This window comes from Cupressus sempervirens, chromosome 6 (assembly GCF_028749045.1).
Source record: "Cupressus sempervirens isolate cs-2001-9-10 chromosome 6, ASM2874904v1, whole genome shotgun sequence".
In the NCBI taxonomy this organism is placed as follows: Eukaryota; Viridiplantae; Streptophyta; class Pinopsida; order Cupressales; family Cupressaceae; genus Cupressus; species Cupressus sempervirens.
In genome coordinates, this window is record NC_143123.1 from 85,390,835 (window position 1) to 85,535,013 (window position 144,179).

Consider the following 144,179-nt stretch of genomic DNA (forward strand, 5'->3'; position numbering starts at 1 on the left):
TGAGAAGATGGATTCCTTCTTGCTTGCTTCATAGTTCACTCGGTATCATTCTGATCCTATAGTTGGCATTCATCATCATGGGTCTAACTTATTGATACTTGTTCTTTATGTAGATCTCATCATTATAGGTAGCTCATCTTCCATGATACAGAGTGTTCAATGAGACTTGAGAGAGAAATTTGAGATGACAAACATTGAACTTCTACATTAATTTTTGGGCCTCCAGGTTGTTCAATCTTCAGATGGGATAACCATACTCTAGCAGAAGTATGCTCTTGATATGCTTCAGAGATTCAACATGCTTGATGGAAAGCCTTCTCCCACACCTTTTCAGTTAGGTGAAGTTTTATCTACTACTTACACTACTCCTACAATGGATTCCACTTTATATAGAAAAATTGTGGGTAGTTTGTTGTACCTGACACACACACACACATCTTGATATTTCCTTTGCAGTTGGACTTGTCTCTCTATTCTCCCATGATCCACATGAGAGTCATTAGAAATATTCCAAATGTATCTTGAGGTACATTAGGGGTACTACATGTTATGGAATTGATTATACATCAGGAGATCCTCACATTGTTGGTTACACAAACTCAAATTGGGCTAGTGATTTTGATGATCGCAAGTCTACTTCTGGATTTTTTTTTCTATTTTGCTTCTAGTCCTAACACATGGTCTCGCAAGAAGCAACATGCTCATGCATTATCATCTATAGAGGCATAGTACAGGGCAGCTATGCTAGCTAGTCGGGAGGTTTTATAAATAGTACCAATCCACTGGAAATCCCTTCACGTGGACTAATAACCAAAAAGGATCTCATTTGATCCAAGTTAGATTGGATAGATTCCTTACCTCTTCTTCTTGGGTGGCTTCTAATGACTCCCTCCTAAAGTCATTGCCACGTACTATGTCTGATCACAACTTGTTGTTGTTTAGATGGAAGGATTCCCCACTACGGTGTCACCATGCATTCAAATACAAAATCAAGTGGAATTCCCACACGTCATTCAAGAAGATGGTTACAATATGGTGGAGCACTCCCATAATGAGCACTATTATGTTTAGATTCTCTTCTAAGTTGGACCTAATTAAAACTAAGGTTAAAGGTTGGGGTAAGTTTAATTTTGAAGATATCTTTGTTACCAAGAAAAATCTAGTTAGATCACTTTCCCACCTCAAGGCCTAGCTGGCTAAAGGGAACACCCCACTAGATATTCAACACAAGGAAGAAAAGTGCAAAGGGGAGTGGAGGCAACTATTGGGCTAGGAAGAAACTTTATGGAAGCAACGTTTGAGGGTTCAATGGCTAAGGGAAGAGGATAAGAATACTACCTTTTTCCACAGGTCTGCCACAAATCATAAAAGAAGAAATAATATTGATACCCTTTAGAATGAAAGGGGAGAAAATTGTAATGAAAAGCTATTGTTGGGGGGCTTAACCACCAACTCTTTCAAATTATCCTTTACCTCTATAGGCACTAACACGAGTAGGTACCATGACCAACTATTGCAAATCATCCTAGGAGTGGTTACCGCTGAAGATAATCAAGACCTTCTGGAAAGGTTTTAGATGATGAAGTCAGGGTTGTTGTGTTCTCTATGAATACTTATAAAGCCCCTAGCCTAGATGGCTTCCCCCAACCTTCCACCAAGAATTTTGGGACATTGTGGGGGTGGATTTGTCTAGAGTGACTGGGCACTTCTTTAGGATTGGTAAAATGTTACAACAACACAATAAAAAATTTATTGTGTTGATCCCTAAGCATTGTACACCTATTAACATTAATGATTTCATGCCTATAAGCCTATGTACCACATTCTAGAAAATTCTCTCCATGGTGTTGGTGAATAGGATCAAGAAAATCTTGGATAAACTTATCAGTAACAATCAGAAGGGATTTCTCCCAGGAAGGCAAATTTTGGATGCTGCCATTTTAAGTCATGAAATCATGCACTCTATGGAAAAAGGTAGGAATGTGGGTATGGCCCTCAAACTTGATATCTCAAAAGCTTATGATAATGTTAACTGGTTGTTTCTGTACAAAACTCTTTCTTGCTTTGGTTTCAATAAAAAAGTTGTCAATTTAGTTAAACAATGTGTTGAAGTGGTTAAATATTTTGTTACTGTCAATGGCACTTTGGGGGAGTTCTTTGGGCCTAGTAAAGGCCTTGGACAAGGGGACACCCTCTCTCTATACCTATTTATAATGATTGTTGAGGTCTTCAGGAAGGAACATGCAATATCTGGTGGATAATCAAAAAGTCAAAGACATTAGGCCATCCTCAACCCTCCCCACCTTTGTTATCCAATAGTTTGTGGATGACACCTTCTGCTTTGGTGAATCCTCAATGGTCGAAGCTAGAGAATGGAAATGTCTGTTGGATAATTATGTAGATGCTTTGGGTAAAAAATTCAACCTTCAATAAAGAAGAGTCTTTTTCTTTAATATAGACCATGATATTCAAAGCAAGATTATCAAGATCCTAGGATGCCAACCTGCCAACCTCCTAGCTACCTACCTTGGCCTCCCTCTCATGGTCAAGGATGTTATGACTAGTTTCTAGGACGCTATCCTTGAGAGAACTGAAAAGAAACTCGTAGGGTGGAAGGGGAAATTTTTCTGTTAGTGGGTAAGCTCTAGCTCCTGAAATCTACCCTCTAAGGGATATGGTATACTTCCTTTCCATCTTCAAAATCTCGAGGGTGATGCCTGAGAAATTGGAATTGATAAAACACAACTTGCTATGGTCTAGAATTGAAGAAAAAGAAGAATCTCTCCCTTATTAATTGGGACGTAGTCTATTCCATCAAAACATTTGGTGGCTTGGGTTTAAGAAAAATAAAAAACATCAATAGAGCCCATAATTGTGAAATGGCTTGGAAGTTAATGTTGGAAATAGAGAACTGGTGAAACATCATGTGTGCTAAGTACTTGTAGGGTGGAAGTTTTAAGACTAAGTTTAAGGATAGTAATCTTCCCCAAGGTTCCAAAATTTGGAGCAATATTACCATTTGTAAAGCTCTCTTACATAAGGGTCTAATGTGGCAACTTGGAAATGGTGGACTATGCTTTGGAAGCTAATCCCCATGCATGTCTATTGGTGTATATGGAAGGAATGAAATAACATGATATTTTAGGAGGAGGAAAATAGCCCTCAAGTTACTTTCAATTTGGGTCTCAAAATGCTTCTTGAAAATGTAAATGCTAGTTATTGGAAATTCTCAGATTCACCCCCCTCCCCAGCTGAAATTAAAACTGCAAGGGAATGGAACCTCCTACAAGGATTCAATAGAATTGATACCTCAAAGAAATTGGCTAGAGAAAACATTAAATGGGCTCCACCGTTGGCTAGGTGGTACAAACTTAACTTTGATGGGGCTATTAGAGGAGACAAATAGGTGGGAGGTGGAATTTTAAGGGAATATAAAGGTAAATGTTTGGTGGCCAATGCGAGACCTCTCAAAGAGCACATAGTTAACTAGGCCGAGGGAATGACGCTCCACTGGGGCCTTAACATTGCTCTAGCCTTAGGAATTACTAATAATGAAGTGGAGGGTGATTCCAAAGTTATTATTTAGGCCATTCGTAGAAAGAGTAGTGCTAGGTGGAGGGTCAGTACTATCCTGGATGATGCCAATGCCCAAATGCAAAGATTTTAGAACCACAAATATGATCACATATACAAAGAAGGAAATGGGGTTGCGAAATTAATGGCTACCACTAGGCTACAAATGGAGGGGTTAAGGTGCTGGAGGGAGGAAAATCTGCTTTCGCATGAGACACAAAACCTTATAATGAGGGAGGAATATATGGTTATAGACAACCATGCATAACACCATCAATTGATACACATGGCACTGTTGTAAGGGAAACAATGGCTACCCTTTGTGTAGTAGGGTTTTTTTACAACTCTGAAAAAGACTCTTGACACACTGTAATTACAAGTCAAAAAGGAAACTTTGGGTTTTTTTCAAGATTTATTGGCACAAAATTTTAATGATATCATATCATTATGGTGAGATCTTGGTGATTTTAAGTATTTATTCCCCCAACATTGCCTTAAATTATAAAGGAAAGTGTTGTACTATTTATTTACGCGATACTAAGGGTTTGCACATGTACAATTAGGTGGGTGGCTTGTTTAACAATTACTCCTGTCACTATCATCATGACATTTAAAGGAAAGGTTACAACCACATTCATAAAGGATTTTTGAAACTCATTTATGTTATTCTGCAAAAAAACTAGTTTTGGCATTGCTTTGAGCTCTTGAAGCTGGAGAATATGGGCAATAATAAGCTCTGCACTGAGCCTAATAGGATTGTCAGTGCATTTAAGAACAATGTGAAGGCCATGTTTGTGTGTGAGGAAGGGGGACTATTACAGTTCATGGAATGCATGTATGGTGGGCATGATGAGAATATTTTGAAGTAGTTTATTTCATCCTAGAATTATAGGAACGTTATGATGGGAGACCTAACATTCGAGATAAATGAAGAGGTCATCTCAAAAGCCTTGGGCTTGGCCATGGAGGGGAGGAAATGGAAAAAAAATGAGTAAGACTTCTGACTACGATGCCTTTCACCAATTCTTCATTCCCCTAAAGGAATTAATTAAAAAGAAAGGTGGGTTCAACAGGGAAAATTTTTCAGGCATTTGGAAGGATTTTTTTCTTTCTTTTCTAAACCATTTAATGCCACAAAGCCTTAATTCCCATTCTATTCTACTTGCTTTATTCCATTGAAGGCAACATAGAGGCTAACAAAAAAGACAAGGATAATGTCATTTTGCATCAAGGGTTTCTGTTTAGGCTTTATAACTTTCATTGTGGGCTTTGTCCACTAGTTAGGGAACCCACTGTCTATCACATGACCACCCTCCTAGCCCCTTGATGTCGACCCTTCCCATACTGGCAAGAAAAGACCCAAAATGGAATCCCCACCTAACAAAAAATCTATCGAGCTCACTAAAAAAGGAAAGCATGAAGTTTATACCATTGAGTCAGGTGATGTTATTCAAACCCCTGGTGCCTATAGGTCTAACTACCTTGCCAAAGAGAAGTAAAAATGAGGATTGAAAATTGCTAGTGGCTCAGATTCTAGTAGTTCTGTGGCTAACTCTGTTGAGGTTCCTCCAGTAAATCCTTGGATTCCCACTCCCTCTAGTGTCAAAAACACCCCTATTCTATCCCCCTCAGAGACCAAGAGGAAAAACCCTATCCCAAATCCCGCTCCCAACCACTTTGTTGTGTAGGTTCTAGAGGAGGCTAAGGAGGCTAGTGGCTCGGCTAATAGAAAAAATGAAAGACAAAATTAACAAGTAAGACTCAAAGATTCAGGAGCTAAGAAGGGAGGTCGACAATTTCAACAATCGCCTTGAAGACTCTAATAGATTTGTTGTTGAAGTTATGCATGCTTGTTCAGTTACTCTTTGTGCTCTACATGAGAAGTTTACTGGGACTACGCCGAAGTCTAATGAGGATTACAAGGATGTCTTCCAGTTCCTCAAGTAAAAGTGGACCTCCACATTGTTGTCTAAGCGGTCGAGAAAAATCTTTTTTTTTTTTTGGCTTTATGGGTTTTTCTAGTTTTTTGTTCAGTTTGGAGGGCTTCGAAACTTTTACCCGCCCTGTGTGGTGTAGATACTCTGTTATTATTATTATTTTACTGCATGACATTAGTAGTACCGTTGATACTTTAAACTTTACTTTTTGGTTTTTGATAGAACCAAGATAGACATTGTCATTTATGTGCTTTATTAATGTGCTATTAATATGCTAATTTTTTATATGAGCCAACACCCTTTTGCTACTTTTAATGATTAAAAACATAATAATTTTCAGATCAAACTATTCGTTGGTGTTATAAATAAAAATCAATTAACTTAATCCTAAACTATCAAATATGAAGCAATTTACAAAACTCCTCTAAAGTTGTCTCTAATGAGCCGATAGGCTATTATACTTTACAATTTAACACAAATGAAATATGTCTCATATGATAAATTTATCTGGTTGTCAAATCTCACTAGAAAGGTCATTAGTATTTGTTGATGTAGATAGCATGCTTTATTTCATTTATTATTGGACACATTTAATTCTTTGAAAACCTCTCTGCCTTACAACCCTACCAATTCATTGACGTGACTATCCTCACTACAAATTGCACCATTGACTAAATTTCAAAAAAATAAAAACACAATGATTTTTTTTGAAATTTTTAGCATTTGATCTTCATGATCTATATATTTTGTGATTGAAAACAACAATTTTTTTGAGAAAATTTCACTGTGTTTTCATGAATCTAAAAAAGAATCATGTTTGACTCTTTTTGTTGTTGTTGTTGTTGTTGTTATCTTTGGTGCATTTTATCCGGAGATTAGCTAGCGCCCCAATTCACTACCTTTGACGTCTTCTTATACCAAGCATCTTAGAAATTGAAGATAATGCAATTCACATAATTAATGAAACTAGATGGCTTGTAGGCACTCAAGCTATTTTGGTTTCTACAAGAAGATATTGATTGAATTTTTGGAGCATGTTTACAAGTGTATTGCACTTGTGTTGGATTATAGATTATCAATTTATAACAAATTGAGGGAAAATTTTAGTCCAACTTGTTACATCTTTTCCCAATACTTAGGAAACTTTGAGTTAATGTAATTTTTTTGAATAATTTCTTGTTGCGCTTTGTTTACGATGATATTGTTCTATGCATAGAACTAGTGGTAGTTTTAAAATATTTTCATGATATTATTAGAGAATTGTTTTTATAGTCATTTTATGGAAATAAAGATAGTCATTTTATGGAAATAAAGCTAAATAAAATATGTAATTATTTTTTAAATGATTTAATTAATTAAATTATTAAAGAGTGGTAATTTATAATAGAATACAAGGTTATTAATGGAATTTTCTATATCTAGATAAGACTATAATTATATACAAGATTATATATGTTATTTTTTAAAAGGAAGATTAAGATTTTTAATTAAAAGAAAAATTTAAAACTAAATGCAATCTTTTTAAAATTATATTTATAATTTTATTTCATGAAGATTCACAAAAATATAATTTTAAAAAAAAAATTGTTAATTAAGAAACTAAATGTGTAAATATTACATTAATTATAATAACAATTTACTTTAATATTTGATAATCTTTAATATTTTAAATATCATTTTTTACAACCATTTCTTTTGTTAATTATATGAATGATAGTATTTTTAATATTTAAATAAAGATTTATAATTAATAAAATTATTATAATTGTAAGGTAATAGTTTTATAGATTATTTTAAACTACTATTCTTTATGTATATAGCAAACTCCTCACAAATCTTATCTCGTGTCTTCCTTAATTGCAAATATTACTAGCACTTGCACAAAAGAAAGTGCAAGGGGTACGCCAATAGGTCGTAGTTGTAAAAGCAATATTCAAATGATAAGAGATATTGTGGAATAGTGATTTATACCATTTCAATTAATTTCAACACATTAGAAAATGATGTCCTAATTGATATATACGAGACACTAAAAAAGAAACGAAAGAACAACTATGGATGGAAATTAAGATGAATCTTGCACAAAGAAAGTATAAGTATTTGTGTGTCATTGGGTTTAAATAATAACATATTACATACATTATGTTTTTGATTATGTTAACGTACTTAGGAAATTAATATTAAGTAAATATGACTCTAGATCTTACTAGAATAAAACTTGCATTGGCATAACAAAAAATGGATACATGCAAATACAAATTTCTTGTTAATTAATTATATAAAAAAAATCAGAGATGTCTACTATAATACTTTTAATAAGAATTTTGCATATACTATTGTTGAATGGAAAGAACTAAATTGGTAAGTCATTAGGTATTCATAATTTTATTTCTTAAAATGTTATGGAATTCAAAAATAATGATTCTTCCTCTCACTAAAAACAAACATCCCAATTATCAATGCAAATCCCCTTTGTCACTTACCCACTTAGTAAACCATGAATGGGTATTCTTACCTGACAAAAATCATTATTCAAAACATGCGTGAGAATTGCAGCGTTCCACAAATACTCTTATATGCAATTCAAGAGAAACATTGCTTATAAATTTGAATGGAAATCTTATAAGCTTGTTTTAAAATTAGAAATTTAAAGTTATGAATACAAATTAGTTAAGATTATTTGGAGTAGCTAGAATATACTTTTGATAAGTATATTATAATGATGAAGCTAACAACACAATAAACATATAAAGTAATTTACATCATAATTGAGCAATACTCATCATCAAAATCATAACTTTTATCATTGTATAAATCAAACAAGATGTATCAGTTACTTATATATCAAGAATCTTAGTTTCTAGCATTACTTTCAGCTCATTTTCTTAAACATAATGGTTGGCTTTCTTTTTAACCTATGAAAAAAGATCAATCAATAAATTGCTTTCAAGTTCTGACTCAATTCTCAAACCTTATAAATAGGTACATGCATAACTTGATATATCTTTGACAATTAGAACTCCTTGTTTTTGGATGTTTTAAGACACAAGGGGACCTTTTCGAAATCAATACACAAAATAAATATATGTAAAGAAAAAAAAATGTCTTCAACTCAAGACCATATTCACATGGATCATTAAAAATGCTGAGATCTCACTAAATAAATTGTATGAGATGAATGAATCAAGGAGAAATCAAAAGAAACTGAGATACATAATCTAGATAAACTGGAAATAATAAATGAATAATGGTTAAGTTAGGCATTTCTTCTAATCCATGGGTTAAGACCCCAAGAGCTAAACAAAAAATCTAATTCAAAGATAGAAATATAATGAGTGAGACAATGTGTTTTTTTATATAGGTCTAATGATATTCAAATAAGTAGAAGGAATCTTATTGTATCGAGATTAGGTGTGCTGTTGCTTTTCCATAGAAATGTTAGTGGCTCACTTCCATCGCAAAACCTCCAAAAGACAACTTTTTTCGTGATCTCTAGATTCATAGAAACTTTCTTTTTTCACTTGGTTTAAGAAGTAGATATTTTAGAGTAAGTTAAGAGAGTGGGGAATCCTCGGTTGGAACACTAAGGGCTTGTTTGGCAAGCATAATACAACTGGAATAGGCATCTGTCTATTCTTGAAATCTCTGAATTCTCCATTTGGGTACAACAAGTAGGAATTGGGAATAGGCATACAATAGGAATACGTATTCCATTTATGCCCAAAAAAAGAAGTATCTCAATTCCATCTAAATAGGTGGAATTGAAATAAAAAACAAAAAATTTCGGGTCCGTGAAAAATTTGCCCACTCATTTTTGGCGCTCAAGCTTTTACCAAGCAAGTCTTCAGTTTTTTTAACATCTCAAGTGTCACTATTTTCTGTAGGTTTGACTTCTGAGCATGTGGGTTTCCTTTTCCATTTCCTCTAATATTCCACTGCGACGTAGGATTTAATTGGTTATCATCACCAGTTCATGTTTGAGTTTCTATAGATCTTTGTTCGAATTTTCGGTGTTCATTGTCTGAAATGTGAAGATTGTCTATGGATTGTTGTAAGATATTTGGACTTCTTTTTAATTCACCAAACCCTAGCTTTAAATGTTCAAATGTAAAGAATAAAATGCATCTAGCGATAAACTAAAATCAACTATACCTTATTTTTTTTAATGAAAAGTCATCACTTTTTCTTACACGAGAATTCCACTGTGAAGACAAATTTAAATTGTTTTCACAGGGATTTACCATCACCAATTCATATTCAGCTTTCTAGAGATTATCAATTTAAACTGTTTTCACAAGGATTTACTCATTCGAATGTATAATGAAAAAATATTAAATAACAATTAAAAAAAAAATTATTCCAATTTTTCTTTTGCACAATCTAACAAAGATTATACATATTCCCTATCCAATTATGGGTGAATCAAATAGAGAAGAGGAATACGTATTTCAATTTTGTAGTCCTAGAATAACAAACCCGAAATAAGTATTCCTATTCCTATATTCCTATTCCGCTTGCAAAACGAGCCCTAAGATAAGTTTTTGGTATTAGTTGTGCTTTGTAGTGTGTATTTATGAAACACTAGTTGTATACATATTAATGAATTTAAGTTCTATGAAATTAATAACTGGTCTTCTTTTGTTGATTTTGGGGTTTATGGTTTTAGTGCTCTTGTCACTTCTACTTGTCATGACTACTTCTCTTAGAATTTGAATTGAATACGATAACAAGTTCATGACTACTTCTGTTGTCACTACTTGTTATGAGAACTTCTCTTAGAATTTGAATTGAATATGCCAACGAGACATAAGCAAAACAATGTGCTGGCATAAACATAGACATTACTTGTAATGACTACTTCTCTTAGAATTCAAATTGAATATGCCAACGAGACATAAGTAGAACAATGTGTTGGCATAAACATAGACATCACAATTTTTTCTCAAGACAACTGACTTTGCGTGAGACAATATTTTGGAACATTCGCTTCATAGGAGAAGCCTATAGGCTTAAATATTGGAACTCGTCTCTTACATATAGGAATAATAATAAGTATTTGAATTTAGTCTCCATCTGTGCTCCAAGAGTCTTGTGTGAAAAATGGATTTAATAGCAAGACATGCACAAATACTCTCTCCCCTTGCAATGTAGTTGAAGTTTTATGGTGATGAAGATTACAATTTCATAAAAATGACACATTATAGCTTTAATTTTTTAATTTTTTTTGATCGGTAAATAGCCAAGGCCATGATAAATTTTATTAATATAATAAAAAGATTACAACAACTTTTACTCCGTTCAAATGGGCATTGGTAGGAAAGAACACAAAAGAAAACCTCCAATCTAGCCCGAGACAGAACATCCTGTATTATTACATCTTAAAAGGGGCATACCCCAGTCAGATCACAATTAATGATTACATTGATTAATACAAATGATTAAGGGGCATACCCCTAGTGGTTAACATTCACTTACAAAACAAAATTCAATACATTTTTTGAGATCCCTTTTGGCCATGAACGAATCGCCAGTGAGATGACAAAGTACCTACACCAAATCTTCCTACTTCCAACTATGCTTATCAAAAACAGGGTTAGTAATTCTAAAACCAAATCAACATAAGATGTTCATCCAAAGTCTACAAGAGGACCAGGAATTCTAGCTAAATTAATTTTAAAACAACATAATGAACTTCGAATTAGCAATAGATCTATAATAATCCAAGAAATAAGGTCACTTCATAAAATTATGAAAGAAAGCCTTCAACAATAAACCTCATGGGTTTGCAAGCTAAAAGTTGATGTCTAAATTCTTGTAATGTTACCATCCTTTTAGCCTAATACTAAGTGAAAAAAAAACCTAAATTTAAAATTACAATAGCGTGATATAATAAGAATAGTAAGAAATGTCAAACTCTGACGTGCCATACAATCTTAAATATCTATAGACATAGTATCCATTGGATATTAAATATAAATCTACAACAGTGCAAATCAACAAGAATCTCAATACAAACCGAAATATGAATCAAACAGAGTATCTTCAACCCAAAGAGACATTACCCAAGATGTTCAAACTAAAGCTAATACATCCAAGGAAAAATCTATTAAGGATCTAAAAACCTGATAGAGAAGAAACTCAAATCCAAAACCACTCTCAAGGACCAATGGCTTATAGCTTAAAAATTAATATAAAAATATCTTGCTATTTTAAAATAATAATAATAATAAATAAGATTAAAATGCCTTGTTTTATTTTTTAATTGAAAATATATATTATTATCAAATTAATGACAACAAATACTATTATTCAAAAAATAAAATTATTTAAAAAATATATATATATATATATATATATATATATATTTTTTTTTTTGCTAATAAAAAATATTCAAGTTTCGGATTATCATTCTAAGATAGATTTAGAGTTAGGATTATGGTTGAATGTGGGCTAGCTAAACATTAGGTTTTGATTAGGATTGAAGTTAATATTTATCTATGTTTAATATAACACACTATAAATTATTATGACCATTTCAACAATATGTCCTTCTTAAGAAACCTTTTTGAAAAATATTAAAGCTTCTTGAAAAGTACTTATATAAGTCAAACATTTGAACAATAGGTAAGGTCACACCATGTAAATTTAAATGCAAGCAATCAACGTGTCACAAGCAAAATCAATCCTTTCAAGTGTTAAGGTTTTTGGTTAAGATGAATTTGAAAAGAGAGAGAAGTTTTTGAATCAATACCTTTAAAGGACTTACTAGTCATGTCTTTAGAAAACATAATAGTACCTTGAAAGGATTTATCAATTATGTCTTTAGTACTTCAATCTCACACAAATCTAATGTTTCATCATACTTTTCCTTCTTCAATATGTTTGCCTATTTATGAAATGGATGATGTCATCCCTGTGTTTTTTCATTCATTCATACCCATTTTTTTAATGTTCTACAGTCAAGTTATTTACATTACAAATAATTATCACTAATAATATATTTTTCACATACTATAATTTTCTACTATCTGATATATTATTTAAAGTATATTTTATTATAAAGTATATTTTATTATGGATGTCACTATTGCACCTCTTCTTGACGAAGTGCTTGTGATATATTGTGCAAACAAAAAAAATTTAGAATCAACAAAACATCAAGTGGATGAGTAAGTGGAACATATCCATTTCAATATGTGCCCTATAGATAACCAAGAGATAAATGTCTTTGCTATGGAGAAATTTTACTAGAGAAATTGGAGCAATGGGTTTGAAAGGAAAAAAATATTGTATGGACAAGTCCAATTCTACATGAAATTCTTATTATCTAGTTGAATATTAATTCTTATCAACTCCATTGTGAACCCATGCATTAGAAGTGGTAGAAAGAGACTTAGAAAGAGAGAGTACACACATTTTGCAATTCTAGAAATGTAGAAACTAAACAATACTTTATGTTAGAATGTCATGCAATACGATAGCAACAAGGTCAAATTTATAGATATGATATCTTGATAGTTCTTGGCATGACTTATTTAACTAAAAGTAAATCAAGATTAAGTGTGTTTATCATCAACTTGGAAAAAAATAACCGAATTAACTGCAGTAAACTTAAATTTCACAAGTTATCCCCTAATTACAAATATATATCTAGCAGCTAGCTAATCACTTTCATCATGTAGAACATGCATTGTTTCTTCGAAAAGATAAACAAAGAAAATGCGTGATGTTACGGTTATTGTAACATAAGAAATTGTACCATAGAATCATATTCTGAATAGGCAGTTTGAACAAAAGCAACTGTCAAGTCACCAAGTAGATAAATTGGATCGACGTGCTGCATAGGATCGCCGTGCTGCATAGGTGTACACGCATTCTCATCTGACAGAAAATCTTACACGGACACGCAACAATAATATAAAAAATAAGTTTTGAATATTTATGAATTGCCTTGTGGGCAGCCTGTCCAATGGGAGGGATGGAAATATTCAAATTCCATCGTTACTTTTCTGGAGTGGTTTCCATCAAGAGAAAAAGAACACAGTTGGATTCTCCATATATGAATGTGTTACAAAATATCTCTGTGCAGTACAGGCATTTTAAATTTTGTGCATGCAAATTGCTAACCAAAAAGGTAAAACGAACTTTTGCCTTTATTTAGCCCATTCCCTGCAAGCAAATTCGGAAACATAATATTTCTGTTTCTCTGGAGCGGACTTAATTTCCATTATTTCTTGTTGCCATCCTTCTGTATTTCGAACATGCTAAGGCGCCTGAGGTCGGAGGTTCGATCTCTGGTGAGGCAAAGTTGCCAACGTTTGTCTCACACCGGAGAAGTACCGGCAAAAGATGTTCAGCCGCCACAACTGCCTGCGTTTCAATACAGACCTCGGCCGTACGCAGGCCCATCCGCCGAAGAAGTACTGCACAAAAGAAAACAGTTCCTTGGTCCGTCAATATTTCATTATTATCAGAAGCCTGTAAGTTAATTTCTTTTTTATAGCTTTTAATCCTTCTCTTGTTCTTTTTCGTAAATACCTTATTGTAGATGCAAATGTGGTCTTGAAATGTTTTTCTGAAATGCACTTGAGACCGGATTTTCACAGATAAGTTGATTTTTCCTCCCCTGCCAGTTTATTTTGTGTGAAAAGATGAAAACTACCGAAATGAAGAACCAGTGGAGTATGCAACGAATTTGATTGTTGTATTTCCTTTGATGTGTAACTGCTCCAGTCAGCAATAAATTAAATCTAAAAATATACTTATAGTAGATGATTATATTCTAGATGGGTAAACGCAAAATTTACAATGTAATAAAGGACTGGGGTGTGACCGTTTGTGTAGACTTACATCTTGTAATCAAAGGATTTTGTAAAGATTGTTGGTTCAGCAATTAAAGGCAACTTTTTGCCATCATTGAATTTGACTGAATTCATTAGTGAAATGATAAACTTTCCTGCTTAAAAAAGAGCAGGTAGCAAATTTGATTATTTTTCCTCTATCATTTCAAAAATATGAACCAGTTGATCTTTAAACAGAGTGTTAATGAATTATTTGATGCAAAATCACTAATATGTGAACTTAGTTATTTGTACATTGTGCCTTTATGTAATTCTAGGATGAGGTTATGTCTGCTAGGCATTAAGGGCCTGTTCGGCTGCGGGAATTAGACTGGAATAGGCATTTGTAAATGCCCAAAATTTCAAATCCTCAGTTTGGGTGCATGAAATCGGAATTTGGAATAGGAATACAATTTCCCATTTTAGCCCCAAAATGAGCATTTGCTATTTCCCACCTAAATAGGTAGAATAGCAGATGCCCTTTCCTATTCCAATTTTCCTTTTGACAATTTGATAAAATTTCAAGTTTGCTTCATTGAGGCTCACACAGCTTAAATTATCAGTTGTGCTAGAAATGACTGCAGCATGCAGGCTTTGACTGCAGGTTTACGTGAACAAAACAAGCACAACCTCTGTTCAGATCGGATTGATGCCACTGTGAATGAGGGGAGAATCTGCCCAGACGTAACTCAGAGGGGCTTGGAATGCTGCAAGTTGGAGATTCAAGTCAGACTATGAATTTGGGTTGCAGTTCTTGTGTCCTCTTGCTGCGTGGATTGCGCTCTGTCTCCTCGTCCTCCTTTGCCGACATCCTCAGCTCTCCCTTCGCCTTCCCAGCCACTCAAACAAGACAATTTCATTCTCTGGAATGCCTTGTTTCGCCATTTTCCTACAACAAATGATTTCCAACAACATAACACCCAAGCTAAACATCCACTTTAACACTAATCGCCATACCTGTCCTCCACTTAGGTGCCATATACCCCACTATTCTACGGGCTTCTATAAATGTCCGTGTTTGATCCGATCCAACCATTAATTTGGCTATCCCAAAATCAGATAACTTTGCACTATAATTTTCATCCAACAAGATATCATGTGGCTTTATATCACAGTACACAATATGGGTCTCCACTCCTAGCGCAGATACAAAATTCCTCGTGTCGTCTCGAGAACAATTTTAACACGCAGATCCCAATCAAGATGTGTTTTTTTCGGATTGAAATAAGAGTCTATCAAGAGACAAATTTGGCATGACTCATACGCCAGAATTCTGTGGGACCCCTCGTTGCAGAAACCATAGAGTTGAACAATATTCCCGTGGTGGCTCGATCCAATGAGAATCATCTCTGTTCTAAACTCCTCTTCCCCGATATGAGATTCTGTCCACAACATCCCCTCTTCTCCTTTGCTCTTGGGGGATCAAATCTATAGAGTGCAATCCGTCTGAACATGCAACCCGTTCCAACATATATAGGCCCTTGCAATACATCGAGAGCCTTGATGTTAACATCAAAAAACATCCGTGTTGTGGTTGGCATAATGATAACCTCTAGGGAACTGAACAACGGCCTATTGTTTGCACACAACCGTGCAAGTCAAATTTCAATTGTTCATTTTGCTAGATTAAAAAAAATCCATGAATAACAAATTCTAGAAGGCAGCATTGCCAGGCATTGGTTTCAAATGTGCCTAGATAAAAAAATAAAATAAAAATTCAACTGCAATTCCAATTTTAGCTTTGTAGAACTAAACAAGGCATGGAATAACAAATTTCAGATAACAAATTCCTATTCCTGTAGGCAAACGGGTCCTAAGGTTGTTTGTAGCTTGTATAGTGAGTTGCTGTCTTTTTGGTTCATCCACTTTTCACCACACGACTCAATGCTTTTTATGGGTTGTCATTCTGATGCGATAACTGTTGGTTATTGAAACACTAGATATAAAATTTACTCTTTTTTTTAGATATAGTACTAAGGATCTATTACAGCCAACATGAAAAGCAATCAACCGTTAACAAAACAACATTAAATCCAAGAAAATGCCTACAAGAACAACCGACACAAGAGTGTGGCATGCAAATAGAAACAATGAACACAATCTAAACCAACCTTCTTTTCCTATGAGATTGGAGGATCATTTGAAGAAAAGAGTTTTCCCTTTAAGCTGGTTTCTTGCTTGGAGAGGAGCACATCTATCTGCACAATCCTTATCCATGCAGTCCAGTAAAATTGACACTGCAGAGTAATATTCCTTAGATGAAAGGGGTAGAGTAGCACCTTGAGAAGCCAAAAAGCTCTTAACAGGAAAAGATGAGTAGGGAACGACACAACTAGAAGAGACATCACTCAAAAATTATTTTAATGGGAGAAAATAAATACTTTATGTTCCAATGAACTGAGGAAGGTGCTCAGACGAAGGAACAACTTTAACGGGAGGTTACAACAGAGGGAAACAACAAACGCACAACATTGGAGAAATGATGTATAATGTCCCTTTTTGGGATCATAATTTGCCCTAAAGTCATAAATCCAAATGAAACAAAGAGGAAAGTATTGTTAGAGATATAATTGTTACTTAAGAATAAGGCGAGATATTTGTTTGGAGAAAACCTGTAACCAAATCAGATACAATGTACTATAGTTGGAAAACTCACTCTACAAAAACACGGGAAGCCCCCCTCCCCTAAAAAAACAAATTAAAAAAGAAAACTAGGGGACCTCGAAAACAACATAAATTTCAGAAAAAATAATTAAAAAAAAAAAAAATTTATTGAGAAGATGCATCCAACAAGTTAATTAATGAGAACACAAAAGAAACAAGCAGAGTTTAGATATATATAAATGCAAAGTGGGTACATAATCACTTCCTCATGCAGAATGCTGATGGGGGGAAGCAAAATAGTACATAGTTTCTATAAAACCAGAAGTAAAAACATCATTGCAGTTAGTTTCTATAAAACTAGAATTAAATACATGATATTAATTAGTTTCTTTAAAACTAGAACTAATTACATCATATTAAATAGTTTCTATAAAACCAGAAGTAAATACATCATAGCAAAATAGTCCCAGAGTGAGTTTGAGCAATTTTGGCCCGTTGGAAAGTAATGCTTGTCTTGGATGTGAGCAAGTGGTTGAGCTAAGTTTGTTAGGACTTAGAAATATAGAGTTAAAACCAAGTGAATTTTGAGAAAATGAGTTAGAGTTAGCTTTAGGTTGAAGGTGTTGAATTTTGAAATTTGGCTAAGCTTGGAATTTTTTGAAAACCTACAAAATTTAGTATCTGCATTTTAACTCCTATGAAGTTGAAACCTATCTCAAATACCATGATAGTATTTATACAAATATAAGTTGAACTATAAGAAATGATTTATACTTAAATGTTATATTTGTATAAATCCTCTTGCCCTTGAGCCGAAAAAATGACTAAATCCTCCTGCAAATAAGAAATGAGCTTCAAAAATGATGATTTTTTTGCTTAGATGCTGATAGAGACGCCAGTGAGAGTTCGATTTTCCGGAAAGCTTTTGGTGAGTTTTTCTAAACACTCAATTGCTTGTTTTTGTGAGTTTTTAAAAATCGACAATTTTTTCATCTATGCAATGTACATATAGCTCATGAAATTCATCTAATATTAGGGTTAGGAAACACACAAAAACACCCACAACAAATCTCAATGATTTCATGGGAGCTCAATCACAACAAGGGTCATGTTGGGAGACATGACAAGATGCTCCAAGAATCCTTTGCCCTAGGCCAAACATCAAGACCTTATCTGCTATGGTCTCATGTGGTCCTTAACCACCATCATGAGGTGGTATACCTAGTGAGGGCTTTACGTTGTTCCCCTCCATCATGCCAACTTCTCACCTCTTATAATTGATTGACTTCAATAATTATCAAAGTGGAGATAGTAGGGAAGGTGCAATAGGCACACTCTCAACCCTAGGCCCAAGGTCAAGACCTTATCCTTCATGGCCTCATGTGGTCCATAAGGAATGGTTGATACATGTATATTGTGAGGTTGTAATTTTTGACTAAACTAAAAAATCCAAAAAATAAAGGAAAACCCCTTTTTGAAGGCCCAGATGAAGGAATTTTTCCTAAAAATGTGATTGACCTGAGGTCCAACCAAAGTAGATCTGGTCAGCAATCCAAATGACTCTTCACATGAATTTCAACACAATTAGACAACCTAGTGGCAATCTTGTTCCATTCCCCCTCCTTGCACTCCCTTCCTTCCCTCAACATGACCAATTATTGCAAAATTCCATGTTGATAATATATAGACATTATATTTGAGTATTCATCAATTGTATATAATTAAATATACACGTAATGTATTCTCATCTAGATATAGTTATAATTGCTCACGTGAATCTATCTATTCATTCCACAACAATTAGAGTTTATACATAAATCCTTTCGTTGTATCCACTATTGTATTTGCTAATTGTTTGTGTTTGTGAATGCTATAAAACTTCTGACCAGACTGTCAGACTGATATGGATTTGACAATATGTGAAGGACAAAATCCGAACTTGTTTGTATTGTCTTGCAGATAAAATGCAAGTGCTTGAATTATCAAAGATATAAATCTGAGTGTCTATTATGCAATGGATGGTTCTGCATTTACCTATCAGGAGAGAGAATACATTTATTTATTTCAATGTCTTTTCTCTTGTGATCAGTTATTATATATATGGTAACCGGCTTGATAAGGGCAGATGTGTCTGTTCAGTTATAAGTCTCACTGAAGAGGCACGATGACTTTACGTAATCAACCAAAAGGCCCGAGTGTTATTGGGTGTGATTAGACACCAAATGAATCTATAATGAGCCCTATGATTATTGGGCATGCTAAGCGATAATCATCGACAACCTCTGATCTGTTATGTGAAGTGGATCATTTACTTGATCCATACTGAAGCACACAAGATCAATAATGATCAGGGACAAGCAGCCTGACCTAAGAGAAAGATATAATCATATTTTCATCCTTGGTTTGATCAGATTAAGACAAGGATGTTCTCAAAAGAAGTTTATGGCAGGAGAATTTAATGTCTATGTATATGTGTGTGTATGTATGTATATCAGTTCACATGGTGAACTGGTATACATACATGGACATGCATATGCATACAGTTTGCCAGTTGCTTTGTCCTTGAATTCTAACCGATGTTATCATGTCATAAAAGTGTTTCTGCTGCCTTGATTGATGCTATTTGCTGATTATATATATATTTTCTCCTGCTGCTCATGATGCCTTCCTTGAATGCTAGGCATTGTCTTTAATACTCCTCCATCCGGGTTTGAGGTTCATGATCTTTCTCAAGTTTGTGACTGTTAGAATGATAAGTGTCCCTGTGCTGCTAACTGTATGTCCTTTCATGACTAAAGTACTCCTCCATTTCATTATTTATTTGTAACTAATCCGTAGTTCTGTCTTAAAGGATATTGCTGTGATTAGGGGAGGAGGAAAAATCCCATCAAACAATTACTGTTAATATATTATATCTGGCCAGCAATATCCCCGACTTACTGAAGATGTGCGACTGTGGCAAGTTTTACAATTAATGAAATTCTAAAGTCTTGCATGGGTAAGGGCAATTTCATGTTTTTATTGTTCATCTGATGTCGAATTGGGGGCATGACACAATTGTTGTTGAATGATTACTATGGTAGGACGTGCACAGATAATCATTTGGAGTGACCTCATCTCTACTCTTATCAACCATTGGGACAACCATATGCAAAGTGTGAGATCTTGATGCATCTCTAGTAATCTCATGGAACTTGTTTTGCCTGTTTTGGTTCCTTTGCCTTGCCAACCTTATTAAGGAATGTGTGTACCTCTTCTACTCTTCTTTTTTTCTTCATGTTTTCCCTTAACCAATCGGGGATTGTGAACAAATCCATGTCATTCTCAAGTTTATCATCCTCATTAAGTCCTCTCAAAGCCGAAATGATCTCATCAACCTCTTGTGTATTGGGACTAGGCTGTCTCATACCATCCCCCAAATCAACCAGCAATGGAATTGTAGGAGATGCTAACAATTCCTCATTCTTTTGATGCACTGATTGTAATGACGATGGCTGTCCTTGATCATCTGAAGGTAATATCTCTGTATGACCACCCTGTTTTGATTCCTGTTCCTTGTCCTACATATCTACTTCTTACCGATGAAGAACTGCTAATGAGAGGAGTTGTGGTAGACTAGTGCCTTTTAGTCTTAGACTCCCCGGCGGTAGTTCCTTTACTATTTGTGATGCCTCAGCCACATTATTCCTCTTCTTTGAGGTTTGTCCTTCCTCATTATCATTTCATCCTGGAATGTTGGTTGTCATTTCACCACCCACAGAAGAAGAATTTCAATTTTACATCTTTCCATATGTAAAGGTAATACCAGACCTTCTTGATTTGTTTATCTGTTTATCCAACCATGCTTCTGATCTATTAACAATATCCTTGATCAAGATATCCAACTTTGTAAGTTCCTTGACTCGTGATCAATCAAGTACTTGGATTTACTTTTCTTTCACATGCTCATACTGTGAGTGTATATGGTCTTTGACCCAATTTGGGATAGGGAAAGTGCTACATTTCCTTATGAAATTCATGGACATCTTGGGCCACATCTTCCTCCTTATCACAGATTCATCTACTACATTGGCCCAATAATCATGTATTCCGTTCCCTTGTAAGTGAGGATCTTTTGAAATTGATCAAACTGACTTCTTGCAGTGTAATGCCCAAGCTGATAGATCTGCGATTATTTGTTAATTGTCTCTGCTGCCTGTACCGCAGGACATGTCTCCAACACGTTTCCTAAAGTGATATGGAAATATATACCTTGCCTATGCTTGTTCTTCTTAATTGATCAAACTCTGATAACTGCCTTACCAATTTTAGCAACAACATTTTATCTGTGGGATATCTTGGAAGTTTGTAAAGCTTTGAGGCGAATCCCCAAATACTTATGTAGGTGAAAGTAGGGAACCAAATGTACTTGAGATCCATATTTCTCTACCACTATCATTGCCTCCTTAGGTAATCTTCTATGTAATCCTTCTTGCAGTGAGTGTGTGATACGCCTAGCAAAAGCATCATTAACTCTTCTATAACTCACCCTTTAATGAAGTTGCGGTTCAGCCTACGCCCTTCAATATAAGTCCCAGATACTGGGTGTTCCTTCCTAACAAGTAAATAACATAGGAACTCATACAGAATGCCCTTTTCTTTTTCTAGGTTCCTCAATTTGGTGTCCAAGTTATCACTGATCATCCTTGCCTAGTTAATCATCACTGTCCCTTCTGAAACCTCCTCAATGAAATAAATATCCAACTCTCAAATATGGTACCCCTGAGGTGTTCCCATGACCATATTTAGTATGAAGACCATATCCTTGTATTCATCTAAAAAAATGCACATATAATCTCTTTGGAAAACTTAAATTGTTGTCTCCTTGGTTCACTGATCCAACCCTGTTGATGATCTTCATACAAGCACCAGGACTCTTTCTTCTCAAACATTGATTGTGCCTCTTCTGTAGTCCTTATTTGCATCCTCGGATAATAGGGAATTCCAAAGGTCTCCCTCACTGCCTCTTCTCCTGGGAATGCAAACACTGTCCCTTTAGATTTAATTGTCCTGGATTCTGAATTGTATTACATTGCACATTCCACCAAGAGCTTGTTACATTGGATAGCTGATGGGAACCCAGCTGCGTGATAGATACCCTCCTCTTTATATTCACTGCTATTTGAGAATGTTCTAGGTCCTTTCTTCTGAATCTTCTATGTTTCATCCTCATAAGTGTTCCATACTGGTGTCTGCAACTTTCTTCCACCTGGATGATTGTGTATTGTAATGCATTGCACATTCCACGAAGAGCTTGTTACATTGGATAGCTGATGGGAAACCAACTTCATGATAGGTATCACTCCTCAATATATTCTTGCTATTGGAGAATGTAATTTGTCCTTTTTTCTGAATGTTCTATGTTTCATCCTCATGTCCAAGTGTTCCATATCAGTATCCGTGACTTTCTTCCGCTTGGATGAATTCTGGGACTCAGGATAGTAGCCCATCATTAACTTATTATCTGTACCTTCCTTGCTGCTGCCCCTTTGTTCCCTGTGATGACCTTTTTTGAAACTAGAAGCATAATATAAAGAAACTTAAACTTTGGAAATAGAACAGAACTTTTTGCAATTTTATGGATCTGGACTTAGTAACTTTAATCCTTGAAAAATAGATATAGATATACACATTTATGAACTGTAAAGTTTCTGCTAATTCCTTATCTCTGAATCAGACTTTTAATCCAGTCTTTAAATGCTGAGAATGGTCTTCTAAGAATTCTGAATATTGATGAAGTTAATGCCTATTTTGATGCAGATCCAATAATGAATATTCAACCTTTGATTGTGAGGGAGTATCTCTGATATAAATTGTAGGATATAGATGCTCAGAGGAGCAGACTTTGTTGTAACTGTGTGTGTCCTCAATCTGCATCGATAACCTCCCTATATATCCTTCCTAAAGGGTATGTCCCTCAAAGGGACATAATCCTTCCTAAACTAGCACTAACTAAACTCCTCCTAAGTTGGCGATTTGGGAAGACAAATTTAATAACACCTAACTTACTATGTGTTAGTTTAGTTAAGCATTATACTGTTGCTTCATGAGAAGTTGCCGGCTCCTATAGGAAGATTTATATATAATATAATGCCAGTTAGAGATATATTATAATAAGAAGAGGAAGTACAGTCTGTACTATCAGACTTGTAGGTTATCTGGTTAATATTCTTAACACTCTCTCTTAACTTGATAATCCTACAGAGAGATATTATATCTAGCAACACCAATACAGATGAATAAGCAAGAGTTAATACTCTATATCTATTTGTTTCTTCTTAGTATGTGGTATCATAGAACACATGATACAAAGTCATATTACTAAACCTGTGATATGACAAATCACTGCTACTAGTGATATTATACAGGATAAATCTGAAGAGTAATCTCTTCATTTATCCAAGTTGTGATTTCATAGAAATTGGTATTTCTATATCACAACAAGATCCTGAGTTTTAAGATCTACCAGAATACGAGATAAACCCGGAGAATACTAAGATTCTTCCTTTATCCAATTTGTGACTCATGAACACAGCAATGCCAACATCACAATATGATCTAAAACTCATCTAAATCTTACAGTAAAATCTACTGTTTAATACATTATCTAAGAGATCGTCATCTCTCATAATGCCTTTTATACAAGTGTTCATTATTTCAAAGATCGTCACCTCTTTAAATAATGAAAACACATGGTGGAGCCCATAACAGTCAATAGCTTGACAAAATAAAATTATTTTATTAATAATTAAAAGAGTACAAATGGATTACAACTCAACCATACCAAGTCTCCTCTTGAAATGTTCTATCTTCACTCTAGATAGAGGTTTGGTGAGTATGTATGCTGTTTGATCTATAGTGCAAATGTATTCCAATTTTACAGAATTCCTATCTACCATATGTATGCTGTTTGATCTATAGTGCAAATGTATTCCAATTTTACAGAATTCCTGTCTACCATATCCCTTACATAATGGTAAGGAATTTTAATATGCTTGGACCTGTCATGGAAAATAGGATTCACTGAGAGCTTGATGGAGCTCTAATTATCACAATGAATAATCGTGGGATTCCTAGCTTGCCCAAATAATCCCACAAGTAACTTCCTCAGCTAGACTGCTTCTCGAGAGGCCATCGCTGCTGCAATGTATTCGGCTTCTGTGGAACTTTGTGCTACTGAAGACTACTTTCTGCATATCCTAGATATCATTGCTGATCCTAAATTGAAACAACATCCTGAAGTACTTTTTCTGTCTTTAACACTTCCACCCCAATCTAAATCAGTGAATCCATGTAAGTCTAAAGCAACTTTCTCATATTTGAGTCCAAAATTAAGGGTGCCTTGTAAGTATCTCACAATGTGTTTAACCGCAACTAGGTGAATCTCCTTCGGTTCACACATAAACTGACTTAAGGCATTAACTACATAGCAAATATCCAGTCTTGTATTTACTAAGTACATAAGGGACCCAATCATCTGTCTATAGAGAGTAGAATCTATTGAAGGTGATTCTGCTGCTGCTTCTTTAAGTTTATGTAGATTAGTCTCCATTGGAGAAAACATTGGTTTACAATTCCATAGTCCAAATCTCTTCAAAATGTTTAATGTATATTTTTCTTGATTTAGTATAATACTGTCAGAATTCTGCCGTACTTGCAGTCCTAGGAAGTAATAAAGGAGTCCCAAATCTTTCATTTCGAATTCTCTAGTTAGATCTTTCTTGCACTGATCTATGAGATGATCATCACCTGTTACTAGTAAATCATCGACATACAGTATCAGAATTACCATATCATCTTTATCCCTTTTATAATATAAATTTGGATCAGCTTCATTCTTGGAAAATCCTAAGCTAGTGAGATACTTATCAATTCTTTCATACCAGGCCCTAGGAGTCTGTTTAAGCCCATAGAGAGCTTTCTTGAGCCTGCAAACAAAAGCATTAGGATCATGAGTTTCAAATTCTTCAGGTTGCTCTAGATATACTTCTTCTGAAGTCTTTCCATTTAGAAATGCTATTTTCACATCCATTTGATGTACCTTCCATCCCTTCGATACAACAATTGCTAAGACTGCTCTTATGGAGGTATATCTGGCAACAGGAGCAAAGGTTTCTTCATAATCAATCCCTTCTTTTTGAAAAAATCCTCTAGCTACAAATCTAACTTTATACTTCTCAATACTACCATCAACAACATGCTATCTAACTTTATACTTCTCAATACTACCATCAACAACATGCATTATTTTAAATATCCATTTGGAAGAAACAACAGATTTTCCTTTAGGTCTTGGAACAATTTCCCAAACATCATTTTTCATAATAGATTGGTATTCTTCTGTTATAGCTTTTTTCCAAGCTGTATGTTTAATAGCATTAGAAGGATTGGCTGGCTCTGTTTTGGATAAATCACTCATGTTTGCTATATAGTCAGAAAATCTTTTAAGTCTTTTGCTTTCTCTGACTGTTTTAGAAGGTGCAACAAAGTCTTGAGCTGCTTCAACTGTTTTAATGGCCCAAAGTGGTCTTTTCTTTGAATTTTCTTCAAGGTTCATATTTTGAATTTCATCTTTGATTTCTTCTAAGTTCTCCCTTTGGGACCCAGATTCACTATTTCTTTCAGAACTAGATAAGGGAGAAGGTTCATTACAACTTATGGCTCTTTTGAATGCAAGATCTTCTTCAAAGATTACATCTCTGCTAAGTTCAATATTTTTCTGTCTAGGTATGAAAATCCTATATGCCTTAGATGTTTTGCTATACTCTATAAAATACCTTTCCTCCCAGAGGGTTCTAACTTGGTTCTCTTTTCTTTTGGAACATGGATATATACAGGACACCCAAAAATTCTAAGATGACTTATATTAGGTTTTACTTTAGTAAATATTGCTTCAGGGGTTTTATCTTTAAGATAGGAGTGAGGACTTCTATTTTGAATATATACAACAATATAAGAGGCTTTTGCCCAAAGATAATATTCTAGATTTTGGTCAAAAATCATAGCTCTAGCAGCTTCTATAATTGTCTTATTCTTTCTTTCTGCTACCTCGTTTTGCTCTGGATTATAAGGAACAGTGTACTCCCTCTTAATTCCTGATTCTTTACAAAACATTTTAAACAAATCTGAGGTATATTCTCCTCCGTTATCAATTTTGAGGGTTTTAATTTTATGCCCTGAAAAGTTTTCAGTTAATGTTTTAATTCTTTAAATCTTTGTAGGATTTCTTCTGATTCCTTGCATTTAAAAAAATAAATCCATGTTTTCCTAGAGAAGTCATCTATGAACAAGATATAATACTAGAATCCTTCGAGAGAAGGAACAGACATAAATCTGAATGAATTAGTTCTAGTATATTATTTGTTTTCCTAGTACTATCATGAAAAGGACTTCTGGTGTTCTTACCCAAAGCACACTCTTTGCAAATACTTGGGTGGTCTTTATTTAGTTTAGGTAATCTAGTAACCATCTTCTCCATAGTTGATAATGTTTTAAAATTTAGATGCCCTAATCTTTTGTGCCATATTTCATTTATATCTACAGCTTTGTGAACTAGGGCTTGAATAGATCGACTAGATTTTGTATTCAATTCATACAAATATCCTTTTCTTTGACCAATTAACTTTGCTTTTTTGATGGAGGAGTTCTTAGCCCAAGTTAATACTTTGCCATCCACGAAAAAAACATTGTGCCCATCATCTTCAAGTGCAGTAATTGAGATTAGGTTTCTTTTAATTCCTGGTACATAGGGTACACCTTTAAGAAGAAGAGTATTTCTTGATTTTAGTTTCAAAGTACAATTTTCAATTCCTTCAATAGAGTGTGCTGAGTTATCACCAATGGTAACTTCACCGTTAACCTTCTCTGATAAAGAATCTAGAGTTTCTTTGTATCCCGTTATATGTCTAGAAGATCCACTATCAATTACCCATGCTTTATTTGAAATTTCATTTGATAGAGAGGAATACAAAACACGGTTCTCAAGATCATAAGTATCTTCTTATCTAATAACATTTGTACTATTTGCTTGTTGTTTGGAATTTTTAGGACAATTAGATCTATAGTGTCCAAATTTTTCACTTTTGAAATGCTTTATTTTAGATAGATCTTTCTTGGGTTTTCCATTTTTTTGATTGCCCTTTTTCTTCTTGAAATGCTTCTTCTTGCCCTTATAGGAGTTTGTATTAAGAACGTGAAGTTCTTCATCTTTTGCTTTTGGTTTCCCTCCTTTCTTTAGTTTTCTAGATTCCTCTTGAAGACAATCGTTCTTGAGTCTGTTAAAGTCCAGAAGATTATCTCTGACACTTATTCCTTTTGCAAATGTCTCCCATGAATCTGACAATCCATCTATAGCCATAAGCGTTAATTTTGTGTCACTAGTGGCGGTTCCTATGCTTGATAGTTCATCTCTAATGCCGGTAAATCTTAGGAAGTAAGAATTTATCGATTCTCCTTTCTTTATTTGAATGTGATTCAATTGCCTTTTTAGTGCGAGAACTCTAGTTGCATTGTTTACTTCATATGCATTTCGTTATGCATTCATCATATCAAAGGCAGTTTGATATTTTGTAAGCATAGGTACGATATTATTTTCCACTCCATCCAAGAAATCTATCTATAGCCATAAGCGTTAATTTTGTGTCACTAGTGGTGGTTCCTATGCTTGATAGTTCATCTCTAATGCCGGTAACTCTTAGGAAGTAAGAATTTATCGATTCTCCTTTCTTTATTTGAATGTGATTCAGTTGCCTTTTTAGTGCGAGAACCCTAGTTGCATTGTTTACTTCATATGCATTTTGTAATGCATTCATCATATCAAAGGCAGTTTGATGTTTTGTAAGCATAGGTACGATATCATTTTTCACTCCATCCAAGATGATTTGAATAGCTTTTCTATTTCCTCTGCTTCAACTAGATTTGTGAGGTTCAATTGGAGGTTGTTTGGATGCTCCACCAACAAATTGTTTTACATTGTTCTCTTCAAGAACCATCACGATTCTGAATTTCCAGGCATTAAAATGTTCCTTCCCATCAAACCTATCCTTGGGTCTGATTGTGTATGCCATAGAAGATAGGAGATTGTTGCTTGATGTATACAAAGTCTGATTACTGAAATTTTGCAAAGCCTAGGTTCGATTACTAGAGCTCTAATACCATGTAAAGTTTCTGCTAATTCCTTATCTCTGAATTAGACTTTTAATCCCGTCTTTAAATGCTGATATTGGTCTTCTAAGAATTCTGAATATTGATGAAGTTAATGCCTATTTTGATGCAGATCCAATAATGAATATTCAACCTTTGATTGTGAGGGAGTATCTCTGATATAAATCGCAGGATATAGATGCTTAGAGGAGCAGACTTTGTTGTAACTGTGTGTGTCCTCGATCTGCATCAATAGCCTCCCTATATATCCTTCCTAAAGGGTATGTCCCTCAAAGGGACATAACCCTTCCTAAACTAGCACTAACTAAATTCCTCCTAAGTTGGCGATTTAGGAAGACAAATTTAATAACACCTAACTAACTATGTGTTAGTTTAGTTAAGCATTATACTTTTGCTTCATGAGAAGTCTCTGGCTCCTATAGGAAGAGTTATATATAATATAATGCTAGTTTAGAGATACATTATAATAAGAAGAGGAAGTACGGTCTGTACTATCAGACCTGTAGGTTATCTGGTTAATATTCTTAACATGAACCATACACAATGGACTCTAGATGTTTATGTGGAAACCCCAAAATAGCAAAAACCACAGAGATGCTAATCCTCATGAATAAAAACATTCGTTAAGGTGACATTTTTTAAGGTGATTTTTACAAAGCATTGAGGGTGGGCTTACTGCCCAGAGAAAGAAAAGAGAGAAGAAAATCCCCCACTATAATACAACAGTTGGAAGAAACTCTTGTCTTATTGCTGAACAAAACAAAATATGAACTGAGAAGAATGCATCTACATGTGCATGAATGTAGTTCCAGTCAAGCTTTGATCTCAACATAATTACTTTTAGGAGATTTGTTCAAGAACCTCTTCAAAAGGCTTCCACTTCATGTACCAAATTACCCGTACCACTATCTGCACATTCCTTTTGTATTATCAGCATATCTTCACACACTTGTGTGTATGTGTATATATATCTGGTGTATGTTTACCGTATGGATTAATTAAGCAACGCACACAGGAAATAGACACGAACACCGAACAGCAACCAGCAGAACTCTTATTATTATTCGCATATACCAACAATACATCATGCTTTTCTCCTAAGATATCCTATGATGAATATAATGCTTCCCGAAAGGGGTTATAAATACTTTCCGAAGAACTTTCCCGAAGGAGTCTGTCGGCCGCATACATGTCGTTACATAAAAACCTTTCCGAAGGGATCCGTCGGCTGATACACAATTTCTACCGACGACATCATCCCCCCCAAAAAGAAAAGTCGTCTCCTGATGACTAGCAAAATTAGGAGACAACCCACAATCAAGAAAAAAGAAATACTAGAGAGAAGGAGGGGTCCCAGAAGAGTGCTGTTGATGACGCAACTCATACACCTGGTCAATCCGGATGCGCAGATCTGTCTGAATCTGTGAATTAACTTCTACGGCCTCCTTCAGTAGAAGCGCAGCATCCATAGCCTGTCTCTTGGCCAACTGTAACTCATGCTCTGCTGCATCTTTATCCCGGATAGCTGCGTCCTTCTCCTGTACCGCTGCTGCCATATCCTTCAAGAGTTTTGCCCGCTCTGCTGCCCATGCTGCCTGCTTGTTGGCCAAATCAGTGGCTAACTTTTCTCTTGCCTCTTTTTCAATTGCTAGAGATCTTCGAGCTACAACACTGTTTGCTGCCCTATCCGCCTCCGCGTGCTGCCGCGCATAGTAAACTTCTTTGTACAGTCCCACGATCTCATGTGCCAACTTCATCATTGGAGTGTCACTTGGTCCCAATTCTGGCTCAGTGGTCCAGTCTGCCAACATCTCTGGTGTCTCTACTGCCAGCCAACCTCTATCTACAAAACGAGTTTGAAATCGCTTAGGACAAATCCCACGAATATACGCTCGAATCAAATGCCACTCCCTTCGCCGAGTGAGAGCCTGAATGGCCACATCATGCCCCTTCTTCAATGCAGACTTCATAGTCCTGAGGTAGTCCTTGCACCTGTCCTCATCTGACCCGTAATCCTCCCTGGCGAAGTCCTCGAATAACCATTTGGGATCACTATTGTCTTCCTCATCAGCGGGAGCCATGGCCACATCCGGTGCCGCCTCCTCTGTTGTCGGTGCAATCCCGGCATGTGGCATTCCCTCCTACTGAGACTGAGGCTCTGGTACAGGTGCTACTCCGGAATAGCTGGGGGACTGAATGGACGGGCCACGCTTGTCAGGAACGAGTCGGAACTGCTGCCTCAGAAAAACACTGGCTCTATCCATGACCTCTGGCTGCGCTGGGTCCGTACACTCCTGTACTCCTCGGTCTGGTACGTTCTCTATTGGAAGTGCCTGAGCTTTTGCTGACTGTGTTACTGTAACGACTGTTGTTGGCTGACTTATGGCAGACGCCACGGGTGCTGTTACCGGAAGTGCTTCAGGAGCTGAAGAAGTCTCTCGGTCGACAGGTGCGGCCAAGTGGGCAAAGCCAATTGCAAATCCTGCCCCCGGCCGGACAGGAGAAGGCCGTACCCCATGTTGCCATGGTGCGGCTAGTGTAACTGCCTGGTGGGATCCTCCAGTCATCAATATCGGTCGCCAAGTTTGCCCAAATCCTGGAATGTGAGCCATGTGTAGGCCTCGGGGTAACAACTCGGAAGTCATAGGAAGCGTAGTACGTGGAGATAGCAAGGGGGTAGCCATGACAATCTGAACCGCTTCATTATCCTTGCCCTCGTCTTCTTCTTCCTCCACACTATCCTGCTCAGAAGATGTCTCTTGTCGACCGCTATCAATATCATCTGTCATGTCCATCCGGGGCCTCTTTTGACCTGTTGAACCTTTCTGCCCAGAGATTGTGTCCAAGTGCTTCCATTACATGATAGGAGGTTCTCCTGGAGCCAGTGGTCCAGGCTGTGCCTCAATCTCCTCCGTTGGAATCACCCGTGTTACAGCATCCAAGAATAGACCAATGGCGTAATGGGGCATATAGAAGGTCTTGTGCTGGAGAGTCATGAATTCATGCATCCGTTCAGCCAGCATAGATGCCCAATCATACACTTTCCCAGTCATTATGCCGTTCATCATGGACACCTACGGAAATGTGATATCCGATGCCCTAGAGGATCCCGTGAGCCTGCTTTTGACTAAGTCCATCAGACACCGCCATGGCCCTTCCGGAATGTCGGTTTTCTTTAAACCCCTCCCCTTTGATGTCTCGGCTAATGCCGCCTGTTCTGCTTCAGTCAAATCTCCACACACTAATTTGATTAAAAATAGTTTTCCATCCTTTGGAATTTTCTTCGGCTGAATCTTTCTGCTCTGTTGCCCTGGAATGCCAAAAACCCGTGTGAAATCTGCTGCTTTGAATGATACCACTAAGTTTCGTCCCAGATACTGAAATGTGCTTCTGCGAGAGGCTCTGCCATATGTTTCAATCATGGTACGCAGATACCCTTCATATTCTCTAATGCAAAAAATCGGCATCTGAATGGCCCATTCAACCTGTGCTCTTCTGATGCTTGCTTTGACTGGATGGTCATCAGGGGTTTCTTGCCACCATTTCCGGCAATCCATTCCATTTAATCCCTCAAATTGTATACTTTGTGGTGTGACTTCAGCTGCTGTAGGTGCTATGGTCTTGCGCTTTTCCTTGTCGCTGCTCGAGCCTTCATTCAAATTACCTGTACCTGCCATGCTCTTGCCTTCCACAAGTTTGGACTGTGCTAATTTTTTTTTCCACTACCGTTTACTTGTAGACTCCATTAATTATATTTTTTTTTTTCTAACGGTCTCCCAAATCCATACGGTGAAGAGTTCTTTCAAAAATATGTAGGGTAAATTGTCACCCTTGATATGATTTTCACAATCCGTACACACAGGAAGAGATTGAAAATTCGTCCAATGCAGAAGTTAGAAGAAGAATCAAATAACAAAGCCGTACCTCAAAAAGACCACACATCCGTACCACAATTTCCCTCCTCAAATCCGTACGGTGGTTGCATTTGTTGCAGAATATGTTCAAAATCCGTACATCGCCTATTAAAATCTGTATTGCTCAAGGCTCTAGGAAAATCCGTACATTGCCTTCAGTTCTACTCTTTTTGAAATTCGTACACCACAGGAATGCATTTCTGATGGAATCCGTACTACCTGAAACTGTACAATTAGTGGAGATTTCCGTACACGCAAAAGTATCAAGGAAAGCCGTACATCAAGGAAAACCGTACGGTCAAACATCAAAGAAGCCTGTACATCAAGAAAGCCGTACGGCCAGACTTTATAACATGGAAAACCGTACAACAAGAAAGCCGTACGGTCAGAGCTTATAACATGGATGCCCGTATGGTGCTATAGAATCCGTACTTATGGAAAATCGTACGGTGCATCAAAATCCGTACTTTAGTTATGGAAAACCGTACGGCTGGAAAACCGTATGGTGCTTTTTGTCTCTCTTTTTTTTAAATTTTTTATTTGCAACAACAAAAAAAAACAGTCAATTTTCACTTCGACCGTTGTCACCGTCGGTCTGCAGTGACGGAGGGGTCTCCCGAAGGCCATTTCCTGATGCAGAAGTGTTCCGCTTGTGATATATCTTCAACTTCGACCCATTGACCGCCTGAGGCACTTCGTGTCCATCCAAGGTCCATAATTTGATTGCTCCATTGTCCCCTACTTCTCGGATCTGATACGGCCCAACCCACTTAACCTTGAACTTACCCAGTTTGATCTCATTCCGACCGTCGTACTTTAATACCCACTGGCTGGGCTGGAACCTGTTCAGCTTCAGGTGCTTATCGTGCTATGCCTTCTGCCTATTCTGCGTTACTTCAGTTGCCCACTGTGCTAACAATCGTCTCTCTTCTAACTTGTTCAGTTTATACAGCCTTTCCCTTAAGCTTTCCATGTCGCCCAACTTGTTTTCTAGTGCTATCCGCAAGCTTGGTATCATAAATTTTGCTGGTACGACGACCTCCTGTCCAAACATCAGTTGAAACGGCGTGTGTACTGTTGTGACTTTGTATGCCGTACGGTAAGCCCACAGAGCAAAAGGTAATTTCTCCTCCCAATCCTCCCCTTCGACGGCGCAGGATTTGTATATAATTGATACAAGGATTTTGTTGGTAGCTTCGGCCTGTTCGTTTGCCCTTGGGTAGTACGGACTTGACAGCGAAAGGTAAATTTTGAATTCTATGGTGAGCAGTCGGATCACATGGTTTACAAAATAGCCTCCTCTATCGCTTGTTAATTGTAATGGAATGCCGTACCTAGTAATAATTTGCTCATAAATAAACTGTGCTGTACTTACCGCTGAGTTGTCCGGTAATGCACGCGCCTCCACCCATTTAGTCAAATACTTCGTGGCAACCACAATGTATCAGCATCTTCTGGTTCAGCTCGTCTTCAGGGGTCCTATGAAATCCAACCCCCATCGTTCAAAAAGCTCCTGAGCATGAGAAGGATTCAGAGGCATGAAATCTCTTTTCAAGGGTTTTCCAGCTTGCTGACATGTATCGCATGCAACAACCCATTCCCTGGCGTCATTGTATACTGTTGGCCACCATAATCCTGCTAGAAGTATTTTTCGTGCAGTTGTGTCCGGGCCCATGTGTCCTCCTGTCGGCCCTTCGTGCGCTTCCTTCAGTACTCGTGGAATTTCTTCCTTCAGGATACAACGCCGCAGGATTTGATCGGGTCCCATTTTATACAACAATCCATTAATCAGCTAGAATGTTCCACTCCGTATCACCAACTTCCGTTTTTGATTCGGTGGCATGGTATTTGGAAACTGTCCTGTTGACAAGTATTCGCCAATGCTTGTATACCATTTTGGTAGTGCAGCAATCTGAAACAGCTGTGCGTCAGGAAAGTCATCATTTACACCGTCTGCCGGTTCTCCTGTTCCGATATGTGATAAATGATCCGCGCTTACATGTTTCTTTCCTGGCCGTACGATAATCTTGAAAGTAAACTCCTGCAACAAGAGTAACCATCGGCTGATTTTTCCTTGAATGACTGGTTTGTTGATCATATACAACAGGGCCTGATGATCAACATAGAACACAAATGGAGTGGCCAACAAGTAATGTCGAAATTTCTACACAGCATAGACCATCCCTAATGCTTCCCGTTCAGTTGTACTATAATTTTGTTCAGCTTTTGATAACAAACGACTGGCGAAGTAGATTGGATGATCCAACCCGTGACTTCCCGTCTGTGCGAGAGTTGCTCCGATCGCATAGTTTGATGCATCCACATGGACGTGAAACTCCGTTTTCCAATCAGGGTATGCCAAAATAGTTGCTGTAGCCAGTCGCACCTTGAGTTCTTCGAATGCTTCATCCTGTTCCTTGTCCCATCGGAACGATTCTGTCTTGGAAGTTAACTTATCCAGCGGATAGGCTATCTTTGCAAAATTCTTGATAAAATGCCTGTAATATCCTATATGCCCAAGGAAAGATTTTACCTTTGTCACATTGGTGGACGGCTGCATCTCCAATATGACCCGCACTTTGTCCGGATCTGTCTTCAGTCCTTCCTTACAGACTACGTGTCCGAGCAACCTTCCGTGTGGAACCATAAATCTGCACTTCTTCAGGTTGAGGGCCAACTGCGCACGACGACACCTTTCCATACACTCACCTAGGGCTGCCAGATGTTTGTCCTCCGTACTGAATACTGATCAATCATCCAAAAATGCCTTGAAGTTTCCGACGGACATCTTGTCAAAGATGTGTAGTATGATCCGCTGAAATGTTGCAGGCGCGTTGCACAGACTGAACGACATCCGATTATAGGCATAGACCCCATCTTCTACGACAAATGTTGTCTTCAGTTTATCCTCTTCTGCGATTGAGATCTGATTGTAGCTGGAAAAACCATCCATAAATGAGCAGATCTCATGTCCCGCCACCTCCTCGAGGATGCTATCCGTGAATGGGATCGGGAACGGATCCTTGATGGTGACTGCATTCAACCATCGGAAATCAACACATATTCGGATTTGAATGGAGTCCTTTTTCATGGAGATCACGATCGGGGATACCCATTCGCTGGTCTGTACCTTGAAAATAATTCCGGCTTCTAGCATCCGATTGATTTCTTCCGTAACCCGGGCCGCGTAATTTTTGTTCATTCTGTAGGGCCTTTTCCGTACGGGTATTGCTCCGTCGATCAATGGAATGCGGTGCACACATAATTCAAGTGGTACGCCCTTCAGGTCCTTGTACGTCCATGCAAAGACATCCTTGTATTCTAAAAATATCTTGAAGGCTGCTGCCTTTAGTACTGGGTCCCAATTGTCCCCTACTAGTATGTTCCGTGGTTCTGCTTCATCTCCTAAATTCATGGTCCACAACACGACTTCATTATATTTGATGGGTTCTCCTTTAGTGAACTGATGTGCCGGGGTCACATCGAGTGACGCATCCCCTTCCTTTATTTCAGTGAATTCCTTTGGAAAGGCATCGGTATTGTTTTCTTCTATTGTCAATACGTTGCAGGTTGGAAACAATTCATAATCCTCTATCTGCCAATGGTACAGACCATTTACTGAATCCAAATTGTCGTCTCCTTCCAGTCGTAAAACTCCCTCCTTATCTGATTCCATAATTTGCCCCTTTTCATCCTCTTCTCCCTCAGAATTGGACGAGAGGGCTTTGTCCCCGACCATCTGAGTGTGCAGATCAATGACATACTTCCGGCCTTTGCTTTCGAGTGATAAAGTATTTTTCTTCCAATCGTGCCTTGCTTTTGCTTGTATCAGCCACCCCCGACCCAAAATAGCATCGTATCCCTTCCGCTTGAGAGGAATCACAACGAAGTCCAACAAGAATGATTGTGTTCCGATTGTCACTGGTTGTGCTGTGAGTATTCCCAATGGCTTGATTCCATGTTGATCGGCCGTTAGCAATTGGAAGGTAGGTGGCCATAATGTCGGCCGGCCCAACTTCTTCCAAGTATCCTCTGGTAGCACATTGACACCGGATCCTCCGTCGACGATCGTGTCCGTTAGTACAGTCTCGAGAATGCCCATTTCAACAACCGCCGGATAGCATCCAGAGGAAAGAGCTAACAACATCGGGTCTTCTGCACTTGTACCCCCCTGTTTGTTGTTGTCTTGCTCTATGGGTTGCTTAGCACTTGGGACTATATTTGTGAGGACCGTACGGAGTTGAGGCATCATGAGCAACATATCATTTATCTTGACGGGTATCTCAGCTTGCAATATTTGCCGTACATGTTTTGTTCTGCACAGTTCCTGACCGAGGTACTTGGCATGTCCTTCAGGTGTGCTGTTTCTGCCTGTGTTACTTTCTGGATCTCTGCCCTTGCTTCCTCTAGTCTCTTCTTTTCTTCCGCTGGGTCAGGGTATAGCTTCGCCTGCTTCCGAGTGATTGCCAGAACTTCTTCCTCGTCTGTCCCTACGGTAATCAAGTTTACTCCGGACTTCGGGCACTTAATATCATCATGATCTCCAGTTCCACACCAATGGCACAGCAACTTCGGTGTGTTCGTCGTTGTGCACTCTCGGGCGAAGTGACCCCACAGATTGCATGCGCGGCATTGAACAATTGGCCGACCATTCGCATCCTACTGAATTCTACTCCTTCCTCCATTGTTGTTGTTGCCACCATTGTTGTTATTGCTGTTGTTGTTTGGTCCGCGCCGGTTGTTTCTGTATCCACTTGATGTGGCACCTTCCGTACTGGTGTTCCCGTTCCCTCCTGACGGGGATGCCTCCTATGACAGGAACACTTGCTGTGGTGTCCTTGTTTTTAAATTGAAAGGGCATTCTTTTACTGAGTGTCCGAAGATCTGACAGATTTCACAAAATTGCTCTTTAGGGCAGGATCCCTTCGTATGGCCTTCTTTCTTACATTCTGTGCACCATAGGTCATTGCCCTTAGTTTCCTTGTTCATGTTTTTGAATTCCTTCATCATCCTTATCATGTCCTTCTGGAGGGCACGAACCTTCTTGTTGCTTCCTTTGTCATTGCTGCTATCATCTCCTGAGGATGCATCGTCATCTGAATCGGACGAGCTGGTCTTCTTCTTCTTCTTTGTCTTCTGGTCATTTTCGAGGTTCATTGCCCGGTTGTACGCTTCATTGTATGTGGATGGTGGCACGATCTTCATCTTCTTCCGCAGCTTCGGGTGAAGGCCTTCAATGAACCATCTTTTCTGGAGCCCATCTGCCGGTTTATTCTCCATTTTACTGATTAAGTCCTTCAACCTCTTGGCAAAGACCCGTACAGTTTCATTCTTCTTTTGCTTGGTATTGAATATTTCTGCGACAATTTCATTATCATCACGCAAAAGTTGAAATTCTGTGATGAACTCCTTCTTAATGTTATCCCAACTATTTAATTTCTGTGGATCGGCATCAGTAAACCAATCAATGGCAACACCCCGTAGGGTAGCGGGAAATTGTCAGATCCATTCATTTGTATCTGTTATGCCATTCACCCTCCAGATCGTTTCACATGTTTTACAATGTCGAATGGGATCAGCTGCTTCATCACCATCAAATTTAGGCAATTTTTCCTTCGGACCTGCCATTATCACTGAATGTTGAGGGTTTTGTTGTGTACCTGCGCTGTTTTGCACTCCCGCGCTTTTTTGAGCACCTGCGTTGTTCTGAGCTCCCGCGCTGTTTTGAACACCCGTGCTGTTCTGCACACCCGCACTGTTCTGCACACCCACGCTATTTTCAACACCCGTGCTATTTGGTGAAGAAGAAGGTTCGTCAACCGAAGCTGTCTGTTCCGGAAGTATATCTCGGACGAAGAGGTCACTCCACGCTCGTGCTCCTTCGGCACTCCGAGCCGTGCGAGTCGATCTCCTTCCGTCAGGATTCTCTTCCCGTGGCGTATGCAGGTTCAGAAACTCTTCCCTCGCTTCTTCCACCAAATCAAGCCGTTGTCGAGTCTCCTTCAACAATCCTTCTGCGCTCTTGTTTCCGTCGGAAATCTTCTGAAACCTCCTTCGACGCTCTATCTGCTAAGCCAAAATTAAATTTTCCTGCGCAACGCGTATGTCATCTTTTTCCTTCAGCTTACTCTTATCTTTGTTCAACTGATTCAGCATTTAATTCATATCCGCCTGCCTGCATACCAGATCCATCGGGCAACGACGCCAAATGTTTACCGTATGGATTAATTAAGCAACACACACAGGAAATAGACACGAACACCGAACAACAACCAACAAAACTCTTATTATTATTCGCATATACCAACAATACATCATGCTTTTCTCCTAAGATATCCTATGATGAATACAATGCTTCCCGAAGGGGTTATAAATACTTTCCGAAGAACTTTCCCGAAGGAGTCTGTTGGCCGCATACATGTCGTTACATAAAAACCTTTCTGAAGGGATCTGTCGGCTATACACAATTTCTACCGACGACAGTGTATATGCTAAGTTGACCTCAAAAGAAAGAGTATGTCAACACATTTCCAATCACACACCATGATCCTTTGAGCAAACCAAAGTCGACCATCAACAAGAAACATATTTAAAACATTCCAATGTAGAGAAGGCATGTAAAATGGACCACACATTATCAAAACACTGCAATCATAGGAGCCCAAAAATATGATTCAATTTGCAACCACACCTCCAAATTGAATCAACACATTCTTGATCTAAATTCAAGTGAATAGTATTAAATCAATCTGTCAACACCCTATCCAGAACAATAGATAAGTCTGGACCTCTATCAAATATAAATATTACTGTAATTTGAAATGGTAGTAGTTGTGGAACGTCCCATTCCCTTGTCCCAAGAATGCCGGGGTGTAGGGGCCAAGATGTGTCCCCATGTTTCATTGGTATACATTGACCATCCTCTAATGCCTCATCAATATGATAAGTTCTTAAGGCTTGTTCGAACGTAATAGTCTCCCTTCATCTTTGACATCATTGTTCTCATATAATTGCTAGCTATTATCACTACTTATAAGAACTCCTAATTTTGGGTATTTCTGTCTATTAAAAAAGATGATGCTCTTAACAATAACACATTGATTTTCTTGTAATCCTAGACCCCTGTGCCTCTACTAGTTTGTTCAAGCTTCAACATCATCAAAGACTCATCATTATGAATTAGCCTCTATAAATATCTAACTCAATTGTATGTTCTTGGTTACTTAAATGATTTGATCTTTAACTCTTTAGGTTGTGTCTCAAGTAGAATCGAGATGCAATGGTGATCGATTTGTTGTTTGTTGTTGATGAAGTCTTAATACTTTGCAATCTTGTCTCTTTACAAACTTCACAAAATTGAAGAAATGTTAGTGATGTATGGTCAAAGTTTGGGACATTACAAATCAATAACTTCTTGTAATGCTTGATAATTAAAAAATGATTTAGCTTTTTCTAGGGTTACACAATTCACAACTGTCAAATACTCTACACTCTCTCCTCTTGGTATAACAACCTTCAAGGCCTCTAATAATAATTGTTGTGATTTCAGGATTGATGAGTGCGTAAAAGTGAAACTCTTGATGGAATCTGTGAATCACAATCATTCATCTCTTGTTTATTTAAGTTGCCACACTTTCCAATTTTTCTCATTTGGTTGAAGTGTTGCTTTATCCTTAGATTTGTACCAGAGACATCATGTTAACTTCCATTTATCCAATCTTGTCAAAATTGATCATGTAAATCAACCGTCGGTTCATTGCCTTCTTGATGTCCTGCTCTAGATGGAAATGTTGGTATCATTGGCCTCAAACTTGTTGTAGACATATGTCTAGTTGAATTTTGATTGTTGATGAATTGATCTTTGTTGCTTTCATTGTTCGTAAAGAATTAATGTTAGTATTACCAACAATTGAGCTAGTTTCTCTTGATTGTTTTTTTATTCTTCCACAAATTTATTCATGCAGTTGTGGAACTCTTAATTTTCCTCCATACTTGTTTCTTCTTGTTTACTATTCTTTGATAAGGGTTCTATTATCACCTTATCTCATTTTATCTCCTAAGACTCATAGCTTGCAAGATTGCTCGCTATAGTTCCACTTGTAATGTCCCCTTATGCAATCTTTTAGGGTTTTGTGTAAGTTCTTATAATTCTAATTGGAAGAGGCTCTTTCTAACTATAATTTATACTCAATCCTCTAGTTTGCCACAAAGAAGTGTATGCTATATTAACAATATTTTTAAGGAAGAGATACATCAACACAATTGTGGGTTTTTCTTGATGTTATGTGGGAATAGTATCAATGAGAATTCTCGTATAGTTTTAATTCACTGCTAGAGGGATGGAAATTATCTTTGATTGACAATGTCAACTATATAGAATAATATATATGTGTGTATATATCTCTGTGCGCGCAATATCTTGATAAGGAAGGGTATTGATATACATCTCTTCAATATCAATGGAAATGGTTAAGTGACATTTTCTCAATCCAATTAATATCAAGCTAGGTAGTGCTTTGAACTAAGATTATATGTCAAAATTGGGAAATGTTACAAGTCATGTTTGTTATTGTGCTAAAAGATTGACCTATTAATGCCTTATACAACTACACAACTTGTAGAAGAAATATGAGGCAGTTAAGACATGTAGTGTTATCCCATGAGAGATGCTGGCACACTACCAACAATCCCCCTCCTAGCGTCACATGTTGCGGCCTACAAGTTTCAAACTTGTGATTGAGCTCTTATACCACTTGTGACAAGTGGTGTTTGTAGTTGCGTGAAATGATCAACCTATTAATGCTTGATATAACCACATCACTTATAGAAGACATAGGAGGTGGTTAAGCCTTGTTGCATTATCCCATGAGAGACGCTGGCCCACCGCTATCAGGGAGTATGAGTCTAGCTAAGTATTGAATCTTGATATCATAGATCATATTGATCCAATTTGGATTATTGATGTTTTGCAAGAAGTAAAATTAGAATCACTTTGTAAGACCTTTACATATTCCCACAATAAGTCAAGAGGAAAATCCCAATGCACCAACTTATTGTGAATGACCTAGAATGTTGGTGAAGATCATTGTACATCGTGATAGAGAAAATCTAATTAGTATTGGTAGGATTCCTCAAAATTAGCTCCCATAAGGATAGTAATGGTCCAATAGCCACTTGGCCCTTAATTTTTGTTAGTACAATGGAGAGAATAATTATTTCATTTAGGAGGTATGGATATTGTCTATCAACCACATTTGAGCTCCAACATATGTTTGTTGATCAATATAGTGAATTATACTATAGTTGTTTACCGCATAGGTTAATTAAGAAATGCACACAGACAATGAACAGCAGAATTCCTTACATTATTCGCATATGCCAGAACATTATATTATGCTTCATAAGATAAGAAGATGAAGGATGATTTACAATGATCCCAGAGGGAATATAACTACTATCCGCCGAACCTTCCCGAAGGAGATCGTCGGCCACAAACATTATGTCCGCTACAAACTATTTACTTGTCGGCTACAGAATATAGAAACACCGACGACAATCACCCAGTCGGCTACAGAAACATCGACGACAATCACGTCGTTGGTTGACACAGTTTCTGCCAACGACAATAGTAAATTGTAATCTCGTCAAGTGTTTTCCTCTTCAGATATCAGGATACCGAAACTTTTCATAGAGTTATTATTGCAAGGTTGTCTGATTGATTTGTGAATTTGTGATGATCTTTCATGAATGATATTGAGAATTGTGGTTACAAGTCTATAAAAATTATTGGTGTATCACCCCATTAGTTTTAGTTTTAGTTTTATGAGCACATCCTTCTATCTCTTTTCCCGTCAAAGTTTAGTTTTAGGTGATTCATTAGGGGGAACCAACCCTTCACCCTGAGATTCACTCTCACCCTAGGTTCACCCAAAATTTGAGAGTGTTTCTACATTCCAACAGGATAGCTTGATACTACATACGCTATAGGTGTAATCCTGATTGATAACAGTTTTTGTAAATTGTTTGGGTAGTGGGTAGTGGTAACACCTTGAGGAGTTATCTTAAGGCTCAGATCATGTTATTACAAAGTAATTGGAAAATATTTTCTTGTTATTAACAGAGACCAAGAGGTCTATATATACAAAAGAATAAAGCGATGTTTCCTTAGGAAACTATCATAAAGAATAGAAGTATACTATTCTAGCTAAAAGAAAGCTTAAAAAGCTAACAAATAACTACAACTAACTAAATATTAGAAACATTCTAATATTTACAAAAGATTACAATAGATAACCATTAGATACTAAACAAAGATTATAGAAACTATCTATTATTGTAATACCCTCCCTTAATAGTTAATCTATCCAGAGCACGAAGCTATCAAAAAGTGTAAAAGGCAAATTTTGTTTGCTCAAGGTGCTTCAGGTTGTGAACCAAATTGCTTAAATAGTGCAACTAAGTGTGTTCGACATTCAACCTTCATGTGCCCAAACTTGTGGCAATAGTTGCATTGAATGTTCTTTTTCTTGGAGCCTTTTGAATCTGGAGCAGAGGATGTCTGTTGAGAAGATTGCTGATGGTACTTTTGATAATGCTCCAAAACTTTGCAAATGAGCATAATGCTCCAAAACCATGATTTTTAGGAGAATTGAAAAAAAACCCAACATGATTTTTGAAGTGAAAAATCAATCAAAACCTAACATGATTTTTGAGGTGAAAAATCAATCAAAACTCAACATGATTTTTGAGGTGAAAAAAAATCAAAACCCAACAATACAAAGCTTCGCTTTTTTAATAGGAAAAATGCTAAAACTCAACAGATAATTTTGGAGGAAAAATTACAAACCCACAAAGGAATTCCACACAACTTTGTGAATTACAGAATCAATAATTTTTAAAGGAAAATTTATAGAAACCCACGAGTTTTTATTTAGGGAAATTTTTTTATGAAAACCCATCAAATTTTTTTTTCTTTTTTGAGGAAAAAATAATGAAAATCCACTAGAATTTTCAAGGGAGGCAAAACAGGAGACTTTGCATGGTAAATCAACACATGCAAGCAACATGCAAGTACATGCAACCCTCAAAAAGTAGAGATCTCGAAAATTTTAAGGGTGACCTAGAAGAGAGCTCGAAAAACCTAGAAAGAATATGTTGTTGATTTTTGGATCGGCTGGCTCAAAAATCAAGGTGCCTAGAAAAATTTGACGACAACCCAGTTGAGCTCTCAAAAAACACATCAAGAATCTGGAATTAAAAAAAATTCTGAACTCAAATTAGGGTTTTGAACAAAAACAACCCTTTTGCAAAATGGTAGAAATGTGCAGAAAAATAGACATGCTTGGACAAAAATGGGTTGTAGAACCGAACTAGTAGCCGGCATATTCAAATCTCTCAGAACGGAAACCCTAGTATTATAGAGTTGGAAGCAAATATGTATGTAAAAAATTTCAAAAATAAAAGACAAATAATTTCAACTAAGAAATTATAATTATTTTCGAAAATATTTGGAGTATTGGCTTTGATACCATATTACGAAGTAATTGGAAAATATTTGTTTGTTATTAATAGAGATCGAGAGGTCTATATATACAAAAGAATAAAGTGATGTTTCCTTAGGAAACTATCATAAAGAATAGAAATATACTATTCTAGCTAAAAGAAAGCTTTAAAAGCTAGCAGATAACTACAACTAACTAAATATTAGAAACAATTTCAATATTATAGAAGATTACAATAGACAACCATTAGATACTAAACAAAAACAATAGAAACTATCTATTATCAAAATATGTCTATTCTTTATTGAGAGTGATCCTAAGTTTTGTGATTAACTTTAATATCATCTCATGGTTATAGAGTAGCTTTGATATCTAGTTCAAAAAGAGGATTATCTTAGGTCTTATTAGATTCAACTTCAAAGAAGGGATTATTCACAAGCTTAAAGTTATCCTTGTTTCCAAAATCAAACCTATATTCTTTGAAACTATTATAGTGGATTTCTCCAAGTAGTGTTTTGAGTTGTAGGTCTCATCTATGTTTTCGAATTCATCATTTCTTTCTCTATCTTTTGGTTCCATGAAGTGTTTGTTTGTAAGATTTCATGTACATCTATCAAATTATCCTTTTCTTGCTTATATTGATCTAGGGCCTTGCGACTTATATCACCTCCATTATAGTCCTAGTTTTTATATTGATTAGATATGGCAACTTTGATGCTTCAAGCACTGGGGAGGTATATGAACATGGTTGACGAAATGAAGGTTGTTGTATACTTATGGGTAAACACTTGGTAGAGTTGTCACTAAAGAAGATATTGAGGTGAAGAGAGGCTTTGTGAACACAATTTTAGTGCAAAGAAGTTCACCATTATCGATCATGAGTGGATGGAATTGGTCACACTCAATGGATATGTGGATGAGGCATAGTTGGAGAGGGAGACTTTGGTGCACGAGGACCCAATACTTTCATCAAGAGAATTGGATCTACTTATAAGTTATGAACTTTATAAAAGGAACATGCTTACTTCTAGGAGATTAGAGAAGTTTGTGTTTGCATATAGTGCCTTGTGTCTAAATTATTTTAGGATGATTGTGTACATGAAAGAGTTCAGCAACATGGTGGAATATGGATCTAGAGGAACTGATGTGGATTGATGACAAAAATAAGTTTGGTTGGTGTCCAATTGATGAGGAATTTACCACAAAGTTTGGATAGGATGATTAGTTCACTTAGGCATTAGTTCATTGCATTTGAACTCGATTGTAATCATGATATTGAATGTAAAAATATATTGATATACACAATTTTGAATTTTCATGGTTTAATGCATTGTTGGTTCAGTTGAATGTGTTTGAAATTGTTGATGTTTGATAGCTTCAGTTGGATAAACCTATTATATATAAGATATAAATATGTGATCTTTACATTTGAGATATAAGGTTATTGTTATATGAGAATGATTAATATAATTAATACACACACATACACATATATTTAAATTTGTTATTATATTAATTATCTGATTAATGAATAAACATGTCCTATGAAGAGATATGTCTATTCATGGCCTACTCTTTATATATAAATCTAAGAGGATGTTGCATTTGGAACAAACATACCTAATAAGGTAGTGTTTGATTATATCCTGTGAAGTTCAATAAGTGACAAAGGTTCAATTCTGTGATATCTAAATATTATTGGAGAGATAAATAAGTTTGAAGACCATCTCTTGTTGCATTAGAAGTTACATTATATTTCATAAATGTTTGGAATGAATAATATTATATTAGAGCTGCAAATTAAAGAGTCAATGTAATAAAAGAAAATGATTATATCAGAGAAAGGGTGATTAGGTATGATAGAGTTGTAATCGGATTTCTCATGCTGTTCAAATAGCACATTGAAACCAACAATCTCAGTATAAAGTTAGATTAAAAGGTTTTCAAAGACTCTTTGTTTTGTATCAATTCCCATAGTTCTTGGGTTAGTGAACATTGAATTAATTTGAAATGTAATATCTTACATACCTTGAGTCGAGGAACTGATGGGGTGTAAATGTAAGGTGCACACCGATCATTTCAGGTGACAGTATATGTTTCGGTCTATGCCATGAATTCATGTGTCAATGGTGTTGATTAGACTTAGTGTCCCTTTGTATGTACAGTCCACCATGTTGGGATCGTGTGCTACAGGAAAAGGCACGGTGAGGAGAAGAATGTGTAGTAACAAGTGATTGTGACACTGTCATAAGTCGGACAGTTGGATTCCAAACATAGACACGAATGAGAAGTATTTCATATCAAGGCCATTGAGAGTTGGAGACTATAGTGAATGTCAATGATGTGAAGGATTTGTTCTTGTAGAGATTGGGAGTCACTATGGTGCCGTGAGAATTGTGCTGGAGTATTCATGCAAGAACGTCTTAGAAGGATGTCTTGGATTGGGACAGTGATGTGGCTGTTATAAGGAGAGTGGAGGGCATTGAGAAGGCTAATAGAGGGAGTTGTTTGTTCTATTGAAAATTTGCAAACACTTTGTGGAGTAAGTCTGTGCTCGGGTTGATGATAGGAATGAGAACTGAGGATACCCACGTGGACATTGGTGGAGTTATTGGTCAATCCTCTAAAGGTATGATATATTATTTCAATATTATCTAGATAATATTAATCAATAGAAGTGTGATTGTGCTTATGATTATTTATTAGTTCATTTATATGGATAGATGTAAATGTACATTTATAGAAAATAGTTAAGAGGCTAATATAAATGATTATCTAAATTTGATATTATTATAACAAATATAATATTTCACAAGCGAAATAGTGTGTTAGTATAAGAGGAGATTGATAATCTATGACTAACTTGACCATATAATCTCTTTTAATGAAATAATTAATGTGATAAATAATTGTTTTTGGCTACAATGAAGTCTAATGGAATGAAAGATTAAATATTGATGTGTAGACAAGTATTTATTTGTATTTCCATAAGAGCTATTTCCCTTGATCTTTTCCTCTGAGAATGTTATTGCAAGAAAAGGGAGATTAATATCACATTCAGAGAGAGTTTGATGCTCCATCAGAAGCATCATTGGATGAGGAGCTTAGATCAAAGGGAGTTTGAAAGTCTATATGTGTGACTATATGATTTGATAGGGCCTACCCCTGTGTACATCATGAGGAAGTGACGACTTCCAAATGATGTCACTTGTATTTGCAGAAGTTATAGGAAGGTGGCGATCTTACAATAACTTGTATTATGAGATCAAACAAATTGAGTATATGGTGAGTGTCTTGCATCTCAACATTCTGGGAGGCCAATACTCTTGATATCAAAACTTATATTGAGTACTAGGTGAATATCATTGATATTCTAGGAGGTCAATACTCTTGATATCAGATGTGATATCAAATTTTATTTTGAGTACTTGGTGAATATTATTGATATTCTGGGAGGCCAATACTCTTGATTTCAGATGTGATATCAAACCTTATTTTGAGTACTTGGTGAATATCATTGATATTTTGGGAGACCAATACTCTTGATATCAAATGTGATATCGAACCTTATTTGGGTACTTGGCAAATATCATATGTTGATATTTTGGAAGGCCAATACTCATGACATCGAACGTGATATCAAATGGTGGAAATCTTCTAAGATATCCTTTAAATTGTTATTTGTAATATCTGTAATCTTACGTTGAAGTAATTTCTTATGTGGTTATCCTTCTAAGCTAAGAGGGAGTGTTGATGTTTGATAGCTTTAGTCGGATAAACCTATTGTATATAAGATATAAATATGTGTTCTTTATATTTGAGGTATAAGGTTATTGTTACATGAGAAAGATTAATATAATTAATACACACACACACACACACATATTTAAATTTGTTATTATACTAATTATCTGATTAATGAATAGACATGTCCTATGAAGAGACATGTCTATTCGTCTCCTACTCTCTATATATAAATCTAAGAGGATGTTGCATTTGGAACATACATACCTAATAAAGCAGTTCTTGATACATGTGCAACAGATCCATGAAAAACAACAAAAAATGTATTTCACATAAAAGATAAATTGCAATATCTTTTACATTTTTTTAACAACTTTCCTAGTATTATATTCTATTTGTGCTGCCATCCCTGCACCATCCATGAATTTTGGAAAAAATAGTGTTATACTTGAAGCCTGCATGTGTCTTCCTGCCCCCCTGTTTTGAAACTTCATGGAATACTGATAATAACTCACTCAGTAGACAACTATAGCTAAATATATGGAGCTTAATTGACAGGGAAAACTTGTCCACCTGAAATATCAAATTTTGCTTGCAAGTTCAGAAGGTAGGTTTGATGATTTAGTTAGAGATAATTTGCGAAAAAAATTGGAGTCTAGTCAATGGTGTATGAAAATTAATGGCTTGAGCCCTAAACCTAGTTGAGATTAGGGGGCATGGTTTGTCCCTGGACCCCCAGACTTGCAGAAGTTCGAACTGGTTTGAAGTTCAGGTCCAGTTCGGGCAGGGTTCTATTAATTGCCTGCTGGTTCAAACCAGGTTTGAACCTGGACGAATCAAGTGCTTTCTGAGCCCTGCAGATGGCAATAAAGTGTTTTTTTTGCATAATTTAATAAGTTTTTGGTGTCCACAGCCCTAAAAGGTTGTAATGAAATGCTTTTGGTGCCTCTCATTGTCATTGTCATTGTCATTTTTTGAAGAATTTGATGCAAATACTGTTGGTGTTGCTGCTGATCCCATTGGGCTTAACTCTATTACTGAGTCAACTAATGCCATAGATGAAGACGAAGAAGAAGAATATGAAGAAGAAGATGAAGATTGAAGAACTTAGAATATTAATAGATTTTTATTCGATTAGTTGAACAATGATACTTGAACTTGATGCTATGATTTATTTTTAATGTTTTGAATCTTTGATATTAAACTATATGATGGTATGATCACTATGGATTACAAGTTTAAGGTGTTTTTGTTGTTTAAATTTGTTTATGCTACTATGCTACATTCTAATTTTTACATTTTTTTGCACTAATGAACCCAAACCCCTTTCCAAAATTTTGACGAACTTGCGAACTGGTTCTTGAACTTTGAACTTGGAACCGAACCCAAATTGATAACTTAGGTGAAATTACCAACAACTAGATGTGCATACTGCATCCTATGTAGGTACTGCATTGTCTTCTGTTAAATAGTGTGGTTCACTGTTTAACTTGAATATCCAAAATAATCACTACAGAGAGTTAAGGAAATGATAGATTAGTAGATGAAGACATATTTGTTTTTAAATTGAGAATGGAAAAGAGCTTAACCATGTTCATCCACTATTTTAAGTTTTTACTAATGATGGACATTGTCATCTATCTATTAGTCAGATCTACTAGGTTTCCATGGATCACTAGTGAGTCTATCACAACCTCTCTAAGGTTACTACAGTCTTTCAAACTCCTGCAGCCCTGTTCTTTTCTTGATGCCTTCCATTTGAACAAGAGATAGATAGATAGTTTAGGAAGAGGCTAAAAGTTGTCTTCTAGGCTATTGCTGATGTATTATTTTCGTTCTCAAAACATAACAACACAATATGTTATTTTTGTGTCTGATAGTTTACTCTTCCATATGGAGGTGCATTTACATGCTGCAGAAATCTCCAATAATTTCATGTTGGATGAACGTCTGGAGTTGAAGATTACATAATTTATTTGTGAGCTGCAAGCAAAAAAATGATTTTCGTGACAGTCCATGCATGTGGTCATAATTAGAATTCTTGTTCCTTCGGCATTTATTTTAATGAAGTTTGTTTTATTGCAATGGTTTTGAAGCGTTTGTTTTGTAAAAGAATGCTAACAATTTTCTTGTGTTGTTTTTACTTCGTTTTGCAGTTGAACATTGTTGAGGGTAAAATGCAATACTTATTTGATGAGGACGGGCGTAGATATCTTGATGCTTTTGGGGGCATTGTTACAGTTTCCTGTGGACACTGTCATCCAGATGTTGTTGAGGCCATTATGAATCAAACTCAACTACTGCAGCATGCTACAACAATATACTTGCATCATGCTATAGCAGATTATGCAGAGGCACTAGCATCAAAAATGCCTGGAAATCTGAAGGTTTGGGTCTTCAGTAGTAACTTTTGAGAAATTACCACCATTAGTAGCTTCTATTTTAAGGATTAAGATATAAAAATAGTGCATACCTCAGTTAGAAGATTGAGGAATCATCAGATCACAGATCATTATGCTATGCCGTGGGGGTTTAAGGGATATTTGAATTTCTGAATTTGCTCGACATGTTCTAAATTGCAGGATGTGTTGTGTGTAAAGAGCTGCCTGAATTTATGCATAGTCCCTAGTATTAAAGAAAACAAATAGAACACTCAATTTCTAGTCACAAAATAAGGAAATCAGTTTCAAATTTCAAAACAATTGAGAGCTTAACTTATGGATGTGCTGGTGGAACTTTGCTATGGGATGCTACCATGATTATATCCCCGAAGTCTGATTCTGCATATGTGATGACCAAAGAAAAAGTATAAAGAAGTATCTCTGTTTTGCTGTCTGGAATGCTATCCACATGTCAAATTGCATTTTACCAAAGGTCCATTTTTATTGTATTCCAGAGTGCATGCTTACACACACACGCACACACATATCCTGTATGTAAAATTTCTAGTATATTGATTGGATTGGGAATTATAAAATTTCTCTCTTTGACTAGGTCTGAGCCTTTGAGTTCACTGACCATTGCATGCCAAGTTGCTTTTGTGATCATTAACCATCAGCAACTGTCTGATGATCTCTTGCTGGGATATTTATCGAAGTCATCTGTATTGTTAACATCAGCAATGTGCGCAATAACCTGCTATGGGATGTGTGTGTTCTGTCTTAAGCACCATTTATGGGAGCACATTGGTATTACTGAACTGTTCCAGACCATTTTGCAGTCTTTCAAGTTAGAATCAATCTTCATATCACATGCCTACCATAAGAAAAGTTGGGATGCTCCAATGAAATTAATTCATTGTAATGTTTAGTCTTGAATTCTCTTGTAACAACTCCATGATGTGTGATTTATTATCAATACTCTTGTTGTAGGCACAACCCAGTGTTTTGTATATTTTTGACATTTTCTCTTTCTAGTAGTTCATTGATGAAAACAATAATTTCTTTTTAGTAAGAACCAGCGTGTTTCATATGCTGGTTTCTACATTACCTGCTTTGTATCTCATATCATGTTTAGGGAAAATGAGAACAGTCAAAGTCAAATAATCCACCATGATTATGTCCCCAAGTCTGATTCTGCTTATGGTGATGACCAAAGAAAAGTATAAATAAATATGTGTGTGTGTATTTGTCGGCCGAGATGGTTCCCATGTCAGTAAATTGAAGTTATATGCTAAGTCTGCAGAATAATCTGTAAACAAAAATTTTAACATATTGATTGGACTGAGAATTCTGAAAATTCTCTGTCTAGGTGCAAGTCTATAAGTTGACTGTGAATAACATGCCATGTTGCGCTTGTGATCATTTGCCACCACAAACCGTCTAATTATCTCATGCTGGGAATATTTATCAAAGTCATCCTTATTATTCATGTCAGCAATGTGCCGAATAAACCACTATGGAATGTGCATGTATTGCATTAAGCATCATTTATGGGAGCACATTGGTATTGCTGAACTGTTCTATAACATTGCACATTCTTACAATTTAGAATCAATCTTCGTACCACATTCATACCATAAGAAAAGTTGGGTGGCAACCATGAATAAAATTATAGAGTTTAGTCTTGAATTCTCTTGGAACAACCCTATGATGCATATTATGCGTGATTTATCATCAATACTCTTGTATCAAATATTGAACCTGTTTTTCAAGACTTGAGGTTATTTGTTTTGGAAACTGATCCAGTATTTTTCATTTTTATGCCATTTTCTCTTCATAATAGCTCATCAATAAAAATGACAATTTCTTTATAGTAAGAACTAGCTTGTTTGCTATGCTGACTCTACTTTACCTGCTTTGTAACTCATATCATGTGTTGGGTAAGTAAGAATGGTTTAAGACTCAAAACATGACTTTCATTTTTTTTTAAATAACCAGTTTTCCTGACATTGTTACTTATTCAAATAATGAATTGAAATCAGTACGAGAAGCTTTTCATTAATTGAGAGAGTTCCATCTGTGGCAACTGTGTTACTTATGGACTTTCTTACCCAGCTGCATTTGTATGAAAGCATTGCTTCTGGCATTGACTTGGTGTAAAATGGTTTTTTGACGCTACTTTGGTTACTTTCAGGGCTTTGTTCCATGTAGTCCTCCGAAAATTTAGGATTAATAGTGTTTTTTTATCTGCAATAGTCTTTAAATAATGCTGGCCTGTTCTCAATGTTCCTCACTATTGAAGGATGTTATCTTCCTTAAATTTTATTATTCTTTGTTGTATCCTTCCAAAAATAAAATTTTAAAAGTATATCTGGCTTTCACTGTTAAAAACATAATCAAATTTAAAATGCATCTGTTTGGCAGCTTCCTTACTATATGAGTATTACATTTACGTGTGAATTCTACGTTTGTGGTTAGATGATGTTCTAAATATGATTATGTTTTACTTCTGGTTTAGCATACTTGCATGTGGTTCTATTCTTTTGGCACACTGGTATTTGAGTTTTTAACACGGAAGATCAAAACAATGCAGGTTGTTTATTTTGTTAACTCAGGCACAGAAGCAAACGAATTAGCTATGTTGATGGCTCGATTATACAGTGGTAACCATGAGATGATTTCTCTAAGAAATGCATATCATGGTGGTAGTGCTGGCACATTGGGATTGACAGCTCTGAGCACTTGGAAATACAGCATAGTTCAGGTTGGTCTCAGTTATCAGCAGATTTTGTTGTTACCACATCTATAATAAGTGATTTAAATTTTAAAGCATTTTGTATGGTTGTGCTTAAGTGGAACTAATGCATGAAAAGATCATTAAAGAACGTTCTTGGGGTAGAGAAATCCAATCAGTGAATAAAAAGGAAGCATGCATTCCTGTTTCTGAACAGAATGATTAGAGATATATCAATTTGCAACATGATGGACAATATGTGTAAGCACTACGCAATGAGTAGAGCTGCTTGAATTATGTTGCTGTCCAATAGGTAATTCCTGGCCATTTTGCCTTTCCAGTAGCATCTCTATAGTGGAAGCTTGTGATAAAAGGGAAATGCTTGTCTTTCAGGAAAAAATTAGCTAATGTTCATCACGCAGGTTTGAATCTATTCCATAAACGAATTATAGCTCCTTATAATGGCTCTATGAAATGCTCTGAAATGGAAAAATGGATACTAGCTGACTATATATCATTTTAGATTTCTCGAGGTGCATTTTGATGTTTCTTATAACTGTTAAAAATATTTTGATTGAATGTCTTCTGTTGATTGTGTTATTTTGTTCTACTTCTTTCAGTTATTGGCAGTTTTGTTTATTATGTCTTCAGTTGTGGCTTTTTGATGTTTCTTTTAATTTCTAGAAATATTTTCATTGAATGTCTTCTTTTTTTGTGCTATCTTCTTCCTTCAGTTATTGGCAGTTTTATTTGTTATATCTTCAGTTGTGGATTTTTCTATATATTATTTTCATTTGCAAAGTTATGTGCCTTCTCAAAAATTTGATTGCAATTTTGAGGGAGAGTTTCATATGTTTTCTCCATGAAAGCCCTGTCTGGAAGATTTCTCATCAGATTTTTCTTTTTTAGGGCTAAGGACAGCAATCATTTTATTTGATTGTTTTGTAAGTTTTTAATGGTAGCTCTCCATAATGTTGTCTGCCCTTCAAATTACGCTCTTCTTATGCTAATTGCTTGTAAGATTTCAAGTTTTGTAGCAGCATCAAAGCAATAAGACAATAACTGGAGGAGCACTTGTGTTTTCCCTTTGTGAGCGTCTAGTTGTGTGTAATCTTAATCTGAATTATTATCAATTTATCAGGGTGGAGTCCATCATGTTGTGAATCCAAATCCATATCGAGGGGTGTTTGGCTCTGATGGAGAGAAATATGCAAAAGATGTTAAGGAGCATATTGATTATGGGACTTCTGGATGTGTTGCTGGCTTTATTGCTGAAACTATACAGGTTCTTAAATTAGATTTCTCTTGATATTTTTGTGCACTTTTTCGCTGATTTTGATCTTTTAATTGTAAATTAATAATCATTATCCAGTGTTTGGTATAACAATGATCTACAAAGTGATACTATTTTCTGCACTCTCTATTTTAAGGGCGTGGGGGGAGCTGTGGAATTAGCTCCTGGATACTTGCCATCTGTATACAAATATGTCCGAGATGCTGGAGGTGTTTGTATAGCTGATGAAGTACAAACAGGATTTGGTCGCACTGGAAGTCATTTCTGGGGCTTTCAAACACAAGGAGTTGTGCCTGATATAGTAACCATGGCCAAGGTAAATTTTTATTAACTTGAGGGTTCCAGCTTTTGTTTGAAGCTAACTGTAAGTTTTCTTTTAACATAATTATGTAATCTGCTTATCAATGGTGAATTTAGACAGAGGATCAAGGGTGACAAATAATTAATCATGGCAAGTGGCATAACCTACAATGGCAGTAGGGAGAAGTATTTTCTGTCATGAGCATGAAAGAATAGTTGAAAGTAAAGTTATTTAGAGATGACATTAATTGATTAAATATAGAGACTGAACACCAAATATTTTAATGAGGCAAACAAAATAGCACTATAGTAAAATAAAGTATCTCTTACCAAATGAAAAATAGTTATGTTTTCTTTATGAACCTTAAATATACATATGTAAAAGATACAGAGATATGTAGTCTCGAGATGCCTATTTATCCTAAATAATAAATTTAGTATAGGCACTTGAGAGAAAGATGTCTCTTCTCATATTTGAGATCGATGTATCTAAGATATCTATACCAGTTTTACTTCTATGGTAGACTAATGTCTTTCTCCATGTTGACATACTATATGGCAATTTTCAGGGAATTGGAAATGGGCTTCCATTAGGAGCAGTAGTAACAACTCCAGAAATTGCAAATGTTATGACCCAGCGGATTCAGTTCAACACATTTGGTGGAAATCCTGTTTGCTCTGCTGGTGGCCTTGCTGTTCTCAATGTACTGGACAAAGAAAAGAGACAAGAACATTGTGCTTCTGTAGGTTCTTATTTGCTAGAGCGCTTAAGAGCTCTTCAAGAGAAACATGAAAGTAATCCTCACACTAATCTTTGCCCTATCTTGTTTTTCTATATCAGTGGCTATTTTGGCTAATTAATTCTATATAGTGTGTGTATACAGTCATATATGTATGTATAAGAAGTTTTTTTCTCTCGTAAAACCTATTGAAACATCTTTCTGTTGTTGGGAATGGTGCACAAGCAAAATTAAGGGTGATAATAATTGAATACAAGTTTGAAAATAGCAGTTTTTATGAGGAAAAATAACTTGGTGATAAACATGAATGGTAATACTCCGGTTTCATTTTCAAATTTTAGTAACAGATGGTCGTCTTTCCCAATATTGTTTGTGATGAACAAACTCTCTTCTACACTCTTGTGTATTTTAGAACTAAGCTCTTGCAACAGTTCCTTACTGCAACTGATTTTTTATAGAAATGCTTACAGTATTACTGTTTTCTTGTGGCAGTTATAGGAGACGTAAGGGGAAGGGGTTTAATGATAGGGGTTGAGCTGGTGACTGACAGGAAGTTAAAGACTCCAGCCAAGTCAGAGACAGCAATCCTGTTCGAGAAATTAAAAGGTGTTTGTATGTTTGTATTTCTTTCTCACCCACCTGTGGATCTATTAGGTATTGGTTAATCTTGATGCAGTATTGACACTAAGTGTAAGTTGATGTAATGAAAATGCTAGTACAGATTTGGGAGTATTGGTTGGGAAAGGGGGATATGATGCAAATGTGTTCCGAATAAAGCCTCCAATGTGCTTCACGAAGGAAGATGCTGGTGAGTTTTCATCTACAATTCCATTATATTGTTGTGTAGATTCAACTGACGAGTCTACTTCTGCTTTCTCACTTAATATAAGTGCAATTTTTCCGTACAACCTTATTTGCATCATCCCAATGTTAATAACACATTTTAATTATTCAATGTCCAAGTTGTGTTGAATACTCATTCTTGCTGGTGTAGGCTTAGTGTTTATTTCTAAAACATAGAGAGAATTTTTAGCTGAAGAGTGAAGCAATTCTCAATGGAATACCAGAATGACAAGCAATAACATCTCACTAAATATGACATTTTATTCACATTAATGAATTTTTGAATTCAACAGATTTCATATATACACAAATATGCCTGTAGCAGAACGTGTCATGTCCCCAATTTCTGCCCTTCCTTAGTGACAACATTTCTAGCAAGGTTGGTCTATTATCTGGTTCCCATAGGCCAGCAGACCATAGAGGGAACCAACCCAGGGGCTTTGAGAGTCATGCATGAGCTTCCCAAGTAGTTTGGAGCAGTAGACAACAGTTTCCTACAATTTAGGAGGGATTCCTAATTTGTAGGGATTGACTAGGAGTGGTCTAGGAGGCATTTGGAGACCTCGGCGAACATTTTGGAGACTTAGAGTGCATCTCCTATTTTTTAGGAGGAACTCCCAGTTCAGTGACAATTCTCTCAGAGGTGCACACAGTAGGGGAGTCGTTGGGACTCAATTTTGGTTGATTGGGGTTGTCTCCTACTTTTTAGGAGCATCCCTAGATTTTAGGGATGGATTGCCAGTTGACCCATCTTGTCCGGCATCAGTCACAGACAAGTGACAAGGTCAGATTCATGTTTGATTGGTCATTTTGGGCCTTTTGGGACCATTTGGGAAATATTTTAATATATTTACATATTTCCTAAGTTGGTGATTAAATAAATTAAAATAAGGTTAATAATATAACCATCTTGGAGTAATAAGGGGATTTTGGCTTTAGTTGATCAGGTACACCTATGTCTTGAATTATTATACATGATTTTTACTATCTGTAGACTTTTTGGTGCCTTCAGCTATGAAATTTTAATAAAGTAATGTTTTTCCTATAGCATGGACGACTTTAATTGGGAAAATGTTATTTTATTATATTTTATTTAAAGGTAAAAGTGTAATTTACCTTTAGGGTTCAATTTACCATTGCAAGGGGATATAAAGAGATGGAGACCTAATTTCTTATTATCTTTTGCATATTGAAAAACTTGTTTTTGTGAATTGGCTCTGAGAGAGAAATTCTTCATTTGGGATGCAAACCCCAGGTTCTGGATTGATTGGGACGTAGCCCTCAGCAGTTATTGGCATTGGATTCCTCAGACAGTGTGCGTTGCTATCAGGGATAGAGTACACCATTCTTTATTGTGGATTCAGGTTGCAGATTTATAGTTTCAACGTTACAGATTGATTCTTTCAGCTGGGACGTGATTCCTTGCAGTCTTACGGCTGCCATTTGCAGCAGTTTGGCATCATTGTTGGATGTAAGCTCCTTGGAACTGCATTGGATTTATTATTTGGCTTTATAAATCAGAAATTTGCCTGGTACGATTTATAGCAATTCTGATTTGGCTCTATGTTCTTATTTATTTTCAATCTCCTCTCATGTTTATTGTTCATTATTCATTACTATTGTGAAAACTATCAAAAAACACAGAACAAAAACAAAACCTTCTACAACTTCTGTCTATTCTCAAAGACCATCAAAGAAATCACAGGAAAATATAGTTTATTAATTTAAAAACTACAACAGATCAGCAAGGGCATCTATCAGGGATCTTTCAGTGGTATCAGAGCCTACATCCTGCCAGCCTGTAGGGTTGTGAGAAATTGTCACAACAGATTTTGGCATCTGGGTATTGGATAAAAAGTTTTGATAATTCATTTCAGCATCTGGGTACTGGCTTAAAAGTTTTGATAATTCATTTTGGCATTTGGGTATTGGATAAAAGGTTTTGATAATTCATTTCAGCATCTGGGTATTGGCTAAAAAAATTTGCTAATTCATTTTGGCATTTGGGTACTGGATCAAAAGTTTTGATAATTCATATTAGCAGTATAAGGTCGATTTTTGCTCTAGCATGTTAGTTTTAGTTGGTCAGTGTGGTAGTTCATTATGGCAAAATTGTTAAGAGATATAACCCTGTGGAAAGAATGGGAACAGTCACAACAAAAATTCAAGCTTCAATTGCAGCAGTTCAATGATTCTATGTCAAGGAAATTTGGACATGCTAGTGGATCATCATCTTCTTCTAAAAAGGATCCATTGCCACTAGACAGGAAAATGAAAGTAATTAGCATACTTGAGGAGTATAATACTCTTCCTCAATATGTTAGGGAGAACTTTCATTTCAAAGATTACATTGACATGCATCCAAAAATTTGTCATAAGGTTAAGCTTGCAAAAAAGGAATACCATGCCATAGTTGATGATATGTTTTCATGTGAGAAAGAAGATTTGTGTCAACCTGTCCATGTTCATGATAAAAACACCATAATGGATCAGTCACTTGCAGGGTATGCAGAAGAAAGGCATGAAGATGTGTTATCATTTGAGTTGCAGCCTATGAAAAACATAAATCAGTCATCATGTGGGATTCCTAAAGAAGAAATAACTCTAGATCAGGAGGAGACACATAGCACACTATTGATTCATCAAGTTGATCACAAAATGGAAGAGATTACAATCATGGATCAGTCCATTAGGGATGCTAAAAGCATGTCTCCAAGATCTGATCCCTATTCTAATTTTTGCAATAGTAGCTCTAGTCATGTGGTATCATCCATTTCACATGAAGGTAATGAGGTTGTTGAGTCTTCCTATGATGGTACTCAGGTTAAGTGTGTTGCACATGAGATTTAGATTGTGGATTCAAACCACAAAGGTTTTGATTGTGTTTACCCCACCTTGGAAGATGTGAAAAAGGCTCAAGAGACGTGCAATGGATGGTCACATAGAGCTAAGAAGGCCAAGATGCTTGCTGTCCAAGCAAGACAACACTTACAAGAGGTCAAGGAAAGATGCAATCAGCTTGATAATGCAAGAAGACAAAGAGAGTCATACATTAGATCCTTATTTCTTCCAAGGGAAGAAAGTGAGGATGTTGAGCATACAAGGGAAGTGCTTCTTGAGGTAAGTCCATAAGAAGAGCATGTTGAGATGTGTGAAGAGGAAAAGAGTTATGATTTGGAAAATTCAGTTTGGTCTAGTTTGCATCATGAAGTTTATGACGTTCCTCTTTTAAAGAGCCCCTTAAAGGCTCCAAACAATGATGATATTAGTTTCACACTTGATGGACCAGCCACAAGTGTTATTTTCATTTGTGTGGAATGGAACATTATTGATTCTGATTTGGTTAGTCATCCATCATCTACAATGGAAGGACAATTGTTAAGATCATATGAAGCATCTTGTCTTAAAGAGATAATTAGGGAGACTAAGAGGCTGCTTACTAAGAAGATATTGCATTTCGATAATGTTTGGTTTGTTTGGCATACTACACCTTGGAGTTTGTTAGTAATGGAAAACATATCAGTTATGGAGATAGAGGTATGGATCAGATTTTGGGCAGCTAACACAATTAATGGGACATGTTATATTCATTTGAACACACCCCATGGACCAACACCTTTAGAGGAGTCACCTACCTTGGAAGGAGAGGCAAGAGAAGACCACAAAAACATTGTGGAAAGGTATGAACATACTTCTGATTTTCTAACTTTGAACAGCAATTCTCTTTCATCTCATGAGTCAAACTTTGAACCTTGGGTTGGTTACATTCAAGTTGGGGTGTTCAAGTGTGAAGTTGATCCTTCCCTACCAAGAGTTGATGACATATTAAGTTGCATACCTAGTGGACCTGCCACAAAGAGCCTATCTTTGTTGAGAATTAGAAACATCTCTCAATCATCAATGGGTTTATCACCTCTTCTATATGATAGGGCAGCGATGTACCTTTTGATTGAAGATTCAGACTTTTTAAATATTACATTGGGCTTTCAAGATCAGAATATAAGGGACTTCGTTGGTTACATGGTTAAACAAAACATTTATTTAACAACCTTTAATGAAGGCACACTAATTTGTGGAAATATAGGTAAAGTTGCAGCAGCTGTTTGGAAGAGTTGGAAAACTATTCAACAAACTTTCCTTGCCGATGATTGGCTCATTTGTGAATTCCTAACAGCATTGGTTGTTGGTAGTAATTGTGGCTTCATTTGGAGTGAAGTTCTTAGTTGGTTGGATGAGGTAGAGTTTCACAACAACAACATAATGAGTATCAACATGCCGGAGGGATGTGTCAGTGCAAAGATTTGGGATCTTGGTATCAACATGTGTTAGGCATTTCTTCAGTGGATTCATATTGAGTTGCTTCACTTTTGGTATACAGATGTTTACATCAGAGTAGCGCAGTGGTTGGGTGGAGCAACATTTCTCAGATCGATATGGGATTCAGGAATTGATAATCCTACAATGTTGAGTACAAATGACACATGCTTTGGTTTTTCTCATGATGGCATACATACTTCATCTTCGAGTTTGTCATCTATATCCATTGATATGGCAGTGGTATCCTTGTTGATTGGTGATTCCATAGTCTTCGATTCCTTATGGACTAGTGGCTGTCCAAGTTGGAATCATTTACTACTTGACTTGGCATTGACTACATCCATGATTCAGTATGAGGGCATTGAGGAGTGTTTCTTTGGGACATTTGTTGTTTGGAATTGGTATGATGACGTCTATGATATCATTCGAGTTGCTGGTCAGAATTATAGCAGCATTGTTAGGTGGTCATGTGGGTTGGAATACTGGTTTATGGGAGTTCACTTTCACACCTTGCTGGTCTGCTTCATTGTATGTATGTTTCATGGAGTGCGGTTGAGATACTTCTTCATCTCATTCAGTACATTTGGTATTTTGGTTTGGGATCCGGGCCCTGGTCTCATTGATACATTGGTGCTTCACGGTCCTAATGAATTGCTTTACAACTTGTGGTTCACTAATATTTATATCAGAGTGACGAAGCGTCAGCATGGTGGTTCCCTTTTGAGTTGGATTTGGAATCCTGGAATCACTTGGATTTGCAGTTCAATAGTTGAGGATGTGGAAGCCAATGTAGGCTTAGTAGAGTTTCCGCCTTTAGTGTTCCAGTTTGGTTCTCTCGGAGAGCAATTCATTGAGGAGTTGACAGAGTTGGTACAATATTTGATTGCTCTTCCTTCAAGGGGTTTTCATGAGGCTACTTGTTTGGGTGTAGTGCAGGACAATGTTTCTAAAAGATGGAACTACAAACCTTCCAGGATGGCTTGGGACCCTGGGATCATTCTTGGTTATGGTATGGACTTGCCTAATGTTTGTGGAGTTGGATTGACATTCCTTGAGGACAAGCAATCTTTGGGAAGGGAGGACTGTCATGTCCCCAATTTCTGCCCTTAGTGACAACATTTCTAGCAAGGTTGGTTTATTATCTGGTTCCCATAGGCCAGCAGACCATAGAGGGAACCAACCCAGGGGCTTTGAGAGTCATACATGAGCTTTCCAAGTAGTTTGGAGCAATAGACAACAGTTTCCTACAATTTAGGAGGGATTCCTAATTTGTAGGGATTGACTAGGAGTGGTCTAGGAGGCATTTGGAGACCTCGACGAACATTTTGGAGACTTAGAGTGCATTTCCTATTTTTTAGGAGGAACTCCCAGTTCAGTGACAATTCTCTCAGAGGTGCACACAGTAGGGGAGTCATTGGGACTCAATTTTGGTTGATTGGGGCTGTCTCCTACTTTTTAGGAGCATCCCTAGATTTTAGGGATGGATTGCCAGTTGACCCATCTTGTCCGGCATCAGTCACAGACAGGTGACAAGGTCAGATTCATGTTTGATTGGTCATTTTGGGCCTTTTGGGACCATTTGGGAAATATTTTAATATATTTAAATATTTCCTAAGTTGGTGATTAAATAAATTAAAATAAAGTTAATAATATAACCATCTTGGAGTAATAAGGGGATTTTGGCTTCAGTTGATCAGGTACACCTATGTGTTATAGCTCGTTGGAAAGGTCTTGAATTATTATACATGATTTTTGCTATCTGTAGACTTTTTGGTGCCTTCAGCTATGAAATTTTAATAAAGTAATGTTTTTCCTATAGCATGGATGACTTTAATTGGAAAAATGTTATTTTATTATATTTTATTTAAAGGGAAAAGTGTAATTTCCGTTTAGGGTTCAATTTACAATTGGAAGGGGATATAAGGAGATGGAGACCTAATTTCTTATTATCTTTTGCATATTGAAAAACTTGTTTTTGTGAATTGGCTCTGAGACAGCAATTCTTCATCTGGGACGCAAACCCCAGGTTCTGGATTGACTGGGACGTAGCCCTCAGCAGTTATTGGCATTGGATTCTTCAGACAGTGTGCGTTGCTATCAGGGATAGAGTATACCATTCTTTGTTGTGGATTCAGGTTGCAGATTTATGGCTTCAGCGTTACAGATTGATTCTTTCAGCTGGGATGTGATTCCTTGCAGTCTTACGGCTGCCATTTGCAGCAGTTTGGCATCATTGTTGGATGTAAGCTCCTTGGAACTGCATTGGATTTATTATTTGGCTTTATAAATAAGAAATCTGCCTGGTATGATTTATAGCAATTCTGATTTGGCTCTATGTTCTTATTTATTTTCAATCTCCTCTCATGTTTATTGTTCATTATTCATTACTATTGTGAAAACTATCAAAAAACACAGAACAAAAACAAAACCTTCTGCAACTTCTGTCTATTCTCAAAGACCATCAAAGAAATCACAGGAAAATATAATTTATTAATTTAAAAACTACAACAGATCAGCAAGGGCATCTATCAGGGATCTTTCAGAACGACTGAATGGAGATTATTTGCAATAAAATAATTTAAATGAGTTCAATTTGGGTCATTTATTTCACGTTCTAGTTTTTTGTAGGTAATAGATTTTTTTATGCACATTATCGTGTTTAAAGTGGACCATTTTCAAATTAGTTTAAACTGGGCCATTTTCAAATTATTGTTTCCAAGCAATGGCATCTCTTCAAAGGAAGGAAACAATGTTAATGGATAAATTTCTTAATTTTGGATTTACTAGACACAGAATTTGAATAGAGTTTACTGACATGAACCCACGAGTTTGGTATAGCTGTCTCCACATTTTAGTAAAAACCACAGCTTCAATGAAAAGATAATGAATTTGATAAGGTCTTACATGAACACATGGGATGGGGAGTAAGGGAGGGAAGCCAATGCAACTCAAAATCTATTAAAAAAACTATCAAGAATCAATATTTCTAGACAAGATGATTTCATTGCAAAAAAAAAAATACAGAGGGCAATCTCTATGTAACAAATTTATGTCTTGAGTTTTTCATTTGAATCTGCTACCGAGCCTTTCCAATATAGAACTTTCAAAGTTACTAAAAATAGTAAATTAAGGTACTCTTGAGAACCAATAAGTCATCCCTTGCTGGGGCTGTATTGATCCTTGGAAGTACAAACAAATTACTGACAAAGGACAGATAGGTTGGAAATTTACGTAATCTCTTGATGGAAACTCTGAAGGAGTTGAAAGATGGACAATTTCTATTGATGGAAACTGTTAGAATTCAATCAATAATTGCCACGTATATGATCTGAAATGCTCCTTAATATATTCACTAATTTTTTCTCAAAACTTTGGTCAGGTAGAAATTGAATTCCCTATAATTCCATTTGACACATTATGGGATTGTTTTAAGTTTTAGTTGACCAAGATAGAAAATATGCCCATCTGATTCCATTCCCCATCCCTTGGACATTATCATAAAAAGTTTTAATGGTTGACTGACATATAGAAGCAGTTCAAGTATTACAGAAAGGCATCTTTCAATTAGTTTCACAAGAAGTTGATCTAGTTTAAGTATGTCACATTGAATCAACTATTTTATGCAAATTCAATTGCTTCTCAATATTTGACAGTATATGAGGTTGAGGCATTGTACCTCCACATTCATTAGATGGTTGATATTATAGTACCCTTACTTGAATTGTAGGCATACAAAAATGCTGCTCAAACCCATTCATGATTTCTTCTTTATCAAATGGCATTCGTTATATTTTTTGGAATATTAAGTCCTCTCAATGGCTTACAAGACATTTGAAATCATTTTTTGTGCACGTACAAAAGAAGACTTCCTTGTAGCCATTTTAAGATTGAGCCTACTTATTAAAATTTATTTGCGGAATATAGTATTCCTGTCAAAGCATTGACACCTCTTAGTGCACAGGTTATCTTCTGCATTAATGGATCTGTTTTAGCATAAAGCCTTTTCCAAGAGGATACATGTATTCTTCCATAGTCTCAAACTTTTTCCATCTTTTCTTCTTTACTGTCTTGTGCTTTGCTTCTTTGCCATTGTCCTCTTTGAGTTGAGGCTTTGCTAGCTTCTTAGGAATTAATAATGATGATATCAATAATGGTTAGTATGTTGGTCGTGGTGCAAAAGTGGCCATGCCTTTGCTTTTCCTAAAATTTCCCTTTAAACCATCGGCATGTACATTTCAGCATGCTCTCTATCATTACTTCTTGGACCCCTAAATGCTGAATGTGAATGACAATTGGTAAGAGTTTTTCGTTCGTCAACCTCCTAAATACCTCTTCATAACCACTTACTACCAAAAGTTTCTATTCTTTATTCATTCTCATACAACTTCAGCTAGTGAGTTTCCATTGGGTGAAAACTCCATGTAGACAATATGTGATACAAAGGTCCAAGGCCAAGAAGCAGAGCAGACGAGTTTGAGTTTGTGGTTTGTATATGGAATGCTGATACAGAGCCCTCTGACATGTCTGTTCTACACAAGATATCTCCTGGTAACGTCACCTTTTAGAGAGGGGATGGATATTTGGACTGGTCTTGACAAATAGACTGTCTTTAGTCACCAGCTATCTGTCTAGGGAAACACATGCATCTATTCACAATATACTAGTTGCTAACTCAAGGTTCTATGTTTACTATATTTTGAAAAGAAACAATTAAGTGTGGAGACACCATATTCATTTAAAATTTTATCCTTGTTATCAATGTTTTTATGTATCTATTATGTTTACAGTTTATCTATATGCTCTTAAGTAGTTGCAATTGAACTACATAGGTTGTCTCTCTAGCCAGTTGCTTGCAAGGACCGGTGTTACAATGAACAGCATTTGTAGCAGAAAGAAATATCCCGTGGAATGAAACCTCTCTCTTCCCACTGTGGCAACATAAGTGCATGAGAGTGATGATTCCCCGACCTATTCTATTGGTGCTAAGAGACCTAGTTATTTACAAGACCTAACTGGAAGTGACTAGCACTACTTACTGACACAACAAACTCATCAATCTAGGTTGTTTTAAGAACCACAGCCAAGATAGAGGCTGATTTGGCTTATGAGATTGCCTTTGGTGGCCTACATTAAGGTTTCTCTCGCTACCCTGTATATTCTCAATTCTTCACCCATGGCCTTTCAACCCTATGACTGGACTCGAGTAAATTTAACCTTGCCAAGGCACCTAAACCTAGAGTGCAAGAGGGTCTAATAGAATCTCTTTATATATGGCAAAATGTGCTATATAAGACTCAGCTTTTAATTTTTTAAACTAGTAAGAATTCAATTTTTCTTTTTTAAAACTCTGTTTTAGTAAAGAATAAGCATAGTTCTACAATTCTACAGCGTGCTAGAATCACTGATATAGGTATGTATATTATAGCGTGGGAAGTTTATTCTCATTGTATAAAGTATTGGAGGAAATAGTGGCAATGATAAAGTACACAATGGATTTCCCTAATTTATTTTCCATTTATGAGGTTTTATGCGGACCAGTCTAGGGAATCATTTACTTTTGACATATTTTTTATTATTCAAAATGCTCTTGCTATTTTTCATCGTTCATACAAATAACTGACACAAGTGCTTCTATTTGCACAGTTTTGATGTAAAAATCTGAATTTATAATTGATTTAAAATTAAAATTTTGGTTAATTCATTTAAAATGGTTCTTGGAAAGATGCTTATTAACAATCTGGAGAAGCACTACTCACATTGGCTAAAGTAATATCATTCATATGCTAGTTCAATCATAGTACCAAATAGCTTATTGATTTCTGTGAGGGGGTTTGGTCACCCGAAATTCTTTTGATTCTCCGACTAGGAAAACTGCAATCTTAAAATGTGATGTACAATCCTTCTGACATTTCTTTTCTACTTGCAGATTTCCTTTTGGATGCCATGGACTATGCAATGTCAGGACTCTAGGTTATCATACATACTTATGTGGACTTCTAAAAATGACACATATATGCTTTCTTCCTTACTATTGGTAAGAAGATGAGCTGATTTTAGATTGTCTTCTATTTCTACTATTCTTTGCCAGCCTAAACTCTTGCTGTTTTAAATATGCTGTTGTACACTTTTCAAATAATTAACTGATTGTACCATGGTGGGGAGTTTACCAGCTGATTTGCTACTGAAGTGCTCCTGAAGCTTTTGCATTTTAGTGTGTTGCTTGACCATTTATGAAGAACAAGGGCAGAAAAGTGTCAATCATTTTAAATAGTATCATTGTGGTACATTTTCATTTAGATGGAAAATTTGGATATATAAGGATTGAAACTATTAAAATAAGAGCAGTCTTAAGAATACTCTATTTGTCATTGAATTGTCAACTTGTTCATTTAGATCGAAAAATAGGAAATATATTATATAAGGGTTTGAAACTATGAAATAATAGATAAATATTTTGTATTTGTAAAAACAAGCACCAACGATCGACATTGTCATAGGAATTGATGGGCATATATCCAATGAGTTTTGAACTTAGGTCATTATGATGGATTTCCCTGGTGTGCCACTTGTCTACATAGGAAAAAGATGCAAACTGTTGTAATGATTATGATTCAGGTTCAAAACCTGTTTGAATGCTCTTTTTTCAAGTCATAAAATAGAATTTGTATCATTCTTATGTTTATTAACATTAGTAAATGATGGTTGTATATCCAATGAGTTTTGAACATGGGTTATTGTAATGTTTTTCACCTTTCTACGTGTACAAAAGATGCAACAATTGTTATAATGTTGATTTGATTTCATAACCTTTTTATATGCTCTTTTTTTAAAAGAAATATATTTGAATTATAAGCTCTCTATACGTATTTGAATACTAATAATAATAATAATAATTTTAAGAATTTGTATAAAATAGTCATTTGGCTTATTACTTTTTCCGTCTAGTAAAGTAGTGCCTTATTTTTGCATGCCAAAAAGTCTCCAAACCACCTAATGCATCAAGTTGAGACTTGATGTGAGAGATTTGAAGATTAGTTGCTTCACAAACTAGGCCTAATTGTCCTATCAGGTGATCAGACTTGGTTAACTAGCCATACATAAGATCCAAACATGGGCTTGAAGTTCCCAAAAGGGTATTTGTAAATGTCCTTAGTTTGTTTGTAAGGTCAAAGAGATGGATGTTATTGACCAAAAACCTATTAGGTAGGGCTAATTGGGGCTAATAGACTTTGTAAGATTCATAGAGAGATATGACCAAAATGGTTTTTGGAGTTGATTGAGTGGTTAATTCATGTTGTATCCAAGTAGTTGAAGTGGTCTCACATAATTTCAATGGCCTACATAACCACCGGTGAAGAGTTGTAGTATAACCCAATGCAAAGTGTTTAATGTGTTAAGGGCTTTGTGAACAAATATTGTCATTGTTACAAAATGGATTTTTGGGAGAGTTTGTGAAGTGTCTTGGCCTTGGAAGATGCAATCTACAAAACGGATTATGGGAGAGTTTTGTGAAGTGTCTTGGCCTTGGTAGATGCAATCTAAATGGATGAAAATGACATGGTGGAGGAGCACCCATAGCTTCTTTCAATAGATTGCTTAGGCATATGCAAAAGTTTGTTTTTGATGTAATAAGGTCCTTTGGGCCATGACAAGATGATGTCCAATCAATTTGTATGGTTTCCTAGCCAATTTACTCACTCTAACTATTGAGAACCTAATTGGTCAACTATGGTCAAAGGGCTCCAAATTATGGAAATTGAGTGACATGTTGTTTTCAATATTTAGAAGCCACATTTGGCATATTGCCAAGATTATAGAGTCCAAGGAGATCATTAGATTAGCAAATGATAAAACTTTGACTTGTGCAACTTTCTTGCAAAAAGTTGCAAAATGTTAAACTAATATTATCATTTATGATGCTTGTAATAAGGTTATATATATAAAACTTTGATTTGTGCAACTTTTCTTGCAAAAAGTTGTAAAATGTTAATCCAATGGAATCAATTATGATGCTTGTAATAAGGTTAGACATGCCTCTTTTGGTTAAAGCATTGACCCTAATGAAGATTTTGATGGGAAACAACTAAAGTTTCGTTATGTTTTACATTATTGTTAGTTATTTTTTGTGCAAATAGTTTTTTGCTACAATTCTTTACAGATTGATAGGAGACCAAAGCCTATATGGATTTGTAGATAGTGGTCTTAGCTTTTTCTTGGCTTTGGTTTGATCAAAATTTGTTGATTTTGTTAGGAGATATAAGCATTTTTGTATGGGGAAGTTTGAAACCCTAACCACCTAGAGTTTTTACATAAAAATCCCCTCAACTCTTCATTCCGTTGGCAAAGAAATCTAATTCTTGGCACTAAAATGGAATAGTACAGGGTCTACTTGAAAATTTTGGTGGTTTTAGAGGAGATTGAAGACGCTTTTATGGCTAGAAATACAAATTGAGGTCTGAAATCGTTATGTGGTAGATCGAGTAGCAAGGGCTTGAGAGACAGTTGAGTTATAGGCCTAAATTTGAGAGGTTTAGGCACTAGTTCTTGATGCATTTGATGGTTAGTAGGCCTAATTGCCCAATTAGGTCTCGATGATAAGACTTGGTTAGACTAGTCATATGGTAAGACCCAAACCTAGTATTGAGATATCTTTTGAAGTCCCCAAAAGGGTACTTGTAAATTTCCTTAGTTTGTTTGTAAGGCTAAACCTATTAGCCAGATTTAATTGGGGCTAATAAGCCAAATGGGGACTGATAGAGAGTTATCATCAAAATAGTGTTTGGGGTTGATTGAGTGGTCAATTCATGTTGTACCCAAGTAATTGAAGTGATCTCACATCATTCCAATGGTCTCCATAACCACTGGTGAAGAGTTGTAGTATAACCCACATGTTGAGTGTTTACTATGTTAAGGGATTTGTGAACAAATATTGTCATTGTTACAAAAAGGACTATGGGAGAGTTTTGTGAAGTGTCTTGGAGCATTGGAAGGATGTAAATGTGTCAATTATCCATGTTTGATTTGTGCAAGAGGTTTGTTGTCTTAGTTGCACAAGGTTTGGATGGGTCTTAGAAAGTGAATGCCTCCATTTGTCTTGGGGTCATTGAACTAGTGAGCAAATAAATTTTTGGGTTGATTATGGGTCTTTTACACACATATGCATCACTAATATAAAAGAACATGATTGTCAACTGAAGATGCAACTTTAGTCCTAATAGGAATTTGTATACATCGTAAAATGAGACCTGATAATTAGGATGAAAAATGATGAAGGTTGTTGATAACCAATAAGATTTTTTGTCATGTCACCTCATTGACCCATTAAACATGGGTCGATGAGTTTAACTCAAAAAACTACATAATTGAATCTTGATAGCAATATCATAATTTGACTTGCTGTGGAAAATATCTCCTACCTATTAATTGATGAGCTTAAGGGGCTTTCTGATAAATGGTTCATAAGACACAATACTTGGTGAAAGTTTTGCAAATGGGGTTGCAAGAATGGGTTAACCATTAAGGAAACTTTGTAATTAAACACACTCAAGCTGAAGTATTGGGATGAGTGACCTCCTAGGAAGTTTGAATGCTTTACCTCTGTGAGCGTCACCTAGATCCAATGAGTGTGAAGTATTCCATTCATTTTCATGATATATGGGTCTGTGTAAACTGCTACTTATGAAACATGGCTTAATGAGTTTGACTCAAAAGGTACACATGTGAATTCTAATAGCAATATTAATTTGACTTGTGGTGGAAAATATCTCTAACTTATCAATGTCACTAAAAGTTGCTTAAAATCTCCATCATGATGAAACATACGTATGTCCCCCACTGATGTAACAAGAACTTTAGGTAATATTTGATAGGGCCCAAAATTACCACTTGTGTATCAAATGCATCATATCAAGACATTCTTATGCAAGATAATAAATTGAGAAGGAGGTGTAGTAGATCAACAAGTTCCTTGAATCATGAACTATAGTGAAAATGACCAAGTTAATTAACATCAATACATAACCAAATTAATGAATAATACAAGTCTAGATGTAATTGAAGTGCATCAAGGTGATCAACAAGTTCTATAAATTTTGAACAATAGGTGAAAATAACTAAGTTGGTCAAGGTCAATAAATAGCTAAAGTAATGACTAATACAAATTTAGATGCAACTAAAGTGCATCAAGTGAATTTTGATCCATACTTTTTATCATTATCATTTAAAAGATTGTTCTTGGTACATAGTATGGTGATCGACACAATGAAATTCCTCAAATTTCTAATTCAATCAATCTCTTAAATAAAGCATGACAATAACACTAGTAAATTTAGGCCTAAATTTCGACGCAAAAAGGTCAAAATTTTGACAAGAGTAGGTCGATAAGGCGACCAAGCTTGATGTCGATCTTTTTTGGTCGATTTTTCGCCACATACATTTTGCGTCAAAATTTCAACTTCATAAAGGTGGACTTATCGACCCGAATTTTGTCGATTTCCCTAGTCCAAGCTAAACTGTTATTTCCTCATTTGCAGGCGTCGCTGGTTCGACATAAACCTACACCAATTTGGCGTCAAAATTGCGACGAAAACACCTTACTTTTCTACGTCGGTGCCATACAAACGACGTCAAAGGCGACCAGTTTGGTGTCAAAATTGCAACCAAAATACCAATTCTTATTTGCATTTATGTCGAAATTGAGACCAAGATATGTAGAAATTTCGACGAGCTATCCTAGTTATTGTAAAAGCTTTGCTCTCATAGGAGCCTTCTAAACTGCACAAAACTTGATTCTAAAGCGTAATTGCTCAGTGCATGAGAGTCAGGGTATTGTGCACATTTCTACCTCCACACCATTGTTTTGTTTGTCACATGATTTATTTCATACAAAACAATGGGAAGGAGGAAGAAATGTGCACGATATCTTGAGTCTCCACCGAGCAATTATGCTTTACAACTCAAATTTTGTGCAGTTTACAAGGCTCCTATGAGAGCAAAGCCTTTGCAATAATTGGCACAACGCGTCTAAATTTTGGTTCCTGCAGGGAAGAATAAAATCAGGAAAGAATTATTTATCAGGAATGAAAGCCAATAATTTCATCTATTTTTCAAATAGATAAACGTGACAAAAAAACTTACAGTCCCAATCACATCATCATAAGAGCGCATATATAACTATAACTATAACTATAACTATGTCTAAAACCAACATAATTTACAAATATCCACAATTCAAATATTATCCCTTGATGTTTTCTTTAATGCAAAGTTTTAAGTCAACTATGTTATCGCCCTAGATGTAATACCAAATTGTCATTAGGCTAAAGACTGCAACAAGATTTACGATTTACAAATGCAAGGAGAACTACCCAACCAAAGTAGAAAATGACATGAAAAGTTAACAATCTATCAATTAACAATCTAGATGAAATATTTCTAGCAATTGAACTATACATTATAGAAACAAAAAATTGCTTTAAAATTGACACCTCACCAGTTGTTCATTTGCACCCGTAATGGCTTCACAAAAGTTGAAAGCTTACGATTTGTCAAGAACACAAAAGGCACTCGTAGTTCAGCTGCATCAATAAAACTAAAGTAGTTCAATTGCACGGTGAGGGTAAGAGACTGTCAATATCGATTGTGGAGTTGCAGATAGGTAAGTGGTAAACATAAAAAAGTAGTACAAGATTTTAATAGCAATTGTGACCTTCACAGTTTTTCTCAGTAGTTTTGGGTCATTAAATTGGATAGAAAATTGATAGTAAAATGTGAAAGAGAACGCACATAATGTCACATCAAAATAAGTTTGCATCCTACATATGAGTATGCATCAAAATTGAATTTTTACCTCAATCTATCTGTACCAATAAAGAAATAAGACCTTTTTTTAATACAAAATTCTTGAACCCTATTCCACTGTAATCTTTCAAACTTGCAAAATAAAATAAAAGCCATAAGAACTAAAATAAAAGGATTTATTTCTAACAAACTATCACAGATGCTTTGTATATACCTTAGGACATGATACAAGTTGTTTCACAAGCAACACTTAACATTCCAGTTTTTTTCTCGTTTACTAGAGTGATGATAAACTATATGCAAAGTAGAAATAGTGCAGCATAATAGATGATTAGTATCTACAATTTTTAATACTGAAAATTATAAAGAATGTAATACTCACAAGTGTCGTTGCCTAAGAGAATGCAACCCAAGTTTATCATGATCTCTGCAGCATTCATTGCATTGGGAATATCCTACTTATTTGCAAACACCAGTAACACTGCATCTCGTAGTTCATCTTGCAAGAACAAGAAACTTAAATGATAAAAAAAATTCTACGGATAACATGAAAATAATTGTTAAAAGAATGAGGCCAATTTTACACCTAATAACCAAAGTTGCCATGAGAAAGACATGAAATCTTCTTGATCCATTTTCCAATTGTGTTTATACAATCCTAAAAATTCACTTTGATAGTTTTGACTAATTATTGTTGGAAGGATTTTATTTGCTTCATCAAACGAGTGCATATTGTAGTCTTGGCTTCTTGTATTTTTCAAGATAGCATCGTTACTGGTCTAGTATTGTTCAATCTGAAAGGATGATAATGATATGTTGTTTTTCTATAACAGCCAAAACAAGGGGCTGTTAACCTTTACACAAACAAGGGATGAAAGCATAAACATAGGGCATCAAAAACAAAACAAAAAAAACCTCTTCCTATGCACTTGGACAAAAGTCTAAGCAACGCTATTGTTAGGATTGCAACAAAGGAAACCTCACTACAAACTATCAACAAGGCCCAAGAGTGATTATTTAAGAGTCAACATTATCAGTAGAATTTTGTTCAAAACAGAAGTGGGAGCAGTAACTTCAACAACATAGGCCACAAGGCTAGTCGACATTGCACTTGAAATATGGTCTAACATCCAAAATTGTGACAAGAATGGAAGCGATATAAGTCTAGCTCAGACCAACAGCATGAGAAGCATCAATATAATCAAAAAAAGTTTCTTCTTCATTAGAAAACAAGTCCTCAAAAGGAAAATCTAAAACAGAGTCAAAAGCTCTAATTGTCAAATGGTCATTTTTCACAGCCCTCCATCAAGTGACAGCACCTATCCAACACAAAATGGAAATCATTAGGCATGTATCCTATAGAGGTGCAATCTCTACAACAAAATGGAAAACCCTCATATTCAATGCTTCACCCATGACCTCTCATCAACCATGATTGAAGTGGAGAGATCTCTATTTCAACTAGAATACAAACATAGAATAGCCCAAAATTGTACTAGATCCATCCAATTTTAGGAACTAACAAAGGGAATTTCCAATGGCCTCGGGCAAAACAACTCACAAAAGTGAAATGAATATGAGGAAGGAAAACCCAAACATAACTCATATAGGTATAGCTCAATGTCACCAAACATTAGGGACTTCAAAGAATTAGTCACCCAACGGTGTAAATCTTAGAGGCACTAGAGACTCTAAGAATTCATAGACCATACTTCTGCACTGATAAAAGTCCATGTTATCACCACAAAATAGGACAAACTTTGCATAAGACTTGACAGCCCAAGCATAGCTCCTTCAACCAAAATTTGACAGACAATTATCTAGAGCATTCAGCGAGTCTAAAACCACCAACAAGAGCAAATATCCTAGCACCTAAAAGCCTAGCTTGGCGCTACACCAGGAGAGTCAAACCCCAACAAAAACCATCCAATGGATCTCTTCTGATGGGGTGTGTTACGAGTATATTAAGTTCCCCTCTTTCTCCAGAGTGGAAAACATCATGAATTTTGAGTTCAGATCTACGTTATGTAATACTGCTTTACTCATGTTTAGAGATCCTTACACTATATTCAGAGATACTTATTATATCTACTCTATAATAAATGGCAGTGTAATAGCATACTAGCATCAGAGTTCATAACCCACATCAAAAGTGGTTAGTTACACAAGAAGAAGCATCCAACATGGGACATGAGAAACAAATTCAGATTGATTTCTCCTCTATTATCAGAGGATCATAATAAGTCACAACACAAATTCTCAAATATAAATAATAGTCAACTGTCATTTTACTTAGATCCCTATGAAAATGTAGCACTGAAATACAATATACATTGGAGTTAGGAATTTGGTTGACAACCAAAATCAATTGAATTGAAATAAGAAACTTCACCAAAGAATCAACTAAATATGTAATTTTAAGCATATTTTGCTACTCAAAATGTTATGACTTCTTCCTTCTTGACCTTAAACTCGTGACATTTTCTAGTTTTATGCGAGCAAACACGATCTCTCCAACTGTTAGTTCTAAATGGCTTCCATCTTAGGCGCATAGAGTCTTTGAACTAGATAGATAAAATACACAACCATGCTGAAGACCATGGAAATAGAGGATAACATGGAAAACACCAAACAACAAGTTGGATGATGATGAAGACTATCGTGAAGGTAGAAGATCCCAGACATCATCAATTAATACCAAACTACCAAATGAAGTTTACAAACTTGAAAAGATAAGACACACCTTACAACTAAATGAAACTCTAGAAGCTACCATCAAATGGCATGACATTGAATCATTACCAATAAATGAATACAACATAGAGAAGCTACTAGATATGGTATTTCTATTCATTTTTCAAACGAAAGAGTGCAGTAGGTATGCAACCACGACTAAGGAAAGTGCAATTTCACACCATTTGCCATGTTGATGTTGAGATATAGACTTGTGCAATCCAATCTCCCAAGGAATGGACATCACCACGTATCGCCATCTTTGCCAAAACAAGATTTGTCATAAAGCGATGTTAGAATAGTTACTAAAGTGGTCATAAATTATGTTGTTATAGTAAAAGAATACTTTAACTTAAGAAAAAAAAACTATACAATATTAAAACATGATATCGTGCTTTAAAAACTAAAAAGGTACCTGTAATGAAAAACTTCATTTCGACTTGCTAATTGGTTGTCACTATTAACTATAAGCTTATCTTTAAAGTTTGAGCTTCACTTGGTTTTGAGAATAGTTAAATATTAAATATTCTCTACTTAACAGGGCCAACCACATGAAGGTGGAAGCTCATTTGGCCCTTCCCCCCCCCCCCCCCCCCCCCCCCAACATCACTCTAAATTCCCCATTAACATTTAATAATATTAAATTTATCCATTTTTGAAATATACCATTCAATCATTATAATCACATGATAACATTCATTAACACATAAAATTCATAAACACACAACATTCATGAATAATTCAAGAGTAAGTCATTCATGAATAATTCATTAACACAATATTCATTAACACCCAACATTAATGAATAATATTCAGTAACACAATATTCATTAACAATATTCAAGAGTAAGTCATTCATGAATAATCATATCTTTTTTGCTTTCTTGCCGTTTCTTTTTTTCATAAATTTTTAAAGAGAAATATCAATGTCCTCGTCATCCCCATTAACATTTAATAACATTAAATTCATCCATTTTTGAAATATAACATTCAATCATTATAATCACATGATAACATTCATTAACACATAAAATTCATAAACACACAACATTCGTGAATAATTCATTAACACAAAATTCATTAACACGCAACATTCAAGAGTAAGTCATTCATGAATAATTCATTAACACAATATTCATTAACACCCAACATTAATGAATAATATTCATTAACACAATATTCATTAACAATATTCAAGAGTAAGTCATTCATGAATAATCATATCTTTTTTGCTTTCTTGTCGTTTCTTTTTTTCATAAAATTTCTAAGAGGAATATCAATGTCCTCGTCATCCCCCTCCTCTACTAGTTCTAACACATGTCTCCTCCTCATCCGTTTAAGAACATCATGAGGCCGTTGCACCAAAGGGGGGTCTGCTGCAATAACAAGTACTTCATGAGTTAAATTTGCACCATTTTATATTAGTGAATTACGAGGTTTTATTTAAATAAAAGAACTATAAATCAAAAAATTAATTTAAAAGAACAAAACATAGATTTTCTTTACCTGAATGTGCGACATGATCTACCTACTGATCAGTCTGAACATCCTCCGGCACTCGTTCAACATGACATGATTCTATATCCTCAACACAAAAAGGTTACACCAAGTTCAATTAAAGATGTTAAATTGTATTAATAATTATATAATTAGTTTTAAATAACAAATGAACACCTCCATCGATAGTACAATGCACATCAGGGGCTTCATGATGCTGCGTATGATCTGTGTCACGATTAACAAGCTGCATTGCAATGTCATGCACATTATTATCAAATAAACTGTTGCTCAAGTATTCAATTTCTAATATATATTTTGCCATATTTACATGTGCACATGATGTAGGAGACTGCTCAGTTGGGGCAATGGAAGTTTTCCATAGGCATTCAGCCACTGCTGCATAGCCTTGCTTGAAGGCAATTTTTTTGTGTTCTTCTGTGGCCTCCAGATTAAAATCAGCGCCCTTCATTTTTTTATCAATTAACAAAATTATTTTCATTTTATAAATAATTTTTCTTTGCAATTCATTTGTTGCTACTTACAATGCGTGTTCTGATTTTCGAATATCCCCCAGAGCCAAGTATGTGCTGCCCAACCTTTTCCAGCCTCACCTTTGTTGCCTTTGATGTGTCTTACAACCTATGAAAAGTTTGAAATATGTTAGATGATATAAATATAAAGATCAGTACTAAATAGTGGATTATTATATATTGGTATGAAGGTTTTAGCATAAAGTAGCATGTTCCACCAAAAATATGAAAAAAGGAAAGAAATTATAGCATCACACCTTTAATTGACATGTGTAATCATGCTATTTATCCATGGAGTTCATGCTATTTATCCATATTCTAACATGCCTCTCCATAAAATTACACATCAATTTCGATTGTCTATATTATCCATTTTCACACAAAGTAAACGATAAGCTAAAAGTTCAAACGGCTAGTAGATTTTATAGATTAAATTTTTTTTCCATCAAAGATAAGTCAATTTAGTTGAATGGGATGTGAACATATTTGGTAAATTGGGGCGGGGGGGGGGGGGGTGGTGGGCGCTTCATGGAGGAACCACTAGTTCAAACTACAGTTTAGAGTCTATAGGCTTAGTGGAAAGGCATGAGTCTGGTAGCATTACCTTGGTGTCAAATGACCTGCATGTTCTTGATGTCCTGCAGAGTATCCATAGGTTCCACACTCAAAGTGTTTTTATCCCCAAGGCTGCAACAGGTATAAACTTGAGGGCGAATGTCAGCTTTTAGATTGTTTTAGTAGCATTCCTTTTTACCCATAGCTAAAAAGTAAGTATTTTTTTGTTTTCAATTTAAAAGACATCACCTTTGTGCATCAAGTGCTTCTTTAGCCTCCACATTGCATGGAAATAATTTTATAAATGGTGGTTGTAACTGAAACAAAATCTCCACTGATTTGCTAAGATAACTAGCAACTAACAAGAACTACCTAGCATTGTTCCACCAGAAGACTCACGACTTAAGACTTGTCTTAATCTATGTTTATTTTGATTGCTTCTAGCAGTGGAGCACCATTCAGAATGTTTGAGAAGATCAGAAATGTTACATCATAGTTTGGAGGATGTTTCATATAGTCTACATCCACAACAAATGATTTCAAAGTTGACAGTTGGATAGAAAACTATTTAGATAAGCTTCAACTATTCTTAAAAGTCACACAGTAAAAGAAGAATTAAGGATAGAAAAAATAAAAAGTCAACTTTAACACTTTTACTATAGAAATTATGAAGATTAGTATGTGATCATGTTTAAACCATTCACTTTAATAATGCCACATAATTTTGATCCTATAAATAAGGTATAAGAGTTTAAGAAACAGTAAATTTCATAGAGTGGAAAGAAATAGCAGAAATTATTAGCATTATTTATAAGAATGAAATTTGGGTTAGAGTTTTCCAAAAAAAAATGCATAACTTTAAATGCTTGCAAACAAATGCTTTCATGCAGATTAAAATAACATAAATGCTTAAACTTGTAGGGGACACGGCCAATAATGAAGAATGCATGCACAACTCCTCCAAATAAGGAAAGCATTGTAGAACTTTGACATTAGCAAAATCTTCATCATCAGAACAGGTGATTTTCCTGATTGATTTTACTTTTGCAAAATGTTCCAGAAGTTGAGTGTCAGTTTCCAAATACAGACATTTAGGTAAACATAAGCTCACCATTATCTTACTGGGCAAACTGCAATCAATAATTCTAATGCTTTCTAAGAGTGGACAATTCAAATCCAGTGTCATATATATATATATATATATATCATTGACATGTCGGAGGGGTGATACAATCAAAAGATCAAAACTAAGTGCTAATCAGAGCACTATCAATATCTCAAGTCTCAAAATGATACATCAAATATACAATGAATCTCATGATCAATATAAAGATACAAAAAGGAACAAAAGATAGCATGGATCTAACTACAGCCTCCCCCCTCATTACCAGGAAGAGGAGGAGGAGTAACTCTGCACGTGTAGAAGGCACTACACCATCAGAAGCTCAAGCATAATCAAAGAACCTTGAGACATGTTGAGCTAGAGGTATTGCATTTTCATATACTACATAATAATGAGCAACCGGAGAGGTATGATGACAAGTCTCATCTCACTCTAACTCTATCTATCTCTTTAGCTCTATGATCTCAAACCATAGATCTACTATCTCACATTTCCCCTCTTCTAGCTAGTCATGCATCTCTAACTATAACTTGCACCTGTAACTTGCCCACCTACCTCTGAGAAGTCCTCAATCTCTCCCTCACATGTCATAAAGAATCTTGAGTTTTTGCTAATACATCTCCTATGGGTGAAACCTGTGGAGGCTAATTTGGCATGTCATCATCCCCTCCTCCACCCACATCCTATTGTGGTGGCTCCTCTACCTTATGTCTCCTAGCATCACCTCCTACTACACCCATGGTGCTCATCTCTCTGTGACTTCTCACATGAGTAGGCCTATGTGCCTATTCATTGTTGCTCGATCTAAGATCCAATCTAACAGTATGAGAAGGAATTGTAACAAGAACTACCAATGGCCATTATAATGGTCTCTACTCCCTCAAAGGATGTTCTTGTGGTTGCTGAACATCAGGGTGTGGTGCCTGACTAACTACCCCTATAGGATCAATTATACGAGGAAATGAATGTGTTGCCAAATGCTCTATGTACTAGGGAGTGACACCATCATTCAATACATCTAGAAAGTAGTCCCACCCATAAATGGTAAGGTCACTAACATCTTCTATACATCTAATTGGGTTCAATCTAGGAGAACAACCTTTCTTTACCTCCTTGGTGAAGCAGGTGTAACTACAGTACTCCTATGATATACTGTATTGATAGTCGAACTGTCTCTAGACATGGGTTAGCAGAAATCTCTCTATCTTCAATAAAGAATGGACATTCAGTGGCTAAGATACCAACATGAATCCTAGTTCGAAGAAGACATCATCTTATGGCTCTATGCCTAGCCATGGTCTATAGGTAACATACATCATGTCATCCAAATGAAGTCTCAAATAGTTTGTCTTAGCTAGTGTAGGCCGGATCATCTCTCCACAATACCAATAAATATAAATCTACAAGGGTTGTTGTCAGTCCTCAAAGATAGGAACGTGATTGTTGTCATTAACTTGTGTTTCTAGCATTGAAGGTGATGCTTATTACTTTTAGGAGACTGGCCATTAGTAAAATTCTTGCAAAGTTTTTCAAAAAAATTGTACTTGTCATTACAATTACTAAATATCATTTATCACCTATACTGCTAACACATACAACTATGGTACATGTAGTTGAGCATTACTATATTTTCAAGACATAATATAGCTATATGTGAAGTTATAAGCGCACTATTTATAACTTATGTAGGATTTATGCCTAGATTGAAATATATACAGTTGTGGTAGCATTGAGATTGAGATTTATAAGCAATTGTCAACATATGAATTTAGGATTTATAAGCAGTTGTGTCAGTTATATCTTATGTAGGATTTATGCCCAGATTGAGATTGAGATTTATAAGCAATTGTGTCAATATATGAATTACATACCTTTCATCAATAGATAGATTAAAATTGAGCTAGTTGAAATTTTTGATACTAAAGTTGAACCCTAAATTGTCTCATTAATGTACTAGTAGTTAATACTATTGCATACCTTTTTGGATTTTCTGGTGTACTTTCTTTTGGACGTTCCCCTTTCTCCTTTGCATCCAAAATGAACTCATTCCAGTCCCTCACTGAAACAAAGGGAGGACGCTCGTACTTTCGATTTAGGACGAGGCTCTTTCTATATGTGTCCCTCACAACCTTAAGATGTCTAGAAGCTTTTTGTAACAATTTCTTATGATCAAAAATATTACTACCAAACTCATGCTCTATATCTTAGCTCACCTTTTAATTTTTGATCTTTGTAGTTCCACCTTTTAAGAAAAAATACAAAATTGTTAGATATAGCTAGTATAAGAAAAGACCCGAATGAAAGGAAAAATGTTGCACCAATTAATGATATGAAAAAAAATAGTGGGATAAAATTAGTTCAATTATGATGTTCCACCTTTTACGTATGGTGGGCCCGAATCTTCACAGCGTGAGGTCATAAAGCCTCCTATAAAATGTATCATTTCCTACAAATAATGTCATGGGATAATTAATAGTAAGAACCATTAAAATGGATCATGTGAAGAATACTTTTCATAGTGAATAACAAATACATAAAATGAGATACATTTCATCTTTTTAGTGATCTATTTCAGGTTTGGAGGATCAACATGACCAAAATTGACCAAAAAAGAAGTTAGTATCTTCTACTAAAATCATGAAATTGCAATGTACCGAATTACTAAACTAGAGAATTACTGGTATAGACAAAAGGTCATTGATAATTCAGATGATCCTACCAAACCCCTAATAAAAAAGAATTCCAGAATAATTAAACAACTTGCACAATACGACATACTAAAGAAGGTCATGAGGCATCACTCCACATCAAAAGCACTTGCATTCACCACTTCCTATCATGTTTACATCTTGCAAGAAAATCCTTATTAAAATATAAAAAATAATTATTTAAAGTACCTGGAATCTTAGGACATTTCAAAGGCATTGATTCATTATTGTCAATCAACAACGATGTCTGCATAGCTCCCATGCTAGAAATATGGGTAGCTCCAAGAAATGATGGTGAATTATCACCAATACATGCACTATGATCTGCATTTGGCAGTGTACCAGGCAGTGCATCTCCTACCACAAAAAACACAATACACGATGTGATGCACCCAAGATTAAAGTACATATTATCAACTCATAATTAACACAAAATCAAATAAAAAAAAATAAGGATTTACCAGCTAGACGTCCCCTTGTTGCCGACATTATAGTTGGCAATCTCGTACGAGTGTCTGTCAACCTCGTAGGAGTCTCCTGCACTGGATGACTTGAACAATACATTGTTAGCAAAGACATTATGAAATAATAAAAGTAAGAGTTAAGAAGTTTTGAATGTTCGAAATAAAAAATTCTTTCTAACTTGTCAACTAAAAGATTATTTTACCAGTGGCAGTCGAAGCTCTGCTACTATCGGCCTCACCGCTTTGTCCTTGACCAAGTTGTAGATCAGTTGCCAAAAATTCCTGTATAACAAGAATTTAGTAGTTAAAGTTTCTTACAACTCTTCAAAAAAATTGCATCAATAAAGTATTTTTGCACATATTACATATTTTACTTCACAATATAAAAGATTATAAAATATAAATCTTTAAGGACCTTTTGTTATAACTAAATATTCATTGGAGCTTACTTCATAACGACGAGCTTGCGCTCTCAAATCTGATAGCCTCTTCATCATCTCCTCGGATTCCATATTTGCCTCATCCAAAATTTTCATTGCTTCTAAATTAATTTTTTAAATTTTTTCTTCAACATTTTTATGAAATTGGGAGTTTCAGCAATATCCTCATCAGAGGCGTAGCTAGTGGCTCGGTACTTACTAATGTTGATTTACCCTTACCCTGAACATCAAATTGTGAGAGGAATATCAGTAAAACTATCATAAAAACTAAAAAACTGTAAATAAAATAACGTAATAATATAACATTTTTCAACTATCTAATTTGTACAATTTCAAAAATGTTTACCCTGGCTGAAGAAGGGGTGGGAGTAGCATCCTGGTGACCTCTATCATATGTCGGATCCATATCGTCCTGTCACAAAGATTAAACATAAAAAATTCAGCTAATTGAAAGCAATAGACAACAAAAAAAAACTTATTAACAAAATGATAAATAGTACTTACAACCCTCATGATAGTAACTTTGTTTGTATCTATGCGATTTAAATGGTAATCGATTAGTAGTTCTTCCCCTGCACTTATTGATTTTATTGCACAAACAAAAACTTCATTCCCCTCACGCGCCTCAAATATGCAATTGGGTTGCTTACTAGTTGAAGAAGATTGCGTACTATTTATAAAACCTGCAATATTACCTATTGCTTTTGGTCTCCCATCAATGTACATAGAAAATATTTTACTTTGATCATTTTCTTTCTATTGTATATAATTAGTTGATACCCCATACCTACGCATACTTTTTTTATATCGAACAATCCGCATCCAATCATTGTAATTGTAATATGGACCGACATACTTGAACAATTCGACAACTTTGTTGTAACATACATTTGTCCCATCCATGGAAAATAGGCCCAAACCATGTAATGAGGATGGAGCAATGCGATATATCCTCTCATTAACACAAAATTTTGTGTTAATTGGAGGTAGCTCATTGGGTACCCATTCTTTCTCAATGTGTGAGTACTGAAAGGGCACCTTGATGTCACCTTTGGTCTCATCATCATAAGAACATGACCCCCCATTAGCAAGGAAAAATTGCATGCGTTTATCAATTTTTTTCCTATTCTTTTTTCCTCTAGTTGATCTCCCTATTTTAGTTGTACTACATGTAGAGCTTTCATCTACCAGTTCCTCATTTCCCTCATTTGATGTAGATAGATCTGACAAGTACCTATTTGGTGGGTCTTGCAATCCATCAAATGGAAAGTGAAAGTGACAAATATAAAATGTAGTAAGTTGAAAGTGATTATACAATTATATTTCTATACGGACCTTCTTTGTCTATATATACATTATATGATTATATAATATGTCTATTTATAACATACATGCTCAATGATAAACAAGAAGAATATAAGAAAATTATGTCTATTTATTGACTTATACCTGTTGATCCATGTCACTGCACACAATCCACGCCAAATAGGTCAAATTTCCTGTAGTCAATTGACTGTTTGCAAAAAGGGTGACAATCAGACACAATATAAACATTGGTAATTATAAATAACATATGTTGTAATCATTAGAAATGAACACAATAAATATGTAATCAAATTTCCTGAATATGTTAATCATTTACCTTAAGTTAGCTAAAAATTGCATGATATACATTTGCTACAAATAACTTAGAAGACAACATGAACAATAGGCAACATCGCAAACATGAACAAATTTCCCTTATATATGGAATGCAAGATCGTCAACAGAAGGGGTGATAATGTACCTATAGTCAATTGACTGTTTGCAAAAAGGGTCATAATCAGACACAACATAAACATTGGTAACTATAAATAACATATGTTGTAATCATTAGAAATGAACACAATAAATATGTAATCAAATTTCTTGCATATGTTAATCATTTATCTTAAGTTAGCTAAAAATTACATGATACGTGTATGCTACAAATAACTTAGAAGACAACATGAACAATATGCAACATCGTAAACATGAACAAGTTTACCTTATATGTGGAATGCAAGATCATCAACAGAAGGGGTGACGATGTTTGTAGTCATTGATTATCTTCATCATCATCATCATCATCATCATCATTGCCATCATCACCATCATCAACGTATGCTACAAATAACTTAGAAGACAACATGAACAATATGCAACATCGTAAACATGAACAAGTTTACCTTATATGTGGAATGCAAGATCATCAACAGAAGGGGTGACGATGTTTGTAGTCATTGATTATCTTCATCATCATCATCATCATCATCATCATTGCCATCATCACCATCATCAACGCCATCATCACCATCATCAACGCCATCATCACCATCGCCATCATCCTCATCATCACCATCACCATCATCATCATCACCATCACCATCATCGTCATCACCATCATCTTGATCTTCATCATCTTCAATATCTTCTTCTTCCATAACATTATACACGTTTGCTACAAATAACTTAGAAGACAACATGAACAATAGGCAACATCGCAAACATGAACAAATTTCCCTTATATATGGAATGCAAGATCGTCAACAGAAGGGGTGATAATGTACTTGTAGTCAATTGACTGTTTGCAAAAAGGGTCATAATCAGGCACAACATAAACATTGGTAACTATAAATAACATATGTTGTAATCATTAGAAATGAACACAATAAATATGTAATCAAATTTCCTGCATATGTTAATCATTTATCTTAAGTTAGCTAAAAATTACATGATACGTGTATGCTACAAATAACTTAGAAGATAACATGAACAATATGTAACATCGTAAACATGAACAAGTTTACCTTATATGTGGAATGCAAGATCATCAACAGAAGGGGTGACGATGTTTGTAGTCATTGATTATCTTCATCATCATCATCATCATCATCATCATCATCGCCATCATCACCATCATCAACGCCATCATCACCATCGTCAACGCCATCATCACCATCACCATCATCCTCATCATCACCATCACCATCATCATCATCATCATCACCATCATCGTCATCACCATCACCTTGATCTTCATCATCTGCTTCTTCATCATCTTCAATATCTTCTTCTTCCATAATATTATACACGTTTGCTACAAATAACTTAGAAGACAACATGAACAACAGGCAACATCGCAAACATGAACAAATTTCCCTTATATATGGAATGCAAGATCGTCAACAGAAGGGGTGATAATGTACCTGTAGTCAATTGACTGTTTGCAAAAAGGGTCATAATCAGACACAACATAAACATTGGTAACTATAAATAACATATGTTGTAATCATTAGAAATGAACACAATAAATATGTAATCAAATTTCCTGCATATGTTAATGATTTATCTTAAGTTAGCTAAAAATTACATGATACGTGTATGCTACAAATAACTTAGAAGACAACATGAACAATATGCAACATCGTAAACATGAACAAGTTTACCTTATATGTGGAATGCAAGATCATCAACAGAAGGGGTGACGATGTTTGTAGTCATTGATTATCTTCATCATCATCATCATCATCATCATCATCATCATCATCATCGCCATCATCACCATCATCAACGCCATCATCGCCATCGCCATCATCCTCATCATCACCATCACCATCATCATCATCACCATCACCATCATCGTCATCACCATCATCTTGATCTTCATCATCTGCTTCTTCATCATCTTCAATATCTTTTTCTTCCATAACATTATACTTTATCGGCCTTCCTCTTGGATCATGTCTAACAACAAATGACCAACCCTATTTATGTGGAACCTCTGAGTAAAACACTTGCTCACATTGGCTTGGAAGAACATAGAGCTCATCTCCAACTGGCTCAAACGACCTTGTATTGATCATTGTAAATCCATTATCATGTTGAATAACCATTCTATCTAGATCATTTTGATTTAGTCGTAACCTATACCATTTGATGACGAATAGAACTACTTTGAAGGTGTTAAATTCACACTCAATTATATCATCCAAGATGCCATAGTATTGATTTTGAGATTGTTGAGGATGTATGTCATTTTTAGATGATATATTGGTGACCTCAAAAACTGTAGTTATCCCAGAATCACAAGTTTTCTTTGTGTCATCCAACCTTTTTATGCACAATTTGTGGCCATGATAGTACATAGCTTTTTGGTGCTTGACCTACAATTTTTGAAGTGTGTGTAAATTATTTGCATCGTGAGTTGATACGAAACATACGTCGAGTTATGATCATTAATAAATTTCTACGTACCTCTCCACCTCTTAAACCCTTTACTAGATCAACTACCATCAGCATAATATTGGAATCTCCATTACGATGAGCTTCTGTAACCAATGAAGTAACACCTTCCCATGTTAATGAGAAACCATTTTGTTGACATCGTTTAATCCATTTTGTCATCCAATCAAGATTGTTCGCAATATACAAATGTATTGCATCCCACTCTCGACCGCCTGTTTCAAAAAAATACACCAATTAAAAATAACTTATATTGAAGATTTATAAGAATTAATTAACTACAATAACATCTTAGATTTACCTCTCACTTTCCTCGATCTACCTTTTCCCATCAAGTACTCCCCTTCAAATTTTTTAATTGAGTTGAGATTCCAAATACAATCTACATGGATCTTTGTTGCAAACTTAGGAAGATATTCACTAATGTACACCATGGTCTGGTATACCATATATCCCTCCACCATAGAACCCTTAGGATGTGCTCTCTATTGAACCAAGCCTTTCAAAAATTTCAAATGCCTCTCAACCATCCACATTGACCTAGTTGATACAGGTCCACACAATTCAATCTCCTCAACTTGATGTATGAGGTAGTGTTCTTGTGCATTGGAAAAACTTGGAGGTAGACACTTTTGCATTTCACACATCAGAACATGAATTTTCTCTTCCAATATTTTATATCTTATTTATTGATTTCTTTAGATGACAACCACCTCATGTATTTTCCAAGATCATATATAACTTGTTTGACATTGTTGGTGAAGTGGCATGGGAGAGATAGAGGTAGAACGTATTGCAATATTTGTAAAATGATCTTGTCAATATTTTATAAAAGAATGCAATTGAAATTACATGCAGTATATAAATATATAGTGAATACAAAATAATATGAATTACCTTAATAAATGTATGCCAATCATGTGTTTTCAACCCTGGCCCAAATTCACTTTTATTTGATATGACATTGTTTATGTTCGTAGCAAATCCTGTGGGAAATTGTATTTTTTTTATGACTTCTTTTATAGCATTGCTCTGTTGCTTAGACAATAACCAACTAAGGGCACTTGTATCAATCCGGTCTCCATTTTTATTTGATCGAATGCCATTTTTCATTGCATGGTTGGATTCTTCAATGTCACTACAAGTTTTGACAATTTGATCTTTGCCACGCCTTCCATCCAAGATTTTTCATAATGTCTCTGCTACATTCTTTCCAATATGCATAGGATCAAACAAATGCACAATTGGGAGTTGCTCGTAGTACGACAACCTAGTAAATTGCGTAGAATAAATTTTTAGTCCTTTTGGAAGTTGGTCATTGATGTCTTGACGACCTTCACAAGCATCAATCACATCACTAGTAAACAAAACACATTATCGAAATATAAATTTGAAACAAAAACCATCAAATGGAATGACATTACCTCGATGATTTATTTTATTGTATGCCAACTTCCATAGGCGAGGTGTCATTCTTTGTGGCTTTGATGTAGTCTCTTCTAGACCATTGAAAAGATGTTTTTCGGTAATTCGGTACTTATGATTTCTGTGCAGAAAGTGTCTATTCTCATCAAACACTTGCTTTCTTAAACTTTTTGAATGATGAGATTTTGTCTTTGGACCACAAACTGGACATGCAAATTTACCCTTTGTCTGAAGACCTACAAGATCATCTATAATTGGATTAAATGTGTTAACTTTGACATACCAAAAAAGAGGTGTCAAGAAGAGAACATACCACAAAAATGTGTTAGCCCAGGGGCATCGTGTATTGTCCATACAAGCATTGTATGAAATTGAAATTGTCTTTGTCCTATTGGTCTACAAATGTCATACATAGTAACCCCATTCCATAACACCACCAACTTGTCGATAAGGGGTTCAATATATACGTTGATATCTTTAATTTGGTACTTACCTAGTTGAATGAGCAAAAACATTACATAATTATTTTGACCATTTGATGGATTAGTAATAATAAATTAATTTAGATGACCACTAAATCAAAAAATACCTGGAACAATCATTGTTAGCATTATGTTCTCTCTCTTTATGGACAACCAAGGAGGTATGTTATTGTTGATAACAAAAACAGGCCACACCGAGTAAGTAGATCTCATCTCTCCATAAGGATTGACACCATCTGCTGTCAATGAAAGCTTGCGAGGTTCTTCTTTAAAGTGTGGCCATTTTTCTTCTATTTCCTTAAATGCCAAACCGTCTGCAAGCATTCACATAATGTCATCTTGACTTCTATTGTGTGCATGGTAATCCATAAATTGTGTCAAGCTATTGCACTTGAATAATCGTTGCAGATGTGGAATAATGGGAATATGCCAAAGAACCTTGCGAGACACCTTTTTTGTTAATTGATCTAATTGATATCTACTAATATGATAAGTAGGGCATTGTGTTGCAAATTCATGTTGTTTATGATATATAATATGATCGTTCAGACATGCATGTATTGTTTGATACTCCATTCCAATATCTTTCATGATGGAAGATAATTCTTGGTATGAGCGAGGTAGAATGTTTGATGGTGGTAACAAACACTCGCCTATAAACCTACGACCAAAAATATAATTTCTTAATTTAAAAAATATTAATTGCTACACGAACCCAATGTTAATTGTAAGGGAACTATGGGTAAAATAACAAAAGAAGATGGCATACCTTAACATATGTGTCATTGCTACGTTGGATAAACCATTCATAACCTTCAAGTTCACCAATAGCAATATAGCGGCAAGAAGAGTTGTTTTGGAGCCTTCATATAGAGACTAGTGTGCCTTCTCAAGTAAAGGTGCATCAAGCTCTGCGTCGTCATCATCATCATCATCTTGGTCTTCTTCCATGGTATCATTACCTTCTACTTCAATATTCACACCTCCATGTTCCCTCGTTTGGAAATCCACATTCTCCGAATTGTCATGGTCCATAACATGAAACTCAGGGATGTTCACCTATATGAAAATGATGACCTTATATTAACCATGACCATGATGTCATCATCAAATCATGTCTTATGTAATTTATAAACTATTAAAATACATACCAATGGGTGATACTCGTTTCCCCCTTCAATGTGACCATGTTGCCTTCAATGTTGCTCAACTGTTGTGATTAGATATCTTCGAGTCTTTAAGCCCTTACACATTTTGCAAGGACAATAAAATTTTCCATCACCTTTTCTTTTTAAGTTAGACCACAGTCTAGCAATTGTCTCCCTATTTTTTTGTGCTTTGATTTCGTCAGACATGGTCTCTTATGAATGGAATGACTCGTTGGTGCAAGAAGGATGATTTGTTTGCAACCTGCAGATGGAGTAGTAAGAGGAAGACAAGTATAAAAAGGAGTTAGGTCTCTGAATCAAGTAGGAGTTAGGACATGCTGGAGTGGGGTCAGCCCAAGATATTTTGGAATCTTGAAGAACCTGGTAAAGGGTATCTAGAAAGGTGAAAATAAACAAGTATTTTTACAGCTACAAAGGAGGAATTGAGAGCATTATAAATAATGAAGAAACTTAAATCCATATAACTTCACCTCTATTTACAATTTGATCTTTCTGCAAGTGAAATATGACAATATACAAAATTTTCAATCACATTTTCACTTTTAAAAGAACACCAAATATACCTTTGCTACAATATCTTCTTCAAATTCTTCGCTATCAAATTCTTCAAAACTGCAAGCTCCTGTGCAGAAAAAACATGAGTTGTACCAAGTAATTTTTTATGGGCAATATTTAAACAAATCAACTATCAAAAATTTTTTTTATGCAATTCAGTTGCTTTATTATGTACTAAAGACTTGGCAAGATGTTCCCAAGTCTATCTATAGAATGCCTATCTGCATGGTTGTTTGCAAATAGTCTAGTATGGTGCTACTTTTGAACAACAACAAATGTCACTGGGGCTGGTAATTTGGCTCAAGAGATGCACAAGCCTATTGACACCATAGAACTTTTAGTTCATATAGCATTCAACTGTCTTCTTTAACAAAATTCAAAAAGAATACAAACAAACTAATGAGTCGTGTCTATCTCAATTGAATAGCAAGTACTATAGTGAGTATTAGGAAATTGACCTTGCGAATAACATTCAGTTCATAAAGTATTAGAAAAATGACCTTGCTGATTAGTTTAACATAGATTGGTGAACAGAAAACTCATAATAAAAATCTGATTTTTTTCCACACTTGTTCAAACCATATAATGAAATGACAAAAAATGAATTGTATACGAGTCACTCCAAATCCTTAGCTTTTAATATGCTTCATAGATGAGATTGCATTATATGTTTTGAACAAGATGTGGAAAAAAATCAAATGACATAGATATAAGCATTCTCACACCATGAGTGAAGCAACAATTGCATAAAGCTTTACTGCAAAAAAATTGTCAATATTATTTACATTGTACATGCTTGTTTATATAATGCTTCAATTCCTAAACTAAGAAACTACAGCTAGTGTTCTAACCATGCATAAAAATAAAATTACGATGCAGATGTATGAAATTATATGCATAACTACTCCTATACTAGTTTATAACTACCATGGAAGCACAACACTGCAATCACAATACCAAATCCAACTCCATAACTTAATCCCAATCCCACTGCCCACCATCGACTCTCCATTATATCTTTGCTGCTACCAACTGTAGTCTTATTCCATTCTGCTTGATGCTCTCTGCAACCTGAACCACAACCCAATGTCGTATTTTCAAGGGGAAACCCATGAAGGTTGGGGTTTCCTAAAAAGGAGGAAGCCTCAAATGTTGTGAATTATTTTCCCTATGGTATTAATCCTGACAACATGTTGTTTGAAAGATTCAATACTTCGAGGAAGGTTAGATTTGAAAATTCAAAAGGAATTTTTCCTGACAATTTGTTTTCTAAAAGATCTAGAGACTCTAAACAAGCCATGTTTGCCAAGGATTCAGGAATTGAACCACATAGTTGATTATTTGAGAAGTTGAGAGAAATTAAACCTTGGAGGACTCCCAATGCTGGAGGAATATTTCCTGAGAGGTTGTTATGTGAGAGATCCATGAACTTGTCTGCATAGATTATCTTCTCGTATGTTTGAACCCTTCCTTTTATCCAAATTGTTACTTCATCCTCGAACTTTGATTCATAAGGAGAGTCTAGATTTAAATCAGTGAAATAAGAGAAGGTAATTCATTCATCAATAATTTGAGATTTATTGACCATAGCATATAGATTACTTAGATCTTGAGGGATACTTTCTGATAAACAATTACTCGATAAATCTAGAATTTGGAGATTCTGCAATCTCATAAGTTGGGATGGAATTTTACCTTCGAAATTATTAGAGGTTAAGCTCAAAAGTTTCAAATCTTTCAACTTTTCAATCCAAACAGGAATTTTACCTTCAAATTTATTATTTCCCAAATCAAGTATTTTGAGACCTGTGCAATTTGAAAGGGACGGAGGAATATTACCTTGAAACCTATTGCCATTGAGATTTAGTGTGTGAAGAGCTGTGAGATTTCCCAAATCCTCTAGAATCTCCCCTTCCAAATCATTATGAGCCAATTTTAAAACCACTAATTGAGAACACGACCTGATAGTTGCAGGGATCTTGCCCGTCAGCTTGTTATTTGACAAGTCCAAAATGCCCACTCTATCTAAATTTGTGCAAGTAGAACTTGGAATTTCTCCGGAGAGGTTATTTCTTGACAATGACAGAAAGATCGATGCCCAACTATCTAATGGAGGTCTAATGTTTGGAATCGAGCTGTTAAACATATTATCTGACAGATCTAATAGGAATGAAACAAAATCCAGAGTAGGAAGTGTGCCATATAATCTATTCCCTTCCAAATCCACCGCAGAAAATCGATGGGATATCTGCCAGGGTTGAGAACCTTCCAAATTGTTATCTAAAAGAATAAGTGTATCAAGATTAGGAAGATCCCACAACCACGAAGGAATATTTTCCACAATGTTGTTACTTGAAAGATCTAGTTCCTTCAATTGATATTGTTGGGACAAAAATGCAGGGAAAGAACCTTCTATATTGCAAGACCTTAATGCCAAGTACTCCAAATGGTCAAACTATGGAATCCAACTTGCAAATATAGTAATAGATAACTGATTTTCAGAAAGGTCCAATCCTCGTAAGCGAGTCAGATTTTTCAGCATCTGAAATGAAATGTTGCCTCTTAATCTGTTGGAAGCAAGCGCCAACACTTTTAAACTAGCCATCTTCAAAAGAGAATCTAGAATTGTTCCTGACATCTGGTTATCGCCCAGATGCAGCTCACTTAATGTTGAAAGCTCACATAGAGAGGGTGGAATCTAGCCAGTCAAGTGATTATGGCTGAGTAACAATACTCTTAAACTTGCTAGCTTTTGAATTGGAGTCTAGGATTCTTCCTGATAGTTGGTTGTTACTGAAGTCCAAATGTGCAAGGGATAAAAGGCTATCAAAAGAGGACGACATAGTTCCCTCCAAATTATTACGGGACATATCCATGGTCTCAAGTTTTGAATAGTTTGCAGCAGAGTGGGGAAACTCTCCACTTAAATTACAGCCAGAAAGAGATAGAGCAACAAGTGAGTTGGAATGGCCTAAAATGAAAGAAAGGTTTCCCTTCAAGTCATTATTACCACTAAGGTCAAGATTTCTCAATTTTGAACGGGGCATGAAATTGGAAGGGATGGAGCCGTTTAGATTACTATAGCTGAGATCAAGTGAAACCAACGAAGACACATTCTCAATCCAAGAGGGTAGTTCAGACAGGAATGAATTCCATGATAAATGCAGATGGGACAAAGAGGTCAGATTTGATAGATCTAGAATATTACCTGACAGCCCACAACTAGATAGTTGAATCTGGGTGAGATTGTGAAGATCGCCGATGGCCTCACCCTAGCGCTCTAAGCCCATTGTTAGGTTCACTTCATTCATTCCCAAGAATTTAAGGCTTCTCAGACCTCTGGCCCATACATCAAACTTACCACCCTTAAATTCCCAATTATATGAAAGATCCAGATGACACAAGCTTGACATATTTCCCAACACTAGAGGAACCTCACCGCCAAATCCAGCATTTGACAAGCTAAGAAATGAAAGCCTCTGCAGTTTTGAGAACTATGGAGGAAAAGAAATACCTTGAAAATAATTCTAGCTGAAATCCAAGTGATGTAGGTGCTGCAGATCAAATAATGATGGATGAATTTCACCACTCAACTGATTGCTTAGATCAAGGGTAATCACATGCGATGTATGATAATCGCAGCCAATGCCCTCCCACTTGCAACAATTCAATCCACGCCAAGAGGATAACTGACCTGAGGAAAGATAAAGGCCACCCTTGAAATCTAACAAAGAACTTCTCTCATCTTCAATACATGCTATTGAAATTGACATATTAAGTTATGGAGTTGGATTTGGTATTGTGATTGCAGTGTTGTGCTTCCACATTTCTGAAAATTACAGTGCAGATGTATGAAATTATATGCATAACTACTCCTATACTAGTTTATAACTCCTATATTGTGATTGTTTAACTCCATCACCCAAGAGGATGCCAAACAAGATTAAGTTTTACCAAAGATGTCAAAAAATTACATTCAGAAAAATCTAATTTATAGAAATAACTACAACAGGTAAAGCACACTGGAAAGATAAAAATAGACAACTTATGTATATAAATCCCAGAATCGTTATGATTCAAAATATTACTTGACTTATAATTAACAATTATGGAAGGTTTTTATTTCACTGCAGTCAAAATCCGTTAACAGAATGGGTGAAGGTGAGGTAGGGATATACCAAACTTGCACTGTAACATGGTTCCACATTTATAAGACACAACAAAAATTGGTTCCACATTTATATGACACTTTTGAAATATTAAAAATATATAAGTAGTTCGCCATAGTTTTTAACTCTCAAAATATTAAAGAAATGATATTCTATGATGCCAGCGTTTTTCCTAAATGCTAGATAAACTACATTAGAGATGTATAGTATTTCATATACTACTACTCAAGAGTTTTAATCATTTCAAATTGTAATAGAATAATTACTATATATTAAATGTACATTTATTCACATGGCCTTTACCTTATTGTTCACTTGTTATAATGCTTATTTATGGATCATGTACAAATGTGTTATGAGTTTTGGAAGATATTACCTTATCTCATAGACATCCTTGGTATCAAGACTAGCTTAGTTGTATATATGCAAAGCATATTTTCAACATTCCCATTTAAAAGGATACTTCTACATTTTTCACTATCTCCTCATTAAAACACAAAACACTAATTCTGAGCCATAAGTTTCCATCAATAAAATACAGATGTATTGATAAGACACAGATCAATGCAAAAGCAAAGAAGAAAAGCTTGGTGAGATAAGGCCACATAATAGAAGGAAAGAAGTATAGGAGAAAATTGTTAAATAGGCACTCGTGGAGAACATTAAAATAAAGTCAATGAATTGAACTTCTACGATGCCCCCAATCCAACCGGTCAATGCACCACTACAAGTGATAAACGTGACATTTTTAATTACCCTTACAAATACCCATAACTAGTTGAAAAAGCTAAGATTTGTGCATCTCAAATGCAACTAGAAATTTTTTGCTAACACTATTTTTTAACCCTGCAAATAACATGCAATTAGCGAAAGCACCAAACTTCCATTAAGTTTCAAGAAAATTTCGTTTAATGTAGAAGAAAAGAAATCTGAAACCAGTCAGCATATTAGTTTCCTAATTTCCACCAGTTCTGGAGGGCCTATAAGAAAATGAGAGGGAAATTCCCTCAGTGATGTAACATAAACAATTATTGTTCTTGGCTCTCAGTTGAAGAGGTTTCAGTACAAGGCTCGCACTCCCATACCAAGTAACAAAGACGATTGGTGTTCTTCACTACCAATTAAGAATATCCCAATCTAAGGTTTGTGCTCTCATATCAAGTAACAAAAACAATTATGGTTATTGGTTCTTATCAAAGAGGTTTTTCAAGCTAGGTCTCAGGCTTCCATACCAAGTAGCGAAAATAATTATTGTCCTTGGCACTCAACTGAAAAGGTTTTAGTTTAAGGCTCTTGCTCCCATACATACTAGAACAAAAACAATTATTGCTCTTAGCTAACAATTGAAGAAGCTCTAATCTAAGACTCATGCTCTCATATCAAACAATAAAAAATTATTATTATTCTTGATTATTTGTCCAAGAAATATTAATCTAGAACTCATACTCTTATATCCAATAACAAAAATATATCATTCTCAACAGTCAATCCAAAAAGTTTCACTTTAAGAATTCTACTTCCATATCAAATAACAAATATAATTACTGTGTTGCTCCCAATATAAAAAGTTCCAATCTAAAGCTCATAATCCTATATAAAATATTATTAAATAAGCTAAGATTTCTTCAATCCATAATAACTTCTCCAAATACAGAATATTATTCATCAGTTTTACCAATAACCAAAGTAATTGGTAGACAAAAGGTCATAGGCTGCAGATTCAAACCATTGGAGTGTCTAAAAGAAATTGCATTGTACAGCTGACACAAAACGTGAGCCAAATTGTTGCATGAAGCTTAAAATAGTGAAATAGTTGAAATCAATGAAGTCAATCATAACGTAGGTTCAGAAAATCTAAATGTTTTTGGAAGAACTTGCTCAACACACTGAATTAAGATATGAATTGTCAGTTTTTCAACTCCCCAAAAGTAGGATGCCACAACAAAAAAATTGCCTTGTTAGGATAGCGTAAATGAATATCTCACCAAGCCAGTTTCCACATGAAATCAAAGATTATCTTGGTTAATTTCTTTGTTCAATTCAATGGGCTCAATATAACTTCAATATCTTTTCATAAGTACTGTTGTTTTCAGCTGTTATATGGTACATAGTGTTACAATTGTTTGAAAGTTTTTGTAATGCACATTCAAAGCCCTTCCAACGGATAGTTTGATGGACCAGAAGTTCCACAAGATGAATACAACACGTGGTTGCAGAAGACTAGGATGCATTAAGCAATCAATACTTAAAAAGTAGCACAAGATTAATGCATGGAGTGCTCAAACCACTAATTTTGGAGAAAATGCCGCCAACATGGAGTCCCCAAGCGCATTCTTATGAAACCCCTTATAGTGTGGTTGAATTGACACCACATGGCGGAGAAGGGAACACTTTCTATTGTTGAATATAGGAGGATAATAAATCATGTAAATCATGTACCAACTAACAATACATAAACAAGGGCTTGAATGCAGAAAAAGGCACGAACCAAGGCTTGATCGTGCATGAGGAGTTGAGTGCTTGGAAGAGGGGACGAAGCCATTCATGGTGAATCTGTGTGGAGTCTGGACAAGATAGAGGGTGACAAAACTAGATTGTTGGAGTTACCACCAAAATTTTATATATTACAACCCTACACAATGTCGTGGTAAAGAAAACCATATAGCGCTAAACTCTTACCTGTTACAATGGTCCCTATACAATGCCGAGTCCTCTCTTTCGAAACTCACCCTTGAAAATCTATGCCCTCCTGCGAGCGAAATGCTGGAAGTGAAGGAGTTGAAGTGGTGGGTCAATGGAGGTCGACCATCGACACATCAAGAAGCAACCCTCGTGCCAAATGAAATGTGTTATATTTTTGCCCTTTTTTTTTGTTTTATGCTGTGGTGGGTGTCGCAATTGCGACAAAAATAATTTGTCGCAATTGTGACCAACACGAGCATGTTATAAAAACAAAACAAAAATTTGCTTAATAACTCACCCAACCAACCCATTTAAAATACTTGGTCGTAATTAAGGGTAAAATGCACTAGTGTAATTAGTATTGAATAAAAGAAGAGCTTGTGTTATATTCACCAAACCTCATATTATCCCATTGCTCTTGAAAATGCCTCAATAATTTGATAAGATTGATTTATTGACGTATAAGAGAATTGTTGAATGATTGGGATTGATTATGGCACGTAGATTAGATCTAAAATTTGGAGGACTTTTTCTTAGTAAATTTTTAAGTTTATTTTAATTGTAGAATTGGGAAATAACTTGGCTTGATTTGGAGAAGGTTATAGCCTGAGAAGCCACATTCTAAAAGAAAGATGATCATAATCAAGATCCACAAACATATCTAAGCCAAAAACCCTATAATTAACTCACTAAACAAGTCAAAAATCAAGACTTTCCTCTAGTTCCTTCCTTAGTGTGATAGCAAAGAGAATCATATAATATATTTAAAAAATCACTTTTTTTTCCCATCCATCTTCCACCGCAGTAGTCACAAATTTCCATTCCATTTAATCAATCTGGGAAGACCTCACCATTCCACATTAATAGCTAACACATTGATGTTGCCAATAGATCATTCTCCTTGCCCAACACCTAACTAGTATTTTTTTCTTCTTTCCCTCTAGCATAAATACTACATTCTTATACTTTAGCTTACTATTTTTTTCTCCTTTCCCTCTGGCATAACTACTCCATTCTTATACTTTAGCTCATTTTCAATATCCGTATTGGAAACATCAATGCAATTCTTCTCCACTGTATAGTGAAGGAGGGAAATATCTTGCTACCAAGAGATTGACTTGTCTAATCTTTGTTTAGCGCATTTAGCAACCATATGCCTTGTTTAAAAGCTTTTGCAATGTCTGAAGGGAACTCCCTTGTTATCTAAGGGCTACACCCAACAACCCTAGAGAGCTTCATATGCATCCATCTCCATCAGAATTTGAGCATAGGTCGACTATAGAAAGTTTGAGGAACCTTCATCAACCAAAAAAAATTTTCCTAGATAGTTTCAAATAGACTCCCAAAAAGAGTACTAGAAATGTACATGCAGGTTGGGGACTCTTATCTAAAGTGGAATCTAATAAAAAAAATCAATGGCAAAGGAAAGAGATGGATGCGAAGGGTTCAAGATGAGTAGATACCCATCCTTCTAGCTCCAATGGAAATCACACAAAATCTTGTTTTTATCTTGAACATTTTAAAATCAATAAAACCTATAGTAATTGAATAAATTTGAATAGACCCGTCCAAAATGGTCTCCTATAGTTCTAAAATCCACTTGTGAAGACCAGTTTAACATAACCACAAGATCCCTTCTCACTAGAGATGACCACCAATGCTCTTCTCCCATTTGGATAACCAACACTGTTGCCACCGCCAAAGCAAACCTTAGCTTCAATAAGATTTCCAACAATAGTAAAGGAAGGCTCCCCCTCTTTCAACATTTCCTTGGCTCTTTGTTCTAACAACCGAAACCAAGCACATTCCTTGATCTATCATTCTCTTGTGCTCCTATTGTTTGCAAGCCTTTGTTGTTGCTGCCAACACTTTCCACCTTGTCCTTCCCACATATCACAACATATCACAAGCTGAATTTTTATTTGCCCCTGTTGACTAGAACTTTTCTTCCCAATGTTATATATTTGCAAGTTTCCATGTGCAGTCTTTACCAATGGGTAAGGCTCCTTATAAACACTAGCATCCATAACGACCCCATCATGATCATTTTAAAATGATTGTGTAAAGGAGAGTTGATTTTTGTGTGGATTTACTTGGATAAATTAAATTAACAAGGTGAAATCATTAAATTAATGAATGGAGGATTTTAATAACATCTATGAGGCCAAAGCAACCTATGGGACCCGCCTGCTAACAACTAGCCTAATCTGGTTGTAATAATTTGACTAATTCTTCTCTTCTTCGATGTATTTTGATGATCAATTTTGTATATTGTCTAATTGCTTTTCTTCGAAGAGGTGGCCTATATTGTTGTTTTCTAACATCTCTAAATACCTGGATTTGATGTCACATACGTTGGGCAATCCATGACAAAGTGATGTTCCATCTCGATTGCTCTCATGTCAAAGAATAGGTAGGTCCTGTCTTCCCATTCCTCTTTTGGCAATTTCCATCTACCCATCTCGCATCTCAATTGGTGAGAACTAGTTTTAAATTGGGCTATAAGCATTTTGGCCTTCCACTTAATTGTCATGTCTAGATACACTTTTTCCTCCTGGCATGCATTGGGGTTAAATTCCTTAATATACTGAAATTTTTTCCTTCCCATGTGCCTTTTCCACATGATGTTACATAATCTTTCATGAACAAACTTCTTAATTTCTTTAGTACTATCCAAGTAGCTATGGATGTTGATGTCCCATTTTGCATCCATTTGTTGTTTTGCTTAATCCATGTGTTTTTTCTCCTTTCTATCTTTTCTTCAGTGACTAGCTTAGGCCAGTGATGATTTCCCATGCCTTGGGGTTTTCTTCAAGTAACATATGTTGGAAGCATGAATGTTGATGGTATTCCTCTGGGGGAGATTGTAGAAACATGATTAAATTATTATCATGTTGATATGTTACATTCATGACTGTGTTTGTTATTGATGTCAACATAATAGTTTTATGTGGTATTTGACAGAAGAACAACAAAAAGATCAAGTTGGTACGGACAGATCATTGAGTACTTTCAGTAGCAAGGTTAAAGGGAGATTATACTATGTGTCTACTATACATAGATAGCCTTAGAAGCATAAGATATTAAGTTTGGAAGAAGTTATGCAAGTTTTCGTGAAGATAGTTCTGAGATAGAGTTTACAGAGGCATGTTCTAGTAAACTTTTTATATCTCTTAAAAGAGTTATTAGTTTGGTAAGCCGAAGTTATAGATGTGAAGAAGACATGTTGGTGATGATGCCGTTAAGCTCGCTCGTCATAATATTAGGTGTACGGAAAGTTATTCGAGTTGCAAGGGGGGAGATTAATGCTATCGCTAAGTGTGACGTGTATTGTTAATGTGGTCCTATAATAATTAATTGAGAAGGTGTAACAACCGACTGAGAGTTTTTTTTTATGAATTCGATATAAAGGAAGGACATTTTCCTTTATCTTAGATGTGAGATATGAGATGATTGTAAGTAGCACGAAGAGAGGAATGTGAAGTTGAGTAGAGAAGAGTGGAAGTGAAGAAAACTTAATTGCTAAGGTTTTATTATGTGATCTGAAGTTGGATACTTGGATCCGAGGTTCTTGACCTAGTCTACAAGGTTTGACAGTGATTCGTCTAGTTCACAGGATAGAAGAAAGAAGTTGAAGTTTAGTTCACACAATTATTCTGCAAGGAATAGTTGAGAGATTAGTTGGACAGTGAATTTAGTGGTCTTGCCCCAGAAGCTGTTTGGATAGTGGGTCCTTCTGTCTTCAACAACTCCTAATAGGGTTTGCACAACTCCTAATAAGGTTGGAATCTCCTAACAAGGATTCAAAGTCTCCTAACATGGACTCTTAAGTACTAAATGTTGTAATAGACTCCTAATAGGGTCCATCCTCTAACAAGGAATATTTATATTAGTACATCATCTTGTGGGCATCATTCACATCGGGGTTTTCCCTCTTATCAAGGGTTTCCCTAGTTAACATATCTGGTGTAATTGTTTATGTGCATCTTGTTATGGTTGTTTACTTTGGTTAAATGGATAAGATTGTTTAAGGTTAATAAATTTTTTAATTATTGGATAACTGATTCATCCCCCCCCCCCCCCAACCCTCTCAGTTATCTTGGTGGACTATTGTTTCTAACAATTGGTATTAGAGCATCAAATCCTTGAAGATAAAGTTTAACAACATTGGGAGATCCGTGACAAACATGTTCAAGAAAGATAGTCCCAAGTCTGGCAGAGGAAATTTGGACACCCAGATGGTGGAAATTCTTGGTGAGTTCTTAGATTCGTGTAATGAACTGAGCATTGAGTTTTAAGATCTAGAATCCTTTTGTTGTATACAAAAGAATAGAAGCACACACAAAGATAAGTTTAGATTTGAAGAAGGCATAAAGATAAAGGAAGGTATTGATCTGCTTATGAAAAGAGAAAAAGAAGGTATGGAAATTTTTTCTTGTTGGACATGTAATGAGTTTGGTCATTATGCATCTACATGCCCTAGGAGAGTAAGAAAAACTAGAAAGAGTTTTCTTTCTGATGAAGATGAAGAATTTAAAGCAAGTATGGAAAGATTCTTGAATTAGTTAAGGAAAAAGAAGTAGTAGAAGATATAGCTTTGGTAGCTTTTGTTCATCCAGAGGCTAACCATGAAAATGTGGAAGTTATCATTAACAATGATTTGCGGAATGGGAATTTGATTGAAGAAAAAATATTTGTTCATAGAGCAAAAGAAAGAGTTGAGTTGACAACTCCTGAACAAAATGGTCTAACAGAAAGAAGAAATAGATCAGTAACAGAAGCAACAAGAGCTATGTTAACTCAGAATGATGTATCCAAGATGTCTTCGAGAGAAGTTGTGAATACAACAGTCTACACTATGAACAGATTACAAGTTAGGAAAGACACAAACAAGACTCCTTATGAATTGTGGTTTGGTCACTCACCTACAGTTAAGTGTTTTAGAAGTTTTGGCAATAAGTGTTATATCAAAAGAGATGATGATATTGGTAAGTTTGATGCTAGAAGTGATGAAGGTATGTTTCTTGGTTATTCATTAAAAAGCAAGGCTTATTGATGTTATAATCAAAGAACTAAGACTATTATGGAAAGTGCAAATGTGAGTTGATGAGAAATTCAGGATACAAGAATGAATAGTTGATTACAATTCAGATGATGACATTGTTACTAAACCAAGGAATGATGAAGTATTCCTTGGGACTAACAATGATTTGCAGAATGAAGGAGAGCTAAGGCAAGAAAAAAGCTCAAAACCTTCAACAGAGCCAAGAGTTGAGATAACAACTCCTACTTCGGGAAATAATATGACAAAGAATCATCCATCAGAGAAGAACATTGAAAGTAGAGATAAAGGTGTGATGACAAGAAGTAGAATCAATGAAGAACTATGTTTGATATCTCAAGTTGAACTTAAGAATGTAGATGAAGCATGTAAAGATGACTACTGGAAGCAAGCTATGAAAGAGGAATTGGATCAGATAATAGAAAATGAGACATGGGAATTGGTCCCAGACCAGTAGACAAGAATGTGATAGGAACTAAATGGGTATTCAAAAACAAGATGAATGAACAAGGCAAAGTTGTAAGGAACAAAGCAAGACTGGTATGTAAAGATTACTCACAACAAGAATGAATAGATTATGATGAGATCTATGCTCATGTGGCAAGAATAGAAGTAGTAAGGTTATTCTTAGCATATGCAACATATAAAAAATTCAAATTATATCAGATGGATGTCAAGTCAACATTTCTAAATGGAGAACTTGAAGAAGAGGTATACATTGAAAAACTTGAAGGTTGTCCTTTAACAGATGACAAGGTAGTATGCAGATTGAAGAAAGCATTGTATGGCTTGAAGCAAGCACCCAGAACATGGTATGCAAGGTTAGACAAACATTTGACAAAGCTTGGATATAGCAAAGGTATGACAAATAGTAATCTCTATTAGAAAGAAATTGATGATGGATTAATGTATTTTGGTAATATTTATTGATAACATCATATTTGGAGGAAATGATGATGAAAGTGATGAGTTTGCAGAAGAAATGAAGAAGGAATTTGAAATGAGTATGATAGGAGAAATGAAATATTTTTTAGGATTATAGATTGTATAGGATAAAGAAGGAATCTTTATTTCTCAAACTAAGTACTTGAAAGATTTACTGAAAAGGTTTGGTTTGGAAACATATAAACTTGTTGGAACACCTATAGTAACTGGACACAAGTTATCTACAAAGGATGAGACACCTTCTGTTGAGCAGAAGTACAAATCTATGATTGGAGGTTTGCAATATCTGACTCACACAAGGCCGGATATAGCAAATGCAATTGGAATTGTTGCAAGATTTCAAGTTGATCTCATAGAAGCACATTATGCAGTAGTCAAAATGATATTCAAATATCTAAAAGGAACACCAAAGTTTGGATTGTGGTATGATAAGTCTAATGATTTTACTCTATGTGCTTATACTAATGTTGATTGTACAGGTAATATGGATGACAAAAAGAGCACCAGTGGTGGAGTCTTCTTTTTTGGAAGAAGATTGGTTTCTTGGCTAAGAAAAAAGCAGGATTCTACCTCACAAAGTACAACAGAAGCGGAATATGTTGCAACAACCAAAAATTGTAATCAAGTTGTTTAGATAAAACAAATGCCGAAGGATATAAGGATAGAATTCAGTGAACTTGTTGTCATACATTGTGACAATACAAGCACAGTAAATATGTCTAAGAATCCAGTGTTGCATTCTAAGACCAAGCAAATTTCTATCAAGTATCACATGTTGAGAGAGAAAGTCGTAGAAAAGGAAATTAGATTGGTGTATGTGAACACTAAAGAGCATATTGTAGATATATTCACTGAGCCTCTTCCCAAAGATACTTTTGAGTATTTGTGAGGTATGCTAGGGGTTATGCCCCTTCCTAGATTAGAGTAGAAGATGCAAGAATGCATCAGTCTAATGTAACAGTGCACCATTGTTTGTCTGGACAGAATGTTGATGCTTACTATATGGGGGAGTATCTATGATGGACAGAGTCGTCTAGGACTCTTGTTGGATGTTGTTTTTGAATAGTGTCTTTGGACACTTGAACTAGTAAGAATCAGTTGTTGCAAAGTTTGATGGTTGCTGAAAACCTTTGACATTGATGTCAATGGGGGAGAAGTTCAACATGAAAAACAAGCAAGAACAAGTATAACATGTTCGGGAGAAGTTTAGTAGTTTGGAAGAAAACAATTTAGGAGAATGATTGATGAAGAGGATTTGAAAAGAAAGGTTAATAGTCTTTTGCAGCTGGTATTCTTGGAACTAGATTTTTTCATCTATTTTACCATCAATGCCAAAGGGGGAGATTTTTGGAAGTATGAATTTTGATGATATTCCTATGGGGGAGTATTGTAGAAACATGATTAAATCATTATCATGATGATATGTTACATTCATGACAGTGTCTGTATTGATGTCAGCATAGCAATTTTCTATGGTATCTGACAGAAGAACAATAGAAAGATCAAGTTGGTACGAATAGATCATTGAGTACTTTTAGTAACAAGGTTAAAGGGAGATTATACTATGTGTCTAGTATACATAGCCAACCTTGGAAGCACAATATATTAAGTTTGGAAGAAATTATGCAATTTTGGTGAAGACAGTTTTGAGATAGAGTTTATAGAGGCATGCTTTGGTAAACTTGTTATATCTCTTAGCAAAGTTATTATTTTGGTAAGCTGAAGTTACAGATGTGAAGAAGACATGTTGGTGATGACGTGGTTAAGCTCACTTGTCATAATATTACATGTACGAAAAGTTATTCAAGTTGCAAGCCGAAAGATTAATGTTATCGCTAAGTGTAACATGTTTTTAATGTGGTCCTATAATAATTAATTGAGAAGGTGTAACAACTAACTCAGAGAATTGTTCTATGGATTCGGTTTAAAGGAAGGACATTTTCCTTTATGTTAGATGTAAGATATGAGATGATTGTAAATAGCATGAAGAGAGGAATGTGAAGTTAAGCAGAGAAGAGCGGAAGTGAAGAAAACTTCATTACCGAGGTTTTATTGTATGATCCGAAGTTGGATACTTGGATCTTAGGTTTGTGACCTGGTTTACAAGGTCTAAAAATGATTGGTCCGGTTGATAAGACAGAGAAAAGAAGTTGAAGTTCAGTTCACACAATTATTCTGCAAGGAATAGTTGAGAGATTAGTTGGACAGTGAGTTTAGTGGTCTTGCCCCAGAAGGTATTTGGACAGTGGGTCCTTCTGTCTTCTACAATGTTGGAATCTTTTAACATGAATTTAAAGTCTCCTAATAGGGACTCTTATGTACTAAATGTTGTAATAGATTCCTAACAGGGTCCATCCTTTAACAAGGAATATTTATATTAGTACATTATCTTGTGGGCACCATTGCCACTGGGGTTTTCCCTCTGATCAAGGGTTTCCCTAGTTAACATATCTGGCGTAATTGTCTATGTGCATCTTGTTATGGTTGTTGTTTACTTGGGTTCAATGGATAAGATTGTTTAAGTTTAATAAATGTTTTAATTATTGGATAACTGACTCACCCCTCCCCCCCCCCCCACTTCTCATTATCTTTGGTGGACTATTGTTTCTAACAACATAACAGTTGGTATTCTTTCTACCTGTGTCCATTTCTAATTTGATAAGTTGCTGCCTCAAATTTCACATCTATACAAAATCACAGGTGTGACAAGTAGCTCAAATAATATTTTATTTGTCTTCCAGTCCCAGAGTTCTACAATCCTGCACTTATTTTGTAAATAATACAACGCCTTCTAGCCCCCTTGAATCCTCTTAGATCTACATGTTTCCCAGTTGAGTTTGTTTTGGAAGTCTATTCCCAAGTACTTATAGTCACTCACAATCTCTAGAGGGTTACCCTTAAAAAGAAAAGTGATCGAGGGTCTCTTGTTTCTTGGAAAAAGCTTTCCAATGCCTTCAAGTGCTCTCTGAAACCATTGGTTGTCTTGGAAATAATAATGAGGTCATCCACATATAACAATAGTTTTATCACATAACTAGCCAGTTGAACCCCCTCACCACTAGCACTATCTAACCATGCTTCGAACTTGTCAATGTAAAGTTTAAACAAGGTTGGAGATAGCGGGCACCCTTGTTTGACCCCTATGTTACTACCAAAGCATTTTGATAGCCCATCTGTAGTTTTGATTTGGGCATTAATAAATATAATAATAATTAAGTTTATTTAATTCATGTGTGATTAAAACAATATAAAATAAATACAATATGAATTTTATTTATTTCAGAAGTGAAAATTAATAAAAAGTAAATTAATTAATTTATTTAATTGTATAGATTTTTGTTGTTGATTAAATACATAAAATTATTCAAGGATAATATATGTTAGAAGAATTAAAGTAATGGATAAATTTAATTAAATATAAAGAAAACAATATTTAAGAAATGTTTAATATTCATGATAAAGTGTGAGATTAATGAAGTAAACAAACAAGAACTAATGTTATCTTTACTAAATTCCATATATTTTTATTGTTTTGGCATATGTTTCAATAATTTGATAAGTTGGTTTACCAATTCATTAGCACGATTATAACATTCTTTAAATGTGCAATTTATAGAATTTGGATTCTTGTAGAACATTTTTTTTAATGAGACATGTAAGATAAATAGATTTAGAATATATTTGATGAATGGTTGGATTGAATTTGGCTTAGACTCGATCCATAATTTAGGAAACCAATGACGAGACATGACATGCATAATAATAGAATTACACTTCTTGTAAATTTTTTTTAAAAATAATGAACTCAATGTGATTGGGGGAGTAAATGGGTTTAATTGATTTTGGGTGAATGATTAAAGGGGTCTTGATTGTTTTTTATATTGTTATATTGACCCCTTATTCTATAACCTGAGCGTTTTGGAGAGATCAACAACACATTACAAAAGGTGTATGTTGTTACAAGTCAAGGTCACAAAGGACACACTTTGAAAACATTATTTTCTTTGCTAAAAAGCATTTAGCAAAACAAAAAGCCATAAATGGCTAGTTACAACATAGTGGCCAAAAGGTCATTATCAGTAGACAAACATCACCTAGACAAGTGAGGTGAGTGGCCAAAAGATTTCAATAACAAGAGACAACCAATACACATATAGGCAATTGGCCACATGTAATAGAGTCGTGAAAAGAGGCCATTCATAGTAGACAACCAACGCAAATGCAGGTGGGCAAGATATTAGAGTGAATTTGAGAGGCTCCCCAGGAAAACACAATGGGTAACTAAGAAACACCCTAGCACCACAAGGATCAACACAACCCCAAAGTCGAGTATAAACCTAAACAAAAAACAACCAAAGAGAAGAATGGGCCCGTGAAAACTATTAACAATTAGTTGGTACTAGAAGAAAACAAGAGTGCTAAACCAAAGCACTATCTATACTACCTAAAATAAATTGTGTGAACAAAAGAACACATTATTAAAAAAAAGACCTGGTAAAAATAACTATATCCATCACTATACAATTACAAAAACAAAAAAACACTTAGAAAAGGCATTGTCATCAAGATCACAATGAGGAGCGAAGAAGAACTATAAACATACCCAAGTCCCCCAATCAGTTGGATCATCACCTTACCATAAACTAGAACACATTCCACCACATCTTTGATCACCATAATAACATTCTTTAAACTAGCACCAAATCCTAACAAACATTGTTAGGAACTAAGGTGAGTTCACCAAGTATCGGCACTATAAAACCATAAAGTTGCACCAAAATGAGGGCATATATATATACTTACATTGAAGGCTTCCATTAGAGAAACTCCTCTCCTTAAAATCTTGGAACTACTCATCACCACAATAACATCAAGCCCTAAAGAAATAGAGGCTCCCAACCAAGGGATCTCCTATCGGGACTGAAAGTGTAAACCAAACAAAAAGATTCCACAACGATCACTAGCTTATCACAAAAGACTTAACCGTCCACCACTTCCACTGAAGGAAATATGGACATCCACACTAGCACAACCCATGATATGTTTCTAATAGGGTCATTAAACCACCCATGGAATCTAGAACCCCCACAAAATGATGATGAGGCAATAGACTGAATTATAGCTTCTTGGTTAATGGACCCTTGAACATAACAATTGGGTAACACAAACCCTAGTTTATTTTTAATTAAACTAAATGACACACACATCCTAGAGCCTACTGACATATTCCAAGACTCCTATATGTCCAAACCTTTAACAATTATGTGACAAGATACACAAGACCTCACCTTGAACATAAAACTTCTCCAAAGTATAAACATAATGAAAACTAACAATTAAAGCATAGGTAGATGTCTGAGGCCCCATTTTCACTCATTTAGATACAAACCATTAAGGTTTGACAACCCATTTTTTTCAAACTTGAATTTTAGAATTTAGGCCTAAAAGAGACCTAATTCCTAGTAACCCTCCTAATGCACCTTTCCTTACACAACTCAAATTCATTCCCAACAATCCCAAAATCTAATCACATGTCTAGATACCATTTTGGGAGGACTTTAAGATTTTAGAGAATTAGCTCTAGGTTCCTTATTCTACTACGTCAACCCATACTAGTGTTGCAGTTGATGAAAGATCAACCTCACAGCTCCCAAGAATCACCTACACGCAAACACCTTTTATAGAAGAGAGAAAACTATGGAGGTAGGAATTGCCAAATCCATAGACGAGACATTCTTGATGAGCAAAAAAGAGATTACTATAATCAATAGTGAATGAAATGTTTACAATGAGAGATCATTCTTATAAAGGATATCAAAACTCTAAAAAGGTCTAACCTAGGTTGCATCATAATAATTAATAAAAGTAATTAATTATTAGATGCCTAAAGTTTAGCTTAAGCAACTAGAGTTAATTAGGAAATATCTAATTACTCTAACATCCCCCCTACCCCCGCCACTTAAGATAAACCCAGAGAGGAGCTAAAAACCTAGAAACTACTACTAAAAGCATAATTGGGTCCCAACAAACAAGGCTTGAGGAGGTACCCAAGCACAACCAAATCTGTGAAAAGAGGAGAAATAGAGAAAACCACATGGAAAAAACTCTACTCCAAAAAGACATGGAAGTAATGGTGAAAAGAAACTAATGAAGGACTAAAGAAGTCTCCAAACTAGGGAATGTCCCAAAAGATAGGAACAAAAGATGATAATGAAGAACACCACTGAAGCATGTAGAAGTTGCAAAGCTCTATCAAAAGTAACTGTTGATTTGAGGAACCTCCACTGAAATAGAACTTGACCTGGTAGAGAAGACTGTAATCTGCATCGAATCAAGAGGCAAATAAAGGCAAACAACTAAACTCAAAAATATAGATGGCATAAAACACCAAAGCCTAAAGAGCTTATCAATTGAACCAAGAAAGGTTGCAACCAAAGTAGGAATGAAAAGAAGAGTGTCTATATGATAGATGATCCATCTCACCAAAATGCATAGGTATCCAACCACTACTATCGCCTAGTACACAGGATCAAATACTAAATACATAGCTCACTCCAATGAACCAATGAAGCATTATAAACAACAGAAGAACCACCCCTAATGCAGACAGGGTGAGGTGACAGAAAACTGAGAAAGTGGGGCAAAAGGACCTACAAGTCAAGGAATCATGATCAAGATGCTCAAAAGAGTACATAAGTGTGTATTGAGGTGATCAATCTCAAACACGTCATGAGGCTAATGTCATAGAAGGGACACTCACTAGATAAAGGAAGATGACAAATAAAGACAAAACATCGACCCCCATGGCACTTTATCATTGAAGCAAAGAAATCGATCCCCATACTTGAAACAATCAAGATATCCACCAAAATGCAAAAATGCAGAAGGATAAATAGAATGTGCCTAGAGTAGAGTCTAGAAAAACAACTAGCATCACTAGAAAGAGCTCAGAATGAGCTTTCCAACGATATAAAAGAATTCCCAAATTGGAGATCAAATGCTCAAGATATGCCTCTCGGAGTGCAAAACTAAACTCTAGGTTTTGACAGCAAAAAAACCATCAAGACAACATCAAAACTGAAAACTAACTATACCATTGCGACAGGCTTAAAATCAGCTTTCCGGTGATATCTCATTTGCAAAAAATAGAGTCTGTATGCCCAAGATATGAGCAAAAAAGAGAAGATAGGTTGAAACAAAGGTCGAGGAGGTGATTGGAAGTAGTGATGTAGAGCTGACATGATGCTGACATCAGCAAGTGATGAGCCCAAATTTGACAGTCAAATGGTCATTGAGGCAAAAAAAAGAAGTCGTCATAAAATGACCCCTATCAAAAAAAAATCCAACCATCGGAAACGTAACAGGATGTCGCAAAAGATAGCATCACTAGATCGAAGGGTCGGTGCCGGATTAAAAACTAGTGGCAAAAAATACATGTGCCTAATAAATATTTTTTTGGTGGATAAAACTAGAGTTTTTAAAGCACATAAAAAGTGCAGTATGCAGGCTAAAAATAGTTTTCTTTTTTAGCCGGAGCCCGAAAAAGAGTTCTGGTGGCCATTAAATAACACTGAGTCTGAACCACCATAAAAAGCCAATCATAGAATGACGAAAAAAGAAATCCCCGGCACAGTCAACTCCAAGAACAAAGCATCAAGAAAGCCAAAATAAACAAAGGTGTAGGCTCGTCCTTCATGCTGGGAAACCTCTCTCCAAAGGGTCATTGATATGTGCTTGGATCTCAAAAAATTCCATGTTGGCATATCTCTCTGCTTCTTTGTGGAGGAGCTTCCAACATGGGTGACACCCAAACATACGGGTGTAGCCACCAAAAAAACCATCGCTCATAGCGTAAACTTTACCATCCAGGGCAATACGCGAAGTCACCCATGAAACCGCCCATGGAAATAGTAGCCCACCATGAAAAATGAAGACCATAGCACATTGCAAACCCATGATGAGTGACTCTCATAGCAATACACATGTGAAACAACAACAGGTTCGTGGTCACTGTTGCAACCAAAAAAATACCACGCAAAACAATATTAACATTTTTACCTCTGAAAGAATCCACCGACTAAAGATATGGGGGCCTCAAAAAATGTTGCAACATGCCAAGAACACCCCCTCCAATTTGCACGTTCAGAAAGGCATTGATGGTGGTGCTAATGCATGAGCCTGAACTGATGCTTGTTGAGAGAAATGCGCCGCTCGAAGTAATTGAGAGGCTCATGACTGTTAGAATAAAAACTGCCACAATCACACTTAACTAGCTGCATAAATCACTTGATTTTTGCCCCCAAATCACGGCATCAAAACTACCCAAAAATAATATTAAACTGCATATATCCAAGCCACATCCTCCAAAATTGCAAGTCTCCCAAAATTCATGCACAAATCTGCATGGAGATGACTGTCAACATAAATTAATTATCTCAGGCTTGGTCGGCACAGACCAAAGAACTCTCCAGAAACACACATGCAACATGTGCAGCCGTCTTCCACCTCCATTCCAACTGCCTTTCATTAATATTCCAGCTAACTCCTCCTACAGTGTAAACGGCATTTAATATATATTTCTCTATAAATATAATGGACTGGGCCTGTGTTTAGCAGAGCCCATTTTTTGGGTTTCTCCATGGCTTCTCCTCTCTATGGCTTTCTCTCTTGTTTGGTTTCTTTGTTGTGTTGTGTCTAGTTTTCAACATGGTATCAGAGCTTATGGTAAATGATCCAAAAGTCTTGAGAGAGCAATGAGTGAAATATTGTGATTGAAAGATGCGGAGTGAAAGATTGTGATATGATTGCTAATGTCTTTTGAAGAAGGCTGCTGTTGTGAGAAGGCTGCCCATTATGGAGCTAGATTGAAGTTCTGTGAATGTTAATTTGTTAAGTGAGCTGAAAGAGGAAAAAAGTGTTGCAAAGGAGATCCAAAGAAATTTCCTCAAAAGAGATTGTTATCATGTGTGAGAGTGAATGTTCAAGCCATTGTGAAAGATGATTGATATTTGAGAGTGAATGTTCAAGCCATTGTGAAAGATGATTGATATTGTCTTTGAATGGAAGATGGTTGGTGGTGTATTTGGGCAAAGAATGTGATTTGTGATGTAGTCAGTTAACGAGACAGCATATTGTGTTAAAGGCTAACTCGTGCTAAAGAAAGATATTGCTAGAAGGAAGAGAAAATTAAAAGTATGATATTGTTGGAAATGTGTGAAATTGGAGTGGATAATCAAAAATAAAGAAGCATTGCTGATTTGAAGCAACTCAAGAGTGTTGGATTGCTATTAATGCGGGAATGTCAAGTTGTTATTCATATGTTTGTGGGATGTGGAGCAACTTTGTGCAAGCGGGAGAGCCAAAGATTGCATACATATTTCTAATGTGACAAGAAAATATCAAGGGAGTGCTATGAGAAAGAGAGAAGCCATGAAAAGAAGGAAGCTACAATTGAAGGTGAAAGCTAATTTTGTTATTATTAATAGTATTTTATTATGTGTTTTTATTTGAAATATGTGTAGAGTATTATAAGTCATTTGTAGGAGTTAGCATTCATTATGAAAAGAGATGGCATGCTAGAATTGTTGTCATGGTGCAAAGGTCTGTGTGTGTGCTGATTGGATAAAAGTATTGGGATTGGAAGTGAGAATTTGTTTGTCTAATTGTGAAGGATATGATGTTCTTGATAGTGGTCATGTAATAGAAGTTGATTGCATTGATATCCCCCAGTCAAGTGATGAAAATTGAATTAGTAATGATTGTTAATGGGCTATATGAATGTATGGGGTGCATTATCGGTTGTGCCCGACACCCTAAAGGTTTTTTGGTTTGACATATTGATGAACCATGTATGTGAAAAGGATTCCTATAGAACTGGCGAGTACAGCGGCTGGGTACCCATGTATCTCGGTAGATGGATTTCTTTTTATATGGACTCAATAATTAGTTTGATGTAGGTACAAAAGAAAAAGGCCCAGAGTGATGATAGTTTCCTCGTAGTGATGATTCGTGGTCATTAGAGCCAGTGAGTGTTTGGTTTGTGGTAATCCAAAACCACTTGAGTGCTTGAAGTTTGTGGTGATCTTAAAACCACTTGTGTGATGTTTGAGAAGTTTGTGGTGAACTTAAAACCACTTTGATATTGCATCAGTTATGGGTAATCTGTACAAAACCTAGAGTGATTATGATGGGAGAAACAAGAAGAGTGAAAGCATTTGATAATTGATTGTAAATGGGTACCTAACAAGGCTTAAGGCCAGGACCCATCATTTTTAGATTATGGAGGGATACTTGAAATCTTTTGATAATTAATTTAGGGGGGATGTCAACATAAATTAATTATCTCAGGCTTGGTCGGCACAGACCAAAGAACTCTCCAGAAACACACATGCAACATGTGCAGTCGTCTTCCACCTCCATTCCAACTGCCTTTCATTAATATTCCAGCTAACTCCTCCTACAGTGTAAATGGCATTTAATATATATTTCTCTACAAATATAATGGACTGGGCCTGTGTTCAACAGAGCCCATTTTTTGGGTTTCTCCATGGCTTCTCCTCTCTATGGCTTTCTCTCTTGTTTGGTTTCTTTGTTGTGTTGTGTCTAGTTTTCAACAATGACAACAGGTCGACTTGAAAGGAAGCGATGAAGATGGAGGGGAGAAGGTAGCTTCTTCACAAAAAATTGATGGGGCCAATTACATGTGTGATCCTTGATATGGTGTGGCCTAAAACATTGGAAAAAATGCAAAGAAATAAACTTTTCCCTCCTCCAATGAATGTCACAGCCTGAAAATCTTGTCTAAAGACACAGACAAAAAAGCCATGAATCACCCAAACCACCAAAACCATAAAAAAAATGTTGTGGGATCATGAAGAGTGCAGGGGATTTCAAAGCGGCAGTCAAAGGGCCATCATGGGGACAAGACCACCGGTGGGAGAGGAGGCCAAAGTTTGGAGGTAGACCATCTCAAGAGGTGCACTTGCTGATAGGTGGAAACATAGTGTTGTCCAACTCCAAAATTGCCTTCTGATTTGATAAAAGGTAAGCAATTTTGCAAAAAAGAATTTGGCAATAAAAATTTTGACCAAAAAAATCACAAAAAAAATGTTGCCTCGATTTTCATATTATTGCCCAAGTAAAAAAAAGTGCCTCAAATTTCAACAACATCCAAATGGGATGTATTTTACATGGAATGGGGCTTTTCAAGTGCTCTAAGTTCAACGGTGATGTCTGTTTTTTCTCAAAGTGCCTCAAAAATCAGTGTCCCTCCATATCTTAAAAAAATTGTTGAAAGCTCAGATCTAAAAATCGATGCCTAAACCCTCAAGAACGGGACTGGGGCATGAAGATCTAGAGCTCTGATACCATGTTGAAGTTGACTAAAGATCAACCTCATAGCTCTCAAGAATCATCTATATGCAAACACCTTTTACAAAAGAGAGAGAAAAAACTATGGAGGCAAGAATTGCCAAATCCATAGACGAGACATTCTTGATGAGAAAAAAAGAGATTACTATAATCAAAAGTGAATGAAATGTTTACAATGAGAGATCATACTTATAAAGGAGATCGAAACCCTAAAAAGGTCTAACCTAGGTTACATCATAATAATTAATAAAAGTAATTAATTATTAGATGCCTAAAGTTTAGCTTAAGCAACTAGAGTTAATTGGGAAATATCTAAGTACTCTAACAACTAGTTCAAACAAACCAATTAGGCCTAATTGGCACATTACAAAACAACTACAACCCATATCATTCACACCTTTAAACCAATTCTTGGGAAAGTACTTCCACAACCTAACATCACCTATTCCACCCTTCAATGGAGCATACCCATGTTCCATAAACACTTGTCAAAAAGTTGTTATGCAACTTTTGACAAGTTTTGCAAAATGTTGCATGACTTTTATCAATTTGCAATCTATGGAATTTGAAATCTACCAAAAAAGGTTCAAAAATAACTAAAATTCATATAAGATCATATCTACCCCATTTCTAGACCATCTAGGACATGTTGGCCAAGTTTGACTATTATTACTTAAACACACCATCCATGTCACTAGTCTTACAAAATGAGCCTTATTACATTTTCAGCTTGACTACTTGGTCTATAATACCTTATTTCTTCCTAAAGTACCCCTATTATATCTTTATTAGTCATGGCACCCCATGAGCCTTCAAATTTCTCCTTGGACTTCATGAAGCACTCTTGCACCATACTCCCCCATATAGGAAAAGTATCTAGTCCTCTTAGAGACCAATTATTGCAGGTCCCCCCCTTGTTTCTTGATGTCTTCCTCAAATGTCCATGTTGTTTCTGCTTCAAGTAGTATTTATCACTTAATTGTTCATAATATGTCTTCCCCTTGACTTTTTGGCTTCTCTACTATCTAGGATGCATTCCATCCTTGGAGCTCTGGTATTTGGCATTCAATTGACTCAATCTTCTTCCTCCTTGGTAATTACATCGTCGCTATTATTTTTATCATAAATTCTCTTGTATAGAATAAGATCAGATACATTGAAGATAGGAGAGATAATAGAATTATGAGGTAGCTCAAGTTTATAAGAATTTAACCCATATTTTCTCAAAAACTTGCTAGGGCCAATTCTCTTCATCGTTGATTTTCTATATATTCCCTTAGGTAACCTTCCCTTACTAATATTAAGCATAATCAAGTCACCTATTTGGAATTGTAGATCTCTTCTCTTCTAACCCACTCTTGTTTTAGTCCTTTGAGCATTTTATTACAAGCCCTCTCTACCGTGTTGATGGATCTCCTTTGTAGCTTTTACAAAACCTTAAACGTGACCACTTGTCTTATCTAATCCATGTGCATCCATTAGCTCAAACACACCCTTGGGATGATTGCCATGCACAATTTCAAAAGGGATTTTTCAAATGCTTCTATTGGTAGAATCATTATAAGAAAATTCTTCTTGAGAAATCATCACATCCCAAACTTGACCATGTTCCTTTGTTAAACATTTGAGAAGATTTCCTAAAGATTTACTGACCACCTCAGTTTGGCCATCTTTCTGAGGGCAGTATGCAAAACTGAATGACAAATTTGTACCAATCTTTTCCATAAGCTACTCCAAAAGTGACTTACAAGTTTTGAGTCCCTATTTGATACAATGCTTAATGGAAATTCATTTCTAATCACTTCCTTGAAGAACAATCTTGCTATGTAACTGGCATCTTTTGTAATTTTACATGGTATAAAATAGGACATTTTTTCTTAATCTATCCACTACACAAAAAGAAACACTATTAAACGCTACTTGTGTCCTTGGCAAACCCAATACATAATCCACACTTTTCTCTCCCATGACCTACTTGAAATAGGTGAGGGTTTATATAACCTTTCATTAGTTGAAGTGCCTTTAGCCCTTTGGAAAATAATGTGAAATTACACAAACCTTCTGATGTCATTCTATATCTTGGGCCAAAAGAAGAACCTCTTGACTAGATCTAAGGTCTTATTCAAACAAAAATGTCCTCCTAGACCACCATAATGATTTTCTCTTATTACATTCTCCCTTATTGAACAATTAGGGATATGAAGTTGACAACCTTTGAATAACAATTCATTTTGTAAAGTGTACTTAGAAAAATTATCAAGTTTTCAAAACTCTTGCAAGTTTCATATACCTCTTTGAAGTCCTGGTCATCCTCTTACATTATGTTGAGTGTTGTTATGTCCATTCATTGCATCTATAAACCTTGGATAGTCAATACCCTTCTTCTCAATGAATCTTCAACCTTATTAGCATGTCCTTTGTTTTGTTTAATGGTGAATGTGTAGGCTTGCAGGTTCTTTATCCACTTCATGTGTTGGTAACTCAACTTATTTCATTTATTCAAAAAATTCAATGCATGAATATTAGTATAAACAATAGATTCTTTGGGTATCAATTAGTGTCACCATTTTTTCAACCCTTGAGCCATTTCATATAGTTCAATATCATAGGAATAATATTTCCTCTTGGCTTTATGTAGTTTTTCACTAAAAATATACCTCCTTGAAGTCTTGGTCATCCTCTTACATTTTGTTGAGTTTGCAATGCACATTCTTTGCATCTGTATTCCTTGGATAGTTAACACCCTTCTTCTCAATGCATCTTCAACCTTATTAGCTTGTCCTTTCTTATGTTTAATGGTGAATGTGTAGGCTTTTAGGATCTCTATACAATTTACGTGTTGGTAACTCAACTTTTCTGATTTATTCAGAAAATTCAATGCATGATTACTAGTATAAACAATAAATTCTATGGGTAAAAAGTAGTGTCGCCATTCTTTCAAGCCTTAAACCATTTCATAAAGTCCAAGATCATAGGAAGGATATTTCCTCTTGGTTTCATGTATTTTTTCTATTGAGAACACCTTCTTGAAATTAGGTAATACTAAATATCATATTGTGCCACCTATTAGCCCCAACTGATGATGTAATTGAGAATGCTATGAATGTATGAAAAAGAGTCATATTAGTTGTTATGTTGTCATTGATGTCAAAGTCTTAACTAGCTACACATTACACTAATTCAGTAGAGTACCATATCATTTGATTGACGAGGATGATTTGAAGAAACTATGGTGATGACAGAGTTGATTTTTATGGTATTAATTTAATACCACAACTTGGTAAAAACCAAGTAACAATAAGGTAAAATCTAGTTATATTTTTGATACTCAGTAATAATAGAAATAGTGAGATAACAATTTGAAGTAAATTGATTACAAGATTGAACTGTGAAGTTTGATGAGATCACCGAGTTATTCCTATTGATATTTATGAAGTATTGGTACTAAAGTGTTTGTAAGGCTTGTAGGATAACTGGTCATAATTTATTTACCACCCTCTCCCCCCACCACCACCACCAAGTTATCTAACACCACCATTTGTTTCAAATACTCAAATTTTTGGCTTGCATCCTTTGTCCATGTGAATTTCACTTTTCTTCCCTCTTAATGGATTCCAAATTTGTAGCACAAATATGACAAAAATATGGATAATTTTCTATAGAATGTAGTCATCCCATGGAAAGTTCTAGCTTCTCTTGCAATCCTAAGTGTAAGCCAATTCAAAATTATATCAACTTCAAAAGGGTCCATCTTTAAATCACATTTTGATATCACAAAACCAAGGCATACTGTCTCTTGTTTCATCAAATTCACATTTATCAAGGTTAATATTTAGTTTATATTCATGCAACCTCCTCAAAACAATCTCTAAATGTTTGAGAATCTTCTCCATAGTTTTATTGAATACCAAGATATCATCTAGGTATACCACCACAAATTTTCCTATAAACTCATGTAATAATTCATTCATTAACCTCATAAAAGTTCTAGGAGAATTATATAGCTTGAATGGCATGGCAAGAAATCTATATAACCCTTCATTTTTTTTGAAAGTATTTTTCTACTCATCCCCCTCTCTTATCCTTATTTGATAGTATCTACCTTTGAGATCAATTTTTAAAAAGTGAGTGGATCCCCCCAAACAATCCATCAAATCTTCTATTCTAGGGATAGAAAAACTATATCTAATGGTTATCCTAATTATGGCCCTAGAATCAATGCACAATCTCCACTTCACATTTCTTTGGTACTAGGATAGTAGGTATTGCACAAGGGCTAAGAGTTTTTCTTACCAATCCTTTATTTATTATCTCTTGGATTTGTTTATGTAAGAATTTGGCTTAGGCCAGAATTCACCCAAGAACTAAAGAACTCAACACAAGCACACAATAGACCAAAATAGACAAAGTATGATCAGAATGATGATATTCATTCAATAATTGGTTGAGAGTACACTAGGAGTGCTTGAATATAAAGGCCTCAGGAGAGCTTCAAGAATGCATAGAAGTCAGCATCATGATATGTCATACAACTAGGCACATGTCCACCAAATATGGGTTATCCTCCATTAAGCACAAGATTAAGTGTGATGATGTGAGGATAAGCCTACAATGGTGTAGCACACAAATCAGTGGTGTAGAAAACATGTGCTAAATGAGGAGTGCGGATAATTGTGTTGTCATCATGACAACTCAATGAATGATGCATGCTCCTATGTTGTAGTCACCATGTGCATAATTAGAGTTGCATAAGTCAATGAGAGTACACAAACTCCTAAGTGTCTCACCTAAAATAATAATAAAATAATGCAAAATAATTAAATAATGCATTAACCTAAGTAAACTTAAGTAAGTGTAATAAGTAAATACTTATTTACACGAGCACCCCCTCTCAAGTGCAACTTAGGGGAATGCCCTTAAGCTTACGAAATCTAGGATGAAATGCAATATGGGTCCCGGCTACTAGGCCATGTTAGGTACCCATGTACATAATGATATGAAATCTCTCATAAAGCGAGGAAAGAGGGAAAACCTCATGGGAAAAGCCCTCCCCCAAAAAGAGAGATAACTAGGGATGCATCGATGGATGGAGTAATCAAGACCCCCCCATTACGACATACATCTAGTATATACGTAAGAGAATGATGAGAAGAGGAAGAGAGTTAGGATAGGCTCCCCCCCCCAAAGAAGAATGTCAAACAGTGATTGCTCTGATGAAGAAGCTGATCCAAGACTGCAGAATGGTGTTCCTCCCCTTAGGAAGAAACAATGCCAAGGGTACAAATGAGACGCTTCCACTGTGTGTGGAAAGAATCCCATGGATAAGTGATGTCTCTAAAACCTGCTCAACTAGCTGAAGAACCTATCCCAAAGAACTGTCTGTCTCTGCAACTGATGAAGAACCCTGCTGCAACTGTTGAACATAAGTATCCACAATCACTTGAACCTGTGAGGATCGATCATGTAGAGAATGAACAAGAGAGTTAGATGGAACCATCGTAACAACTGAAGAAGTAAATTCTGCATCAAGAAGAAGAGTTAGATCATGAATACTATCTCCCAAATCTGTCACTGAACCTATATCTAGAAGACTTGACGTACCCTACTATTCTAGACCTATCACTGTGGTGATGTATGCATGTGGACTGAACTGATGAAGTGACCTCTCACTATAACTGTCGATAGAACCCCATGTGTCTAAATCTATTGAAGCACTATCGTTGGTGTCACTATCAGTATCCACACTGTATGATGTGCGAAGAGGAGTAGAGGACAAGCTTGGAGAACTTTCCTTAAAATGTACATCCTTCTCCACAAATATCTGATGTGTCTCTGGATCTAGAAGTCTATATGCCTTCACACCATCTTCCTAACCGATAAAAGTACAAGGCCAAGATGACTATGCCTTGCATCCCTTGGAAGATCTCTTTGCCCATGCAGGACAACCAAAGACTCTGAAGTGTGTCACAATAAGTTTTCTACCGCACCATGCCTCAAAAGGAGTTTTTCCATCTAAGGTTGGATGAGGAGAACGATTAAGAATGTGAGTGGCACTTGAGATTGCTTCGACTTCTAATGATGGATCTAGAGACTTGGCATGAATCATGAAACTTGCCATAGATTTGAGAGTGTGAATCCTCAAAGCTACAACATCTGTCTTATATGGACTAAATACTGGTGGAGTTTGAAGATCAATGCCCTCATGTTTAAAAAAGTCCATAGGTCTTCTGTTCACGTCCATGTTTCCATTGTCCATGTGGAGTACTTTGATGGCCTTTCTAGATTTTCTTTCTACATGAGTCTTGAAGTCTAGAAACATGTCCAACACTTCATTCTTGTTATGCAGAAAGTAGACCCAAGTGAACCTTGAAAAGTCATCAACAAAGGTGAGTATGTAGCGACCCTGTCTAGATGCAAAAGGATCGGCTAATACCATGTGAACCATTTGTAGAGCACCTGTTGCTCTTGAAGATTTCCCTCTCTGTAACTTCCCCTCTGGATGCATATCCACTGAATCTGTTGAACATTCACCTTTAGAAAATTTGATTTGAGGTAGACCTTTGACCAAATGGTATGTGCAAAGTTGCTAAAGATAGCGGAAGTAAAAATGACCATACCGCTCATGCCATAGTTGCATATTTGAATTTGATTGAGATAACAAGGCCTTTGAAGGAGACTTGGGTAAAAAATGAGAGAAAGAGTACAACCTTTTTTTATCATCCACTTTCCCCACTGCAACCAAGGAATCATCTTTAAGACTGTGCACCTGAACTGAGTCTGGAAGGAACTCAACTCTAGGTCCATCTCCGAGGTGAGTGATTTGGTAGATTGGTAGGAGATTCAAAATTAGATTTGGAACATAGAGAACCTCTTGAAACTCTCCATTTTCCATTTCCACATTACCTTTTCCTTCAACTTCCATTTTTCTATCATTCCCCATGAAGATGTGTGGTACCTTGGACTGCTTCATTGAAGAAAAATCCTGCTTTGAAGAACCCATGTGATATGAGGCACCTGAGTCAAATATCCATTCCTTTGAAGAGTTTGCATTTGCCATGAGTGCTTGCCTTTTTCCATTTGAATTTGAAGATGACCCTTTATCCTTGTAAGAATTAGGCAATGGAACATTAAGTTTCTTCATGATGTTGGTCAACTCATCAATCTTTTTGAGATAACACTCATGCTCTTCATGACTCAATTTCTTGCAATAAGTGCACTTCTTCTTCTCCTTATTGTTGTCCCCTTTGTTGTTTGAATTTGAGGACTTGCCTTGTTGATTGGATTGTGGTGTTGTCTTTTTTGCATCCTCTAATTTGTCTTCCTTCCACTTCTTCTTACCCTTTCCTTTATTTGAAGATTGTCCAGCTGAATGTTGAGAACCCTCATTATTGGCCACCAATGCTTTGGACTGAGGTGATTTGAGAATCCCCATTGATTTCAACTTCTTTTCTTCATCATCCAACAATTTAGCATATTCATCAAAAGTGACTTTCTTGTAGGCAAACCCTAAGGTAGTCTTAGAGGTGTTAAAAGAAGATACAAAAGTAGAATATTTTGATGGCAGTTTGTTATGTATGAGATAGATTAGTTTGTCATCTTTGATAGACCTCCCACAATCAGTAAGCTTTGTCCTTAATTCATTCACCTTGATGATGAAGTCTTGTATTGAGTCATATGACTTAGGATCTAAGGATACAAGCTCATCTTCGATTTTGAACACATCCTCTTCAGACACTTTACCATATAGGCTTTCAAGGGTATCCCAAGCTTCCTTGGATGTAGTACATTTTTTGATTTGATACATGATCTTATCATCTACCCCCAAACATATATCACCTAGGGCTTTCCTATCCATTACTACCCAATTTGAAATTTCACTTGCTGATATATTATCACTTGCTGGTTTAGGAAGAGTACCATCTACATATTGTGAAACTCCATTATGCATTAAGTGATACAACATTTTGATTGATCATGAAGCATAGTTGTGAGGAGTTAATTTAGGAAACTTAAAGTTGCCCATAATGCAGAATAATGAAAGAAAAGTGCAGAAAAGAGAGAACACAACACCAAGAACACCCCCCCTTTTCACTATATCAAAAAACCCCCCCAAAATAGATGCTTTGGGCACTTTATCAGTAGTGCAATTACAATGGGCTAGTTGCCAATTTTGGCCTTCGTGGACTTCTGATTTTGCTTGTTACAACCTCTTAATAGAATACAAATCTGAAACATTACAATGTACTACAATTCTGAAGTATTACAAAGCAAAGAAAGGCCCTATTGCTGAAAGTGACAATTTTGTCCACACAACACTACAATCTGATGCCAGATATGGAAAGTAGATGAAAAAATACACACTTTCAAAAAAAATAGAACTTGTTTTCGACTCCAGATGTGCCCATACGGAGCGTTTGAAGTTGCAAAATGTAGGATTATCTAGGTACAGTCGCCAAAAAATGCAATTTCTGAACAATCCATACACCAAAACAAAAAAAATAGCTGCACCACTGAAAATTTTAGAAAATTTTACCCAATTTCAAAAAAAAGTGCACCTGATTTGGAGTCCAATTATGAAGTTATGGCCTCCCAAAGTCGGACTGCAAAAACCAAAACCAATTTAGAGAGAGGTTGCATCAGTGAATGATGGGGTTAAATTTGACTATCATATAGCCATTGCAACAATTGTATATTGGCTTGAAATGATGTTCTGATAGGCGTCAATTTTAGGCTCGTATTCAGATGACGTCAACGAAAACTCAACCCTCGGATGACATCGGCAATGTATAGACCGTACAAAATTGTACGAAATTAGCATATGTGTTTGCTGACTTAGCGATGACATGTCGCTGATTGGACTGTACAGTCGGATTGCTGACTATGTCTATGACTGGACGAGCTGATGACTAGGATGGCATGATTGCCAATGTGGCGAGGTGATCTAGACCTATCATAGTACAGCGTGGAAATGCTGACTCTGATGCACAGTCATGCCTGACTGGCTGCTGACAGGGCATAGGGCTGACATGTTTAATCTGCGTTAGATGGTCGCGTGGTAGGAATAATCCTGATGTCTGCGCGCGGATTAAACACTGCGCTGTCAGAGATTCCTTCCATTCACCGGGCTTTAGTGCAACTTGCCAGAAGTATTTTTGTCCCACATGTGTGGGGAGAGCGCTCAAAGTGTTGTTTAAAAACAAACTGTCGGCCATGGTAAAACAAAGAGCTTGCCGAAGGGTTTACTCTCGCCGGTGAGGTGTTGTCGCCAGAATTTGCAGAGGTATGCTCTGTAGTACGGATTGTCAGAGGTCTGACACAGAATTTATGAAGTTGGATTTATATGATGAAACCTCCAGATAATAATACCCTACGAATAAATAATAAAATCTGACAAAAATATATAGAGCCGAACTGGGGTGTCACTGCCCAGTTCGGCTAAAAATATTTTCTCTGACTGGACAAAAAATAATTCCAAAAATGAAATTTGAAAAATGACCAAAGAGATAACTATAATACAGATCCGAAAATACAATAATCAAATCAAATAAAATGATCATACCCAATTGCAAATCAGGGCCTCCGAGTTCCAGTTTGCAAAAAAAATGTTGCCTCACGATCAACTTTCACCCAATATAGGCAAATTTATAGTCGATCTTCATCGAATCAATGCTTCAAACGCAACAGTGAGGTCAAATCTAGCTCGAGATGCTCCTAATTTTTGTGAATCCTCCAGATTTGTGTCGAGGTGCTAAAGCATGAATGGTCTCGAACGGCTATGTGGAGAGAATCTCCCTTAGCTCTGATACCATGTAAGAATTTGGCTTAGGCCAGAATTCACCCAAGAACTAAAGAACTCAACACAAGTGCACAGTAGACCAAAATAGACAGAGTATGATCAGAATGACGATATTCATTCAATAATTGGTTGAGAGTACACTAGGAGTGCCTGAATATAAAGGCCTCAGGAGAGCTTCTAGAATGCATAGAAGTCAACATCATGATATGTCATACATCTAGGCAAATGTCCACCAGATATGGGTTATCCTCCATTAAGCACAAGATTAAGTGCGATGATGTAAGGATAAGCCTACAATGGTGTAGCATGCAAATTAGTGGTGTAGACAACATGTGCTAAATGAGGAGTGCGGATAACTATGTTGTCATCATGACAACTTAGCGAATGATGCATACTCCTGTGTTGTAGACACCATGTGCATAATTAGAGTTGTGTAACTCAATGAGAGTACACAAACTCCTAAATGTCTCACCTAAAATAATAATAAAATAATGCATTAACCTAAGTAAACTTAAGTAAGTGTAATAAGTAAATACTTATTTACACCAATAGTTTAGTTATCTCCTCATTGTTGAAGGGTCATCTTATAAGAAGCCTTGTTTGGAAGGCTAGCCCATGGGATCAAATCTATTTGATGGCCAATATCTCTAATTGGGGGTAAGATATTTGGCATGTCTTCTACTACCACTCCCTTATACTTCTAAGATTTCCTACACTTCCCTTGGAGTCTCTAAGTTTACATATCTCTTCTTTGAGTCCTTTGGCTATAGGACTAGAGAATATCCTTCTCCCCATCTTCCATTAAGAGTTTTTATAAATTATTTACCTCCTACCATTATCACACTAGGCCCTATCAATTTTTGAACTTCCTTGCTCAACTAGAGACTATATTTTATAGGTTACCCCATCTTTTTTTAAAGAAAATGAATTCTTCTCCCCATCATAGAGCCTTTCAGCCAAATTGCCAAGGGCTTCCAAGAAGGATATGGAAAGAATCCATACAAAGGATATCACATAAAATATTATCCTTGCATACTCATATATTGAATTCTACCAATTATTTTTCACTATCACATGTTGTCTTTTATTTAACCAAGACACCTTATATGTACACTTGTGGGAAATCCTTTCTAACATCAATTTATTTGCAGCTTCCAAAGACACAACATTATCAGTTGACCCCAAACCAATAATAAATTTACAAAGATTACCTTGGGTTTTGCAGTTGATCCTAAATATGGCTCTTTCTTATGGTCGATTATTTTTGGATGGTTCCATGAGAAGATTCCTCCTGATCATCAAAATTTCTTCTACATCTAAAGCTAATTGCACTTCTGGTGAGTTTACACTTCTTGTATTGTCTTGTACCAATGTGATTCTCCTTTCCCCTCCATGACAAGTTGAGGATCTTTCTACATCCCTAATAGAAGTGTGCCTAACTTGGTTGTAATAGTAGCATCTAAAGGAATCATATCCTCTCCCTAATCCACCAAGCCTTTCTCTATCATTAGGTCTCCTACCTCTATAGCTTCCTCTGCTACTTGAGTCTCCCATATGATATCCATGGCCAGACCCTACTTGAGAACTTTTTCCTATATTCCTTCCTCCAAAACTACCTCTTCCCCTAAATTTCCTTCTTTGTATACCTTTATTGTTCTACTCACCTTTTCTTTTACCTCTTCTTCCTCGAGGGCCAATTGAAAACACTTGTTTACTATTTTTGGTGCCAAGATAGTAATATCATCATTTTGTCACTTATTTGTTTCTTCCTTTTGTATCTTTATCTAATATTTAGCCTATGGAATTCTTTTGTATAAGAACTTACATCAAGATCTCTCTACTTTAGATTATGTAACCTTCTATATATCTAAACATCATAATCAATGGGTATAAAATGATCTTTGGTATTAGCTTTCATCATCTCCCAATAGGATATCATGTTCTTCACTTCCATTACCATTTCACCTTGTAGGTAATTCCACCATGTGAGGGGGATCCTTCATCCTTTCCTTGGCCAATTTGACCATCTTGTCATTTGTGACCTCTTTCTATTCAACATAATTATTAAGAGCCCCAATCCAATCAATCACCTCTTCTACGTTTATGTGTGTACTTTAGAGAGGTACACTTTTTTTGGCATCTTCATTCATTGACTTTAAGACTTCTTCAAAGGCCTTCTGATATGCAAGTAACTCTATAACCTGATTAGGAGTTTCTCTTTCTCCTTGTTTCTCTTCTTCTCCATCAATTGCACACTCACGTTCATTCTACCTACCCTTGGTTTTCGTCAACTCTCCAATTTTTTATTCAAGAATCTCTTTTATGCATTTCTTAACTCCATCTTGATACATACCCTTGGTAGGTATTGTGTTAGCCTCTTTTCCTCCTCATTCTATTGACATAGACAAAATTTACAATACCGAAATGATTAGCACAAGCTCTGATACCAATATGATAAGGATGTGATAGATTGAATTATAGGTTCTTGGTTGATGGACCCTTGAAAATACCAATTAGCTAACAAAAACTCTAGTTCCTTTTGAACTAAACCATATGCTACACACTTCCTAGAGCCTATTGATAGATACCAAGACTCCTATATGTCCAACCCTTCAACAATTTATGTAGCAAGATCTATAAGATCTTTACCTTAAACACATAATATTACCCAAAGAATAACCAAAATGAAAACTAATAAGGAATAGGTAGACCCTTGAGACCCTATTGTCACTTATTTGGATGCAATCTATCAAGGTTTGACAATCCATTCTTTTCTCCAAGTTGAATTTTTCAATTTAGGTCTAGAAGAGACCTAATTCCTACTATCCCTCCTAATGCACATTTCCTTCCACAATTCAAATTCCTTCAAAAAAACCCCACAAACTAATAAAAAATTTAGATCTCCTTTTGGGAGGACTTTAGGATTTTACGGATTTATATTTGAGCTCCTTTTTTTGCTAAGTTAAGACATACTAGCTTAAACATACCTAATTAGGCCTAATTGGCACATTTATGAAAAACCTATACCCCATATCATTCACACCTATGAACCAATGCTTGAGAAATTTTTCCCACAAGATAACATCAGATATTTCGCCCTAAAATGAAGCCTTCCCAAGTGCCTTCTACTTTTGTGAGCAATTTTATGTCAAATCTACAACTAGTCATATGGAGATGCTTGGCTAGGGCTCCCTATTTCTCCCAGTTCTACTTGGATTTATGCATGAAACCTTTTGAAACATAAAATACACTGCCTCTAATTTTGTTTCTTGAAAGTTCATTGAGTTCCAATTGTGTAAACGCAAGATAAGAGGCATCTTTGTATGCAACCCTATTAGGCCTAGAGTTTTTGACCCAGTCTTGCAAAAATGAACTTTTATCCCTTCAAATATGGTCAAACAATACCAAATTTTTTTTAAGAGAATAGGTGACTCATTCCTCTATCACTAAAACATATTCAATATGTCATGATTTTTTAAACCCTAGTAGCAACTTATTGAGCATGACAATTTTGCCAAAAAAAAAGAGCAAAAACTCATTCATTCATCAACTTAGATTCTTCAATATGGTTCCAAATCATCCTAAAAACCTTCATATAACTTCATCTCAACTTCCCTAGTGATTTTTTGAGCTTCTATGGCCGTTGGCTGAAGTTCTATCTTGGCCTCCCCAATTTTGTCAAAAGGTTGTCACACAATTTTTTGACAACTTTTGCAAAATGTTGCAACTTTTCTCAATTCTCATTCTATTTTGACTTCAAAATATACCAAATAGTTCAAAAATTACTAAAAACCCTATCTACATCATTTCTATACCATCTAGGACATGTCAACCAAGTTTTACATAACATGATGGCTTATACATGCCTACCTTGTCATTGGTCTCACAAAATGAACCTTATTAGATTTTATCTTGACTACATGGTCTATAAGACCTTATTCCTTCCTAAAGTACCTCTATTACATGTTTATTAATCATTGCATCCCATAAGCCTTCACATTTCTCCTTGGTCTTTGTGAGGTGCTCATGCACCACAAAAGCATACCAAATACAGTCAAGGTCAAAGCAATGAATCACATTCTCTGGCACAAATAGGATATTCATGAAACATATGTTAATTAAACACCAAAATGGGAGAGATCTCTTTAAAAAAAATCCAAGAAGTTCCTCAAGCACTGGGAGCCACAAACTATCCATAGAAGAAGCTATAAATATGACATAGGCACTTACAGATCTATGTGCAAGAAAGAACCAAACACCTAAGGAAATAACAACTTGCAATAAATAGAACAAACAACCAATCACAAAGGCATCCCTTTGACCAATGGCATATCCTTTCTCCTTAAAAAAAATCCACAATAGTGATACCACCAAATTCTCTTACGAGTTGCTAGTTCCACTATCCAAAACATCCATGACAAGCTACAATACCACAACATAGTGCAAGTTGTGAAGATAGTGCAAAAACACTGGAGCTACAAGTAGACATAAAGGGGTTCTCTTAATTGGAGCATAAAATACATCAAACACTCAAACATTATGGCCTTCTCTACCAAATAAGCCACTTGCATGTAGAAATCTCATCCATAGTTGTAAAGAGTGCATTATCTATAGCAATGCCAAATAAGCATAACACCAAATAATTTGGAAAGAGTCATTTGAAAACTAAAATTCATTTAAACATTTACTAAAAATTAGGTAACTCTTACAATTAATTAAGAAGGAAAGTAGACATATGATTCAACCTCGTTGAATGACAACAATTTAATAATAAAGTACATTTTGTCATCCACTATCAAAATACAAGATAATGCATCAATTAAACATGTGATCAAAATTACACAAAGAATTTGACCCATCCATCAAACTTTAGCTATATCAAGTACACCATGTTGTTTATACATAAGATTCATCCATGAGATGTTGGTTTACATGTCATACATATTTTGAATACATAAATAATGACAAATTTTACATGTAAGAGAATTGAAATGTCATCAGACCATGGTCCATTTGCAAGATCTTATATCCTAAGCCCTCATATATGAGTCCATCTATTATCTTGAGATGTGAATGTGGCTTGGGTTCTTTTACTGCCAAACTATAGAGTGGTTTGCTCCCCTAGGGTTCTTCCTAACATGAAGAATGATGCTACCCTTCCCAAAAGTCCTAACAACTCAAGATGGTTGGATTAGATGGATCTAATGTAGCCATGTGACTAATCTACATGTACATATGGAAAATGTAGAAACAAAACATGGATGTGGAAAGGAAAAATGTAAAACTAAAACTATGCATAACAAAACTTTGGTCTTCTACTTATGGGTTTTTTATAGCTAGGGGGGTGTCTACTTCTATGGATCTACCTATTGTTGCAGGGGTTCTGTATTTTGGGATTGTTATCGCAAGCTTTTCTTATTGTTGGCTCTTTGGCAAAGGTGGGTCCAGGTTCTTTGCAGGTTGCAGGTGGTCTTGTCTTTGTCAATGCCTCTATCGAGTGTTGATTTGGGTGGTTTGGGTTATGTTTTTTTGTTTCAAGCTCCTAGATTTGCTGACATGGGGGTAAAATATTTTTCCCAAACTTCAAAAAAATGGAAAGGGCGGGTCCTATCAAATCTCAAGTAGTTACTCTTCCATTTCCTATCTATCGCTCTATTATCATGGATTTGTATGAAGAAACTATATTTGATATTGATCAACAAACCAAGGCTCTCTTAAAGGATGTGATTATTTTCTAATTAAGGGTTTTCTATCCCACTCTCTTGACTCTTCGTGCTTGGATCACTAAGCACAATGAACCTTTGTCATTGGATGATGTTCAGATTTTTCCTTTTGCTAAAGGTTTCTTCATCACCATATTTGATAATCTGAAAGATAGGAGGATTGTCCTTTGTGAGCACTTCTTTACTTGGAAAAATTGGTATCATTTAGCGGTTAAATCCTAGCATCAAGATTTTAACTTTTCTTTTAAATATTTTTATAAAATATCCATTTGGGTATGCCTTCCTAATCTCCCACTTCATTTGTGGGTGGATTTAGTTCTTGAATTTGTGGGTTATGAGTTAGGAGATTGTTTAATGTTTGATTCTACATCCATTGATAATTTTTATTCGAGTTGTGCATGTATCCTTGTTGATTTTGGTTCTTATAAAGGTCTTCCTATAGAAATTCATGTCCATTCTCCAAAGGGGTCTTGGATTCAAACCCTAGACTATAAAGGTATTCCATTTAAATGCATAAAATGATTTAGGACTGGTCATGGGGCAGAAAAATGTGATTTTGAAAGAGCTAAAGCTAAGAACTCATCTCTGGTTTTTGGGCTGAATGGGTCTCTTGTTATTGGCTCTAACAACCTTGATGGTGTTCCTAGTGTTGTGACTATTGCCCCTGTTGGTGGTTTTGACAGTGGTTTTGGTGGTGTTTCAGTTGTTCCCACTGCTAGTGGTGTTGGCAATGGTCCATCTTCTACAGTGGTTGTGGGAAATGGTGTTGTTAGTCCTTCTATGGGGGTGCAACCCCTCTTATCTATTGTTGGGTCTATTGGTATTCCTTGTGCTATAGTTGTCTCTATTAGATAGATTCTATTGTTCCTATTGCTCATGTTAGAATTGGTGCTTTTGTTTCTATGTGGCATATTGTATCTTATGTCAGGTTATGTGCCTCTTTACCTAGTATTGATCTTTATTTTTCCCTTGTCTCTTCACATCTTGGTGACAACACTTTCAAGAAAACTAAAAATTAGAAAATCTCAGTGACAACACAACAACATCAAATTGAAAGTTCATTTGCACTTCCTTACATGTTTAGATGAAAGGATATAAGTTTAAATTGAGTTACCATATACATAGAAATAAACTTAAATTATGTGATCATCTCCTATAAGAAATACATCCCTTTCTATAATAGAAAACAATTGTAAGGAAATAAAATGAATTTCAACATTTGAATCTGATTTGGAAAATAATTAAGATCTTTTACATTAAAATCTCTTTGAACCTAATGAATGCAAAGTTTGTAATCAACTTGAACCTGCCATGCATGTCTTCTTTGAATGTTCTTTTGCCAAAGACATCTAGAAAGTGTTTGGTCTATCTCCCTTTGTAGACTTTGACCTTGGAAGCATTGTATCTGGAAACATCAAAAACGACAATAGGGATTGCAACAGTTTTTGGTCTCTTTTCTCTTGCTTATTGATTTGGTCTTTATGGAAAATTAGGAATGATGACATATTTCACAGAAAACCCTGGCTTCTTATTGAGTCTCTGAGGAGACTCATCTTCTTTAATGTTTCATCGCTAATCACATTAGTTATGAAAATCAAAGAAAACGAGTTTATCAAACTAATCAAGGATGATAAAGCTGAATTTCAAAGAAAGGAGCTAGCCTATGGATATACAGAGGTAAAAGATGCTGACGTGTTCAACATCCCAATGGAAGAAATCATAAATTAGCTTAAGCGGAATGAAGAATGGATGAAGAAAATAGGAGGAATTGATGCCTCTAGCATAGGAGTGTCTGATAAAGTGCTTTGTAGGCACGAGCTCTCCCCATAGACATCACAGTCAGACTCATCTGAAGGTGAAGATGAGATGGATAGCATGAAGCTGAAGACTGAAAGATAGGAATAGAGACTTAGTGTTTATTCTGCTTTCTTTTTTGTCAGCTCATACTTATGTAGTTGTGACTCATATGTCTAGTAATATAGTTTAATGTATTGCAAAGGAAACTCTTTTGTAAACTACTTATGTATCTCTTTTTTTGACTATCTAATATGCAATAAAAAAAATATCTGAACATATCACAGGAAAAATTTACACAACATAAATATTGAAGTATCATTTAAACATGGCTACTATATTCAAAAGTAGAGGCGTCTTTGTTTTATAATAATTAACAATTTTCCACAATAGTCATTGATTTAATCTATCTAATAGAGCACCTCATTCATGACTAAAATTTACATATTAGTTTGGGGGTTTAATGTTTTGAGGAACAAACCATTTTCACTCGCTATGCTTTACAAGATTATTGTTGGAGTTATTCAATAAGTATTAACTTATCACACTATCAAGGTCATGGTGAATTATTTTCAAATATATGGAGCTATAATTCTCTTCTTCAGTGGTAAAGAACAAGAATGACACACACACATAAAGTTTACATAGACTTCAGTATACCCATATTGCGGTTTCATTTTTCCAAAACGTAAATGTTACAGAGCACGCTGGAAGTTATAACAAAGATGCATTTCTATGTTCTAGAGTTTAAAAGAGGAAATAAACAAAATTATGTTGGGACTGTGAAGGTTTATAGTGATCCGAGATCCAGATGCTGTCATAATTTTTCATTCTGCTATGCGGTTAGCTCAATGTGTATTCTGATTTAGAAAAATGAGTTGTATAATTTTATAAATTAATCGCTACTCATAATTTTATCCAACTTGGAAGTCTGAGTAATCATACTTTCTATGTACGTGCATTGTCATTTTAGTAGGTAGGTTCTAGCATACTCTTCAATTCACAAAACAAAACATGCATACTAATTGCGCCCATAGGGTACGAAGACTCTAATAAAAAATGTCAATTGAAAATTTTATTCTAGTCTAATAACAGGATAGGTAATGTATTAAAACATGCACTGTCAATTAAATAGTTGGTAAGAAAAAGTAAATCAATGTGATTACTCTGCTAAAATTACAGAGTTTGAAAGAAGCCATTGTTGTCCAAGTAAAACTTTAAAATAGTTTTCATCTAAATTTGCTAGAGTGATACAAGGTTTTTTTTTTGTAAGCACGTTGTTTGGAACATAATTTTTCAAGGTTGATCTTCTTATGTATTTGTTGTATGGTTTTGGATACTGTCAAATTTAATCAAAGATAGACAACTCTATTAAATTTGTTGCGCTTGGATACTGTCAAATTTAATCAAAGATAGACAACCCTATTAAATTTGTTGCGCTACGACTCGATGCCAAGTATTAATTTTATTATCAACAACATAAAGACTATTTTAAACTAGTCAATTGGCTTAGGCCTTTTAGTTGAGATAATGAAACTCTTATTTTCTTTCTAACATTATACTATCATACTCCAAAAGTCATAGAAAGCAAGAGGTAGTATATGTTTTTGGGTTAAGAGTTTGATTTACTAATACCAACAACCAAGAAACTGCAACTTTCACCTAATTTCTTAACCATATTATTTAATTCAAATTAAGGAAAATATTTCTTATGTAATTTGAAATAAAAGTAATTGGTGTATAGAGTCATCATTTATTCAAACGGGTATAACCTAATTTCTACAAGACATAGGGAAAATTAAATATATTTTCTTATGAAATTAGTAGATATAAGAAACATTGCCAGTTTAAGTCACCCAGAAAGAACCTGGATTTCATTGACATGCTTCCTTGCTGATGAAAGTCACTTTTAGTCTAATTGTTGGAGTTCTTCCATTCCTTCTAGATGTATGATATCCTTACAATGTGTGACTCCATAGAAGAGTATGATGATAGATAAATCTATTTCTACAATTCTCCCAAGCAAAATGATAAATCTTTTTTTTTTTTTTTCCCAAGATCAAGAACACATATACATGTCTCCTTCGGTTTTTCATTTGTTTCTCCTTTAAAGGTCACTGCCTTATGTTTCTGACATCATCATGATGCATAAAATCTCCTATGATACCTTCCTTAAGGGATTTGTCAAGTCTAGGAATTTCAACATATGGTCAATACATCAACATAGGACAAAATCATAATTCTTCAAAGAATCACTCACAACTTGTACAAATTAATAGATATAGAAAATTACTTTTGTGAGAGAAGATAAATTAGTTAAAAAAAATCTTCCCAAGTTACAACCAAATATAATCAATGGAGTAAAAGTTATTACACTTTCGCAGAAATTGTTAATCAAAATAAATTTAGAGCTACCTATTTTAAAATTACCATAACTTCTTAAAATCATAATGAAATTAGACCAAACAAAAACCAAATGAAAGATAACTCAAATAACCTTTCAAAAGTATAATTTGCAATTATTTATATGTTCATATTTGTTCGTACCAATACAAACAACATGCAATTTTTTGAAAAAAAAAATGACTCCGAATACTTAGAATAAAACTTACTAGAATAACTTTCTTTACATTTCAATTCTTCTCCAAACTTATCCAAATTTCTATTTCTATAAATCATGACCAATACATCATACTTTAAAGTCTTTCCAAATTGTCTAAATAATTAACTACGACCCATGACCAAATTCACCTTCCCTTTTGCATCACCATTCATATTGACAATGTTTTATTACATATTGTCAACTTTTGTATTTCTCCACAAATGACCCCTAAATTTTAAAAATCCTTACTAACTATAAAAATAGGCTATATATGACATTTTAAATAGTCAGTACCCTTCCATGGGCTTATTCGCGTAATTTTACCATTTGGATCAATTCATGACCTCACTAGACAACTTTGGCAATCTTTTAAAAATGGCTTTATTTAGCCTTACATATTGATTCAAATAGATTCAAAATACATTTAAAACATCACAATAAATAATTAAATATCTTCTATCCTCCTAGAGCCTCCCATTGTTCCTTTTCGATAGGTTCTCTTGCACCATACTTCCAGAACAAAAAGAATTCAAGTCCCTTGGATTGTCCTTCCTCTTTTTCATTTTCCAATTCTTTGGTATTTGTTGCTTGTAGCCTTGACAAGTACCCAAGTCATCAATGCATGTAATTGTAATCCTCTTCCACATAAGAATCCAAATAGACCCTCTACACACTTGCAATAAATGGATTAGGAAAATGAAATGGGACCTCATCATAGATAAATTTATCATTTTGGTTCACCATAGGAACCCTTGCATCCTTTATTTCAATGTCTTCATCCTACAATATCTCCTTACTTGGAGACTAATTCATCACTATTTGAGCCTCCTCTATCCTCTTCGCTTCATCATTGGTCATCTTCCTTGTTGATACTATTAGCCTTTTGATAAGCCATGTCACCTTCTTACTTAACTTAAAATGCCATCTCATGGCTCTTCTCCTTAACCTCTCCATTCTTGCTTCTCTTTGGGTTTCTCTAAGTTCATTTTATCTCATTTCCTCTTCTAGTATCCTTAAATTCTCTTCATTTTTTCAAGTTCTTTCCGTAAGCTTCTCGATTTCTCTTCTATCTCTTGTTTCATCCTATTTTCTTCTTATTTTATTGCTTCCTCTTATTTATTTTCTCTTTGCTTCCTCTTTTTTCTTCTTACTATCTTGCATTAACTTACTCGACAACTTTATTAACTCTATTTCAGATTTTCTAAAAGCCATTATCGTCTCTTCTCCTAGATATTTTATATCTCTAATACTAAAAATGATGCAAAGACTCTCCTATAGTACCTTCCTTAAGGGATTCTTCTACTCAGGGAACTCCAACATAGATTCAATACATCAGTCTAGGACAAAATCAAAATTCTTCAAAGAATCACTCATAACTTTTAAAAATTAACCCATATAGAAAATTACTTTCATTAGAGTGAAGATAAATTAGTTAAACACATTTTATCCAACTTAAATTCAAATATAATCAATGGAATAAAAGTTATTACACTTTTGCCAAAATTGCTAATACAAAAATAGACTCAGAACTACCTGCACTAAAATGACCATAACTTTTGTAAATCATGATGAAATTAGACCAAACTGAAATCAAATGAAATATAACTCAAATACCTTAATGAAAATAGAAGTTTCAAGTCTTTAATTTTTTATGTGTCTATAACAAAACAAACAACATGCATATTTCTGGAAAAATGACTCTTAAAACTTAGAAAAAAACTTACAAGAACAAGTAGTTATAAGAAACTCAACCAAGGGATCAATAGTAAAAATGGGAAGAATATATTCCCTTGGTTGAATATATTCTTCCCATTTTTACTATTGATCCATGTAGTACATGTAGACTAAATCTTCTAACACTTGATTCACCCTCTCCATCTAATCATCTATCTAAGGATGTTAAGTTGTGTTGAAATTCAGCCATGTACCTAATGAGGCATTCAAGGTTGTCCAAAACCTTGATCTCGTCCTTGTGTCCCTATCATAAATAATGGTCTTAGGTACCTCGTGCAATCTAAAAATCTCCTTCACAAATTTATTGGCAAAGGCCAAGGATCCATCTTCCAAACCACATGGAATGAAATGGGCCACTTTTGTTAACTTGTCAACCAAAACTAGAATAACATTATGCATCTTCTTGGTCATAGGTAATCCCTGGATGAAGTCCATAGAGATAACTTGTCATTTATATTTTGGCATATCATGTGGATAGAGTAATCTAGTTGGATGGACATACTAAGCCTTGACTCTTTGGCATTCCAAACACTGGGCTATGTAAGCTGACACATCACACTTTAGGCTAGGCCAAAAGTACAATGACCTTACATCAAAAATCATCTTAGTCAACCCTGGATGATCCCAAAAGGGAGTGTAATGTATCTCCTCCATCACTAAATTCCTCAACTGTACTTATTTAGGAAAGTAAATCTTTTCCTGGCATCTTAGAAGACCAACAATATCAAAACTCACTACTACATTTGGACCCAAATTCTAATGGCAGGACGTCACAATTGCGATAGCTACCCATGACCCAAGTGATAGAACCACGAATTGGCTCCCATCAAATGGGCATCTGACTTTTGCTATTACAAATTACGATGGCAAGGGCATCCATCACAATTGTGATAGATAAAATTATCATAATTTGGTAGAAGGGGTAAGAGGTCATGTTGATGTCATCGCAAGTGCAACATCCATGTGATAGATGTGTTGTGGAAGTGACATTGAACCGTTGTAACTAGCCATCGTAATTGCAACAGTTGTGTCATCCAAGTGACGGCTAACCGTCACAACGTGTTGTCACAAATGCAATGGATAGCTGAATTATTAAAAAAAAAATCACAAATTCATGTTTTACCCCTCAATTTGATTACTAGATGTGACCAATAAGTTAAATAGAAAGAAGTTAAATTCATGTTTAAAACAACAAGAAGTTATAGAAGTGACCAATTATATCTAGGCACTGATGAATAGAATGGATAGTTGTGATGAGATGGCTACATGTTCAAGCCCTCTGTTGTCCTCTTGCTACCAAAGAGCCACATGTGCCTATCAAACATCTTATGCCCCTGTATTTCCTTTTCCTTTTCCTTGGAAAATAACCACCACATCTAAAAAACTTCTTGACATAATTTGATTCAAACCATTAAAAGGAACACCATTATCTCAAAGAATTACCACCTTCCAAGCTGGTGTACAAGAATCATAAAACCAGAAAACTTCTTTCACTGGTGTGGGTGCAAAGAGAATTATTTTATATTAAGAATCCATGTCGTCCAGAACAATTTCCCTCTAAGTAAGATGTTATCCCCATCTAGATTTACAAAAAGACAAATCAAAAGCATAGATTGAAATTTTTATTTGAAGGCAGTGTGTCACATTGTTTATTTTGAAGGGGGTTGTGAAGCGTGTGGGAAACAACAGGGGAGAGAAAAAAAATTGGGATTTTATCTTGGGAAACTACCATAGGCTAATCCTAACATGCATTTCAACCATTCTGACCCCAATTTCAGTGATGGGCATTATGCCTGAAGTGGGTGTTATATTTTTAAAGCATTTTTATTTTTTAGATTCACACATCTAGTTGTCATGCAATCATAGGTTAATGTTGAGCTTCACTAGGTTTTGAGAATAGTTTAATATTCTCTACTAATCAAGGCCAACCATGTAAGGTGGAAGCTCATTTGTCACCCGCCCAACCCCCCCCACAAACATCTAAATTCCTTGTTAAGATTTAAAATCTTTAAGAAAGGATCAAAGGTTCTAGACTTGCACAAGTGACATCATTTTCCCATCTTCTAGTGCATGTCATTTTTCTGTCGCATCCAAAATAAAATTTTGCCACTTTGAATCGAGAATGCACGTGTAGCTACATTGTATATGCATGGACAATAGGTGGAGCTGAAAAATGTAGCACGATTACATTTATTTAATAGGTCTATTATAGACCATCATGAACATTAGAACTCTAGCTGCGAGAGTCAAAGTTACAATGTTCATGGATGGTCTATAACTTAAAATGCCTAATTAAAGACCTCTAACAAAAATGCAAAATTGTTGCATTTTTCAGCTCTAGCTGATGTCATATGCATATGAATTGAGATTGCATTTTGAATTATGACCTACTTTTGTATTTCCTAAAACCTAGAGATTCACACATTTAGTTGTCATGCAATCATAGGTTAATGTTGAGCTTCACTTGTTTTCGAGAATAGTTTAATATTCTCTACTAATAAGGGTTGACCACGTAAGGTGGAAGCTCATTCCCCCCCCCCCTCACTAACATCTAAATTCCCCGTTAACATCTAAATCTTTTAGAAAGGATCAACCTTTAAAGTACCTAGAAGTTGGGCTACTATCAGGGGAAGTCCATCTTCATTTCTCACAACCAATTCATCACAATTCTTTAGTGTTCTTGTACATCTAACATGGGTACATCCAGGAATATCCTCATCACCTCTTGCATAAAATGAATCTAGTATTACAAAATGCCCCCAAAAAATAATAGTTCAAGTGAAATAAACACATGAAAAATGTGAGAGAGAAAGAGCAATATACTTACCAATAGGCATTTACATCGCATCTAAGGCCATGCTACATGTTGAGTGAGTTTAACTATTTTTTTGTTGTGCCAAGATCTCTATGTTTATATACAGTACATACATAGACACACACATATGTGTGTATATACACATATATACATATACATACATGCATATATATACATGCATGCATACATACATACATACATATACAAATATCACAAGGGCACGACAACAAGATGCAGAGATCACAAGGACATGGCAATGAAATACATCGATCACAAGGGCATGGCAATGAAATCCTAGATCTTCACTGATCTCCATCAACATTCAGAGCTCTCCACCCTCTTTCATGTGCAACTCACCATAATTGATGAAAAAAAATGGGGAATGATTAATGTCGTGTTGTTATTGTTGTTGTTGTTTATGATCTACAAGATCTCTCTATATATATACATACATACATACAGAGACACACACATATATATGTGTGTATCTATGTACATATACACATATATATACATATACATGTATCTACATACATGCATATATATATATATACATGCATACATACATACATGAAAACAACCTATGCTACATTTTTTGGAGACATGGGAGAAGTTACCACTGGCTTCAGTACTTAATAATATTTTGGATCTGTTAGGAACCTGTGTGTTCCTTCTGTTTATTTTGTTAGAGTAGTGTTGTTGGACGCATATGCTTTGTAAGTCGTCCCGTGAGTATATTTTATTATCCCACATGCATAGGTAGTATTACTTTTCTAGATCGTACCCAGTATATAAGAATAGGTTGAGGCCCTTGATGGGCACGGACGAATTTATTGTATTGAGCTTGCTCAAAGGAGGTTACCCCCTCGAAGTGGCCTGCGATCAGTAGATTCATTCTGAGTTCTGCTATCACTTTGTATTCTGTTATTTCGAGCATTCTCACGATATTGCTATAAGGAGGTTCTTCACATCTGGTATCAGAGCACTCTCTTGGGCTCGCTGGGTGGAAATTACATCAAATTTTTTTTCTGTCGTGGCCTTCAGGTTCCTCTCACTTCTAATATCTCTTGTTATTGCAATAACTCTTTTCAGTTGTTCTGTCTGTGAGTGAATTTTTTAGTCGTAGCCTCCTTGTTTGCTTTCTGTTTCTGCTCATACTTCCGCAGAACGTCTGCAATATCATTTCGCATACTTCCTTCCTTGGCGACCCAACCCCAAATTTTACATATCAAAGCCCTAAATCCCTCATTTATCTAATTTTAGGGTTTGCCCTATCTTTTTCACCTCTCATCCAATCGCCACCAAACTGAGCCACAAGATTCAATTCCTCATTTTGCTCCCTTATCCCTCTTGGACTGTTCGCCTCATTTCGCCTCCCTACCCTTGAAACCCTCATTTTTCTTTTTCCCTTGTCCCTAGATAGTCTCCCACCACCCGTCGAACACCCATTTCCTATATGAGTTTTACCCAAATCCAAGTTTGCCGTAACTAAAAAAGTTTTTGTTTCTCATCTTCTACCCATTCCAAAAAAAAAAAAAAAAAAAAAAAAAAAAAAAAAAACCTTGTTTTATGGTTGTTACGCGTACAGGAGCAAAAATCATGGAAGAGGAAATTGCATCCTTCAAAACCAAACTTCAAGATCTGGATGACAAAATTTTGGGTCTTAATGTTCAGCAGTCAACCATGAGCCGAAACCATTCAGGAGATACTGGGTCCTCTTCTGGCAATTTCCGTGGACCAAAGCTTGATTTTCCACGCTTCGATGGTTCTGATCCGACTGGATGGATCTATAGGGCAGAGCAGTATTTCAGCTTGCATAATACTTTGGATAACCACAAAGTCCCCCTTGCATCTTTTCATTTGGAACATGAAGCTCTTCAATGGTTCCGTTGGTACATCAAGGCTAATGTAGGCCCAACGTGGAGAGAATTGTGCACCCTCATTTTGGAGCGCTTTGGCCCTAGTTCCTTTGATGATTTCACAGAAGCACTCACTAAACTACGTCAAACAGGCACTGTAAGAGAATACCAGACAGAGTTTGAAAAATTAGCTAATCACACAGAGGGCTTGTCTGATGAATTCTTCCGTAGTTGTTTTGTCAGTGGTCTGAAGGATGCACTTCGCTCAGAAGTCAAAATGTTTCGACCTACTACAATGATGGAAGCCCTTGGGTTGGCTAAGTTAGCGGAAGACAAGATTAGTGCTCTACAACGCTCCAGATCTAATTTTGTTCCATTCAGAAATACAGGTTCTCACAACCCTCCAGTCATACCAGCTCCCAGAACTACTCCGATCAAGCACTTGTCTGAAACAGAGATGCGAGTCAGGCGAGACAAAGGGCTTTGTTATAATTGTGATGAGAAATGGTCTCGGGGCCATAGATGTGTTCAGCAAAAGCTCTATCTCTTGGATGTGGATTCTCCACCGGAACTAGAAGAATATGTAGATGCTCAGGAAACAGTGGATGATGAGGTTGAGCCTCACCAGCCTGAACCTCCTTCACCAGAAGCTCCACCAGAGATATCTGTCCATGCTTTGGCAGGAGTCACTACTCCACAAACCATGCGGGTCCAGGGTTTCTTCAAGAAGATCCCTCTTACTATACTCATTGATTCTGGTAGCACTCATAACTTCATTGATCCACGAATAGCCAAACAGGCTGATTGCTTTATCCATCCCTGCTCTAGCTTTGAAGTCATGATTGCCAATGGGGGCACTTTACCTTGTAAAGGGAAATGTCGCAATGTGCGTCTCTCTATTGGAGATTATAACATGCGCTCTGACATGTTTTCCTTACCCTTAGGTGGCTGTGATGTGGTTTTGGGTGCCCAATGGTTACGCACTCTTGGCCCCATTCTCTGGGATTTTGCTGAACTTTGGATGCAGTTTTCAGCCGAGGGGCACCAACACACTTTGAAAGGCTTACAACCAGGGTCTCTCAGCATCATCAGTTCACACCGTATGGAAAAACTTCTTAAGAAGAATTCACATGGTGTCATCGCTCAGCTCCATTCCATTCAGATGCAGCCATCAGCAGTCTCTAGCACTCCTGCCGATCTCCAACACATTTTGGACAAGTATTCTGGTATATTTGCTGAACCTGTGGGATTACCTCCTTCTCGTCCAGAGGACCACCGTATTCAGCTCCTTCCTGGCAGTGTTCCGCCCAACATCAGGCCCTACCGCTACCCATTTCATCAGAAGACCGAAATCGAGATACTTGTTCGTGACTTACTGAAGCAAGGTATTATTCGCCCTAGTACCAGTTCCTTTTCTTCTCCAGTTCTGCTTGTTCACAAAAAAGATGGGTCATGGCGACTCTGCATTGATTTCCGAGCACTTAATCATCTCACTATAAAGGACAAGTTTCCCATTCCAGTTGTTGATGAACTTCTTGATGAACTTCATGGGGCTCATTTTTTCTCCAAGTTAGATCTTCGTTCTGGGTATCATCAAATTCGGGTTAATGAGGAGGATATACCTAAAACTGCCTTCCGCACACATGATGGTCACTATGAATTTTTAGTCATGCCCTTCGGCCTCACGAATGCTCCTTCAACATTTCAGGCAGTGATGAATAACATATTTCGACCATACCTCCGAAAATTCATTCTGGTCTTCTTTGATGATATCCTCATATATAGCAAAACTTGGGCTGAGCATCTCCATCATCTGGAGCTTGTCTTGCAACTTCTCTCTGATCATCAACTCTGTGCAAAACTATCTAAATGTGTGTTTGGCCAGGAGGAAGTGGAGTATCTCGGGCATATTGTTGCACACCATGGAGTGCGGGTGGATCCTACAAAAATAGATGCCATGAAAACTTGGCCGCATCCTAAAACTCTCAAGAGCCTTCGGGGTTTTTTGGGGTTGACTGGCTACTACCGCAAGTTTGTCAAAGATTACGGGAAAATTGCAGCACCATTGACAGCTCTGTTAAAAAAGGATGCCTTCTCCTGGACCCCTGTTGCTGAGACTGCATTTGAACAACTGAAACAGGCTATGTGCAGTACACCTGTTCTCGCGATGCCAGATTTTTCCAAACCCTTCACTATTGAGAGTGATGCTTGCGGCAATGGATTGGGTGTTGTTCTCCTGCAAGATGACCATCCTATTGCGTTCACTAGCAAAGCCCTCTCTGGTAAGAATCTAGCCCTCTCTACTTATGAAAAAGAAATGATGGCTATTTTGCATGCTGTACAGAAGTGGCGGCCATACCTCTTAGGGAGTCATTTTTGCATCAGAACCGATCACCAAAGTCTGAAATACTTCCTGGAACAACGGGTATCCTCTCCTACACAACAGAAATGGGTCAGCAAACTCATGGGGTATGATTATGAGATCACCTACAAGAAGGGTAAGGAGAATATTGTGGCAGATGCTCTTTCTCGCACATTTGATAATCAAGCTTCCCTTTCCGCTATTTCTATGCCCATTCCCAATTGGTTAGCGTTTGTTCAGCAGGGCTATGACAGTGACTCTTCTTTATCTCAAATCATTCACCAGCTAGCCAATAATCCTTCTGCTATACCACATTACTCTTGGGATGGTGCTTCTCTTCGATACAAGGGTCGGCTAGTGCTTCCTCAGAACCCAGCTCTACATCAGGCTATTTTTTATGAACTCCATGCTTCTCCTTCAGCAGGGCACTCAGGCTTCCTCAAAACTTATGAGCGAGCAAGGAGAAACTTCTTTTGGAAAGGGATGAAACAGACGATTCAACAGATGGTGGCTGAATGTGATACTTGCCAACGCCACAAGGGTGAAACGACCCTCCTTCCTGGCTTGCTCGAACCATTGCCCATCCCTACACGGATTTGGACTGATATTTCTATGGATTTCATTGAAGGGCTTCCTAAATCCGGTGGCAAGACAGTGATCTTGGTTGTGGTTGATCGTCTCTCGAAATATAGTCATTTTTGTGCCCTCAGCCACCCCTATACTGCCTCCTCTGTTGCACAAATCTTCATGGACCAGATATTTCGTCTTCATGGACTCCCTTCTTCCATTGTCTCTGATCGTGATGCAACTTTTACCAGTCATTTTTGGACTGAACTGTTTCAGAAAACTGGCACCAAACTGAAGATGAGTTCGGGCTATCACCCACAAACTGATGGTCAAACTGAAATTGTCAATAAATGCTTGGAAACTTATCTTCGTTGCTTCACTTCCGAACAGCAACATCAGTGGGCCAAGTGGCTCCCTTTAGCTGAATGGTGGTACAATACCTCTTACCACACTGCCTCTAAAATGACTCCATATGAAGCAGTCTATGGTCAGGCACCTCCAGTGCTCCTTCCCTACACTCCCAACAGCTCACCAGTCCAGGCAGTTGACATAGTTCTCCGCAGCAGGGATCAGATTCTTCGTACCTTACAGGATAATCTTCACATGGCCCGTAATCGGATGAAACAGCAAGCAGATCAACACCGTTCTGAGCGCTCATTTCAAGTTGGGGATATGGTTTTTCTTCGTCTACAGCCATACAAACAATCCTCCCTAAAGCTGAAAGGGCATCATAAGTTGGCCCCAAAATTTTATGGGCCTTATAAGGTTCTGCAGAAGATTGGTTCAGTTGCTTATAAACTGGAACTTCCTCCTTCTTCCCGCATTCATCCAGTCTTTCATGTTTCTTGTCTAAAGAAAGTTCTGGGTACCACTGTCAGAGCACAAACTACTCTCCCTGAAATGGATACGGAAGGATCCATTATCCTGGAGCCGGTGGCAATCATTGACCAGCGCACTCGCCAGCTTCGCTCTCGTTCCATCTCTAAGGTCTTGATTCAGTGGCATGGCATGCAACCAGAGGATGCTACC

The 144,179-nt window shown here is 35.9% G+C and overlaps 1 protein-coding gene and 1 pseudogene across 2 annotated transcripts; one reads left to right on the plus strand and one right to left on the minus strand.

Annotated features, from left to right (window-relative positions):
* Positions 1-13,695: 13,695 nt before the first annotated feature.
* Positions 13,696-66,280, plus strand: LOC149551293 (alanine--glyoxylate aminotransferase 2 homolog 1, mitochondrial-like). 2 transcript variants are annotated; one of them, XR_016352722.1, is made up of 10 exons: positions 13,696-13,990; positions 49,472-49,702; positions 52,290-52,460; positions 53,572-53,715; positions 53,861-54,040; positions 54,594-54,819; positions 55,257-55,370; positions 55,486-55,572; positions 65,851-65,958; positions 66,095-66,280. XR_016352722.1 is itself a non-coding variant. In XM_089786850.1 (9 exons), exons 1-9 carry the CDS (start codon positions 13,772-13,774, stop codon positions 65,892-65,894), a joined length of 1,416 nt encoding a protein of 471 aa, XP_089642976.1. In that variant the 5' UTR covers positions 13,696-13,771; the 3' UTR covers positions 65,895-66,280. The 2 variants fall into 2 exon arrangements, 1 of the variants encoding a protein (XP_089642976.1); XM_089786850.1 differs by having other exon boundaries at positions 65,851-66,280.
* A 24,297-nt stretch (positions 66,281-90,577) lies between these two features.
* LOC149551294 (uncharacterized) lies at positions 90,578-93,443 on the minus strand (annotated as a pseudogene).
* Between the last annotated feature and the right edge of the window lie 50,736 nt (positions 93,444-144,179).

What these genes read in the sequence shown, in the direction of transcription:
- LOC149551293 (XM_089786850.1), top strand. Translation starts at nt 13,772, where the DNA reads ATGCTAAGGCGCCTGAGGTCGGAGGTTCGATCTCTGGTGAGGCAAAGT. An exon ending in GGAAATACAGCATAGTTCAG is followed by an intron (nt 52,461 to 53,571) that starts GTTGGTCTCAGT and finishes TCAATTTATCAG; the next exon opens with GGTGGAGTCCATCATGTTGT. An exon ending in CTTCACGAAGGAAGATGCTG is followed by an intron (nt 55,573 to 65,850) that starts GTGAGTTTTCAT and finishes TTCTACTTGCAG; the next exon opens with ATTTCCTTTTGGATGCCATG.